The sequence below is a fragment of the Rana temporaria genome, chromosome 3 (genome assembly GCF_905171775.1).
Source record: "Rana temporaria chromosome 3, aRanTem1.1, whole genome shotgun sequence".
NCBI lineage: Eukaryota > Metazoa > Chordata > Amphibia > Anura > Ranidae > Rana > Rana temporaria.
The window spans coordinates 73,653,455-73,797,633 of record NC_053491.1 but is presented as its reverse complement, the minus strand read 5'-3'; the positions used below and the strand labels follow the sequence as shown (position 1 = coordinate 73,797,633).

Here is a 144,179-nt window from a genome sequence, read left to right as displayed (position 1 = left end):
AGACAGGTTAATTTGTTTGTCTGCGAGCTGGTCGGTAAGTAGGCTTGGTTTTTTCCTGGGCATTCCCCAGGCCTTTGTTGATAATCATGATATGAAACTGGTCAGAAACAAAGCGAAGACAGTGTAAATTGTAGTGTTTTCCTACTGTGCTGGTCAGTGGAGAAATGCCTTATTACATTGATGGTCAATGAAGAATTGCCACATTTCATTTCACTTGTGGTCAATGGAAAGAATTCCCTTTACCTTGGAGATCAGTGGGAAGAAGAATGCTCTTTTACGTTAGGTAGCAGTGGAAAGAATACCCCCTCATAGACAGTAGAAAGGATCATTTTTGTCTGTGGTTCCTTACCTTAGATATGATAGGTGAGTCTTCCATGGTCCCATACACTGCGACTATTATGCCGCGTACATGATGGACCGTTTTTCATCAAAAAACAGATCGTGTCAGAACGCGGTGACGTAAAACACACAATGTGCTGAAAAAAACGAAGTTCAATGCTTCCAAGCATGCGTCGACTTGATTCTGAACATGCCTGGATTTTTAACCGATGCTTGTGCCTACTAAGGATCGGTTTTGTTCTATCGGTTAGGAATCCATCGGTTAAATTTAAAACAAGTTGGCTTTTTTTTTAACCGATGGCGCCCACACACGGTCGGTTTTGACCGATCAAAGCGGTCTATCAGACCATTCTCATCGGTTTAACCGATTGTGTGTATGCGGCATTAGAATTATGCACGAATAGGCAGGTGGGAGATGAGTCCACCACTGCTTATCCCCTAACCATCCCTGGAGGAATCTTAGGCCCCGTACTCACGAGAGGATCGATCCGCTGAAATAGATCCGCGGATCGGTTTCAGCGGATAGATCCGCTGGTGTGTACGATCCAGCGGATATTTATCCGCGGATATATTTCAGGCCGACCGATTTCCAGCGGATAAAAATTTCTTAGCATGCTAAGAAATCTATCCGCTGGAATCGGCTCCAGCGGATCGATCCGGTGGTCTGTACAGACTCACTGGATCGATCCGTCCGAACACATCCCTCGCATGCGTCGTAATGATTCGACGCATGCGTGGATATCCTTATATGACAGCGTCGCGCACGTCGCCGCGTCATCATCATGGCGACGGCGCGACACGTCACCGCGGACGGAATTCCACGGGGATTTTGATCTCCTGGTTAGTACAACCAGGAGATCAAAATCCGCCAGAGGATTTATCCGCGGATACGGTCCGGAGGACCGTTTCCACGGATAAATCCTCTCGTGTGTACCCGGCATTAGAGTTCCACGTAATCCTGGCTGAGAGAGGCTGTTTTAAACCAAGTGACAGAGGCTAAGTACACATAAAAAAATATTGGTGGAGCCACGTAGATTAGTCCTTTATACCCCAGTGGCCAACATTGCATCCAAAACTGCTGGCTCATTTCACAAGCACAGCTTTAGTAGTAAACAGAGGAGACACGTCTTATGTTTTATCTATCCTTTTTCCCTTTTTGGGGATTTTCATAAACTTATAATTACTTGTTAAAAATCCAGTCCAAGGATAGATTTCATAATATCTATTTTTCTTATTCCATGTGTCCTCAAACACATCTCTCTATGCGCATTTACAGTTATAAAACAACCCTTGGAGCTCATAGCCATAAATCCCTACTTCCACACTGGCAGATTCAGTATTCTTATAAGGCACAAACATTTTTTGTGTATCTGGACTGTCCATCTCTAGATCTCAAGTAATACTTAAAATGCAGCTTATGGGATAAACAGAGCAGTCTTGGTTATTGAATGAACCATTACTTTATTATTGTCTGTTAAATCTTATAGTGGGAAGGCCATGATCCCTGTAGGCTTAGTTGGATAGCACTGCCCTAATTAGATTATAAGCTCTTGTGAGCAGTTCTTGCTTTCCATGCAGTTCAGATGATTTATTATCGCTAATCATAGATATAGACTGCACAGTTGTTGCCACATTACACTGCAAAATTTTGGGGCACTTTTTAAATAACAGGGTAGCTCCATGTTCATGGAAAAAATATAGCAAGTAAAAAAATAATATGCCATATACAATTGCTACACAAGCCATACTGCATTTTAATGTAATTAAAAATTAAATTTCCATTTTAATCTGCAGTGCTGTAATTCCTGTGAATTTTAATGAATATAACTGGAGGCGCTCTGCAACTGTTGATGTACAAAACACCTCCAAAAATGTAACGTCCTGCTTGTGTGATAGGCTCATTGATTTTAGGCATCTTCTGCAACATATTTTTTTTTTTTTTGGTGAGATTTTCCCCAAGGGTACCGTATTTATCGGCGTATAACGCGCACTTTTTCCCCCTTAAAATCAGGGGGAAATCGTGGGTGCACGTTATACACCGATCCCCGCTGTCTCTGAGCCGACACTGACCGAGCCGAGTGTACTGCGCACTCGGCTAGGCTCGTCCACGCTCTGCTCCGCCCGCAGGACCGCTAGAGAAGCCGACATAGACCGAGCCGAGAGTACTGCGCACTCGGCTAGGCTCGGCCATGCTCGGCTCCGCCCACAGGACCGGGAGAGAAGCCGAGAGGAGCCGAACACACAGGAAATCCGGCAAGACAGCAGATGGACACCTCCAAAGCCGCAGATGGACACCCACAAGGCTGGATGGGCCGCAGACGGACGCCGGACAAGGCCGCCGATGGACGCTGGGCAAGACAGCAGACGGACACTGACAAAATGTACGTTTTTTTTCTCTTAAACTTCCCTTCTAAGCTTGGGGTGCGCGTTATACGCCGGCACGCGGTATACGCAGATAAATATGGTAATTACATCTAAAGGGATGCAGACACTGCAATTTTTCTCATCAGAACACTGAGAGCATACCTCTCAACTTTCTGAGATGTGAAAGAAGAACCATCCCTGCCACATCCCAGTTAAATGAATAATTAATACATAAAAAGTAATTGGTTAACCACTTGACGTCCGGAAGATTTACCCCCTTCATGATTGAGTGGCCATGCAATGCTGTACACAAGCAACCTATATTTAAAAAAATCCCATAAATAGAGCTTTTTTTTTTGGTGGTATTTGATTACCACTAGGTCTTTTATTTTTTGCTTTATAAATGAAAAAATACCACAAATTTTGACAAAAAAAAAATATATTTTTTACTTTCTGCTATAAAACATATCCAATAAAAAATATATATTCTTCTACATATTTTTGGTAAAAAAAAAAATCCAAAAGCCTTTTATTGTTTATTTTACGTGAACATTATAGCATCTACAAACTATGATATACAGTGCATCTGGAAAGTATACACAGCGTTTCATTTTTTCCACATTTTGTTATGTTACAGCATTATTTCAAAATAGATTAAATTCATTATTTTCCTCAAAATTCTACATATAATACTCCATAATGGAAACAAGGAAGAAGTTTGTTTAAAATCTTTGCAAATTTTTGTTAAAAATAAAAAATGAAAAAAATGACATGTACATAAATATTTAAAACTTTTGCCATGACGCTCATCTGCATGCATCCTGTTTCCATTGATAATCCTTGAGATGTTTCTACAACTTGATTGGAGTCCACCTGTGGTAAATTCAGTTGATTGGACATGATTTGGAAAGACACATACCTGTCTATATAAGGTCCCACAGTTAACAGTGCATGTCAAAGCGCAAACCAAGCCATCAAGTCCAAAGAATTGTCTGTAGACCACCAAGACAGGATTATATTGAGGCACAGATGTGGGGTAGGGTACAGATCCTGGATGCTGTCTCTCAGGGGCTTGTTTACCTATTCATCTTGAGATCCATATTACCTCTCTATTGGCGGTGCACGCTAGGTTGGCCATTAAAGTATCCTGCCTGCGTTTAGAAGTTCCATATACTTTCCTCTATTGGACTCTGGATATTTCTTTGCCTGTGATGTGTAAGGCAGAGCTGCCCCTCTTCTAACTTCAGTTTACTTCAATCACGAAATCTGCGTAGCGTTTTGAAGTCAATTGATAGTGTTTCATACTATTTTTGTGGTATTCTGTACACCATTGGATATCATTTTTGGATTTCTGAATAGAACCATCTGTGTGTTGTACACTCTCCCTACAATTCTTTGCAATTTTTCCATACTGTGACAATTTTCAGGTTACCGGATTTTGTACATGATGCTCAGTCCATTCTAAGATAGTGATCCCTTTTGAACGTTGATCGTTGTCCTGAAGAAGCCCAACGGCGAAACGCATAGACACACAAGGGCTCATTGTACGAATTGCAAAATGATTTTTAACTCTTGAATACTGTTTAATTATTATGTACTTTTTCTAATAAATATTTTTTTTATGTATATATTGTTTCCATCACCGACCCCTGTTTACTTTATTAAGTAGCCTTCTATGTTCTTACAGTCTGATCTCATCAGGCATCCAAATCACACCTCACACCCTCCCAGGGAGAAGGTTCTCAGTCTCTTTACTCAATTCTCACCTGATTTTGGTTAGCTATGACCAAGATCTGTTCATCCATCAGCAGCAGTTCAGTCTTTTTCCCACACCTGCTTGCTTCAAGCTCTTTCTCTCTTCACCAGCCTGCAGACACCTTCTCTTGGCTCTGTTGCATCAGTCAATCACCTCCAGTATTGAATCAGACCTAGCAACATGACTTTCCCCAGCACTGGAGACACTTCATAGGCAAGCATTGCAATGTGGTGTTCTTAAAGATGGCTGCTGACCTTCTGAGATTATGAATATTCAGTTTAACCCTGTCCACACTGCAGGAGGATAATACTGCAGTAACAAAGGAAGAAGTTCTGCAGCAGTTCTCAGCCGCAGTCTAGTTTATATTCCAAAAGAGGGAAAGTCCCTCCAAATTAGGAACAGTTGGGAGCAGTGCTGAGAGTGCACCAGGTGATAATACTGAACCAGACCCTCCCATTCAAAACCAGTATGTACAGAACATGGTTAAACAGACCAAATATTTCTTCAGAGCAGAAACAGGTTGGTCTCTGCAAGAGAGTTTGTTAAAAATCCGTGCAGTGTTATTTTTTTTCTCAACAAAAGTAGAGTTACACTTTAAATTGTTTTTTTCCATGAGAAGTCACACTTTTGAACTAAAAGATAATATCTCTGAATTAAAATCCAATATTGCTGTCCAGAAATGGGTTAGTATTTCATCTGGTTCAACAAACGATTTGATGAACTTTCACAATAATATGCAAATGTTATATATAAAAGCAATCAGAAATGACTAATACATTTTTAAATGTTTTTATCATTGGGTAAAAAGCATTCTTGCCAATTAACCATTAATACAAAATAGTTATCCAGACATGTGGTTAGTGGAATCACATTGACACATATACAATCAACTATATACACAACATATTTGAGTATAAGAGATTAAACAAAAAATACTAGATTTTTGGATAATTGTTTGCTTTTTTATGTTATTAAAATGTTATGATTGTTTTTTTTTTTTTTTTTTTTGAAAATGCATGCTAAATACATGTATTTTAAAGTATTTATGACCTCTAACGGCCAGCATTTGCACAGGGCTTTTTTATCTAGAAAGTGGTGGTGTGTAGTTCCAGCACTTAAGGTATGTACTAGCAAGGGGGGTCTGGGGGGTCCTGGATAGTCTATTGATGCTAGTTGCTTGGGGATCAATCGTTGCTGGGGGGTATAGCATTTCTGGGACGTCTATTGATGCTGGGGGATCTACTATTGTGGAGGGTCTGCCGAGAGTCTATTTTTGCTGAGGGGGTCTTTTGTTGCTGTAGGGGATCTATTGTTACTGGGAAGGGATTTTATGTTGCTGGGGGATCTACTATTGAAGGGGTCCATTGTTGCTGGAGGGTCCAATTTTGCTGGCTACAGGTGATCTAATATATTGCCTTTCTTGTTATCATTTCCAAATCCCCAAATTTTACTTGGTCCTGTACTCTCTAAGTTAGCCCAGGTTCACACTGGGCTGTGGGAGTGAAGCCGTGCGAGTTCAGCTGAACTCGCACGATTTCACTCCCGCTAGCAGTCCCGATTTCGGCCGCGATTTAAGAGACATCTGTGCAGGTTTCTGCAGAGATGTCAATGTAAATCGCGGCCCGAAATCGCAAAAAGTAGTACAGGAACTACTTTTTTAAATCAGTGCAGAGCTGCAGATGTGGCGTCGCACCGATTAGGGCGGTGCCATTGCCGACAATTGCCAGCAAATGCCGCCGATTTTAGATGCGATTTGACATGTCAAATCGCAATTTAAATCGTACTAAATCGCACCCAATGTGAACCAGACCTAAGACTACATTCACACCTCCATTTTTACCTGACAGTGTGTAGTTGCAAGAAAATCAGCTGGACTTACAACGATTAGCTGTGGGAGGCAGCCCCATTGAGAGCAATAGGAGGCCTCAAGCTCCTACAGGTAATTGCAGCCACTTGCATGTAATCACTATGTAGTATTTACCTGCAAGTGATCAGCTGTGTCCAGGGCCGATCACTTGTAGGTACCTAATTGCCGTATAGCAATTACATGTGTGTGGCTGCAATTAGCTGCAGCTTCCTATTTCGTTCAATGGGGCTGCCTCCTGAAGCTGTCAGGACACCCTCTGATTTTTTTGCATCTACACGCTGTCAAGCAAAAACACATGTGTGGCTCTGGCCTAAAGTGGCAGAACTGGTAGGTGGGTAGGGGAAAAGACAAGGGGTGACTCAGGGGAGGGGGGAGTACCTGCACTTATTCTCTGAGAAAAAAAGCCCTACGCATTGGACATGAGTATTGTTGCAGTGATTAGTGCACTCTGTGATGTACCAACTGAACCACATGGGTTCAATGACTAGTATGCATCATCATGGTTATTTTTCATATCCATCTCAATAAAACTATAGTTACAGGAAGAATGTGCCTCTTAATAGTGTGTGGGGTACTGTACTCAAACCTTGCAAAGGGAAACAAAAAAATAACTCTGCCCCTATATACAAAGATGCTATCATCCAGGAAAATATGAAAAACATAATCACCAATCTTGTGTGAAAATGTATTTGTTTTACTGGCTACCAGTGTGGAAAAAATAATAACAATTAAATAGTAGAGTGACAAAATTTAAGTTATATTAGATGAAGTGTAGCAAGTTTAGGGAATACATCTAAACTGGACTAGTAGCAGCTCTCCTCCCTCAGCTGAGAAGGTGTTGATAAAAATATGAACTTGAATAGGAAATTGTTAGAACATCCTCCCAACAGAGGCCACACAGAGCACAGAAAAATGTTTCCAAAGTATGCAACCTCCTCAGTTTAAAGCAAAGCTTCACATTCCCAATCAGCATTAACTCTTTTCAATCCTTATGCTGCTAGCCTTTGTAAATAGATAGGAAGGTGTATTATATATACTGTATATACTCGAGTATAAGCCGACCCGAGTATAAGCCGAGGACCTAATTTTACCACACAAAAACTGGAAAAATGTATTGACTCGAGTATAAGCCGAGGGTGAGGATGCAGCAGCTACTGTAAGTGGAAATAAGGGTCAACAATGCTTATCTGCAGCCTGACCTCACTGTGCTATGCATACTAGCTCATTATGCCTTTCTCTTGCAGGATTTTTTTTTTTTTCGGAAAAAAAATCGGGTTTACTTCCTCTTTAAGGCCAATTACCCTGCATCTCCAAAAACATTGAATGCGATATCACTGGGGGGGAGGGGTCCCCCTTTAGATCAATCATCACCACATTTTGCTCACAACAGAGAGGCCTTCCTTAAGGTGTTGGGATTGCCACCTCTACCTGAAGAAGCCTTGTCCCTCCCTCTATCCCTGACCTCATCTGACTGCAACACAAAGGAAGTGTTGGACCCTGGCAAAGCCCAAGGACAGACCACAGTCTCAAGCATTGCAATGCACTACTCCACCTCAGCAACCAACCTGATTTCCTGTGGTGAGAACTGTAAACTATAATTCCATTCTTGTCTAATGGGAATCTCTGCCTATATTTCCTGATCTCCTTGGGTATACCTACCAATACCTTATGAGGATCGTGACTGTTTCATTTATGCAGTACTTTAGTATTAGCTATTACTACAGGAAGTTGATGTTGGCACTAGTCCATTAGTCTCTGTCTCCATGTACCATACAGTTGGCTGGTCCATGGTATCCTGAGATGTTTGATCATCCCAGGCATTCTATGCTTGGTTTGTTCTTACTTCAGGCTTTCAATCACCTCTCATCACTTTTTCAATTGTAAGTTCCTACGTTACTTCACCTTGATTGTTATATGTTGTTTATACTGTATGTATTTTCTTCTTCTACACACCGGATTATCCCATTTGAATTATGTGATTTACAATGACATAGTACCATTTTCGTTATGCAATGTCTTTAAAATTGTTATCTTGCAATGTCGGGGGTTTGAACTCTGTTAGTAAGAAATGGTTGGCTATATTGCTGACATGATATTTATTCAAGAAACTCACACCCGTAAAAAGGGTACCCTTACACTTTTCAAAAAAATTCCCCAACTCTTTCCTTTTATATCCAGCAGGCAAAGTCAGGGCTTCAATCCTAATCAGAAACACACTGAAAGTTACATTCTTCCATTTTAGAACCCCAAGGGGATATATTTTACTTGATTGTTTGGAGTAAATCCCTGGTTCTCATTGGCTTACCTCTACAAAGGCTATGTCCCTTCAATCCATCATGAATGCTGCTGCCAGACTCATCTACCTCACCAATCGCTCTGTGTCTCCTACTCATCTCTTTCAATCCCTCCACTGGCTTCCGCTCACCCAACAAATTCAAAATACTAACAACAACTTACAAAGCCATCCACAATTTAGCCCCCAGCTTAATCACTAGCCTAGTCTCAAAATACCAACCCAACTGTTCTCTCCATTCCTCTCAAGTCCTCCTGCTCTCTAGTTCCCTCATCACTTCCTCCCAGGACTTATCCAGAGCCACTCCAATCCTATGGAACTCCTTACCCCAATCGGTCCGATTATCGTCTACTCTGAAAACACTGAAGACGATCCCTGAAACCCTCCTTTTCAGAGAAGCCTATCCTATCCACACCTCACAACTGTATTTACAGTTTCTTCAGTTCATCCACCACAGTTAATACCTTTTGTTTCACTTGACCATCCCTTCTAGATTGTAAGCTCTAACAAGCAGGGCCCTCTGATTCCTCCTTTATTGAATTGTAGTGTAATTGTACTGTTTTCCCTCATGTTGTAAATTTTCGCACCCACTTACTATTGTTGGAGGGGATTTTAACTCTCTAATGTCTCCTTGCAAAGATAGACAGTCGTTGATTGGGAGTACCTCTTCCAATCGACTTATCAAAACCTCTGCTTATGCTTCACAAACTTAGGGAGCATCATCCTTTTGATATCCGGTGAGTCAAACAACCTATTCATAAGCAATATTCTTTCTACTCTTCAGTACATACAGGCTGCCTTGTGCAAATCCACTGCACAGAGCAGGTACAGTAAGTATAACATGTTTGTTGTTTTAAAGGCCCTATTTATTTAAGGCAATCCAAGCGCTCTACTCATTCCCCCCAGTTCAGGTCGAACTAACTCATGCAATGCCTTCCACATTTACAATGTATAATGGTACAAGGTAAGAATGTCCATTATCTCTATTTTATTATTTATTTTGTGTTTAGAGCTGATGGCCTAAACCATTCATTCCAAAAAGCATATACAAGGCATCCCCATTAGGCACAAGAAATACAAGCTCTCTTTTTTTGCAGATGACATCTTGTATATCCTGTCAGGCTATAAGATTATTTCCTCTAAGACCGAAGCCCTCCTCATCAATTTTCCTCCAGCACAACTCTCTAGTCTGCAATCCCACTACCACTGGTGTCAGCATTCGATTAAATATCTTGGCACTAACACCACATATTCAGCTTTATTTAAGGTGAACTATCCCCCACAATTCCAAGCAATTCAAAAGTTATTTAAACAATGAGACAGTTACAACTTATCCCTACTTGGACGCATTATAATGCTTAAGATGTCTGTTGCTGTATCTTTTTGAGACTATCCCAATCCCAGTCCTGTTATTGCAATTGTGTAATCTCCAAAGAGCTTTTTTCTCATTTTGAATGGAGTTTCAAGGCCCAATAGAATTGGTTGCTCTGTTCTCTATTCCTTTAAAATAAGAGGTGAATTGGAATATTATTAAACAGCACATCTTCATCATATAAATTCCTGGTCATCCCAAATTGCTCCAATCTGCTGGAAGGAGATAGTTCAAGGCCATTTGTTCCCTGTACACCTCAACTCATTACTCTATTAATGAAAGTTTGGTACACTTCTTTATGCCACTGGCTCTTGGCCCTAATAACCTTTACATTACAGATATGAAAAACATGTAGACACACTCACTCTCTTACGTCTCCGGTCTCGTGCATGATTAATGTCCTATACAACCCAGAGATCCCGCATAGTCTGTCTACAGTTCAAATGCTACCTTGGACCCAAGCTAAAATATTTCAACTCTGACATGTGATGTTATTAATCTAACTATTCGGAAATTATACTTCTTTGCCGGCCTCTGGTCCACAAAGAAACTGCCAGCCCACCTTCACTACTCTTATTTACAGCTTAGACACTACTTTTTAATGAAATAATCCTCACTAACATTAGACCGCCTATGAAATTCGAATACATCTGTTCACAAGTACCTTCCCAAACTCAGCTGGTTTCTTCCCTGTACAAACTTCTACATTAGTCTTCTTTGAAACCAATAGAACATCATTAATATATAGTAAAATGGAATAAAATCCCCACATTATACATATATATTTCTCTAGCTTGGTGGACTAAATTTAAAAAAAAAATATATAGGCCAATCATATTCTGGTACCTGACGCCTGAAATCTTACATACCTATGACCCAAAAATACCTAAAGAATTCTGGAGATAGGGTCAGGATACAGGTACATTATCCCACATTTTTTGGAGATGTTCCCTTATCCAACCCTTTTGGGCCCAAGGGGCGCAGACAATAGGACAGGTGTTAGACTTGTTAATATCCCATAACCCTATACACTGCTTTTCCAGATTACCATTTTGAGGAATGTCTAAAAATGCAGAGAGATTGGTAACAAACAACTTGCCTGCAGCAAGATGACGTATACCCCAATACAGGCATACCCCACTTTTAAGTAAACAATGGGACCAGAACGTGTATGTAAAACGAAAATGTATTTAAAGTGAAGCAATACCTTTTTTCACTTCTCAATGCATGTACTGCATTGCATTATTCATTTACAGGCATAACTGATTACCTAGGCAAGCTGGCCGACCCCAAAATCTGATAAACTGGGAGCAGTGCCATGTCAAGCTGACCAAGATTTTCCATAGACGCCAATATGTCCGTACTCGCGAGTGTACATAAAATGAGTGTACGTAAAGCGGGGTATGACTGTACTGGAAATCGTCTATAATTCCAACCTAAACCCAACTTCTACACAACATAGCAGATATTAGATGATTAGAATACCTCACGGCTAAAATGTATTATTTTATTATTTTTACATAATGCAAAGCATTCTGGGGTTGATTTACTAAAGGAAAATAGACTGAGGACTTTGCAAGTGCAGTTGCTCCAGAACTTTGTAAATGAGGCAAAGCTTCACTTTACAAATAATACTCAATCATCTGCAAGGAAAATAAAAAAACACAGCTTTTTTTGCTTGAACATGATTGGATGATAAAATTCAACAACGCTCCCCTTGTTTACTAAGCTCTGGAGCAACTGCACTTGCAAAAGTGCACAGTCTATTTATCTTTAGTAAATTACCCCTCTGCAAAAGGAAGAGGGGCAATGTTGACATGTATCTGTCCTTCCTCCATTCACAGAATGCATTACATTGGTTGCAGATATTTATACTAAGCAAAATTGGAAATAAAAAAGCTAGCAGAAGTCTATTGCAGAACAGGGCATCGGCTACTGAAGAATCATAGGAGCCTATAATGATGTCAGTCACAGCTGATGAAAGGACATGGTCTAGTGTATTGAAGAACCCGGTGCTTGGTCTGGGCACCGCTGGATCTCCCTTAATCAAATGCCGCTTTATGGTCAGTTGTTGGTTACTGGTGAGATAAGATGCTAACACCTTCTAGAGGGGACATTTAGTCACATTTTAAAGTAACAATACATTATTACGCCAGACCAAAGGAAATTTTTATTAGCCAAGTATTGCACATTTTGGAGACATGTCATCCCTAAATTTTCTATGGGTAACCAATGCTCTCTTATCCCTCACAGGCATGGAGGCTAAGCCTAATGGGAACTGTAGTTCCCATTAGGCCGTGATGTAGCAAGAATGAATGCGCACCGCAAACCAGGAAGTCCGTGAGAATAATGATTCAGGAGTGCTGTAGGTGAATAAAAGCTCAATTTCAACAGGTATCAAACTAGTTATAATGCAAAACATTACTTTTTTTCTTTATCAGCTACTGTCAGACTTTAATTTAAGAGGAAAATATTTTTGTCTTTACAACCCCTTTAAGGAAAAATAAATAATCAAATACCTTACCAACCACCCCTTCCGAGTAGATTATGGAAGAAAAAAGCTCTCTGTGGTCAATAGGCATGACTCAACTTTCATGGCCCCTGGTGGACGGGGTCCATGAAAGTGGATCACTAGTGCTGCTGCATGAAGACAATGAAGTTGAGCTGCTGCCATTGATGCCTGGAACAGGTGAATGTGGCTTGTTGGTGCTGGTGGATTGGGCTGGTGATATTGGTCTCTTGGAACTGATTGATGGAGCCAATGGGTTTGGCTTATTGTCACAGGTCAACATACAAAGCAAATACACCAGCAGAAGGATTCTTAAGCCTCGTTCACACGCACGTTTTTTCCGGCAAGAACCAGCAAGAAAACTGCTGGCAGAGCTTTTTGTCGAGAAAACCGTGCGTGTGTATGGTTTTTCGTAGAGAAAACTGCTGGGAATCTAGACGAGAAAAAAGAGAACCTGCTCTCTATTTTCTCGTCGGGATTCTCGGCAGTGTTTTCTTGCCGGGAAACCCGAGCGCGTGTATACTTACCTGCCTCCATGGAAACCCGCGCATGCTCGATGAGACTTTGGCGCATGCGCAGTAGCTTCCAAGGCATAGTGTAGGGTGTAGCAAGATGACGGCGACGGCATCGAATGTGACGAGCGCATTCTTGTCGTAGTCGATGATGTCACCACGTTCTTGCCATTCAATAGAACGGCGGTTCTTTTGAATGACCGTGTGTACACTCGGTGAGAAGGAAAGCTTGCCAGGAATCCCCTCAGGAAAAACAACATTTTTTTCCTGACGAGATTCCCGGCCGTGTGTACAGGGCTTCATTTTCAAAAACTGATGGTTAATTTCAGCCATACCCAAGAAAATGGGAAAATTACTGTCATGTGACTGAAAATAAAGATCCTTGTCCTTGTGTTAAAGATTTGTGAACTGAACTTATTTATGTACAGCAACACTGCCTGCTCTATTCAGACTACTAATACACCAGGGTAAAGATCTTTATTTGAAAAAAAATTGACTTTTGTTTTAGTTGGGTTCAATGACATTTGAAAATTTAAATTACAGTCACATGGCTGAAAATTAACATCCTTATGGTAAAACTGTTTGAATTTGGGTAAAATTTGGCATTATAATTAGCTGCTCCGGATAGCTGCAACTAGTTACGTTAAGTTATCATTAACTCTACAGGCTCTTGCAGCAGTCAGTGCCAGAGCAGATTGTTTTGCTTAGCTGAAAAAAACATTAAAATGAAACAGATATTGTTTATATTCCTAAATAGCAAAAAGGATAATATGTAAATTCTGTAAATGACCCTGAAAAGTTTGGTTTGTGCCCCTCGCTGTCCTTACTACTTTAAAAGCCCTTCACACCATCCACAGTGGAGCAGTGAAGGGTCATTTTGGCATAGCAACACAGTGCATTTAAACTGCATATTACAGATGCATAATCCATTGCTCAGATCTTGGCAGTCGTGTGCCTAGCATTTCACAGTGTATGTCCAACAGCAGCAGGCAGCAATGTTGGCTTACTTTAAATAGGCGTTGGTTTTATCAAAATTGGTTTTCACTGCACAAACCTGAAAAAGGACTAATACTATAATGTCCTAGCAGTATAAAGACCAGAACCCCCTTTTTTCTTTGTTTAATGCCTACTGATAATTTTGGATACCTTTGTTTTTCACCTTTTTGTGAGTGCACACAGTTTTGTAATATATTTATGTGATATAATCTCATCTATTACTTTGTTTTCTTAAAAAAAAAAAAAATCTGTCAAAAATTAAGATTTTAACGTGTGTGAAAAATGAAAAGAGAAAATTGTTCCAGCAGCCAAAAGAGTTAAAATATTTTTGTATTTTCTGTGCTGTTCTAGAACCCACAAGAAAAGGCCTTCTTCCCACTGTAGAGCATTTTTATTTATTTTTTGATATTGGTACATGTGCCCCATGGCAGTGTTTGGCTTCCCACGCCCTTCCTTTGACAATAGTTTGCTTATTAGTCCAAAGGCTCAATGGATGACACTACATGTCCTTTGTATGTTTATTATTGGGAAATTATGGATTTTGTGTTAGGGAATATGTTTTTACATTTTTAATGTGGTTTAGTATTTAGGAGTGCTGTGGTAAATACATTGATAGGAGGGGATTTCAGGTGTGGTAAGAGTTAGCATAGAGTAAAAAGGGAAGAAAAGGGTTGGATGTAATATAGGAAAGAACTGTGTCACTATACCATCTTTAAAGCAAAGAGGAAGCCTGTGAAATGCATTTCTAATTTTTAGGAATTTGTGACATGCTTTTTAAGTTGAAGCATATGTGAGGGATTTTTAATCTGTATTTAATAAATAATATATATAATAAATACATGTAATAGTGCTTTTATGCTATACCAGGAGAGACCATTTTACGCTTTTACACACCTTCCAACCTTAGAACTTGAGAATAAGGCCTTGTACACACGGGCGGACCAAACCGATGAGAATGAACCGAAGTTCAGTTTCATCGGACCACACCGACCGTGTGTATAGGCCATCGGTCTGTTTTCCTTCGGTCCAAAATTTTAAAACATGCTTCAAAACCGAACCGATGGACCGCTGCCCCAACGGACCAAACCGATGGTTAGTACAGAAAAGCATCGGTTCAAAACCCGCGCATGCTCAGAATCAAGTCGACGCATGCTTGGAGGCATTGAACTTCATTTTATTCAGCACGTCGTGTGTTTGACGTCACTGCGTTCTGACCCGATCGGATTTTGGACTGACGGTGTGTACACATATCAGGCCGTACGGCCACTTCAGAGGTGAACCGATGAAAATGGTCCGACGGACCAGTCACATCGGTTTGGTCCGACCGTGTGTACAAGGCCTAAGTGATGCTTCAGGGAAATAGTGATTGCATCCTGCTGCAAAAAGTGTGAGGGGCTTAACAGGCATAGTTAAACAAAATACTGGCTTCTCCTTGTACCTATAAAATATGGTTTGATTGCTGTCCCATAAACAAGAGTCACACAGACATGCATAAACCTCAGCACAATCATAAAAAAGAACAACAACAAAAAAAACCTCTTCTAATACATATGGTTTTGTAACACTGAAAATAGACAGAGAGATAACATTTTGTTGGTGCCTACTTCAAAGAAGAATTTCATGCTTAGCAACCAGCAACTGTTGAAACAATGAACACTTTAGTGAGAAGTATGTAATGTACAATATAGTGTATGTAGTGCAGGAATATGTAATGCAAAGAGTGTTTCAGTCAGTGGCAGCAGTGTTGCCAACCGTCAGTGTTTTTACTGGCAGCCAGTAAAAAATGGTCACTTTTCTTCTGCCAGTAAATGCCAGTGGCAGGAAAAGGTTGGCAGTTAAAAATGTGTCTGTAAACGCTCAGCTTGGGACTGCGCACTTCTGGTCCAGATCCGGCCGGGACCATCCAAGTGCCTGCTACAGTGTGTTCGGGCGCCGGCAGAGGGGGGGCTGGTCTGGCGGGGCTTGAGTGTATCATGTAATGTCATGGTGCAAGGGAACTAAGCAGAGAAACCGGAGCCACGTGTGCGGCTCTGCAGGACAGGAGCAAAGCAAGCCGGGAGCGAGACTATCAGTGCTGTTTGGACTGGAGTGGACTGAAGGGACTATTGGTTGTGAGTGTCACCGGCGCAAAAGAAAATAAATAAATAAATGTGAACTGTGATCTGCTGCAGTACTGTGTGCCCTTAGTGGGGGTCAATAGTGCTCTAAGAAGAAAAATGTTACTGCGCTGATCTAATTATCCAGAGGTATTTAATCTCTGGGAATATGGACATAAGTGAAATATCAGGGCCACAATGTACCCAATCTTAAGTGTGAGTAACCTGAATACAAACAATAAAAAATATAAGAAATATATGAGTCATACAAATGTGACACAGTGATTTCAAACTTAAATCATATATCTAGATCAGTGTGTCAGCATACAATCCATATGCCACAGTGCTTCTATGAGAAAAATGGCTGTTGCTGCTACTGACCAACCAAATCGTGAAAACAATACGAAAGATATTACAAAAAAAAAAATATATTATATATATATATGTGTGTGTAAAAACCCAATATGCAGTATGCCAACTGCACCGTGAGTTGTCCAATAACCGATATTGGAACAAAATAAAATAAATATCAATAAAAGTGAAATAATTATCAAACAACCATACAAATGTGCAATGTGCTGGCTGCACTTAAAAATAGTCCAAATGACAGGCAATCTTGCTCTTATACAATAGGTTCCAGCAAACACAAGGTTCAATGTTGGTAATGCTGTGTACAGGAAAGTGCCGCTATCTCTAAGAGATAGCGGCACTTTCCTGTACACAGCATTACCAACATTGAACCTTGTGTTTGCTGGAACCTATTGTATAAGAGCAAGATTGCCTGTCATTTGGACTATTTTTAAGTGCAGCCAGCACATTGCACATTTGTATGGTTGTTTGATAATTATTTCACTTTTATTGATATTTATTTTATTTTGTTCCAATATCGGTTATTGGACAACTCACGGTGCAGTTGGCATACTGCATATTGGGTTTTTACACACACATATATATATAATATATTTTTTTTTTTTTTTTTTTGTAATATCTTTCGTATTGTTTTCACGATTTGGTTGGTCAGTAGCAGCAACAGCCATTTTTCTCATAGAAGCACTGTGGCATATGGATTGTATGCTGACACACTGATCTAGATATATGATTTAAGTTTGAAATCACTGTGTCACATTTGTATGACTCATATATTTCTTATATTTTTTATTGTTTGTATTCAGGTTACTCACACTTAAGATTGGGTACATTGTGGCCCTGATATTTCACTTATGTCCATATTCCCAGAGATTAAATACCTCTGGATAATTAGATCAGCGCAGTAACATTTTTCTTCTTAGAGGACTGAAGGGACTACCTGGCATGGAGACAGGCTGTCACTGTGACTCAGGAGTGTCATGTCGGTGAGTTTTCATCATCATCTGTGTTGCTGCACACTGCTGTCTGTGTCACTGTGAGAGTCAATTTCTTGTGTGTGTGTTGCCCCGTTCTAATTTCTTGCCCTCCTGAGTCCTGTTCCTGAGCCACTTACTTAGTATATCAAAAATAAAATAAGAAACATGTTTTTTTGCCTTAATATCTACATTAAAGGGGTTGTAAAGGTACAATTTGTTTTCCTAAATAGCTTTCTTTACCTTAGTGTAGTCCTCCTTCACTTACCTCATCCTTCGATTTTGCTTTTAAATGTCCTTATTTCTGCGCATGCACGAGTAACGCTGCGCGTCCTCACTGGTTTCTGCTGTCTTCTAAGACCTGTGTGTTTCCCAGAAGACAGCGGGGGAGGACAGTGTAGGCGCCGGACATGGCGTAGGTCACAGCAATCACCGCAGTGATCTATGCCAGGAAGTGGGAGCAAATACCTGTATTACACAGGTATCTGCTCCCCCGTAAAAGGTGCCAAATGTGACACCGGAGGGGGGGAGAATTCCAAAAAGTGAAAGTTCAATTTTTGGGTGGAACTCCACTTTAAATCACATTGCTAATTGCATAGTAATGTTGTAACTTTTCCAAATGCCAGTAAAAACTTGGCTATACCAGTAAATTTTGGGTGTTGTGTCAGTAAATTTCAATCTGGTAGGTTGGCAACACTGAGTGGCAGGTTTAGGTATACATAACGCCTTAAGTGCAGGGGTCCAGGATGTGTAATGTATAGTGTTCAAGGGTCAGACATATGTAACACACATACTGCTGTAGTGTACTGTAGTCACTGACACTCAGAGAGCAGAGTAAATCAGTAGATAATGCACAGAATGCAGGGGACAGGAGTGTGTAATGTATAGTAGAAATGAGGAGTACTAAACAAAACAAAAAAAATCAGGAGTCAGGGGTGTGTAATGCACAGTGTAGGGGTCAAGAGAGTGCAAAATTCCCCCTACATTCAATGCCCCCCCGCCTCTTTACCCTTTCAGCAAAAAATGAGGTAAGGAGGGGAAAGAAAGACAGGGTGGGGGGATAAAGAGAGGGTGGAGAGAGAGAGAGAGAGAGAGAGAGAGAGAGAGAGAGAGAGAGAGAGATGCAAACCCTAAATAAATGACAACTCATTTGCTAAAGTCCTGTGTATCATAAACGATTTCCATTTTTTTATTTAATAAAATAATTTTGCTGCATTCGGTGCTCCTGATCAGGATGATGACTGTGTAATGTGTGCTTAAAGTGATTGTAAATAATCACCTTGTAATTCAACCCATTCAGTTTAAAATAGAAATGAAAGGCAAAATTTTTCGTATAGATTTAAAAACTTTATAAATACCTTTTTCCCTTTTTAATAAATGATCACATTCCCTCTGTTCTCATCTGCATAAGAGCTGGGGGAGGAGAAGCAGCAGTGCACTAAGCTTGCCAGTGAATGGCTGTGCAGTGAGAGGAGGGGGGGGGGGGTTAAGACAAGTCTAATCATTGAAGGACCGCACACTGAGTTCCTAGCACAGCTAGAGAACTGACCACTTGCTCCAGTGCTTAGTAAATAAAGGGAAGCTCTGCTGACTTTCATCATCCAATCATGAGCAAGTAAAACTGCTGCTTTTTTTATTTTCCTTGCATCTGATTGGGTATTCTTTTTTTACTAAGCTCTGGAGCAAATGCACTTGCAGAGTACAACTGTGTTTTCAAAGTTCACAGTCTATTTGTCTTTGGTAAATCAATAGTGAGTTACACACCACTCTGCAAACAGCTGACACCTTGGATGCCACCCTAAATTGGTATTCAGATAGCGCTTATTTGCACATGCAGCACATTCAGATCGCTCATCAGAGAGCATTTAACAGGTGGTGAGGAGGCATTATATCACCTCCCCACCACCTGTTTTAATGTCTTAAACCAATGCAAATGTATGCATTGCACATGGCTGAGGGGCACCCCCATACATTTGACTAGGTCATGTTTGATAGTCCGTGCTGCCCATCAAATGTGACAATGGGGGTAACTTTTGCTGCTACGATGCCAAGCAACATGGCACTATACACCCAGTAGCTGCATTTGCAGCGGTTAGTAAAAACACAGCCCAACTGCACATTTTTACTGTTCCCCAACTATAAATTCAAATGAGGTCTCAGCTAACAATGATATACAGTGAGTATCTAATTTTGAAGAAGTCCACAGTGCAGCTTTGTTTGAACAAACAATCGTCAGAAGGAAATCTTATCCCAAAGAGCAGAAATACACAATACACCAGTTAGCAACAGCGAGCGATGAACCAGCTAATATCATTTATTTTGTGTTATTGAGGCTATTACTTTCACTAAAGAGTTCTATACCTGATTTAAAAAAAAAAAATGTCAGTGAGCACTATGAGCGGTTTTGTCTTTATATGTACCTTCTGAGTGGATGGGAAACTCTTGAGCTGCTTACCTTTGGGAGATCTGCAGGGGAGACCATTGCCATATTACTAATACAGGAGGGAATACAGGCACTCTATGGTCTCTTTTAAACATTGAGGTCAATACCACAAGGTGAGCAGTTAAGAGTATTGTGGTGGGGGAGGACTGCAATATTTGAGGACTAAATCACCACAAGAGGAGTTTTTGAATTGCAATGTGGACTTTTTTTTAATATATATTTTATTTTCAGCAGAAAGGCAGTTCCATGTCAACAAGACAAAATAAAAAAACATTGGTATACCAGTATACATAACATAAGTACATCCAATCAATATATGAAATCGAGACACCAAAATGGATCACTGAAGTTTTAGATTGTACCGATCAGGTAAAAACTACACCCTATGTCCATATAGGACTTGGAAATATCATAGAACTGGATACCCTGTGATATATTTGCACCTTATTTATATCTACAGATTGGTAGTGCTATACTGTTTTATTAGTTATAGGCTGACACTAGAGGAGGTGATATCACTAACAGTGTTAGCTGTAATTCTTTTTTTATATATATATATTTTGCATACTATATTTATGCACATTTTATTGCATCCCGTAGGGGCCATCATATCTAAAAGGTATATCCACATTGTTTCCTTGCAGAGGAGTTCCACAAAAAAAAACCCTGTCTTGATGAGCAGTAAAGATGTTAAATCCTTTGCACAGATAGTCCATTTTTATTTGAGTTGTACTATTGTGCGAGGTGTTGGGCCAGGGGACTCAAAGCTTTTTTTGGTGACAATGTCACAAATATGAGGGCAACACAGTGGCTAAGTAGTTAGCAATTCCACCTAGCAGCACTAGGGTTGTGGGTTTGAATCCCTACCACAGCACTACCTACTTAAAATGTGCATGTTCCTGCATGGGTTTCCTCCAGGTACTCTGGTTTCCTTCCACACTTCAAGGAGATTTTGATAGGTTAATTGCCTCCTGTCTAAATTGGCCCTAGTATGTGTATGTATCAATGTGAGTTATGCTAGCCATACCCGGATGCAAATTTCTGTTGATGCAGGAATCCCTCCTGCCGGGGGCCATAGTCATCTCACGGCAGGCACAGCTTTAGTGATTTTTTGCTAGCGGCTATAGCAGCCGCTAGTGATAATTGCAAAGATAACCTGGCAGGCTGGTTATACCCAAGTTGATTGGTCGATCAACTTGGTGCATTCAGCCGGTCCATTAATGGTTTAAATCTCAGCCAGTTCCTGCTGAACCGGCCAAGATTTGAACATGTATTGATGGCCTTAGGGAACTTGAACTGTAAGCTCCTTGAGAGCAGGGATCAATTTGAATATACAATATTTATGTAAAGCGTTGCGTAAATTGATGGCACTATATAAGTACCTGAAAAAAAGAATAAATATATATATATATATATATATATATATATATATATATATATATATATATATATATATATATTGTATATATGTTTACCAATTCTTATGTGTAGTTGTCTTTAAGCTTTACCCAGGTATAGTTTCACACACACTATAATGATATGTAGGCCAGTAGGAAGAACCGATGGGCGCTGAGGGGAACATATGAGATCGACACCCCTGGAAGTGCCAGTTTACAAACGGACTTCAGAGGACAATTTTTCAGTAACATAGCAAAATTAATCAGTACGGGTGGTAAGAGAAGTAAGAATTCTGTTTCTTCATTACAGATATTAGATACTACAAGATTTTGCAATTATGTGAAAGAGCGCTTTAGGATTGCCATACATAACAAGAGATTGTTACATGTCACAAAATATTTGTGAAAAAGGATGAGCAGTGCCTGGAGGAAAACAAGCCATTTTCCAACAGGAGACTGCAAGGTTTGGATGTAGGAACTAATTGCTTGTTTCTTACTAAACCAGAAGTGGAAACTTCCCTTCTGTATGACCAGCTTTAGCAACAAAATTAGAGAATATTAATAAGAGAATTAGGGAAATCAGTATGGACACAAGTAGTATATAACAGTTAACTAATTTCAAAACATGAACAAACTTCATTTGCATGTGATCTTTCTAATTATTTGTTAGGAAGCCACGTCACTTTCTAAAGAACAGTCTCCTGCTGTGTATTCAAGCAGCACCAGGTTGTAAACCACATCTGGAAGTCAGTGAGGTGTGGATGCTACATCTAAAAATTATATATATACGGTATATACATACATGGGCTGTACTGAAAGAAATCCAAAGGTAGACATAACTTTTTTATTAACTTATATAGGTTGGTCATATTTCCCATGTTGGTGACTCTTCCTCTATAGTAACTCTTTTTATTGCAGATAAATCATGGATTCTAAGCAGAAGTAACTCGCTGTCATTGAGTTCCACTCGCTAACAATACTTGTCAATGGTTGCAGTTGATGGTCCCTTACTGTGTGATTTGCCTTCAATGTGAGTTTGCCCTTCTTTAACCACTTACAGACCGGAAGATTTTCCCCCTTAATGACCAGGCCATTTTTTGCGATACCGCACTGTGTCAATTTAACTGACAATTGCGCGGTCTTCCAACATTGTACCCAAACGCAATTGATGTGCTTTTTTTCCCTCACAAATAGAGCTTTCTTTTGGTGGTATTTGATCACATCTGTGGTTTTTATTTTTTGCTCTATAAACAAAAAGATAGCGACAATTTTGAAAAAAATATATATTTTACATTTTTTGCTAAAACAAATATCCCCAAAAATAAAAAATAAAATTATTTCTTCATCAGTTTAGGCCTATATGTATTCTTCTACATATTTTTGGTTAATAAATCACAATAAGCACAAAAGTGTCTACAAAGTAGGGAATATATTTATGGCATTTTTATTTAAAAAAATTCTACTACTAATGGTGGTGATCTTCAATTTTTAGCAGGACTGCGGCGGACAGATCGGACACTTTTGACACTTTTTTGGGACTATTGACATTTATACAGTGTTAAGAGCTAAACATAGGCACCCTATACTGTATAAATGTCACTGGCAGGGAAGGGTTTAACGCTAGAGGCGATAAAAGTGTTAAATGTTTTCCCTGGGAGTGTTTCTAACTGTATGGGGGCTGGGCTGGGCTGACTGGAGGAGGAGAAAGATTGCTGTTCCTAATCACTAGGAACAGCAGATCTCTCTCTAACTCCCCTGTCAGAACGGGGATCTGTCTGTTTACATTGACAGATCCCTGTTTTCGATATAGGAGCCAACGTACACCTAACGACGGCAGCTGGTCAGCAAGTCGTTAAACATCTTCATTAATCTGTGCACTTGTCAATGGTGTCACCTCCATAAACATCCTGTAGCCTTCTGTGGATGTCAGACCGCCTGCCCCCTCCTTCGACGAAAACTCAATGACAGCACGTTGCTCCTGCTTGGAATCAGGGAGTCTTTAACGTGTGGGGCAAAAGGGACAGCTGCCCAGGGCCCAGTCATTGTAGCTGCCCCTTGATCCTGCACTGATAAATCAAGTGGATTTGGTTTTCATTACTGTATGAAGATTCTCCTCCTGGTAACTTTGTATCCAGCCCATTCCCGTCACGGCTTAGGTCACATTCCCTCAGTGTCTCCTCAGCTGGGAGTCTATTCCCCAGCAATTTGCTACATTCCTCCCCTCTGTCTTCTGTGGGCAGCTGCTGGCTGACTTTGCTCTGCCAAGTGAGTAGTGTGTTCCCCTCTGTGACATGCCCTGTCCTGATCCAGGCTCCCCCTCCTCCCACTGCTGACAACTTTCCCTGGAAGTCTCAGGTGCTGCAGAACTTCTTGGAGGGGGGAGGATGTGGCTACTGGATGTTGTAGTGTTGGGCAGTGATTGACTGCTGTGGGGTTCCCAATCCCTTATTTTCCCTCCCCCTCCCCCAGAGCAATTGCTCTGTAGCAGAATATGGAAGAAGGGCAGTGCTTGTGAAGTCTCCTGGCAACCAGGATTGACCAACCGCCAGCACAGCCAATCAGAGCAATCCCTGAGTACAGTAGATATGTGTGAGTGCAGCATGTGCCCCTTCTGCCCCCCCCCCAGCAATGACACCTCGCTGCCTCCTATAAACTATCTTCATTGAGTGCTGATCAACTCCGCTGTTCACACAACCCCTTCACCCCTCAATGATAGCCCCCCTACACCCCCAACAATAACCTCTCCACCTCTTTACCCATAAAAAAACCCTCCTCCTTCCGCTCCACCCCCAACAATAACCCTCTTGTTTCCTCTCCATCCACAACAATAACTCCCCCACCTCTCCAACCTCAAAAATACCCCCCCCTGCTGCCTCTCCATCCCCAACAATAATCCTCCTCCTTCCTCTCCACCCCCAGCAGCAATCACCCCCTCACCCTCAACAATAATTTCCTTTCTGCCTCTCCACTCTACAAGGTACAAGCATCTAATAATTACATTTTTATTAATTTAATTGTTTTAAGTGCAACACCCAAGAAAACTAATACAGCCCCTTCTTGGGTTATGCTATCCAAATTTGGCACTAAGTTTCGGTGGGTTTTGTAGAATGATAGCGACATCCAAACACAAGAGTAGGTACTACAATAAGCAGTCCTATAAAATGTTTAAAGCTCTGTTTACTGTCAGTGCTATAATAATAAAGGAAATAATAAATATAAATATAAATTCTTATATGCAAGCCATTTGTAATTAAGAGCAATCAAAGCAAATTATCAGGACCCTTAGCAATTGTATGTCTTCCACCAAGATAGCATCTCAATTCTATATTAAAGTCCAAAGTTAGCAATTGTGGCCTTGAGTTTCCATGCAGATCAAACACCATATAAATTCCATGTAGCCTGATCTCATTATATTATTTTTCTGGTCTATTGGTCAGATGAGTCATTTTCTGTGTCAAAGGAGGCCTATAATAGATGCTTTTAGATTCATACCATCTTTACTGAACACAAATTAAATAGGGACAGTTTACTCCTGGTTAGGTTTACTGGAAATTGACACGGTGGTTAGCCAGTCAGAGTTAGTTAAAAGATATTGGGACTTATTTTGTAACTAACTTATAAAGAAACCCCAAATGCATTCAATATTTAGCAATGCATGCACTTAGATCTATAAAGACTGAAAAAATAGTCTTGTATAGAAATTACTCTTTAAAAACTCAAGTAGGCTTATCTTTCCTACTGGGAGACAGTACAGAACTTAGTCCAAACTTTCTGCTTTGATTCACGGCTAACATTACAACACTCTGCTACCGGGAGACATCACGATTTTAAACTGGAAAATTATGAAAGATATTTGAGACACAGAAAAGGTTGCAAGATGAAATGTTTAGTATAAGCTTATTTAAACCTTTAAATTGTTTTTCATCTTGTCAGGCCATGCAAAATAAGACTAATGGCACGTACACACGAGCGGTTTTCCCGTTGGAAAAAAACCAGATGGTTTTCCATGCGAAATTCCACTCAAGCTTGTCTTGAGTACACACATCACACACAAAAAAAACGTGGTGACGTACAATACTACGACACATTTTTTGAAATTGCATATAGACGAATGTTTTTTTCAGCTAGGATTTTTTCCTGACGGAAAAAAGAGATCCTGCTTTCTTTTTTTTTTCCGGCAGTTTTTCTGTTGGAAAAAGTCAGATGGAGCATACACATGGTCGGGATTCCCGGCCAAAAGCTTTTTATCGGTCTTTTTCCGACGGGAAAATCGGTCGTATGTACGGGGCATAAGAGTTTAAAGTAAACTTTAAAACGTTTTTATTTTAAGAGGAGAAAGATCTGTTGTGAAAGACTAAAGAAAAAAGATTGTGAGATTAAATTTTTTTATCAGACTATAGACAAAAGATTCTTTATTTATTAAATCATTTAAAAGGCCCTTAGACAAAATGGGCAGGGGCTATTTAATTTAAATATTTTTTCTTTTTTTTTTCACCTGTCTCTGTATCCATATATATTTTAACTTTTGGCCAGCTGTGGTTGTTATACTGTTGGACCAATTTATATAGCAGCTTAAAGTTGGTCATACATGCTAGATTGAATATGAGAAACCCATAGACTTCCCAATTCACAATAAACAGTGAATGGATGAATCTTCCACAATTAACTATCGTATTCTGACAGCCAGCACCCGCGGCTGACAGAGCATTCAAACAGTAACTACAGCTGATTGGCTGATGTTACTATATTGTGTTAAAAGTTTGTCAAAACACCATTTAATATTAAAGTTTGTTAAGTGGGGGTGGCATCAGTAAGGCCATCCATGGCTCGAAATTTAGCCAATTTATAGGATTTGCCTTAAATTCAAGCTGTGTATGGCCAGCTTAATTGTTGCTATACCTCTGCTTAACGAGTGTGCATTCTATTTTGCTTGTTTACAGACTCTAAAAGAAGCAAAGACCATTCATTCTGATGGTATATGTGAAAAAAGACAAAAGTAGGAAATGTGTCACATGACTTTGACAGATCTTGTGAAAGGGCTTTCCTCCTAACCCGCAGTGTTTTCTGTAGCATTATGCGTAGAACACTTTGAAAGACACCATAGACCCCACGCCATGCCCTGCATGAAAGCGTAAAGTTGTGTAATGACTGTGATGTCCCATGGAGAGCAGTATCTTTTCTCTGTTATGAATCAGCCCTTCTGTGTTTTAACAATTACTACCATAACTTTTTTTCCCTGTTCCAAATACTCATATTTCTTTAATTCATGCACACAAAATTGATTACAGAAAAACAGAAAGCTAAGTTTTTATATCTATATACATAGTGATTCTATTCTGTGCTCCTCTGAACTAGAGGCACATTAAAACAAACTGGCGCCTGAAAATAAATCCATAAGGACTGTATTATAGGAACAGCCATTGCTTGCTCATTTTTAAAGATGTAGCCTCCATCTTTATTTCTTTCACTACCTGGTGAGTCTTTGATCTCAAATGATCTTGAGCATATCAGGTGCCCAAACACTTGATATCTACGTGCTTCAGCCAAAGAAATGTATTCACTAGGGATGAGCCAACTGGGTTTGGTTAGAGGTGGGTTGTGGAACAAGACTAAACAAATGGCCAGGATTCCCTTTATCCCTTTATCTAGTCCTGACTCTTGTCCAAGATAAGGTTCTGATATAGATGTTAATGGGAGATCTCCAGACAAAGGTGCAGGCAAAAGGCAAGGCCATGGCAAAAATTGTGTGTGTGTTTATTTAAAAAACGGTTTTGGCGCCCACCCCCCCTGAGTTCATGCCAAAATGAAAACCAAAAAAAGGCGTGATTGTGAACAAGATAAAAAAATAAAGTGTAGCGGATGTGCGCTGAAAAAAAAATATTAAAAGCCAGCAGCTACAAATACTGCAGCTGCTGACTTTTAATATTAGGACACTTACCTGTCCTGGAGTCCAGCGCCGTCCGCAGCAGAGGACGAGCGATCGCTCGTCACTCTGCTGCTCCCCCCACCATCCACGGTGAGGGAACCAGGAAGTGAAGCGCTCTGGCTTCACTGCCCGCTTCCCTACGGCGCATGTGCGAGTCACGCTGAACCTGCCGATTGGCTCCCGCTGTGTACTGGGAGCCGAGTATTCCCAGCACACAACGGGGGGGGGGGGGCGGGAGCTGACGTCATGCCCGCAGTCTGCCCGAGACTGTTGTGGTCGGAAGTGGGTGCAAATACCTGTCTTTAGACAGGGTGACATGGGGGGTGGGTGATTTGGGGCATGGGGGGCATGGAGACAAGGGCCTCTTCCCAACAACCCTGGACTGTGGTTGTCAGGGTCTGTGGGCGGGGGGCTTATCGGAATCTGGAATCCCCCTTTAACAAGGGGGCCCCCAGATCCTGCCCCCCTATGCGAATGAGTATCTGGTGACCTTCGCCCCCTTCTGACATCATGTGACGTCACCAGGTGCCCCTTTCCTTGCCTATATAAGAGCTGTCAAAGTGAAGAGAGAGCAGTCAGCGGGAGGCCTCCCATCGAGGCGTAGCATTTTCCATTTTTGCTATTTTTCGGGTCAATTGGGCAGGACACTTTTTGTTCTTTTTTCTTTTTTTAATATAGGATCTGTCAAAAACTGTCTCTTGTGGTTTTAACTTTTTGACACTATTTTGGTCAATGGATAGGGGTACGATGTACCCGATACCCATTCACATGGGGGGGGTCCGGATTTGGGGCCTTTCAGATACCAATAAGCTCTCGCCCACAGACCCACGACAACCACAGCCCGGGGTTGTTGGGAAGAGGCCCATGTCCCCATCAACATGAGGACAAGGTGCTTTGGGGGCACCCTCCCTATGTTGAGGACAAGTAGGATGGTATAGTTCAGAGCCCCCCTTTCCTGGCCTGCCAGGCTACATGCTTGGATAAGGGTCTGGTATGGATTTTGGGGGGGGGGGGGCACCACACCTTTTAAAAAAAATATTAGCGTGGAGTTCCCCTTAAAATCTATACCAGACACAAAGGGCCTAGTATGGATTGTTCAGTACCTTATTTAGTACTCACAGTAATCTTGCCAGCCAGGCCTACAAGCAATTAAATATGTTTCCTGAGTTCAGTGGCATACCTAGCATATCTGGCATCTGAGACTGATTATTTTTCAACACCCCCACACACATACACATAAAGACAAACCTAAACCATAGTATGGACTCCCTCAGTACAAATCAGCCCTACCAGCTTATCCTTTCAGTACAGACCACCCCCACTGCACAGACTCGCCCAATACAAGCCCTCCCCAATCCTGACCCCTCCTTACCCAACCACTCAGTATAAACCCCCCCGGATGCACAACCCCTCAATATAACCCCCCTAGTACAGTACAGACTCGCCTCATCCAGTCTAATACCTTAATACAGACCCCCCTTCTTTCCTAAAACCTCAGAACAGACCCCTCCACCAGTACAGCCCCTCTTTCCAGCCAAATGCCTCAGTACAGAAACCCCCTACCAGCCTAACCCCTTAGTAAAGGCACCCACTGCAGACCCCTCCTTTCCAACCCAAACCCTCAGTAAAGACCCCCTCCCATCCTAACCCTCTCATTACAGACCCCCAGTACAGAATCCCCAAGTATAAACCTCCCTCCCAGTATAGCCCCTCAGTACAGACCCCCCCCCATTACAGACACCCGCCCAGTACAGACCTCCCCAACATCCAGCATAGCCTCTCATTGCAACCTTCCCAGTGTCAACGCTCCCAGTACAGATCCCCCACCCAGCTTAACATCTCAGTACAGACCATCCCCAGTACAGACCTCTCCCTATTACAGACATCTCTCAGTCCCAACTTAGGGCAGATCTCTTTACCCATTAGCAGAAGTTCTGCTGTGTCAAAAGACCAGAGCTGAGGAGGAGCCTTCCCTTGCCGCTGTTAGACAGGCAGAAGTGGTATTGCAATATAGCATCGCTTCTGCCAGTCTGACAGAAGTACAAAACACAAATCTGTCCGAAGGCCAGCCAGCACCCCTAAAGTTCTGGTCTGCGGACCCTAAATATGCTACAGCCTGAGCCATACAGTATCAGTTCAGCAGCAGGAGCTGGGGATAGAGAGGGGACTATTTACTAATTTTCAGGATCAGGCAGAGTAATCTTCCGTTCTGCAGCTCTTGAAATTAAATTAAAATTCTGGCTTGCAACAGCAGATTGATAGAAGAAGCCTGAACATAAAATAATTGTATTGCCTGGAGTCCCAGCATGGAGGATTACTCTGCCTGCTCCTGAAAATTTGTAAATTGTTCTCTCTCTGTCCCCGGCCCCTGCTGCTTAACTGAAGGGGCCGGGGGAACTTTTATTTAATCCCTAATCGGCCCCTGGAATTACTGTGCATGCACCCAAAGATATTTGATGAGTCCCCTCTCTGCTCCCCGCGGTTCATAGGCTGTCTCTACCTCCTATCTAAGGCCCTGCCCAAAAGATAAACCAAAATACTAAATTAGAACTGTTATTTTTTTACAGCAAATATAATGTTTATTCCCCTTTAAAAAGCTAAAGTTACCACCTTCCAGACAGAAGAAAAATACATAAAAACTGGACAGCGGGAATGTTTTATTAGCAAATCCCAAAAATCAGCAACCTTTTTCCCTACTTTGCAGTATTCTTTTTTATCTGTGGAAATAATTTAAAGTTGATCTACATCCAAACACTAACATTTAATTTAAGATTTATTACAATAATCCAATTTCAAAAGTTGTTTTCAAACTTCTAAATATTCAGCTTTTATTAAAATAATCCCTGGTGGTCCTGCCATGAAAATCCTTGTTCTGCTTCTTCCTGTTATGGGAAGACAACTGTCTTCCAATTCTGCTCCTGAATTGTCACCTTGTCACATGCGCCCCTGATAAAGACATTAGGTGTTTCACCTTTGTGAAGGCAACATTTGAGTGAATGCCTATAGACTGAAAGCTGCTGAGAGAGATGGAAGAGATCTGCAGCATGCAGCATTGGGATATAAAAGATATTGCATGAAAAAATGAAAATTGCTTTAAAATGTGCTTTCAGTTATTCAGTAAAAGTTTGAATCTATCAAAGAGAAGAAAAGGTGCCGCCAGGATCTTTGACACCCTAGGCAAAACAGAATTTTGCAGACCCCTTGGCCCCACCCCTGACTTCACCCCTGACTCCACCCCTTTGCCCTGCCTTTAAAACACATGTGACCTACCTGACCATTACACTGACCTACCTGACACATACAGTGACCCACCTACCTGACAACTATGCTGACCTACCTGACACCACCTACCTGACACCTACAGTGACCTACCTGACACATACACTGACCCACCTACCTGACACATACACTGAACCAACTACCTGACACATACACTGACCTACCTGACACATACATTGACCTAACTACCTGACACATACACTGACCTACCTACCTGACACATACACTGACCTACCTGACACATACACTGACCTACCTACCTGAAACATACACTGACCCACCTACCTGACACATGCACTGACCTAACTACCTGACACATACACTGACCTACCTACCTGACACATACACTGACCTACCTGACACATAAACTGACCTACCTACCTGACACATACACTGACCCACCTACCTGACACATGCACTGACCTAACTACCTGACACATACACTGACCTACCTACCTGACACATACACTGACCCACCTACCTGACACATACACTGACCCACCGACCTGACAACTATACTGACCTACCTGACACATACACTGACCCACCTACCTGACAACTACACTGACCTACCTGACACATACAGTGACCCACCTACCTGACACATACACTGACCCACCTACCTGACACATACACTGACCCACCTACCTGACAACTACCCTGACCTACCTGACACATACACTGACCCACCTACCTGACAACTACACTGACCTACCTGACACATACAGTGACCCACCTACCTGACACATACACTGACCCACCTACCTGACACATACACTGACCCACCTACCTGACACATACACTGACCTACCTGACACATACACTGACCCAACTACATGACGCATACACTGAACCACCTACCTAGCCCCGCCCCTCTGCTGCACTCACACAGACACACAGTGACACACCAGAGGCACAGGCTGGAGTCCTGGAGCGGCGCATTGTGTGAGGAGATGTGACAGGGCGCTCAGCGGGACACATCGGAGGATTGTTGATATGCACCAGATGTGTTCCCTGGGACAGTCAGCCCGGCACTGAGCTCACACACGCCTGGAGCTTCACCGGGACAGAGTCAGAGGCCGTGGCGGTGTCCTAGGTGGTAGTTCGCCCTAGGTGGCTGCAATTCTCCGCCTAGTGGTAGCACTGGCCCTGGGTGCTGCTCACCAACCCAGTGCATTAATCTGTAGAAGAATGTGGCCTTGGTCAGCGCAGCTCCAGCCATGCCCCTGACATGTTTCGCCCCACTCACGGGTGTTTGGTCACAGAGGTGGTTGCTACCTCTGTGACCAAGCCCTGGTTAGCAGAGCGAAACATATCAAGGGGCGTGACTGAAGTGGCGCTACCCGAGGCCACATTCTTCTACATACTAATAAATAAATGAAAAACTTATATAGCGCAACACATGCAAACTGAATTGCCTCTAATGCACTGGGTTGGTGAGCAGCATCCTTTCTTGTCTTTGGTAATGCTTTTACACCTCTGAATGATGCAGTGATGCCAGCTCTCTTCACTGCAAGCGACGGGGAGATCTCTGTCTCAGCTTGGAGCATCACTGCAAGTTTCATTTGGATCAAAGTTTGAATCTACTTTAAAACTCCACCTTTCAGAACATATTTCATGCTACACCCATATTTAGGGTTTAACATGAAATATGGTCACAGTGTGTAACACCCTACCCACAAATCTTCCCCCTACCCTCCTCAATAATGGGGTTCTTCTCACTGCCGGCTCCTGTCAAAATTTAAATTCAGCACGGCTGCGCGTGGCTTCACCAGCCTCGTCATTCATTTACAGAGAACTATGAACAAAAAAAATACAAGTCCCATCGGCCATAATGTCAAAGTGACTGCGGTTTTCAATGGATCACAAGTGTGAGGATGTCACTGCATACTTCCTCCAACCTCATCACTAAAGGTCCATACTGCAGGAACATAGTCTGCAGGAGCCAGAGCATTGCACCCACAACTCACAGATTGTGGTTGCAATGTTTGTAGGCTCCAATACAAAAACATAAATGCATTTTTTTTTTTATTAATCAATATTGGTGCATTTATTGTTTTTCTGAAAAGGGTTGATTTAACATTTAAATTTTGGGGAAATAAGTGAAAAACGGGACTGATTCCCACAACAACAAATCAGTATATGTCATGTTTTCTAAATCACACTAAAAAATAATGTAATATAAAAATTTACTGATTACACTGAGAAACACTAGCTCTTTTTTTGCTGCACTATATATATATATATATATATATATATATATATATATATATATATATATATATATATTAACCCAGTAGCAAGCTGTATAGGTTTGCAATTAAAGATTTGCATTATTTCAAAGGAAAGAATGGGTGTTGTTTCAAAATGCTTTGTACCAGAGAGAATCCTTAGCTGGTGCGTCAGTAATTTATTCAAGACTTGGCCTGCATGATAATGTTAATTGACCGGCTATCGCCCATTTGGTCACTCTGTAAACAAGCCATGTGGTAGCAGGGCTGTACAAGAGCTTTATTCTATTGTCTATGAACATATATATATATATATATACATTTAGGACAAAAAATATATAAACACACATAAACCTGGTAGAAAACTTTAATCAAAAAGACGTGATTCTTTCTTGCTCCCTTGCTATAATTTAGACTTGGGATTTATGAAAGCACTGGGATTATGAAGACAATTTCCGTGGATCTCTCAGTCTTTGAAGATTGTTTGTATGTGAATGCTATTTTTATTAGTAATGTGTTATGCCAAAGAAAGGTTATAAAATTGTCTCCATTTTTTTTAGAAACAGTTAAGATAGTATATATTGCTGAGCCAACAAATAATTGCCAATACTTCGGAAATGCTAAGATTATTTGAGCTGGTTTACTAAAGTGTAAGTGAGTGAACCCCCCCTCCCCCCTCCCCCCTCATTGCTGGTCATTGCAGTGCCCCCTTATATTGGTTGTGGGTACAGGAGACCCTGTACATTGGCGGCCAGTGTAAAAGAGATCCTGTACATTGGATGCAAGTGTAAAATTGCCCTCCTAAATTGGTGGTCATTGCAGAATGGAGATGAATCTACCACTACTCAAGGAACTCCAAGCAACCTCTGGAGGAACCTAATACCACGTACACACGATCATTTTTCAGCATGAAAAAAAAACGTTGTTTTTCAGCATGTCCAAAAAACAACGTTTTCCCAACTTCATCATTAAAACGACGTTGCCTACACACCATTGTTTTTAAAAAATTATCTAGCAAAGCGCGGTGACGTACAACACATATGACAGCACTATAAAGGGGAAGTTCCATTCGCCTTTGGGCTGCTTTAGCTGATTCCGTGTTAGTAAAAGACGATTCGCGCTTTTCTGTCTGTTACAGCGTGATGAATGTGCTTACTCCACTATGAACGGTAGTTTTACCAGAATGAGCGCTCCCGTCTTCATAACTTGCCTCTGAGCATGCATGGGTTTTTTACGTCGTTTTAGACCACACACGATATTTTTTTACAACCCGAAAAATGACATTGTTTAAAATGACGTTAAAAAATGAAGCATTGTCGAATTTTTTTTTTGTCGTTTTTCAGAACCTGAAAAATGATGTGTAGCCCACACACGATCATTTTAAATGACGTTTTTGAAAAACTACGTTTTTTTCATGCCGAAAAATGATCATGTGTATGCGGCATTAGGGTTCTTCTGACCCCTGTTGATAAAGCCTGCTTCACACAATAATGCCTCGTACACGCGGCCGGTTTTCCCATTGGGAAAACTGCCATGACAGCTTTTGGCCGGGAAAACCGACCGTGTGTATGCTCCATCGCAGTTTTCCCGTCTGTAAAACCGCCGGAATCCCGGCGGGGAAAAATGAGAACATGTTCTCTTTTTTCCGCCGGGATTCCCGGCGGTTTTTAAGCTGGCAGTTTCCCTATGGGAAACACTGCGGTGGAGCATACACACGGCCGGGTTTCCCGACCAAAGCTCTCATGGCAGCTTTCCTGTCGGGAAACCCGGTCGTGTGTAGGGGGGGGAAAGCTACTGAGCAGGTTCTCAGTTTCCCCCTCGGTTTTCCTGGCAGACTTTTTACCACTGGGAAAATCGGTCGTGTGTAAAAGGCATAAATTCGTGTAAATGACATAAGTAAATAGAAATTTCCTTTTTTACATTATTGGATGTTTGAACTGAATATTTAAACAATGCACCATGTAAAAAAGCTCAACTTCTTTGGTAAATGTAATTATTTATCATTTTTATTTCATATATTATAATGTCAACAATTTATGCAGTGCTTTACATGTCTTGAACATTCATATCAGTAAATAAAGTTCCTACCTCACATACATAGATACACATACTAGGGCCAATAGACTTACCAGCGTTTCTTTGGAGTGTGGGAGGAAACAGGAGTACTGTACCCAGAGGAAAACCTGGCAGGCACAGGGAGAACATGCAAGCTCTATGCCGGTTGTAAATCAGCCTCACTATGTTAGTTCAGCTTGTCTAATAATCTATAAAATGATATATAGAGCCTTGTTTTATAGCGTCATCCCAGTATGTTAGTATATTCCTAAATATATACAGTATAATATATACTTTATACCTTTCATTTTTCTAAAACCAAAAACCGTCCATAAAAATGTGTAAAAGAGAAAGAGAAGATTTCAAAGGGACATCTACATTTACATATTGTCACATATTGTTTACATATTGTGAAAGGGCTCTTGCTGTGTGAAAATTCTCAACTTCTTTAGTAAATTAATAATGGAGCAGATTTCAAAAGGACATTCACATATACAAATGATCAAATGTGTTGCTGTACAGAATTTACTTACCGCACAGCAGACAGCAGACAACCTACAACCTGCAAGTACACACTGGATCTGAATGGAAGCTCAATGTTATGTCAATGTCTATGGGCAGGCAGTTGTAAAATGATGGGTGTCCATTTACATCCGACTATCTCCAAGTCTATCTAGGTCTGACAAAAGAAATTAAAAATTTCTGCCTCCTTTTCTATTTTTTCAAACCTAAACATGACAGGTCTGAGGAAACAGGATGTAGACAGATTAGTTAGTTTACATCTGCCTGCCCACAGAGCTAATGTTTGTCCATTTCAAGATACAGGGGAAAAAAATAATGAATGAATACAGATCCTTTTTCTTCTGCTCCAATTAAGCAGGGGATCACTGAAGGGCTGATGTGAAAGGGCTCTTATTGGGTGAAGATTCCTAAAGCATAAGACACGCCATAGCTGATGCGATTTTCTTTCCTGCAACCCAAAGTAAATAACATGAGTCCTCCATCAACACAGTCAGTGTTGATGGGGGAATCCCTCCTGTGGTTTCTCCCAGCGGGGAGGAAGGGGGGATGTGGGGAGCCGTCCCTGCTGGGAGAACACATGATTATTGCTAGTGGCTATAGCCTCTGGCAATAATCGCATGTAAGAATCAGACATGTTGGTTGTGCCCAAGTTTATTGATGGATCGATTAGGGTACCATCAGCCTGCCCATACATGGTTTAAATCTCGGCCGGTTCAGCAGGAACTGGCCGAGATACAGATCATCTATGGCTGGCTTAAAGGGGTTGTAAACCCTCATGTTTCTTCACCTTAAAACATCTGACTATTACTGCCCCCAGCTCCCCGTTTTACTTACCGGATATTTGCCCGGGGCTCTCGGATCTTCATTGGATAGATTTATAGCAGCGCAGCCATTGGCTCCCGCTGCTGTCAATCAAATCCAATGATGCGGGCGTGGAGTCCAGCTATAGACACCGAATGCAGGACTCGGGAGCATGCCTGCAAGGTAATCCCCTTGGGAGAGCGCTTCCCAGATGGGGTTATCTAATGTGGGGAGGAGCCAAGAGGGACCAGAAAACGTCATTCGGGGCCATACTGTTCAAAATGAGCTGCACAGTGGAGGTAAGTATGACATGTTTGTTATTTAAAAAAAAAAAAAAAGTAAAAAACAAACATATAGTATTACTTTAGCTCCTGGGATTTCTGAAAATACTCCCTTGCAGTGGGACTGCACGCTCACTGCAGGAGCTAACTGGTCATTTATTCTAGGGGAGAGCAAAAGCACTTGTATTTCCCTGATCCTCCATCCCCCCAGCAGACAGTACGTCCCTATGCTTCAACAGTACACTGTCCCCAGCAACACCACTTCCATTGCATGACTATGGAGACTGAATCAGTCTTGATGCCACCTTAGACCACTGGAGCATGGGGGAGAAGATGCTGTGGGCACTGGTCTAGCCATTTGAAGGAGCAGAGGATCAGGTAAGTACATTTTATTTTCTACGCCCCCTGAGATCTAAACTAGCAATTAAAGTGATTGTAAAGGCTGAAGTTTTTTTTACATTTATGCATTCTATGCATGAAGGTAAAAAACCTTCTGTGTGCTGCTCCCCCCTAATACTCACCTAAGCTCCCTCCCGATCCAGCGATGTGCACAAGAGCCTCATTGACTGAGAAAGCAGGGAGTGAGCATGAAGCAGTCCCTGCCCCCCCCCCCATAGCAAGTGGCTTGCTACTGGGGGCTCTGGTTAAGGGGGAGGAGCTGGGAATGCCTGTGGGAAACCCGAGAAGAAGAGGATTGTGGCTGCAAAACCACTGCACAGAGCAGGTAAGTATAACCTGTTTGTTATTTATTTTTTAAAGCTGAATCTTTAATAATACTTTTTACTCTTGCAGTGCAAGTGCAGGGAAAATGTTCACGTTTCCTAGAGTTGGGCTTTAACTCCTATAGTACATCAGCCTCATTATGGTAATGCAGATGGTCTAATAATAATCTAAAGATGATCTATTTAGCATCTGATTTTATAGCGTTATCCAAGCATTAGTATAGCATATTTATATACTCAAATATATATACTGTACCTGTTACAAAACAAAAAACTATCAGAAGAGGAGCAGAAGCACAGTGACACAGTGGTTAGCACTTCTGCATTGCAGCACTAATGTCATTGGTTTGAATCCCAACTGTGACATTACTTGCATGGAGCTTGCATGTTCTCCCAGTTATGGTGTGGGTTTCCTCCAGGTACTCTGGTTTCCTTTTACACTCCAAAGACATTTTGAACAGGAAATTGGTCCTTAAATGTGAGTTAAAGTGGAGGTTCACCCAAAAAGTAAATTTTTAACATTAGATTGATGCTCATTTTGTCTAGGGGAATGGGGTAGTTTTTTTAAAATCGAAGCAGTACTTACCGTTTTAGAGAGCGAACTTCTCCGGCGCTTCCGGGTATGGGCTGCGGGACTGGGCGTTCCTATTTGATTGACAGTCTTCCGACAGGCTTCCGACGGTCGCATACATCGCGTCACGATTTTCCGAAAGTAGCCGAACGTGGGTGCGTAGGCGCCGTATAGAGCCGCACCGACGTTCGGCTTCTTTCGGCTACTCGTGACGCGATGGATGCGACCGTCGGAAGCCTGTCGGAAGACTGTCAATCAAATAGGAACGCCCAGTCCTGAAGACCATACCCGGAAGCGGCGGAGAAGATCGCTCTCTAAAACGGTAAGTACTGCTTAGATTTTAAAAAAACTACCCGATTCCCCATGACAAAATGAGCATCAATCTAAGGTTAACATTTTTTTTGGGGTGAACTCCCGCTTTAAGGACGGGGGTATCTGTCGCGATGCAAACAAGGCAACTGTGCTATAGCCGAATGATGGCTACAGCACAGTCTACCAGTTCTGGGAGGGCATCAATTGATGCCTATTAGTGCTGCCAATCAGTGCCCATCAGTGCTGCTGATCAGTGCTGCCGATCAGTGCCCATCGGTGCTGCTAATCAGTGCCCATCAGTGCTGCCAATCAGTGCTGCCAATTGGTGCCTCCTCATCAGGGTCCATCAGTGCCACCTATAAGTGCCCTTCGGAGCGGTCCATTTGTGCCCATCGGTTCCGTCTATCAGTCCCAATCAGTTTCACCTATCAGTGTAGCTTCATCAGTGCCTCCTGATCAGTGCCCATCAGTGCCATCCTCTGCCCTACAAACCCGTCCTATGTCCTGCTGACCCCATCCTCTGCTCCATTGACCACATATGTGGCACTTGGATGAATCATGTCTCTGGTCTGATGAGGAAGCCACAGCTGTTCACTGTGTACCCGATTTTAGTCTTGCCTAGGGCATCACACAACCAAAACACACCCCTAGGTAGGGAAGGACATTAGATTGTAAGTTTCTTGAGGGCAGGGGCTAATGTTAATGAACAGCAAATGTAAGGCTTTATGTAAATTAACAATGCTGTATAAATAACTATAATAGGAATAAAGCAGATTTGTAAAGGACAATCCACACATACTGTCACACTTCCTACTGTATAGAAGTTACTGACTACCTGCAAATCCATCCCACAAACTGTACAGCTGTAAAAAGCAAGCAAGTCTGGAAAAGTTTCCTACCCAGAGTACAGAGTAATCAGCAAGGATTAGGAACACAAATGGAATCACTTGTTCACAGTCATGCATTGCAGAGCATCCAGAGGTCCTGTTTTACAGATTGTATCTAATTAGGTTGTGAGCTGCTAGTATGTAATGGGCAGTGAGTGTGTGACACTCTCTGATTGTCTAAACCCTTTTGGTTGTTTTCCGATGAGCTGAACACAACACAGAGGTGCTAATTCGTTTTTAATTAGTGCCAAGTAATCCCCTGCCATGTCTCTCCAAACGTGGATGGAGCTGTGTGCAAGCCAAGGAGGGCTCCATGCATCACACTACTGGCTGGAGGTGTTAGGAGAGCCCCAATCACATTCTTCAGCACTCAACGTGTTAAAAGGAAGGGAAGTCCCATTGACTGGCGATGGGACTGAATAGGCTTGTGCTGAGTGGTTTATGTAAATAGACGTTTGTAATTATATCATCATAGGATGAACCAGCCCCCCCTGCTTCTCCCATGATGTCCAATAAGAAGAGACCCAGCTTGACACCTGCCTATATACAGAGGAAGAGAGCTAATATCCAGAACACTCATCTCTTCCCCTACTACAAACAAATATTAGGTCAGCTGAAAAGATCCAGAGAGGGAGAAGGCTTAGTCCATCCTGCATCCCAGCTATGACTTCCAGTAAAATAGAGATGCCTGGAGAAGTGAAGACAGACCCTGCTGCCCTGATGGCCTCTTTGCATCTGCTGCCCTCACCCACCCCAAACCTGGAGGTCAAGCATACTAAGGTAAGAGAGGAGTCACCAGCCTGGATGTGCTCTGCCTGCACACAGCACAGGGTAGATCAGTCCTAATGGAAGTTATCAGGCTGCGCTGGAAGTCTGTAATCTGATCCACATTCCCTAGATCCCAGCGCAGGAATTCACAGATCCCTCCAGCTCTCAAATCCTGCAATTGTCGGACTTTGTGCCCATTCAGGGACCTTGGCAAGGACAGGGAAATCCTACACTGGAGGTAGAACAGATTCTAGGCAGCAAAATAACTTCGTGCAATGTATTGCTAAACACATTATATGTTTGTCGGATGTTTATATATTTATGTTTAACATTAGCTACTTTGTATTGTGCAGGAAAACATTGTATTATATTATGTATCACGTATTATCTCATAGAGGATACAATAGGGAAAACTAAAAATACTTAATATTATTAATTCAGTTATAACTCAATAATAACTCATTACTATCAAATGAAGGGTACAATAGGGGACGCTAAAAAGTCTCACTATTATTAATTAATTTATAACTCAATAATAACTCAATACTATCCAATGAAGGGTACAATAGGGGACGCTAACAAGTCTCACTATTATTAATTAATTCATTTATAACTCAATAATAACTCATTACTATCAAATGAAGGGTACAATAGGGGACGCTAAAAAGTCTCACTATTATTAATTCAGTTATAACTCAATAATAACTCATTACTATCAAATGAAGGGTACACTAGAGAAAACTAAAAAGTCTCAATATTATTAGTTCAGTTATAACTCAATAATAACTCATTACTATCCAATGAATGGTACAATAGGGGACGCTAAAAAGTCTCTCTTTCTTATAAATGAATTCACTAATAACTCGATGATAACTCATTACTATCCAATGAAGGATACAATAGGGGATACTAACAAGGCTCTCATTATTATTAATTCACTCGATTATAACTCAATAATTATTCATTATCTCATAAAAGGGAACAATAGGGGACATTAAACATACTTACACTATTATTATATTATTTATTAACTTGATAATAAAACTAAAAGATAACTTATTATTATCTCATGTGGGATGCAACAGGAACACTAAAACACGTTCACTATTATTAATGAACTCAATTATAACAAATCAAAAATAACTCATTATTAGGATAGGAGTATAACGCGACAATAACTTAATTCATGAAAGGTATACTTAGGGGACACAAGAAACATGTTTACTGTTAAAATAATATATGAACGCATCAATCGATTATTTTCCTTACTAATACTAAGGATCAATAGTTATAGTAAGTGACTGTAACTATTGATCTGACTTATATGTTAATATGTAACAGTCTGCCTTTACATGGACTGATTTACTAAAGATTGTAGCCTTTTCCTCCTTTTTATGGATTGAACTATAGGACTTGTGTCGTTTTTCGACCAGACTAGCTTAGTAACTATGCAACTTTTACTAAGTACATAAGATTGTGTTCACTGTTAACACCCAATCACGTGCAAAAAAAAAGTATTTTTTCTTTCTGTGTTTGAGTGTTAAAAATACTTAAAATGCTTCTGTTGAAATGTAACAGTATGCTTTTTAGGGTTTGATTTATTAAAGAATATAGACTTTTCACTGAGTACATAAGGTGAAGCTGCGTTCACTGTTAACACCAAATCATCTGCAAGATTTTTTTTTTTCTGTGCACATGAATGGATATTTTAAGTGAACAGACTCAATGCTTTTAATAAACCTGCCCAATATCAGCAGATAGACATAGTAGTAGTGAGAGTAGTAGTGATGGTGTTAGTCAACGATTAATGTAGAAAGTGTGGAGTTTAAGGTATACCCTTTATTGGCTAATGTATAAATCCCGACAAAGGGATACCGTAAGCTTGCATCTTTTATAACTCATCTCCAATAGAGAACATCGCTAAACTCCAAACTTTCAGCAGATAGAAATGTATGCAAACTTGAGAGCTGAAGCTATTTAAGTGGTGACACTTCATATTTCCTCCACTGAGAATTGATCCAACCTCTGCCTTCTTTACAATATATTTACAATATATATATATATATCCTATGTTTATTATATATATATATATATATATATATATATATATATATATATATATATATATATATATATATATATATATATATATATATATATATATATATATATATAAAACCTATGATTATTGTATGCTGTAGCAGTACCCAAGTTAAGCTTATACAATAGTGCGATCTATATCTAGTGAGCGATCCTACTATATATTCTGCATGCAATCAACCTTCATTACATCTTCAGACCTGTCAAAAATGTGTGTTTTTTTTTTTAGATGTTTTTTCTATTTTTCATTTACTCATTTCAGGCATGAGTAAATCACAGCCCAGTTCTTTTTTTTTTATATAAATAAAATAATCATCACTTATATAAACGGTGCATGCAATCTTTGCTATGTACTAATACAACATTGCATTTTCCTCTCTACTCTTCAATCCTTCTGTGTTTTTAACCACATATAAGTAAATTAAGGAAGGTCTAACGTCAGCATGTGCTGTTTTGGTACCATATTTGACCTGTGCATCAATAAAAAGGTGGTATCTATTAAAGCTAAAGATTACACATCTAACCTGTTGCCAGATTTTTATTAGGCAGCCTAGAAGGTCCTGAGAATGTGACCTGATTTAATCCATATCTTTATGTGGACAGCAGTGGATGTTTAAACAAAAATACCAGGTTTCAATGACCATGTAACTATAGCTCTGCCAAAGCAGGACAGTTCATTCATTTATTTATTAAAGCTATTGTGGAAAATAGCTTTTAAGATATAATTATACAGCCAAGGCAATACTTGCTATGTCTCTGTTGCAAACGATGTAGTTTATGTTTGTATGGACTGTGTTGCATAATAAGGGAATCCTCCTCATATTATTTCCTGAGAAGTGGTATGTAATTTTTAATGAGTTGCAATGCACAATAATTATGTAATAAATGCAATAAATAGCAGCAGCTAGATGACACATTTTCATCAGTTTAACTATATTAATTCAAATAAGTAAATTTGTTTCGAGGGCTTATTGAAAAGGTTCACAGACTTGCTATAAAAACATATTTTCTAAACCCTTTCTGTTAATAAATTATTCTTCTGTAAAATTAGCTTTCAGTCATTCATTCTAATATTAAAACCAATGGTATTTAGAAATATATCCCCATATAAAAATAAAAAAGGATCTGATTAAAATAAAAATATAAATATATATAAAAAAAAAAAAAAAATATATATATATATATATATATATATATATATATATATATATATATATATATATATATATATATATATATATATATATATATATCCAAAACCTCCAAGAGCATGCAGTTATATTGCAAATGACTGTAGGTAAACCTCTAAAGAGGAAAGAAAGGCTATAATATAATAATGTAATAAAGATATGACAAAGATTGGTCCTGGCATAAAGTTATAGTGCTAAATCTATTGCGTAGGGCCATTCTCTATAACTGATTTTGGAGGTATATTATTTAAAAATAAAAACAAAAGAAAATAGCATAGGGGGTTATTTACGAAAGGCAAATCAACTTTGCACTACAAGTGCACTTGAAAGTGCAGTCACTGTAAATCTGAGGAGTAGATCTGAAATGAGGGGAAGCTCTGCTGATTTTATCATCCAATCCTATGCAAGCTAAAATGTTGTTTTTTATTTCCCTTGCATGTCCCCCTTGGATTTACAATGACTGCACTTCCAAGTGCACTTTCAGTGCACTTGTAGTGCAAAGTGGAGTTGCCATTCGTAAATAACCCCCACAGTGTGAAGTTACTACAAAAATATTTTTTTACAGACCTAAATTATTATTTGTTACTGCATTAGGGAGACTATTTTTTACTTAGTGTAAGTTATATATTACATTAATGATAAAAAATAATAATAATAATAATATTATTATCTGTGTCTACTATTTTGGGTTTGTTATACAGGATTTATATAGTGCAAACAGTTTCCACAGTACTTTAGGGTCTACATATAATTTTACAATTTGTGCAGTAATTTACAATGTAAAGGGAGACAGTAAAATTACAACATAATTAAATACAGGAAGACTCAGAGGGCCTTGCCCATGAGAGCTTAAAGTCTAAAATGTAAAATATTTATTCTCAATTAAAGAGTGTGGCAGTTGATACATAAAAAGGTAACTGCGATAGTGCCATTGTCTATAATGGTGTTGTACAAAGAATTAGGCCCCGTACACACGACCGAGTTTCTCGGCAGAATTCAGCCAGAAACTCGGTTCAGAGCTGAATTCTGCCGAGAAACCCGGCCGTGTGTACACTTTCGGCCGAGGAAGCCGACGAGGACCTCGGCGAGTAAATAGAGAACATGTTCTCTATTTCCTCGTTGTTCAATGGCAAAAGTCGGCCCGCCAAGTTCCTCGGCGGCTTCCACACTGAACTCGACGAGGAACTCGATGTGTTTGGCACGTCGAGTTCCTCGGTCGTGTGTACGGGGCCTTAGGCCTCGTACACACGACCAGTTTCCTCGGCAGAATTCAGCTTCCGACCGAGTTTCTGGCTGAATTCTGCCGAGGAAACTGGTCGTGTGTACACTTTCGGCCGAGGAAGCCGACGAGGAGCTCGACGAGGAAATAGAGAACATGTTCTCTATTTCCTCATTGTTCTATGGGACCTCTCGTCCCGCCGAGCTCCTCGGCGGCTTCAGTGCTGAACTGGCCGAGGAACTCGATGTGTTTGGCACGTCGAGTTCCTCGGCCGTGTGTACGAGGCTTCACACTAAAATAATGTTGTTACATTCTAAGCGCAAAAAAATTGTACAATGGGAATTGATCCCAAAGCTCAACCTACAGAAATAGCGTAATACAAATATGGCATACAATAAGCACTAATCTGTTCCTTGGGTCATCCATACCTGCCGGTTGACGGGCAAAAGCAACAATTTAAATGCCTTTTTTATGGCGTGTGATGTGTGGGTGAGCAGATCACATTTGCTCAAAACCAGGTGGACATTTTCAAATAGTTTTCTATTATCCTCTACTGTGTCTGTAAATATACATTGGTACTGTGACTTGTAACATATAGAAAATGTGTAGCACATATATTGAACAGTGTATATACAGAGGCATGGTTAACATTGTGGCCATGGTCCACCCTCACCAAGACATGGTATTGGTTTACTAAAGGAGTAGAATATAAAACAAAGCTTTGAACTATGAACACCCAATCACGTGGAAGATACTTTAAAAAAATATATATTTCGCCTTGGAAATAATTGAAAAAGCTTACATTGTGAACGGAGCTTACACTTTTTTTCAATAAGCTAAGAGAATGTTCTTTTTGCAACTTCTATGCTACTCTTCTAGCAAATCAACCACACTATCTGCATGGAGTCTGTAGGCTATACATATGTTTTTGATGTTTTTCCTCAAATTCAGTTTTACTAAGGCCCTGCCAAGTTAACTGGCTTCCACCAAAAGCAAAATCATATTTGAATGTGTGCAAGGACTCATATAGAAGCTGCACTTTGATAAGGAAGGGATAATGTCTCTATATATACTGTAGCAAGTAATGATAAATACTACTATCTGATAAAGGAAAAAAAAATGTACATGGCCTGTGAAAACAAGAATAAATTGTGTTCCGCTTCCATGCTTCATACACAGATAAGCAGAGACCTGCATAGCTTTAGGTGCCATTTGTAAATCACACTGTGAAGGTTAAACCCAATATGGGGGATAAAGAATAATAATATTGTTCCCCATTGTGTACAAGACTCAAGAGATGGCACACAGCAAAATTCTAGTTATCCAATCTAAATAACAGGCCATCATAGAATAAATGTTCACATACATGACTGTAGACTAGAACACGAAGAAGAAAATAAAATAGGAATGATTTGTAGATTAGTACACTCCAGTTTACCAGTCTTTAGGGACTGTAAAGGCTGTGAACCTCGAATAGCAGCATGTGACTTTAGCTGGCCCTCTAGAGAATTTACTACTTGATTAATGGATGAAATTGGCGACATATATAGTACAAGATAACTGCATTAAATTAACCTTCACAAATGGATATTTATTGGTGTACTTTTAAAAGAATGTTATGTGGCTGCATGGGGTAGCGTAATTAATACAGCCATTCATGCCTTTACATGCTGATAGCCATTTCTACCATCTGGGTGATTAATGCTACAATGGTGGTTTTACCTCTTCAGTAATTATGTGTCATTGTGTTTGCAACACTGGACATAATTCTGTCACATAAACAGCAGGGAGGCCAGTGTGCATTTAACAAAAGGATTTTTTTTATCTCTTTTTATCTGCACGCTATTCTTGTGCAATGATATTGTATCTAAAGTGGCATACTTTATCTATTAGGTTTAAATGTGTCACCCTCCACCCTCCTTATTGTTTATTGGTTAAAACACACTGTGCAGTCCATGGGGTTTCTCAGAAATTCTTTCGGATACAGTAATGGCTGAGTATGAGCTGAAATATTCATTTAAGTGATTGTAAAGGTTCAGATTTTTGTTTTTAAAAATAACAAACATGTCATACTTACCTCTGCTGTGCAGCTCGTTTTGCACAGAGTGGCTCCGAACCTCATCTTCTGGGGTCCCTCGGGGGCTGTCTCGGCTCCTCCCCGCACCAGATAACCCTCTCTGGGAAGCGCTTTCCCAAGGGGGTTACATTGTGTGCACGCTCCCGAGTCCAGCATTTGCATCCATAGACACGAATGTTAGACTCGGTCCCGCCCCCCGGCGCCTGCGTCCATGGATTTGATTGACAACAGCGGGAGCCAATGGCTGCACTGCTATCAATCTATACGATGAAGAGCCAAGAAGACCGGGCCGAGATCAAGCGTGTTCTCGATGTGGGACTTTCGAGGGCTCAGGTGAGTAAATGGGGGGCTAAGGGGGCCGACAATTATCGGAGGTTTACAACCCCTTTAAGTTTAAAGTGGAAAAAAAAACTAACTATAACTATTCTTAAACATGTTTTCTCTCCCCCTCCCCTCCTCCTACCTATCGTGCCTAACCTGTATAGAAAAGATCTGTGTACTTATTTTCAATCTATTCTGGTCCAGTCATGTGATCCTGCAGTTGTGTAAGAGAGAACTTGGCAATGACTGTGAATTTTGGGAGTGTGACATCACTCATGGGGGAGATTTACTAAAACTGGAGCACATGGGATCTGGTGCATAGTAACCAATCAGCTCTTAGACTTTTTTAGACTAAGGCCTCGTACACACGACCAAGGAACTCGTCGGGTAAAACACATCGTTTTCCTCGTCGAGTTCCTTGTTAGGCTTGTCGAGAAATTCGAAAAGCTTGCTTTGCGTACACACTGTCAAGACAAAATCTCCCTGTTCTCAAACGCGGTGACATACAACACATACAACGGCAGGGGAAGTTCGATTCCACTGGCACAACTCTTGGGGCTGGTTTTGCTAATCTCATGTGTTTGCGTGTTAAGTAAAAGTTTGTTAAGAGACGATTTGCACTTTTCAGTCTGTTACAGCTTGAAAAATGTGTTATCTCAATTACAAATGCTACTTTTTCTCCCGTCTCATACTTTTTTCTGAGCAAGCGTGGGTTTCTTAGTATACACACGCTCAAGTTTCGCGTCGAAAACCAGCCCAACGAGGAACACGACGAGCAAATTCAGACTCCCGTCGAGGAAAAAGAGAACTTGCTCTCTTTTTTGCTAGTCGAGTTCCTCGACAGTTTCCTCGATGAAAAACGTACACACGACCGGTTTCCTCGGCAAAAAAGCTCTCCCGCCAAGTTTCTTGTTGGATTCTGCCGAGGAAACCGGTTGTATGTACGAGGCCTTAGACTTTCAGCTCTTAGCTTAATTGTACAAGCTGAAGTTAGAAACTGATTGGTTACTCTGCACAGTTGCACCAGATGCTGTGTGCTCCAGTTTTGGTAAATCCCCCCTATAAGCTCTCATTACCCAGCCATTGTTGGTGCTTCCTCCTCGCCCCTGCAGAGGCTGCACACTGACACAGGGGAGCTGGAGCTGAGAGATTATGTGACTGAACTGTATACGAAATAGGCAAGTACATCATTTTTTTAAAATACATTTTTAAACATTTTGAGGAATAGTTGTAGTCAGAGCTACTATAAGAAATCATGGGGCCCGTCCAGCCTTTCTGATGGGGCCCACCAACCCAGCCTTCACACCTCCCCTGACATGCAGCAGAACAGCAGCACTGATCCACCCACACCCCATAAATGAAAAAATGATCTACTCCCATCTCATGGGCCCCTCTGTTGACATGATGGGCCCCAGGGAAATGTAATTGAAGCCCTGGTAAGCATGTAGGAGCAGGGGTGTGATCTAGTAAAATCTATTTCTTAATTTAAGCAGAAAGGAACCATAAAGCTGCCCTGGGCCCCCTTGTTTAGCTGATGAAGCCTGGGCCCAGTACAACAGGGCCAGTTGTACTGCCTTCTCAGCTGGCCTGGTTGTTGCTAGGCTTTTTCCACATTGAAATGTAAGGCTGACCTTATGTTATGCAATTTTCTTCCCTTTAATAATCCGATTAAGGGAAAAAAATGCTTGATCCCCCCCATCAACATCGACTGTGTTGATGGAAGAATCCCTGCCGCTGCTATATTGTATTCTGACAGCAGGAGGTTTCCCAGCCAGCAGTGATCGAACAAAAAAAAACGACAGGCTGGTTGTACTGAAGTCAATCGATAGATTGACTTCAGTACAACCACCCTGCCCATAGACGAATCGAAATTCATCCAGTTCCTACTCAACTGGTCGAATTTCGATCCATCGATGGCCAGCTCAAGTAACCTCAAATCGACTTTTCAGTATGTTTAGTATCATGCCTAACTGTACACTGTTTTCTTTAGCTAATTTTTTTGTGAATCTGTTGCAAATTTTCATACCTGAAAATTCTGCCAGTAGCAGCACTTCTTGTTGCATACTGAAAACTCTAAGCCCCTGCCTCACAAATGGTAGAAGCATTGTCAGTCAGCCGTAAGAACTCTATCAGTTGACTTGTTGGGCTGCCCACCAGTTCTATCAAATAAGCAACTCGACAGGCTAACAGACGGAGCTCCCACTGCAAGGTGACAACGCTGCTGCCAGTTGCAAGGCAGTGACTTAGCATTATCAGCCTGCAACAAGTAGTGCTGTTATTGTCAGAGTCTTCAGATAAGAAACTTTGCAGCAAATTCCTAAAAATGATTTGCGTAAGAAAGCTGTATATGGTGAGGCATGGCGCCAAAGATACTACAAAATAGATTTGGGGTTTATTGCATAAATTGTGATTAGGTTTGTCTGTACATAATTTTGCTAATGCATCGCCAAATAACATAAGCATCTTAAAGTCTTAATAAACCCACAACAGTAAAATCAGTCTGTATATGCAGTAAAGCATGCTGGTTATACTCACTGTGGAACATAGGGGCTTAATCCTACACAATGTGTAAAAAGGTTGTTTGATCCTGTCTTCTCTGATCCTCCCCTCTTTCCTGATAACACAGAGTCTATGGAGTCAGGCTGCACATGCTCAGTTTGGTTTTAATTGCTAAAGAGGTTATTTTTCCAAGGAGGATGCATGTGATCAGCACAGGGCCAATCAGCACTGTCCAGGCAGAGAGTCAGGGGGCTTGCAGTCTCATAGGTCAGTCATAAAACTCGTTCTACAAGCTTTAACCAGTGCTTGGCTGGACACTGTTAGAAGTAACAAGACTGCTCTAACTGCTGATGAGAAAAGGTTTTTAGAAGTTTACTGTTACTAAAATAATTGTATTTCAACATTCTGTTAACTGTGGGAGACCAGATATAGTGAATTCAGGGTCCTGAGTTTACCTGATATCATCTCAGGGATTTTGTGGCCGTTTCCATCATAGCTGTGGGCATTATGAAGCCCAGTTCATGTTTCTTCCTGGATTTTCCGAGAGAGGTGCATGCTGTAATTTTTAGGCACAGTAATGCCCAGAGACTCCTGGGAAATGAGTGTCATCATTTCCCAGGAGGCAATGGGGTCTTAGGACAGGAAGTTCTACCACCGCAGACTAGGAACTAGGAACTTTTTTTTTTAAGACTTTTTTTGTTTTACATTAAAGGCAAGCTGTTCATAAAAAGTTTGTTTTTAGGGTGGAACTCCGCTTTAATGACAAACCCAGGATGCAAGTGCAGCAAGGCAAGTGCTAGCCAATTAGCTACCTTGCTACCTATTTTAGAAAGTTCTTAATGAAAAATTATAAAAAAAAATCCATGACACCATAGAATGTGATAGTGCTGTATATTAGCATGGTTCTGTGATAGTAAACATGAAGTTTAAATTGATTATTGTATCTGATGAGAACTGTGATAAAGATAATGTGTGAGTTGTAAAAGCTCTCAATGAAAGTATGTCCACACTAGCAAATAAGCAAAGGCTGCTCTTTTTTGCTCACATAATCCTGGTAGCAAGCCAGAATTTAGGAACGTTTTCAATTAAATTGCTTGTTTTTGCAGCTTAGCCTAATGTAAATTAATCTGTCCTTAATTTAGATACTTTCACCAGAAACAACAAACTTAAAAAACTGTATAGCAAATAAAAAAATGTGCTGATGGTATATTGTACCCTTTGGTCTTTTTGCTATGCGATCTAATGACCTTTAGCAGTGACATCCTGCAAGATGTGTATGTTGCGGAAAGACTTCTAATGATGAGGTTTTCTGCATAATACTACTCTTCTTTTAGATAAAGCATTTTGATATACAAAAATGCAATATGTTACGTTGTATAGCAATGTAGTGCATACAAATAAAAATATAAACATGGAAATACTCTTAAATCAGATATAAACCCAATCATAAACTTCTCATATAGTCTTGTTGCATGTTTATCTAAGTTTTTAATACTCATTAGCAATCTTTTAATGTACAGAGCTCATTAAAATATTTAGTATTCCTGCTTTAAAAGCCGTTATTACACTCTGCCTATTACAGGGTGACAACCTTTTTTCTCTTTCTCCCCTTTATGCTCCTGTGTTGTGATCCTGTCACACTATAGGGAAATTACCAATGAAAACTATGGGCTTGATGCAAGCATTTTTTTTCCTTTTCGTTGTGAAAGAGGTGAAGCTCTGCTGCTTTCCATCTTCCAATCATGTGCAAGCAAAAATACTATTTAAAAAAAAATCTTGCTTGTGATTAAGTATTCTTTTGAATTTCTACCGTAATTACTAATCAATGTGAAAATTCCCTTATAAAGTGAACAGCCTATTTGCATTTAGTAAACCAACCCTTATAAGTCGCTATGCAAATGCTGCTTTCTCTCCCTAACGTGATGCATGTTTATCAACAAATGAATAAAGCCACCCATAGATATGAGATGACAGTTATCTGATCAATTATACACTGGGAGGATTCTAGGAAGATCCACTAGACAGGTTAGAAACCCTTCTCAATTTAAATTGTTGCCACTTTGTCAGTAGCATTGTGTGCAATGTGTGGCCTCAGTCTTCCAGCTCCCCTTCGTAAGATCATTGTGTATGCTTGGCTAAATATTCAGGGCTGCGTAGCACTCTGCAAAGTGTTTGTTTTTTGGAAAGTTGGATTATGACCTTTTCTGGTCTTATTGATTATTATCGGTATTGGTGTCGTTATTTATTGTTATCAGTAACAGAAACTGGTCTGTTTCAGTCTAGGAAACTCTAATGGTCATTCAACCCCTCCTGCTTCATTTTTCACAACAGAAAATAAATCCAAAGGGGGTGGCAGGAATCCCTCGCCCATGGTAGGTCTACATACCTTGGAACTTAATAGCAGGGGCCTCACAAAATTAGTCACTATAAGATATAAAAAATGTCAGGTGTTTACACTTTTCATCATCTACCAAAGCTATCAGTATCAGCTTTGGATCGATCGACCCTGTAAACCCCCTACTGTTTGTAGGGTAAAAAAAATGCACCACTCCAACTTTCCAAGAACTCACCCTTGTATGCTGGAATCCGGTGGTGGTTTGGAGTCCATCACTACTCCACACATAGCTCAGTACAATCTAATGCCTCATTTACGACCATTTTTCCCGTCTGGAAAACTGCCATGAGAGCTTTTAGCCTGGAAAATCGGCCGTGTGTTCCCGGCGGTTTTTAACCCGACAGCCGGGATTCCCGACTAAAACTCTCATGGCAGTTTTCCTGTCAGGAAACCTGGTCGTGTGTAGTGGGAAAAAGTTACCGAGCAGGTTCTCGGTTTTGCCCTCAGGTTTCCTGGCGGACTTTTTACCGCCGGGAAACATGGTCATGTGTACGAGGCATGAGTGTAAAGCAATACACTGAAGAGGTCTTCACAGACATAATTTGTCGAAATCGGCAAACAGGTTTCAGCACATGGTCCCACCTTCAGGTCTACACCTCTGATATTTTCACCCAATGGGCTTCATCATAGAGGATTAAGCTCATTGAGTAAAACTGTTAGAAAATAAGTTTTGGTTGTCAAGATATCATCCCAATCCTTTGGATTATACTGACCGTTAAACCACTGAGTTAAAACAAGTAAGGAATGTGGTCAGCATGGATGATGTCTCTTCTGGGTTTTAGCAGACTGCCTCTGTGCGTAGGCACAGTGTGGCAAAAAAGCTCCTTGGGGGGCATGACCTGTATACCCCAAGGCAATAATTATAGAAGCCCTAGCCAACAATATAAAAAAATAGTTAAAAATAAAAAATAAAACTGTGATTGTGTGAAAGAGGTTCTGGGATGAACAGCAATTTGTAAAGTAGCAAAACTGAGAACTTTAAGCTCCATTATTATTTTTCCTAAAAAAATGCAAATGTCCATCAAGTTTTGGCCACTCCTATGCTCTAGAAGTTTTGGTCCAGAGCAACTCCTGAGCAGTTTGATTAAACAATCTATCTGATTTCAACTTATACTAAAACATTTGTGTACTATGCTGTTTTTCAACGGTTGCCCCCTGCGGCTTGGAAAACAAACAGTACTGACCTCCTGTCTTGTGTAAGGCATGTACAAACGGCACCAAATGTCTTCTCAACGCCACTTGGACAACCAAGTTTGTCCTTTGTTACAATGTTACAATAAGCAGCATTGTATTTTGGTTTTAGGAAGTTTATTTCTTGTAGAAAGTCATCAAAATTTCTGTGTACATTGATCCTTTGTAAAACTTAAAGATAAAGGCAGCCCTTTTTTATCTGTAAAACATCTATAAAGGAACATTTCCTGTTCAGATTTATACACAGGTGCCCATTATCTTAGCTATGGACATACTTTTATATGCCCATTAAGGCTGTTTATAAAACAAAATTGTGCTTAGGGGGGAACAGATGTGATTCTGTATTTGCATAGAACAATGTATAGTTCTATTTGTTTTATTTCAAAATATGAAAAAAAAAGATATTCATCTTGATAGTTGAAGGTCCCTGGTGCCGTTTCTGGTTTGAAATCTTCCCTACTGTAACCATTAGAATGAAGCCAGAGTTTCTGTAATAGAAAATAAATGGAGATTCTATTAAGAAGAGTTTGATATCATTCTAATGGCATTAGTGGTAGGGTCTATAAATTGGGAGATATTCTAGATATATAAAACATGTAGGCGATTTAAAGCGTATCTAAAGCCAAAACATTTTTTTTTTGTTTAGTTCTTTATTTTGAGTGGGGGAGGATTTTATTGCTGTCCATGTCCTTGCTAGGAAATTCTCCTTTTTTTTTCTTGGTGACCATTGGGCCTGATCCACAAAAACCCGGCGTAACTTAATTTTTCCCGTTTAAGTTACACCGCCGCAAAATCTCTACCTAAGTGCCCGATCCACAAAGCACTTACCTAGAAATTTTGAGCGGTGTAACTTAAATCCGTCCGGCGCAAGGCGTTCCTAATCTAATGGGGCGAGTCCCATTTAAATTAGGCGCGCTCCCGTGCCGGACGTACTGCACATGCTCCCAATGCGATTTTCCCAATGTGCTTTGTGCGAAGTTACGTTAAGCCGAGTTTTGTGAATCGCGCCGGGTAAAAAAAGTTGCGTCGGGAAAAAAAATTTAAAAAAAAATTTGACAGCGTCACGAGAAAGAAGGGTCTACTTATACAAGGTGTACTAACTTTACACTTTGTAAAAGCAGCCCTAATTTTGCAAACTAATACTTACGGAGAAAAAACGAAGCGTAAAAGCTTCGTGGATCTCCGTAAGTGCTAATTTGCATACCCGACGCTGGATTTTGACGAGAAATGCCCCCAGTGGTACTGCATCCTAAGATCCGACAGTGTAAGTCCCTTACACATGTCGGATCTTTTGCCTATCTATGAGAAACTGATTCTGTGGATCAGTTCCATAGATAGAAACAGGGATACGACGGCGTATCAGTAGATACGCCGGCGTATCCCTTTTGTGGATCAGGCCCCATTGTCACTGGGACAGAAAATAAGGGAAAATGTGTATGAGGTCTAAAAAATGCTTTGAAGACGCCTTACAGAGCATGTGAATGTGTTTGTGAAGAATGTGAAAAAATCAGTGTGGGTAATCAAAACACATGGTGGTCTTCTTATTTCAAGATGTGACAAAACTCTAGAAAACAAAACAGAAAAACCTTTGAAAATGCTTCTATGTGTAAGTACTTACATACTGTACTCTCTAAAAATGCACAAAAAGTGTACATACCCTTAGAAGAAACCAGTCTTGTTAGAATCATGGAAACCACCATCATTGACTCTTCTTCCTACTCTTCTTCCTACTTGCCTGGTTTTCTTGCTAAACTTCTTCACTTAGTACTTTGAGACAAAGGAACACAAATATTCAGAAAGGGGCTTTTCCTGATTGTAATAAATTTTAATAAATTCAGTAGGAATAGGAAATATCAGAATATATATGTTTAATGTCAGCTTTTAAACCAATATTCAGTAATATAAGGTGCATCCAAATACAATATGTACATGGCTCTCAAATTGTTTACTGACATTTTAAGCATTAAATTAGATACAATTACCATTTTAATTAACAGTACAATGAGTCCATGGGGTCTAAATTTAGAAAAAGGAAGAATGCAGTATCTTGTTCTCCTTGCATAGGTCACTTGATCTTTTTCTACCAGGTTATCCCTCTACACACACATTCTATATGTTGATAATTATTGTACTCACTCTTAATGGCCCAGGCAACAAAAACACTATAATTACATCACATAGCAGCAAGTGACAAGGGTCATTTTGAAATACTGCATTTTAATGCACTTGTTGCAGTATGCTAAAATGTATGTGTCATGGTTCCTCATAGTAAGTCTGATGTCTGTTCTCATCTTAGTGCTGCAGTACAGTGCTTTTTGAAAAGTATGACATGTCTGTTTAATTCTCTGTTTTCAATGCCTTGGGAAGCCCATAGAAGTTGATGGCAATGCATCAAAATGCATATATGCCCTTTTATGTTGTGGAAACGGGTCTATGCAAGCCTTGGTCAATGGTAGTTAACCCTATCCACTCCAAATTCTTACTTTGAAAAATCAAAGCATGTCAAAGCGATTGTCAACGAGCAAAAGAAACACACATTGATGCATGGCAATGCACTTGTCTAACGCTACAAAAAAAAACCCACACATCTGTACACAAACACATAGATTAAATCAGGGGTCTCAAACTGGCAGCCCTTCATCTGTTGCAAAACTACAAGTCCGATCATGACTATGGGAGTCATGCTTGTAACTGTAAGCCTTGCAATGCCTCATAGGACTTGTAGTTTCGCAACAGCTGGAGGGCCACCAGTTTGAGACCCCTGATAATAGACCATAATCACTAAGCTGCTTTTTTCTTTTCTTTTCTTTTTTTTATTTTTTATAAGTGGATCTTACTTTTTCACCACTTGTGGAATAATTCTTCTATGTATTATTTTATGATTTTTTTATGTGACGTTAACACTGAACAAATTAATATTGCCGTCTTAGAGGGCACAGCATGCAAATCTAAGCAAATTGTAGATAGTAAAACATTTTTGTAATTTTTGGAAGACGTGATTCTCTTAGGACCTAGTGTGCACACATTGTAATTGATCTTGGTTAGGCAAGAGTTAAATATTACATAGGTATATAATATTTTCTGTTTATTCCACATTAACACTCAGGATTGCTTTGCTCCTATAATGAAAATATGATACTCCCTTCTTTAAATCAAGGGATCCCAGAATGGGAGAGATGAGGACAATATAAAATCTAATTTACTGACACAATAATTGAACCTCTCTTGACTGGCAAGAACAAATGCCCTTTTTGCCTCTTTATTAAACTGGCCTTGGGATAGTTTTAAGAACGTTAGAATGTTATTTTGTCTGTATTCTCCTTTTCTGTTATGATTCCTTACAGTTGGATAGTCTTTGCCTGCAAGATGATTATATAGAGCTATGATACTAGCAAAAATAACCCCTACACACGCTGTAGTTAATCAATTACTTTTATTTTTCTTTAAATATGTGTACTTAATGCCAAATTAAGCTGTAAAAACACCAGGGCTGATTTATGGTAAAAAGTCAGCCTTAATTAACGCTGAATCCAGGAGAATGACTCTAGTGGATGGCTTTTGCTATTGAGTTTGAACAATGGGCTCTAAGGCTTCTGCGGGGTGATTTACATGGAAACAAGCCCTGCTTCACTGAGGGTTCCCATTTCTTTGTCAAGTAGCCTTCAGCATTGGCTATATATATTCAGTGGATAGGATGATTTCATGTCATAGTTTATCTGATTTACAGACTACCCTTAGCCTGCACTCTATAAATTAGAACGTATGCTGGCGGGGAAACTAATTTAAACTTTGCAGGGATTCCTTGTGTTTTCTTGCCATGTGTCATCACTTGTCCACTACATGGCATTTTTATGAAGTGACCATAATGAAAGTCAGATTAAATGTACTGGCTACATATACATTTAATCGACAACCATCAGAATCTGTATAGTTGGACGAGCTCTGTATATGAATTCTAAAGGCCCCGAGTGAATTTACTTTTATTACAAAAGAATGTGGGCTTGGTGGTATGGATGTCTGCAGGCTGGTACTACCTGACACAGAACACTGAAGACTTTCAAAAGAAAGTTATTTAAGTGTAAGGTGCTTGTAAATCCGACAGCTGTTGCTTTTCAAAACTTGAAACTGTTCCAGGATGCTAGATGAGGTACTTTACACACACTAGAGTAAATGTAGGACTTTTACAGCCAATTTAAATGTGATCAACTTCTGTTAATAAGAAAGTAATGGCAATAATGTGTTTTACTTTAAGTCAAAAAGAAAGCTGAACAGCAGCATCTCCTCTTAAAAGATGGTTTTACCTTTGTAAAGTAGAGCTTAAAGGGGTTGTAAAGGTAAAAAAAAATTCCCTAAATAGCTTCCTTTACCTTAGTACGGTCCTCCTTCACTTACCTCATCCTTTGATTTTGCTTTTAAATGTCCTTATTTCTTCTGAGAAATCCTCACTTCCTGTTCTTCTGTCTGTAACTCCACACAGTAATGAGACACTTTCTCCCTGGTGTGGAGAAAGCCTCTTGAGGGGGGCGAGCAGGAGAGTCAGGATGCTCTCTACTTTGCAGATAAAAAAAGGAGCTGTGTGTTAGTGGGTGTCCTGACACTCCTGCTCGCCCCTTTCCCCCTCAAGAGGCTTTCTCTACACCAGGGAGAAAGCCTCGCATTACTGTGTTTAGTAACAGACAGAAGAACAGGAAGTGAGGATTTCTCAGAAGAAATAAGGACATTTAAAAGCAAAATCGAAGGATGAGGTAAGGTAAAGGAAGCTATTTAGGGAAACATTTTTTTTTACCTTTACAACCCCTTTAACAGAGATTAGTTCATGTAGAGTGTGTATTATTTATACATAATGACAACATTTTTTTTTTAACAGCAATTCACAGAGTAGAAGCTGACCATTCACATGTGTACCTGTCCCAATGGATTTTACAATCCCCTTTCCATAGTATAGACACACAAGCTACTGAACACATTTTAACTTTATCATTAAAGTGACACTATATTCTGGTTTAAAAAAAATCTATTCAAGTGTCTATTCTTAATGGAATAAAGTCCCTTTTATTGCTCATTGTTCCTCCAAATTTCAAAATTCATTTTTTTTGTGCTGCTGTGATCCAACTTCCTATCAGCGGGTGGCTATGTTCATTCTCCACATTCTCATTGTATGTAGGAATGTAGCCATCCTCTCTTGGTCACTCAGTAAACAATTTCATGAAACAAAGATTACAGGGCCAACGAATAGTGGATGTGTATGGATTATTTTTGGAGAATAGGGATATTGTTTAGTATTGTTTTAGGGCTGAACAAAGAACCAGCATAATGTACAAAATGCATAAACCTACAGAAACCAATCAAGTTTACTGTAGTTAGTTAAGAAGTAATTTCTAATGGAATGATATACTTTATGAATTTTTGCACATATCCCGTAGCTCAGGCAGTGTGTGTTCACATTATTATATTTGTATTAATAAAACAGAAGCTTCTGCTTTTAACCTGTATACATTTGTGTGATAGTCATGCCAGTGCACTTCTTTAAATCAGTAGTTAGTAGAAGTGTCTGCTTGATTCCGATGCACCCCAGCATCTATATAGAAGATCAGAAGTCTTTGCAGGAATTTCAGTAAACCAAAAGGACATGATTGGCCTTTGGGCTCCATGCAGATATACTATGTCAAAACCGTCTACTATTTACAACATAGTGAGCATTCTGACTACAATCTATCCATACCTCCCAACTTTCTGAGATGGAAACTAGGGACACATATTAGCAAAAGTATGTAGGCATAGGACACACCCCTTGCCATGCCTCCATTAAAGAATAATTATAATAAAATGTAGGTTTAACCCACAAGTGCTTTTTTTTTACAACTTTCTTCCTTTATATTGACTCTTGCAATTTAAAAATAGCACTGTAAAACACTTTTGGATAGATAAATAATTTTATATACAACTATATAGATCATTCCAAAATAAGGGACAAATGAGGAAGAAGTAGGGACAGGGGGACTTTGTTCCAAATTAGGGACAATCCATCATAATCAGGGACAGTTGAAAGCTTTGTTGTCGTTTTTGCAAGTAAGAAAAAATACCATTTTGTTTAGTTTTAAAATTATGGTTGTTTGCAGACTTCAATAGCATTAAATTACAAAATTGGCTAGCTATCTATTTATTGCAACTCTTTTAAATAAATCTGTGATTCTTCATTTAAATTTATTTGGCAGTAGATTTATAAACTTTCTGCTAAGCTGAAATAAATCTGATGTGTATGTATGGTCAATGGAAACGTGAAGCAAGCCCATACATTTTAGATGTGGTTAAACATGTATGCCTTGACATATGTATGTTGTGTTAACATTTTTTTTATACAGCGCAAAGCAATAGGTTCCCTTACTTCTCCCCAGCCCCCAGCTTTGCATATTTTCATTTTCTTTCATTTCTTCACTGCTCCATTTGGCTGCTAGGAGAGAAAAGAATTGCCTGGTGCTGCCAGGTTTAGGGATGCGTGGGATGGGGGAAAAATCCCCGGGAGCTAAATGCCTAAACTCCAGACAGCTGAACGTAGTGTTAAGCATTAAGAAATCACTCAACTCCCCCATCCCTGATAAATGGTATGGATGGAAAAATCTGTAGTGCAGGCTACAGTATACTGTATACAGTATACACCAGCGGCTGTCAAAATACCTGAACAATACCTGCAACTAATTGGATGCCAACAATGTTCCACTAACAATTTTCTGGTTGGTTTCCTTGACATGGTCAATTAAAAATTGTTTTTTTTTTAGCTGGGTGGTACCAAAAGGTCCACCCATGGAATTAATTCCAAATGATTTAATGAGAATCTGCCAAAATGTAATTTGTATAGGGCAGGGATTACTATTTGGTCAGACCGTGGATTGGCCATGAATTGAGTGACAGTCCTGTACAGACCGTGGCTAACACTTATCAGCTGTGTGAGCTCTCCCGAGTCTCCCACCCAACTACCGATGTCATCCGAACAGCAGGCGAAGGAAGGAGGTGCTGCAGATTGAAATGAAGAGTGGGAGTCTTTTCAAATAAAAGTGTGGAAAACCTGCTTGCTAACATAGTTGGCATAAGTTGGGCAGCTCCCACCCTTCAACCTGATCTGCAGTTCCTTCCGCCCCCGTCTGCTGTGGGGATGAGAGCAGCGGCTGGGAGTAAGACTCTGGAGAGCTCACACAGCTAAGCAAGGGAGGCTAACAAAAAAAGGGGCATTCTGATGTGGAGGGGCAGTGTGGTGTAAGGGGTACAGTGGCAAAAAAAGGCATGTTGACATAAAGGGGCACTGTAATGCAAGGGGCACTGTGGGGTAAGATGCACTGTGATGTAAAGGGCACTGTGATAAAAAGGGGCACTGTGATAAAAAGGCACACTGTGACATAAAGGGGGGATTTTTGTTATGAAGGGACACTACGATGTAAAGGGCACTGCAATTTAAAGGGGCATTGTGATGTGAAGGGGAACTGAGGACACTGTGGCAGGAATGTTTAAAATAGGTCATAACAATGTTATTGTTAATAGTAGAAACTCGAGAAATACAGAGAAATTCATTTTATTCTTACTAAAATTAGGTCTACCCAACAGATCATCTGTATTTTTCTTGCTATAAACATAAATATGGAAAATAAGTGAGGGAACATTTGTGACATGGATATATAATGTAACAGATGTGAATGTATGAACTGATTATTTTTTTCTCCCACTCCCAGATTTTTATAAATAATGAGTGGCAGAGCTCTGAGAGCGGCAAAGTGTTCCCGGTTTATAATCCGTCCACGGGAGAGCAGATCTGTGAGATCCAAGAAGCTGAGAAGGTAACTGCATCAAAAAATACATTCTGTTTGTTCAGTCAGTTAAAAACCACCCCTGTATTTCAGATCATAATTCCCTGTATTGGGGTATGCATGCATTTTAGAATAGTCATAAAGGGGTCCCAACTCTTTAAGGGGAACCTTTCATAATGAGAATATAGGAGCTCCAGTCACTGGCTTGTTTAACCTGGTGTGGACCAAGGACCATCATCCTTGTCTTTATCCTTGCTTCACTGACTTGGAACAAGTATGTAATATGAAAAGTATTAGGAAACCTGACTATCATGCTTGTTCCAGGTCAGTCACTCTCTAAGTAGTAAAACAAAATTCCAAATGTCAGCACTGGAACATGCAAAAAAAATAATAATACAGGAATGGCAGCTACCATATTCTTTCCTGACTTTCTTTAAGGACTAAATTGCAGAGTTTTGTTTTTAGGTCACTGGATAATTGTATTTTATTGGCAATCATCTCATCTGCAACATGCCAAAATAAACATTCTGCACACAAGGATGTAGCAATAAGTTGCTAAATCAGTAAATATCATAGGATTAACTCTACCTTTGTAGTTTCATGGATTTGTATTTATAAATTTTACTTTCATAATGTGCTCCATCTTTGTAAGACAACTATAATTATTTTTCTCATCTTTTAAAAGGCTGATGTGGACAAAGCAGTAAGGGCTGCACGTTTAGCGTTTTCTCTGGGCTCAGTGTGGCGAAGAATGGATGCATCTGAGAGAGGGCGACTTTTGGATAAACTAGCTGATCTGGTAGAAAGAGAGAGAGCAATCCTTGCTGTAAGTAAATAATCAATTCCTATAATCCTATAAAAGGGGTGATAATACTATTATTATTACTGTTATTACTATTATTATTATATAATAACAGTTTACGCAGCGCTTTACAACTTGAGGGTAGACAGTACAAATACAAGACACTTTAATACAGTAGAAATCAGAGGGCCCTGCTCCTTAGAGCTTACAATCTAAGAGGGAAGGTCAAGAGATACAAGAGGTAATAACTGTGGGGGATGTCCTGATGGAGAAAATAAATGTATAGCTGTTAGGTGGGGGCCAGATAGGCTTCTCTGAAGGGATGAGTTTTCAAGAATCATCTAAAAGTGGACAAAGTAGGAGAAAGTCGGACAGATAGGTTTAGAGCATTTCAGAGGATGAGAAAGGCGTCCTCAAGGCAAGCATGGGATGAGGTGACAAGGGAGTTAGAGAGCAGGAGGTCTTGGGAGGAGCGAACAGAATGAACAGGCCGGTATTTTGGAACTAGGTTAGTGATGTAGCTGTGGGTCAGGTTGTGGATGGCTTTGTAAGTTATTGTTAGTATGTTGAATTTAATTTGTTGGTTGAGTGGCAGCCAATGGAGGGATTGGCAGAGGGTTATAGCAGACGCTGAGCGGTTTGTAAGGTGGATGAGCCTGGCAGCAGCATTCATGATGGACGGAAGAGGGAATAGCCAATGAGGAGGGAGTTGCAGTAGTTGATGCAAGAGATAACCAGGGAGTGGATTAGAATCTTTGTGGTGACATTGGTCAGGAAGGGGCATATCTTGGAGATGTTGTGGAGGTTGAGGCGGCAAATTTTGGATATCGATAGGATGTTAGGTCGAAAAGGTTAGTTCGGAGTCCAGGATTACACCTAGGACCTTGGCGAGGGGGGACAAGTTGATAGTTTAGCCATTGATATTGACAGAGAAATCAGGGGAAGTGGCACATGGGGATGGAAATATCATGAACTCAGTTTTGGATAGGTTGAGTTTTAGGAAGTGATGTGACATTCAGGCTGAGATGTCTGTTAGTAAGTTGGTGATGCGTGAGGAGACAGATGAAACAAAATACTATTTTGAGACAATCTTTGTAAAGTGTTTGGAGTTATTGAATGCAGTCATTTGTTGTTCACATGACATTTAGAAGAGGCAGAAATGAGACATAGATTACAAATTGTTGGATGAGGTCTGTTTCATGTTACAGTGGCAAGTAGGATTGTAGTAAATCAGTGCCAGTTTATGAAGCTGTGTAGATCACTTCTCCTTTGGAGGAATAAAGCGATCTACAAATGCTTCAAACAGTGGAGTACGCTCCCTGATACTGGAATCTTGGGAGACATAACAAGATTACAGTGCCAGAAATTCACTGAAACACTCAAGGTGTCCATTTATTTATCAGTGATAAATTGCACTCAGAGTCTCAGGTAATCGTGCTAGGTCTGAGGGGAAAACAGGGAAAGTGACCTGAGGTGTGCCACAGGGTCACGTGGTCAGTATGCCTAAAAGGGGGCATACCCAAGTAGAAGAAAAAGAGAAGAAATAGCAAGAAAAAAGGGGAAGGGTGGGTGGGACACGAGAGAACCATTGCCTAGAAAGAAGGATAAAGGGTGGGTTTAAATACCTCCCGTCTCCTCCTACAAATTCAGTCACTGCTCAATACACGGACATTCTATCCCCCTACACTATATATACTGTATATATGTATATATATATATATATATATATATATATATATACACACACACACATACACACATTATATATACATATATATATATAATGTGAAAAAATACTGTGCTGTCCCTTTAAACAGAAAAACTGCAGCCAGCACAGCAAAAAGACAATTGCAAACAGAAATAACAAATAAAAGTGCAGCGCTAAAAGAACGGTTTCTGGATAAGCCAAGACCATAAAGTGATCATGTAAATCTTAAACATGTGTAAAAAACATGTGAAAAAACATAATTAAATGAGTATTCAGTAAAAATAAAGAATACAATGTGTACATAAGATGAACGTGAAGTCCACAGATAATTCTCCCGAGTATTCGTGTATATGGTTAAGAAGGAAACTATGTTACACTTTGTTCTCCTTCTTAACCATATACACCAATACACAGGAGAATTTAATCCACCCCGCTCCATGATTGTCTACCCTGAGGGTCACTGCTCTTGAGAGCGATCAGAAGGAAACACTTGCAAGCCAGAGGTCGTCTACACGGATGCCCTCAACTTTTGGTGTACTTTTGAGTCTAAGTTTTCCGGTAAGCCTTCATCCAATTGGTGATGGATATTCTACTGGCAACTTTCTTTACATCTGTCTTCATCTTTGATGCCATGAGGATATTATGAGAATTTTGTTTATGTGTCTGGACGTATCACATGTTTGGTTTCCTTATCTGTGGACTTCACGTTCATCTTATGTATACATTTTTTATTTTTATTTAATGGCAGCTTCATAAACTTACAGTCTCTGTGTCAGTCAATAACAGCTTCTCTGTGTGCGGAGATCATCGGCGGACAACATGTTCTCCCCTGATCATCTCTGTTTCATAAACCATTAATGGACTGAGATCAGCGGTGATGTAAACAGTTTCATAAACGAACACCTAAGTCAAGTACTTAACCAATTAATCATGTGACACTTTCGTTTGGAGCATAACTAGGTTTAGGATTGCCTCCCACTTTTGCTTTGCTGTGGTCTGTTGCGATACCATCTGAATGGAAACCCCAAACCTCATTTCTTATGTGGTTGCAGCAAACCCCAATGCACAGGTGGAAGTTGCTTTTTATCCAAAGACTTCCCCAAATCTGATTGACTCCAAACCCAGGAATAGTTGGCTTACAAGTGGCCCTGATTTGCTCAGAAGACCGGCAAATCTGTCTGAAGGCCCAAAGAGAGCACAGAGAGCCCCCTATTCCCCTGTACTGTTCTTCTCAGTAGAACTTTAGAACACTTTTGCCCCTCACTAATATTCAAAGATGGAGCAGATTTTTGATTATGCTGGCCAACTCTACTTGAAGGCAACACAGATACATAGACAAATTCACATTACAAAATAAAGTTACTGATTTATGAAAAGCAAAATTTGCTGAGCTACATAAAAATAATCCTGCCTTATACAAACCAACAGTTGTGTTTCTCATTTGGTTTTCCCTGAAAACAAAAGATTTAACCTAACTGGCTAAAAGGGACAACACCTCCACTAGTGTTACAGGTTTTACTTATGTTTCATAAATCAGCCTCGCCGAGTAGTGTTGACATAAACCATTCTTTTGTATTCATGTTTTATTATATGTGTACTATATCACATAATATATAAGACACTGCTTCAAGGTTTTTAAAATGCCTAATGCCTATTATGCTGTAGGCAACATCAGCTGCAGCATACATGTAACAGTTACTGCTTGCCATTGCCGGATCTTCCTTCACTTTTTAAATCTTTCAAGTTCTACAAAAGTACTTGGTGCCCATAATAACTAGCAGATGTTGCTCTCTGCTGTAAATGTTCACTAAAGCATGTCAAGCATGACTGGCAAAGATACCATGTCTGGATAACTTTTGCTGCACAGAACTTGGTGATATTATTAAACAATAATCTAATAATAATAATGCAATATCACTTTTACAAACTGAACACATGTAGTTCATAGACCTCCAGGAGAAATACACCTTCCATATTTCAGCTTGTACTCTTGCAGCAATGTGTACATTTAATATACAGTAACTGTCAAGTGTAATGCTTCTCATCCCAAAGGCAGCCTTACTATCTAACACAGTGGGGAAAAAATGCAGTAACCAAAGGAAACCAATTTTTATTTTTGTAAGGTCATTTCAGTGAAATTATTTCTAGTAACTATGAGTTATAGCACTTTGCACATTATCATTGCTTTTTGGATTGGCTGAATTAGTAAGCTTGACGGAGTGGGGTTGATTTACAAAAGGTAAATTGTCTTTTCACTCTGCACAGAAACTTACACTTTGCAAGGGCATTTTTCCCAAGCTTAATGAATGAGGTCAAGCTCTATGTAAACTTTCATCATCCAATCATGTGCACACAAAAGGCAGTTTTTTTTCTGTTTTCCTTGGACATGATTGGGTATTCTTTGCAAAGTGAAATTTCACCACATTCACTAAGCTCTGGTGCAAATTCCCTTGTGAAGTGCAACTTCCCTTGCAAATTGAACAGCTTATTTGCTTTTAATAATTCAACCTCATTTCGGTCCAATATTAAGTAGCAATAAACTTCCCTTTATGGCAGCCAATATTTAATCACTAGACTGCTTGCTACTGTTACTTTTTGCGGACCAGTTAAATTTAAAGCGGAAAATATAACTACAGGAGTAAAGTCTCTTGAAACAAGGTGTAAGTTTATACACTTTGATTTAAGCCATTAGTGTAATAATATTTTATGCAATATTCTGCACACATTTCCGGTAACTAGTCTGATTTGTTTCAATTTAATTTTATCAGTTTAAGAAATCCAGACTCCTAAATTTGGCTTTATTTGCACTGATCCGAAGTTTATTATAAACTGACATTTTAATTTACCTTTCAGACACTCGAATCCCTGAATAGCGGCAAGCCTTTTCTACAGTCGTTTTATGTAGATCTACAAGGTGTGATTAAAACTCTCCGCTATTATGCTGGCTGGGCTGACAAGATACATGGCATGACTATCCCAGCAGGTAGGTAACATCATACTGCACCTCTCTACACAAAACTATGTCTACCTTGTTTTATGGAATGCTTGGCTTATGTGAGTGACACACATTTGTCTGCCACTTAGCAGTCATAGCAAAGTACAATTAGAATGACTCAAGACATATGTTCATTAAGTTCCTCCAATAGCACGATACACTAGTTTTTGCCCAGAGAAAGACAAAACAAAATCCTCTGGACATCTGAAGCCAATTTTACCTTTCTAATCAGGCGAACTGTCAAGTTCAAAATGTTACCATACTGTCCTTTTTATAACTGTGTAATGACCCGCAGGGCAAATACAGAGTTGAAATAACTTATTTTGTTCAACTAAACAGGAGTTTCACGTAAAATAATTTCCTATTTTAAACAAAAAAAACATCAGTTTAACTGCAAAAAGGCCAACTAAGCCTCCAGTAACAAATTTAGGGGTTGATTTACTAAAACTGGAGAGTGAAAAAGCTGGTACTGCTTTGCATGGTAGCCAATCAGCTTCTAACTTCAGCTTGTTCAATTAAGCTTTAACAAAAAACCTGGAAGCTGATTGGTTTCGATGCGGAGCTTCATCCGATTTTGCACTCACCAGTTTTAGTAAATTAACCCCTTAGTGTGAGTGTAGCCAAATGATTTAGAGGTATTTTCCTTGTACATTTTTTCATGAATTTCTATGGGCAACATGTAGCACAGGAACAGAATCACATGTTTTTGGTGCCATAGACTTTTTAATGAGAGTGCTCGAAAAAATAATTTTTCAAGTATTTTTCAAGTACTCCCATTAAAGTCAATGGGGCTAAAAATCTGCAAATCTTCCCCAAAGGAGCTCATATACTTTTTCAAGCTCCATGCAACAATTACCAAGTGACACAATGTTCAGGTGCGAATGGGGGCATTGAGAATAATTGAGAATTGTCACACTCCAGGAATTGTGCATCAAAAATTCTCCGGTGTGAATGGGGACAAACGCTTAGGCCTTTGATGGACTGGTGCCACCAGCAACAAAATCACTATAACTCCACTTACGTTCTCTTATGTCTCTACCCCCTAACTGTCCAACCCAGCCCAACCCACATTTTCTTTAACCTGCAGTCTGGTGATTTTGTCTTTGGCAAGGTGTCACTAGCAGCAATATCACTAGTGCAACACAACCCTTATGGAATTGATTTCTCTTGAAATAAGCTCCGTCTTACTCTGTATTACTTAGCAGTTTCAAAACTGATACTTCTTTAAAACACACAAAACATTGTCTCTCAAACTAAATTTGTTTAATATTTAATGTTAAAGAATAAAACAACTCTGGTTCCAATTTCAATGCACAGAGGAAACATTTTAATTTGCTGTAGCCACTGGCGCCACGAAATTAGGATTTGCTGCTAGGACAGTTCACTTATTTAACCACTGTTCTCCATTCTCTTTTGTGCATGACGAAAATAATGTGCTTCAAAGAGTAAAGGAAAACATTCCCTCAAAAGTCACTGAGACAAATAAAGTGATTTAGACAGTTGTTTCGGTGATAAAATCACAATGCATACATACTTAAATTTCAGTTATGGCAAAAACAGGAAAGGAAGATAAAAAAAAGTGAATCTTGAACATGTGAAGTAAGATCAGTGTCGTAGATAAGACAAGAAAAAATACAAAACCCATTTAGTTCTTAAGTTTTTGCTGCCAATCAGCACTGGAAAACAGCAGTTTGTGCACTTTCTATATACATGTCTTCTATATAGAAAAATGTTTCATGGAGGTGGGATTTCTGGACAGTGCTGAACAATGCCCACATGCTGAATACTAAAACAATACAGCAGGCAAAGAACGTGGGACTTTTTAGAATAACACTCAGGGACATAAAACACATTAATATAATCACATCAAACAATAGTTTAAAAAAATCACACGATGCACAACACACTATTTTTTTTTTTTCATGTTACAAAGACCACTTACAGTATATATTTTGCATTAAACTGAGTGTTGCATTTTACAGGTAACAGGTTGCAGTCAATATATTTTGTAGATAAGTTCACTTCATCTATTTCAATTCTGTGGATTGGGAAGGAAGGAGGTCTCCTTCAACACTACCATCTTGTGACAGGACAACATTATGCCCTGGACCTCTCTATCCTTTTGTCCAGTGGTCTCAAAACTGTGGCCCCTGTGCCAGATATGACCCTTTGCTTACTTTTATCTTTGGGACACTGGTCCTACCACTGATATGAGGCACTATTACTCCCATTGATACTGACCTCCAACAGTGAGAAACTATTTCCCCCACTGTCACCAACAATGGGGCATGTTTCCTACCATTGACACCAAAGATAAGGCACTATTCCTCTAACTAATACCAATGATGGGGTGTTATACCTCCTCCTACTGATCACAGGTGCAATGTAATTTTTAAAATCTCGCTGACCACCAAGCCTGACAAATGTTCTACTTCCGCTGTTGCTGTGGCATTTTCTATTCTCACTGGCTACAGTCCTGCCCTACTAAAGTCTGAGGGACAGTAAACTGGACATTTGTTTAGAAAGTTTGGATACTCCTGCTTAAGTCTCACATAGAAGTAGCCCAGTATCCTTTTTTCTGTGGAAGTGTAACCTTAGATTGCCATGACCATATGATTATTATTATTATTAGTATACAGGATTTATATAGCGCCAACAGTTTGTGCAGCACTTTCTATGACATATGATGCCATAGAAGAATTGTGACCACTATACTGAGATCAATGGAGTTGCATGGATGTCTTGTAGCCCTCTCACCTGAGGGTCCTGATGAAGTACGGTTATCTGCAGATTGGTTGATGGCAATCTGTTGCCTTTCCTGTGAAAAAGGACAGTCAGTATAATGCAAATATATAAGTAATCTTTGTAGTGTGTCAAAAAGAATATTGTATTGTGCATCATATTTCATTCTTTAAAAAATGTATATTTCTTAAATTAATCTGGAAATATTTTATATATTTATGTTTTGAATTTATGTCCTTGGGTTCAGTCCTAGAAAAACCCTAGTTCTTTGTCTGCTGTACCAGGAATGAATTTAGTGTCACATAGTGACGTTAATCCAGGCAATGACAGCCTCAATTAAAACAAAAATTGGTGCTACATATCCAAGTGTTCTGCCCTTGGAAACATAGTGTCCTTTAAAATAAACATTCCACAAACCTGGGCTTTTCATAGTGAGCATATGAAGAAACAATGCATAATCAGAGGATCCTGCCAGTTGACACTGATCAGTATATCCATAAATATAGACAGCAATGTTTTTATTCAAATCTTGAAATTTTCTATAAAACATATAAATACTCCCTCCTCCCATGTCCTCCTATTGGTCTGTAAAGCCTCTCAATACATTGAAGGAAGGTTTGGGAGGTAGAGAAGAAGAGCAAGTTTAATTTTTACATGGAAAATTTTAGATTTGCTTGTACATCTGCAACCTGTATCTCTGCATCCACAGGTCATTGTTTAAGAGATTTTTACTGCTCTTTATCATATGCTGTATGAATTGTCCAAGTTTGTTCCAGGGTAAGTTTAAATACAACATACATATCATTTTTTATTCTCGGATATGAAATGTATATATTGATTATACATGAAGAGAAACAGATGCAGAGTTCTGAAAATGTATTCCCAACCTGGAAGTGCTCCAGTGGCATCATCATTCATGATGACCATGATCTGTAAAATGTGGTGCCAAATAATGTCACTATTGAAGAAGAATAGCAGTCATTGCACAGGATAAATATTTTCTCCTCCACCCACCACCTGCTGTTAGTGTTATATAAAATATGTCAAGAACTCGGAGGAAAAATGATATGGGAGGGTGGAGGCACTACTGGCAACAAATATATACGTTTTTAAGTGTGCTCATAACAGAAGATTTTTTTTTAGATATTTTTGTTTATTGTCACTAAAATTAAATTTGAGAACGCTGACTTGCCAGCAGCTTAGGTTGGCAATCTTTATTAGGCTTATCCAAGAATAACTTATAAGACTGTGCAAGGAACCCTGACAATAAGGAATTTATCGTAATGCATAGCAGCCAATCAACATTCATCTTTCATTTGCATGACTTCAGCAATGTGAAATTTGGTTGATATGGACTGAGTGAGTGAGTGAGTGAGTGAGTGAGTGAGTGAGTGAGAAACTTATATAGCGCAACACATGCAAACTGAATCGCCTCTGGGCGCTTAGTATCCGTTCCCTACTGTCCTTTTGCCTTCAGAAAAGATGGGTTTGCAGTTTGTCAATGATCTGTCTGCACTCCTATTAAATAGGCTTGCATTCCTTGGAAGTGCAGACTATTCTGAGTGATCCATTAACATATACTTCAGTTCCAATATATATATATTTAATAATTTGATAACATAAAGAAATCAGGGGGACTTACCAGTAGCATCAATGAATGACATAATTTACTTGCAGTCCCCATTAACTATTATAGATTATTTTGTGGAAAAGCATCAAATGGGCTAATAAGAACAATAGGCTTGTACTGAACACAGAAGCACTATTGCCAATGTGCTTGGTATTATTAGAGTTAGGGGCTTAAGTTGGCTATACACTAGTAGATGTGTGCAAATTTTTATGAAAATTCTCAGTACATTTGTTGACTTTTGAAAGTACTTTGAAATTACATTTGCTTTTAACAATTATTTTTGAAGTGAATAGACTTTCCCAACTAAAAACTTTATACACTGTTAGAAATGTGTTCTCTGACTCCACTAAAGATTAGAAAATAGAATGTTCTTAAAACAAAAAATCCCTATCGGAATTTTGCATATCTTTGGTTAGTTTTAATCTTAACATGAAAAGATGAAGGCCCTGTGTACAGCCTTGAGCTTGGATCCAGTGGCCTCGATAAGCTCAAAGGTCTGATCTTAAGATAAGCACAGGTGCTAATAGGTGTATGCATTTTATTAGGAGTGTGAATGATACAGTTTGATGGTCAAGAAAGGATTACTGGAACCACAATGGCTCTCAGCCTGTTATATGGTAATATGTACCTGTCTGCCTGAATATCTGCTCTATTATAAACCTCTGATGAACAATAAGGGAAACGGATATGTGTATTTATGTAATTGTATATCTGAGTTCTGTAGTTTGACAAGCAGAGTGGCTCAATACCACATGGAACACTGGAATTTTAATTTGTATAATATTATATATTGTAACTATTGATGCTTCTATAAATTAACTTGTGTTTAGGTTTTTGTGGCCTTTTAACTATCTTCTTAATGATAACCCTCATTTGACAGCCCGTGTGCCCACTTGTGGCATTCCTATAATATTGCCTCTCAATTTCCAATGCAGATTTAAATTATCACTGCCCAATTTCATTTTCTCAACACTCTGTATAAAACATAGGCTTTGTTTGTGTTTTCCTATTTCTTATGTTTGGTTAAATTGCCTACTCATTGTTTTCTGATATACATTCCACTAACTGTAACAACATGTTTTTAGATGGAGATTATTTTACATTTACAAGACATGAACCTATCGGAGTATGTGGACAGATCATCCCAGTGAGTATCACAGTGTTTTATTTTCATTGAGTGACTTTCCTTGCAGTTGCACACAACATGGGGCTTTGCAGCTGTGCATTTCTGTTAAGCAAGAGGAGAGAAAAAAAAAATACTCAGCTTCTATTGGCATATTTTTATCATCCTCCCTACAGCTGCTTATTTAAACAGGTTAATGGGGATTTAAATCTGCAACTTGGAGAGCTGTTCCCTAGCATTGGGATTCTTATGGCTCAAGGAATAAAATAAAAATAAATACATAATACATTTACTATATTTGGTGATATAAACAGATCTTAAAACTGTTTGTGCACGTGTGCATGTGTGTGTATGTGAACCTCTGCACCCTTGTATGCAACTTTTTTCCATAGACTTATATTTCATGATTTTAAGGATGAAACTAGAAATACATGGCTTTATAACATCATAGCATACTGCAACATATCCCATAACTTTGCACAGCAATGTCATATTATATTCACTGAATGTACACATGCTGCTCCATTGTTGCTTATTTTATAGAGCCTGTGTAGTTTTCTGCTATGTACAGAGTAGTGTTGGGAAGTGCTCTTAGTTTATTTGTCAGTACCAAAGTGGGGAGACCTCATCATCATTAGCAGTACTGGTACCCAGTTTTTATCCTGGGTAGGGTACTGTCTGCATGGAGTTTTCATGTTATCCCTGTGCTGGTGGGTTGGCAATTCTGTACTCCAAAGACATGCTGGCAGGTTATGTGGCTCCTGTTTAAAATTGGCCCTATGATATGTATGCCTATGAGCTGAGGACTTTAAATTGTAAGCTACATGAAGGCAGGGACTGGTGTAAATCTACAATATGTAAAGCACTACATAAAGTATAGATGTTGTATAAAATACTTATACTTGTAATAATTAAATACACTTCACCATAGTAGCTGTTGAGTAGTGCTACAGCTTGTGGCCATGTTCTAAGAACATAAAAATATATAGCAAAGAAGCAGAGATGTTCCTTTTGTAAAAAGACTGTTTCATTTCGATGGCCTTAACATATATATGATAATTTCCTCCCCTCCCTCTTTATTATAGACATTAGCCTGAGAGATTAGACTGTCCAATTAACTTAAGGTCCATAATCAAAAACAGTCTACATTCTAGTGTATATGAATTACTGTGCCATTGTGCCAGTGGAACATTTAAGATCCAATACAATTTTCCCTTTAACACACCCATGGAAAATTCTTGTGGCAAGCATGCTGTATTGCAATATTAAAGCAAGTCTGAACACTGGCTTTTATGGTAAACATTTTCCTTATCCCGTAGTTTCCTGGGCATATTATCTTTCCTTCATGACATTTGTTATGATACCACAGTAGGTTTTCTAAAGCTCTTACTCGTTTACAAAGGTGGACAGAAATAACATTACCAACTTGCACTCATCAGTAAAGACTCCAAGCCTATAATTTTACTCTTCAGATTTCATCCAGCGATGACTAGTAAAACAATGATGAAGGTCAGCAGTCAAACAAGAGGATGACATAGGCCTCGTACACACGACCAGTTTCCTCGGCAGAATTCAGCTTCCGACCGAGTTTCTGGCTGAATTCTGCCGAGGAAACTGGTCGTGTGTACACTTTCGGCCGAGGAAGCCGACGAGGAGCTCGGCGAGGAAATAGAGAACATGTTCTCTATTTCCTCGTTGTTCTATGGGAGCTCTCGTCCCGCCGAGCTCCTCGGCGGCTTCAGTGCTGAACTGGCCGAGGAACTCGATGTGTTTGGCACGTCGAGTTCCTCGGCCGTGTGTACGAGGCTTTACACAGCCTAAGCACTTATCGTCTTTCATGCTCACCTATATGAGCATTTGAGAGACACTGATTTTGTTAGGAATGATTTCATACATCTATACAACAATTTAAATCTAAAAAGGCAATAATAATAAAAAAAAATTATATACTGTATATATATATATATATATATATATATATATATATATATATATATATATATATATATATATATATATATATATATATATATATATATATATATATATATATATATATATATATATATGTATATGCTTTCATCTCTCACTGCATTCAGGACCTTATATATCAGCATGTTCTAACTAAAATAAGAGTTATTTTAGTGACTACATATAGACTTTCAAGGCAGGTCTGATGTTGATTAGAGATATTAATCTAGTTCAGAACATGCTGATATATAAGACCTTCAAGGTTTTTACCACATAAATAGGTGCCATTAATTAAAAATATTGTTGGATTAGCAGTTTCCTGTGTAAATCTTCACAATTTCTCCTCTGTTCTCTTCTGCTTAATATAGCATTAAAAGATTTTTAATTTTTTTTATATCAGTTTAATACTTGTAAAAAATACCTGTTGGTCCTGTCAAAAATCTAGGCCACATCTCTGTGAACCCCCTCCCTGTTACAGAAAAAAGTAATGAAGCCACCACATCTAAGGAATAGTGAGCTGCAATATATACCGTATATACTCGAGTATAAGCCAAGTTTTTCAGCACATTTTTTGGTGCTGAAAATGCCCCCTCGGCTTATACTCAAGTCACCTTTTTGCGCCTGATCTCCTGGACTTTAGGGACCCAGTACCGACTGGCCGTAGGTCCCCTGGACCTTTTTTGTTGTCCGAGGGGACCTACGGCCAGGGAGCACCGATTTTTCAAATTCGGGCACCACTTCCATAGACTCCCTAGTTAAACGTAATTTCTCTGGTAAATTTGGGGACCCGGTACCAGCCGGTCGTAGGTCCCCTGGACCCTTAACTTGGCACACATGTAGCCGCAGTTCTCCTCTACAAGTGTGCAAAGTTTGCTGTCTGGGGGACCTACGGCCGGGGAGCAACAATTTTTCAAAGCTGAGCACCCCTTCTATATACTCCCATGTTAAATGTAAGTCTAGTCATGGACACAGTGAGGCATTGGCACAGTGAGGCATGGACACAGTGAGGCACAGTGAGGCATGGACACAGTGAGGCATGGGCACAGTGAGGCAAGGACACAGTGAGGCATGCACATGGACACAGAGAGGCATGCAGATGGACACCCTAGGCTTATACTCGAGTCAATACGTTTTCCCATTTTTTTGTGGTAAAATTAGGTGCCTCGGCTTATATTCGGGTCGGCTTATACTCGAGTAGATACTGTAATATTTTTTTTCTTGGGTTTAGAAACAGAAACCACTTCAACATTTGGCCTACCATTGACATACAGTACTGAACTTGATCTTTTATTGCTATTTGTATCCCTATTGCATATTTTCCCTCACTGAGGTTTTATTTATTTAACAAAGCATTGTGATTTAAAGATGTGAAGGGAAACTATACCCTCTAAAGCATCTATAATTATTGGCAGGGCTTGAGTGTTTCTGTATCTGAACTGGTGTTTACAAAGCTTCCATTGTAAGTACAATACTGTAAATTAAAAGCTTCATTTAAGTCGATAAATACAATACAAGTAGTTTAAAATCTTGATGAACGTGTCTTTGAAACAAGGGTGGCATCTCCATCTTTTTCCATTAATGTTAAAAATAGTTATATCAACAACACATTTTCCACATTCTTTAATGTAGTCACACATTTTCCCTAAAGTCAGCAGTAGTATTTGGCAAAGAGCTTGGCCTTTGCCTAATGCTTACTTGGAGATCTGGCATCTAAAGTCTTTTAAATGGAAGCTGCCCGCATCATGACTTTTAGGCAATTTTTTTAATGGATTTTTTTCATACAGAAATTGTTTAATATCTGATTTATAAACATTTGTGTTACAAGTAAATTAGGTGTTTGGTGAAATGAAGCCATTAGTTTGTTTTCTAGTAATTCTTTGAAGAAGCAAACGTTTGCAAAAATCTAGGGGCAGTTAATACCAGTCAGGCAGCGAAGCCTTGTGTTAAGCTTAGCTTATTTTTAGTATTTATGCCACTTTCAATGCTGTAGTCTATTTTGAAGTATTCTGCGGGCCCAGTTCAGTTAAAATGTGTTGTAGTTTTTGACATAGTAGGTCCTTAGTGACTATTGGGAAAAACAACATTTTACTGTTGGCACCCGAACAAGTATAGAGCGGAGATCTTGTAATGCCAGTGATAATTGTCTGAAGCCCCGTACACACGACCGAGTTTCTCAGCAGAATTCAGCCAGAAACTCGATCGGAGCTGAATTCTGCCGAGAAACCCGGCCGTGTGTACACTTTCGGGCGAGGAAGCTGACGAGTTCCTCGTCGAGCCAAATAGAGAACATGTTCTCTATTTCCTCATTGTTCAATGAGGAAAGTTGGCTCGCCGAGATCCTCGGCGGCTTCATACAGAACTCGACGAGCAAAACGATGAGTTTTGACCGTCGAGTTCCTCGGACGTGTGTACGGGGCCTCAGAGGGGTTTCCTTTAACTTTGTATTGATTTCATCTACGTAAAATAAAGTTGGGTAAAGTTGATCAAGGGAATATCCGATTGCCTCTTGGGGGATCAGGAAGGAACTTTTTTCCCCTGCTAGAGCCAATTGGATCATGCTTTGCTGGGGTTGTTTTGCCTTCCTCTGGATTAACTGTGGGTATAGGATTGTGTATATGGGATTGTATGATTTTTGTTTTCCCTTTTATTGGGTGAACTAGATCAGTGTTTTTCAACTCCTGTTCTCAAGACCCACTAACAGGCCAGATTTTAAGTATTACCTTGGGGAGATGCAATCTCTGAGCAGCAAATTATATCACCTGTCATGTATTTCAGTTATCTTGCAAACCTGGTCTGTTAGTGGGTCCTGAGGACAGGAGTTGAGAACCACTGAACTACATATACTTGTGTCTTTTTTCAACCTGACTAACTATGTAACTATGTAACTATCTAATGTCCCATTGTGTCCTGTTGTGTCTGAGAAAACAAGTGAGGGTAAATCACCCCCCCAGAGGGCAACAAAAAAACTGCCATATGTTTTAATTATGCCCTATTCAATACAAATCCCAAGAATTTAATATCGAGACATAAGTTAGAAAAAAAATGTTTACAATTGCACATGATTGGGTATTCATAGTCAACATAATTTCACCTTATTCACTATTCATTTTTTATAGTGAACATTTACTCTGACAGGTTGACAGCCTCTATTCATTTAGCAAATAAAGGACATTGTTTTTAATGTTGTTTTTCAGTGGAACTTTCCTCTACTGATGTTTGCATGGAAGGTGGCACCAGCTCTCTGCTGTGGGAATACTGTTGTGATTAAACCGGCTGAACAAACACCACTCACTGCAATTTACATGGGAGCTCTCATCAAAGAGGTAAAGAAAAAATAAGCAGCAGTTACAATATTATACTTTTGTAAAACTAAGAGCTTCAAATTAAATGTATGAAGATAGTTTTGACACACCATTTTCCCCTTCAATTTTATTTTACTAGGCTGGGTTTCCACCAGGAGTTGTGAATATTTTGCCAGGATATGGGCCAACTGCAGGCGCAGCAATAACTTCTCACCCTGGCATAGATAAAATTGCATTCACTGGCTCTACAGAGGTATGTACATTTTCTGTACATGAAGGGCAATGTTTCTTCATGTCTCAACTATTTTCTAAATAGATGGTCTTCCATCCTACACTGAAGTGTGAACTTAATTTATTTTTTTAGAAACTAGAGTAAATTATCACATATGAGAACTCTTATATGGTTTTACGAGCTTAGACTAAAGCGTTGTAGATTTTGGCTGCATTAGAATTAAATATTTATACTGGTTCATTTTCAGTGCCAATCTTAGACCCCTACTTCCAATCATTCATCCATTAATTTTCCATTTATTCATAGTTATCTGAAAACACCATGGCATTCTACATTAATCTTATGGCTCATTTATAAAGGCATCAGATTCAGATGCACGTCAAATGCATTATGCTTTTAGGAGCCTCTGAACTGCTTTCACTTGGATTTGAGTTCCTTTGATTTGCCTTTTGGTTGGTGAACGATTTACCTGAAGCTACTTCTAAGTTTTACTGTGATGCATAGAGCTGCTTCAAGTTACTTTTTTTATTGACATTTACTTTTATATGGGACAAAAAAGCAATTTAAATGCAAACAAAGACACATGACCCCTTAAAGTGAACTTGAAGTAAAAAACAAAAGATTGCTATGTTGTAGGGAACATCAAGAAATACATTGAAAATGTAACTTAAGTGTGGAATTCCTTCTTAAAAAATAGATGTGCACTTTCTGGCATTTAAAGGCGCACAGGCGCTCCTGTGCCTACAACTGCATAATTTTTTTCTGCAGTGTGAGATCTAAGGAACTGTGCTTAGTCTGATTCTTAGTCTCACAAGATTTGGAGGGATTTATTATGTCATTTGGATGGATTTGATGATGTCACTACTGTGCTGTTTACTCTTTCCCTTGCTGGGAGCTTTCAAATTAGAAGGCAAAGCCTTTCCTCTACCAATATGGCCTCCTCCACACAGAGACATGGGGGATTAATTACTAAAGGCAAATAGGCAAAAAGGGAAGTTGCCGTTTTCAAGGGAATTTTTGTCCAGAGCTTTGTGAATGTGGTAAAATGTCACTTTGCAAAGAATACTCAATTATATGCAGAGGAAAAAAAAAACTAAAAAAATTTTTTGAAAATGATTGGATGATGGAAGTCAGCAGAGCTTTAGCTCATAGCTGATAAATAACCTCAACCATAGCCGATAAATAACTCCATTGATACGTGAGGGCAGATATAGTAAATTTGTTTGCATAATGACCACATCAGCAAAAAAAAACTATTTATATGTGGCTGAATAATAATACTCAGTTCTGTTGGGGAAAAGCTATTGTCATCATTTACTATTGGATGAAAGATTTTGTATGTAAACATAGCAATTAAGCATTTCATGTCTCTATGCCAAGCCAAAATACTTTGTTTTTTTGAAGCCACAAAGTACAATGTTTCCAACATTTCATGATTCTTTCTGACCAGTGTCCAAAAAAGTATTTCGTTTTGGTAAAGTGTTTAATTGTAAGGCAATTATTGGTGTCAAGACTACAGACCACAGTTCTTCCATAACAGAATATTTGGTTTCAGCTGAAACTAGTTAACAGGGTTTAAAGATCAAAAGCTGTCATAGTTTTTAAAGGGAAGCTTCTTAGCTAGTAATACAACAGGCTTTGTAATAGGAAGTGGCAAGCAACACTAATATGAGAGAAGGGGTCTCTTAAGATGCTAATCAAGAACAGATGGAAGTTTTAAATGCAAGGCTAACATAAACTGTTCCATATTTTAGATTTCCTGTGACAGCGGTCAACATTATCACATCTTAAATACACTCACTGTAATAACAATTTGTAAACGCAGGACTTTACTTTCAATTGATGAAAAAAAAAAAAAATTTGAGCAAAACTAAGCTGTCCCCCTTCTGTCTTATGACAGTTTTATTTTCTGCCCGAGTAACTGTCACATTAAAGTAATAACTTGTAAATTCCATAGCTGGCAAGTTCTTCGTGTACCCAGTTTTTAGAGCTGTAATTGCTATAGCTTGGCAAAGTAACAAAAAAAATTATTGAGCAAAAGGCACTTGAATTTAGCTTTAGCTACCTGAAAATAAAGTGCACCTGTGCCCAGACTATGGACATTAATCAGGGATCCTCAAACTATGGCACTCCAGCTGTTGTAGAACTACACATCCCATGAGGCATTGCAACACACTGACATTCACTGACATGACTAGGCATGATGGGAATTGTAGTTCCTGAACAACTGGAGGGCCGTAGTTTGAAGATCCATGATCTACATAATATTAACAAGCGGTAAAAAAAATGCAAAAAAAAAGCTTTACGAGCCACCAATGACTTCTCTAGCTACTTTTAATGTACAGTTGATCTTAACACAACAGAGATTTTAGAATCACGTTTCAGTCAGTTTCTAAGGATCCCCTCACACCAGCCGTGCCAATTCTAATCAGCAGGGAGCTAAATAGTATAGTTGTCACATTCATTTTTTCCTTCCAAGAGTTTGTTGAACCCATATTAGGTCTATGGGCAGGTGGATGTAAATGGACCTGTGTCCATTTACATCAAACTACCTTAGATCCCTCAGCTCCATCATGTTTATATCTGTAAAAAATGGTGTAGCCTTTTTTTTGGGGGGGGTTGGGGTATGAGATGACCCTCCCAAAACAGAATATGGCTCTAAACCTGTAGGTAACTAGGAGAACCAGAACCTTGAGGAGTGGGTTTGATAATAAAGTTGGCAGTGCCTCCATCCAGGACAAGGCCTCTGTGAACAGTGGGGCTTCCCTTCCTGTGAAATTAACAAGTGATCTAATTAAAGTAATTAGAAGCAGAGGAACTACTACAACCAGTATATAACACTATACATAAGCATATAGATGCATACCAGTATGGAAATAATACTAGCTTTATATAAGAAATTAATAATAATAGTACATACATACAAAGTATGTATGTATGTATGTATGTATGTGTGTATATTAGTACATACAAAGCAAATGGGTATTATCAGCAAAGACCCAACTGATGGAATTGTGGACATACACCCAGGTATATATAGCTATTAAAAAAGATACCCCCTAACGAATGTTGCAGCAAAGTTCAGTTGCAGGAGCCCTTGAGGGATGATCACAATGTGTTGTAGGTCTTGGTGTCAGAGACCTGAAGACAAGATCAGCAGTGATGGGGAGATCCTCCAACTACTGTCCAACCCACCTGGAATGCAGCTTCTTACTAGTAGAAACGGTGGTGTGGCACTGAAACTATTAGTCAGGCTATCTACGCTGCTTCTTAGTCCCTGGTAGCTTTTAATCTGCCATGCAAGCTGACCTCTAACTACCAAGTGGCAATCGCATGCCTAATCTGGCTCTAGCACATGCTAGTTATTGAACCCTTAACTAAAACTAACTAAATAATCTCAGAACAGAAATAACAGGGTAAACTAACAGGAGCTGCATATAAACTTTATTGCATCAAACAGGCTCACCTACTAATATACTGCACACATACAGTAGCACAGACCTATCTGTCTGGCACTGTGCATGTGAGATAATAACAATAGGACAGAGATACACCTCTCACAAGAATTAGGCTGCACACTCAAGAAGTTGTGGGCATCTGCAGTTAAACTATTTGAATATAGGAATACTTGCTTAATAGTCTCTGTTTCTGGTCTCAGTGAAATACAGCAGCAGAAGCAGCTCCTGTGTGCAAAAAGTCACGTGGCTATGTTCTGTCTCTACTTCCTGGAAACTTCCCTTTAGAAAAGTACAAGGTAACTTAAGCCTTTAGTAGACCGGTTAAGACTTCTGTGAATATACCTGGGCCACCAAATTGTTAGCAAAACTAGAGAACTGGGGTTGATTTACTAAAACGGGAGAGTGCAAAATCTGGTGCAGCTGTACATGGTAGCTAATCATCTTCTGACTTCAGCTTGTTCAATTAAGCTTTGACAAAAAAAAGAGGTTTCTATGCAGAGCTGCACCAGATTTCACTCTCCAGTTTTAGTAAATCAACACCACTGTCAGTAAGCATAGATACATACAGCTACCCAACAAACAGCTTTAAAAGTAAACTACCCACAAGAAGTATAATGCATGAAATGCTTATATTGAACTTAAACATTTCTATGCATTTCTGTATCAACTCCTTTTATCTTGTTGTAGAAATATTAAAACCATAGATCATAAGTTACTAATCTCTTACAATCCTTTGAAAACAAAGCATGGAGACTTCAAATTATCTTAAAGTATACCTGTGCAAAGAACATGCACATTAATGTATTTTACATATTCTGAACACCCTTACAGTAACAGCCCCAACAAACAAGCTCACATTCATCGCTGTATCTGTAAGCATTGTGAAAGAATTCATTTTTGAAATTCATAACAGAGGCAATATATTTCTCTATAAGAACAGATCTTGGCAGCCTGCAAGCCAGTAGGTGTTTTTAACCTGTTAGGCCCCTTTCACAAGGTGGTTTGATTAGAACTACCTGTCAGTTTTTCAGGCAGATCTGAATGGAAGCTCCATGTTAGTCTATGGGCAGACAAATGTAAAAAGACATGCATCTGTTTACATCTGATGCCTCCAAGTCTGTCCAGGTCTGAAAGAAAAATAGAAAAGGTCTGCATTGCTTTCCATTGTTGGGATCTGCTATCCTCTACTGTATTTGTAAGGGATAGTGCTTGTTAATTACCACAGAGTTAGCTGGTTATAGACAGACACTTCCTGTTCCTGCTAGTAATGTAAGAACTGTAATCATTGTAGGAATAACATGTAGAAAGATTAATGTCTTGCATATAGACTGGTCCTAAGATCCATGCAAATAAAATGATCTGAGAGCAAGTGCTGACCTGTTATGGGTAAGATTTGTTCATAGACTTGGGGGGGGGGGGGTCATTACAGATCAGGGTTCCCTGAGCAAAGAGCTGGTGACTGTCAGTCACTAGCTCTCTGCTCTGCCATCCCCCCACACTCACTGGAACACGGCTCGTTGAGAGGTTGAGTTGGGTGCCGATCGTGGCATGTGGGCTGATCCCAACCATATGGTCATGATCTTGCCTGAGCCTGGACCAGCTCTGTGACATCAGCTGAAAACAGGTCACAGGAGTGCAGAACGAACTGTTCTCCTGTGAACCACAGGAGAAGTACAGCCAAACAAGCTATAGCTGTACTTCTTCTTTAAGTATAGAATAATTAAAGTAGCCTTCGGGCTGGTATCTGTTGGTTCCTGAATATTGCTTCAAGATAGTATGTGCATACCTTTTTTTTTAAGAATTGTTTTTTTTTTTTTCTAGTAGAAGGCTGCATTTTAATCTTATTGTGCAATATGAGGAGGCTGCTCTTTGTATTTGGCAAACATCACAGCTAATGGGTACAAATTCAACTTTCTTCCTAAAATGGCTATATTGACAGGAGCCATTTTCAATAAATAATATTATAATTTGCTTTCGCAGCACAAAACAAAGGGAGTAATTGCTGATTTAGATACAAAAGTTTATGCAGACACTGTTAAACCTATTTTTACGTTCTGTTATGCTTGGCCATGTGTTTTCTTTATACAAACTATGATCTCATCATTACTCAACTAGATACAAGTGAAGCCATCAAAGTGCACTACAGGAGAATTGCAATAGTTTAATGCCAAACAAATGTTTGTAGCAAACAGCTGTATTACCACTGATTCTAATTTACTCAGCAGGATTTCCCTTTCATTTCTTAAGTGAGATTAATGTCATGTATAGTATATACAGAGCTTCTGACCTCTGGCTAAATAATGAGTTCTTAACTCTATTGTGCAATGTTTTGGGTAACTAATGAGCCAGAAGCAGGATACATTAAAAAATAGGCTTAACCTCCAGTAGAAGCATTCGGTGTACTTACTGGCCCTACAGTTGTAGTATTAAAGTAAAGGTGTTGTTATATCATCTGTTACTAAGTGTAGCTCTTGCAAAAATAAAAAATAAATAAAATAAAATTCCCATAGTTGATTAGCACACATGTGTGTCATTGTGGTGAATGCAGTTACTATTCTGCTATCTGATTATTAGTACCTATAAGGCTAACCAAAACCTAAGGAATCTTTTAAATCAGATATTGTTATACTTTGTCTTCTGTTAGTTTATGACATTTAGAAATATTGCTGTATACAAGGTAATTAGCAGCCTACATGCTTGAAACCAATTTTATAATTGCCATAAACCCACAGACCTAACCAACAATCAGGTAGCCAAACCCATCCAGTCCGTGCAAACAGGGTTGGTCATCTAGATTATGAAGGCATTATGGGCATGCTTATGACCACCAGAGCAGACATTGTATGTTAAAAGTATCTTAAGATAGCATTTACCAATCCCTATATCCATTCCATTTGGCATTCATTCCACAATGGAGTTGATTTACCAAAGGCAAATAGACTGTGCACTTTGCAAGTGCAGTTGCCCTCATTTTACCCAGAGCTTAGTGAATGTGGTGAAGTTCTGCTGATTTCCATCATCCAATCACGTGAGAGCAAAAATTCATTTTTTTTTGCTTTCTTTCACCTGTTTGGATATTCTCTACAAAGTGAAGCTTCACCACATTCACTAAGCCCTGGGGGCAAATGAGTGCAACTGCATTAGCAAAGCGCACAGTATATTTGCCTTTAGTAAATTAACCCCATTACGATGTTCATATTAGTATTGCATTTAAAAAAAATCTGTACATAAGTGGGGATATTGGCCTACTATGTTCATTTCTCAGTAATAAACACTTTACTGTCTATTGTGTGGGTGATTTTCCTAAGTTGCACTGAGCTCTGTTTTCTCTAAATGTAATACACTTCCATTAGTTTATTTCATGGTCCTAGAAATGACTTCTGTTATTAAAGTTCATATATTTCTACAAGCAGGGAGTATATGAAATAGATTTATGTGAAAGGAAGAAAATAAAATACACGATAATATAACCCTTTACTAAGTAATTTCATATTACGGTCCTAAAGAAAACCATGGTAAAAGAATCCAATTTCAGGTCAGAAATGAAACCATACCTGGTACAATTATTTACTAATCCTCATAGCTAGGACTGGAAATAAGGCTTTCACGTGTCCTGTTTGATTTCTTTCCTTAGTGTACGTTTACTTTTATAAAATATAGTTAAATGGAAGACATAAACCAGTAACTTGTAAAATCGACCCTACCACCATATACTGCAGACTGAAAACAGAACAATAACATATTTATGGTTAAATAGATAGAGGCTTTTAGGATATATAAAATTAAAGTAGAAAATTAAAAATGATGTTTATAGTGTTGTAAAGAAAATAATCACTGAAATAATGTGCCTTTACTTTGAAAATCTTTCAGCAAACTTTTGTGCCTTTTAATGTTGTTTTAGATCAGCTTTTCTTAACCTTTTACTAATCAGGGCGTCCTTGAAAAGTATTTTGAATCTCGAGGCACCCCAGCCTAAGACTTGGTTCACATGCAGGGGTATCAATAATTCATATTGGTACGGTTGGTACCCCCACGCATTCCCAAAAGTGGTTCGATTTTGGTGTGGTGTGATTGTAAAAAAATGGTCAGAGCATTTCTATGGGTATGACAGCCCATTGAAAGTAATGGTTTTCCTAGCACGTAGCACGCAGCTGCACGGATGTGTACTGAAAGCTCATTCACATGTGAGGTTTGTGGGGGGGGGGGACCACATGTCAGGCACTGCACTGTAGGGGGAGGTGGAGAGCACTCTGGAAGACACCTCCCCTTTGATTGTTTTCACTTTCCTGAATGAAGATATTCCTGCTGTGCCAATGTACAGTTTGGCAGAGGAGTGGGAGCTCTGTAAGATTCACATTCCTTTCTCTACCAGGATGCAGCAGCACCCAATAAAACCTTATAACCTCAGGCAGCGCCCCAAGGTGCTGCGGCACTACAGTTGAGAAAGGTAGTTTTAGATGACAGTTACAGTATAGGGCCCTTAACACAAGAAAGGTCTACAAGCAACATCAAATAGGAGTAAGCCAAAGGTCAAATACTACAATTCTGTCCCCTATTCCACAGTATTAAAATGGGTAATTATGCTAAAAGCCTGTGTTACTTTCCCATCCCCTTTCTCATACACCAGTTTATATATAGTGCTGGTGTAATGACTGCGGCTATGTCCATAAGTCTTTGTAACTTATCTGAATATCCTAGCTTCAAAGCGGTTTAAGTCTTTTATGTATTTACTTGAACGATAATAATGTTACATTCTGCACAATTTACTAGTACTGCTCTATCAGTATTAACCCACTCTTTTCATACTAGGTTGGCAAACAGATCCAAGAGGCAGCAGGAAGAAGCAATCTGAAAAGAGTGACTCTTGAACTAGGAGGAAAAAGTCCTAACATTATTTTTGCAGATGCAGATTGTAAGTATATATTGAAGTCTTTTTGGTTTGGTAGAGACTGGACCAATTTTTCGTGGGTTTAAACATCTGGGATAGAAAACATTTAGTAATATAATTGTATTCCTTTTCTGGAACTGACACAGAGAATACTGTAAGGTATATAACCTTCGTTCCTCCTGCATGCTGATCCTTCCTTAAACATATTTCTAAAGTTATATTGCCTATTTTTTTACTTTATTAATGCACAGGGATCAACATATTTAAAACATGTTTTTTACAGTTAGATAAGACTAATGTAGTATCCAGTCATCTCTGGTACTTATGATCAATGATCAGAGATGCTTAGATCACACATTTTCTCCATTCTTATGTTGGTAGAAGATCAACTTAACCTCTTAAAGCTGAAATCAATGCTTATAGAAAAATAATCACTGAATATGGTTCCATTTTTTTTTCAAAATGTTAAATGTATTTTTTAACTAGTGTAGGGACATGAATTTGTCTTAATATCAGTGACTTGGCATCCTGATGTCTGAGACAGGGATGGCATGCAAAAGAAGCCAATTAGGCTTGGCTGCATTCACTTGTGCTGACCAGAGGGATGATCTCATCACTTTGCTTCTGCTCCTTCATGCCCTGCTTGTGGGCTGGTGGGTCTATTTTTATTTCACAATGCATATCTTAATACATATTTATGATCACTCTGGTATTTATATATCTCTTGCAGTGGACTATGCTGTGGAACAAGCACACCAAGGTGTCTTCTTCAACCAAGGACAGTGTTGTACTGCAGGCTCCAGAACATTTGTTGAGGACTCAATCTATGATGAATTTGTTCGGAAAAGTGTTGAACGTGCAAAGAGGAGAATAGTTGGGAGTCCTTTTGATCCAACTACAGAACAAGGCCCACAGGTATTAGGAAAGGAACAGCACAGCAGTTTACTACATCTGTTAATATAAGACTGATTGTTTCTTCAAATGGAGCGGAACGGTTCAGGTCGGTACAGTTTGGAATGCTTAGAATTGTCCGGTCTATTCTGGTGAGCATTTCCACTGCAAGTTCGACCGTCGGGGGCCATACAGGGTTTAGAAAAATGCTTAGCGTGTTCACCAATCAGTGGAATGTATTGTAGCTCCACCCTAACCGAACCGTTCCATTTTCTATGGCCCCACATCTGAAGCAGGACCCAGTTTTATGGCACACTTTCATAATGGAAACACCCAAAATAGCGTACCGTACCGAACCGTAACAAACCGATCCGCTCAGTGGAAACGAGGCATTAGTGAACCAAAGGATATAATCATGGGGGTTTTCCAAGAAGTGTTCATTGAATATTTACAGTAGAGTGCTGTATACTTTGAAATCAGTCATTAATAAAGATATGGATTTATCAACTATGTGCCATTTAAGATTCAATATAAAATTAGCTGATTCACACAAAGTGGATACTGGTAAATACAACCAGATCCACAAGGCATGCCCACTCTCTAAAGAAACCAACCCGGTAAACCAATTGTTAATTACTCCTTTAGCTTTTTTAATTGTTACAATATTTACCAGTTGGTTTGGATACCAGCCTAGTGTGCACAAGCAGGTCTTCTGCTAAGGTGATACCAGCCTATATGTCCTTCAGCACTGGGTGAGCAAATATGCCTTCTTTCCCCAAAACAATAGTTTTCAGTCCCCTTTGTTAAGGGTCTAGAGAAGATATAAGAATCGGTGCTACTTTTTTCCGTTAGTTCACATGAATTCCAATACCACATCATCAGAACAGGTAAAAGCAGAGTTAGAATAGTTACTGGAAAACACTACCCTTACATTCATACACATTCTTCTGAGGTGCAAATGAGACCTATTCATCTTAAGGCTGGCATTTTTAGAGCTATTATTATTATAGCAGACTGTAGACTCATGGCCCTCTTGTAATGACAAGTCAGGTATACTTGGCTTCTATCTGTCAAGTAAACTTATTTAAAGTGCGTTAGTAAAACCTTATCCAACATTTGTATTTTTTTAATCTCTCCAGCCTTATTCTTATGAATAATTATATTTATTGCTTTTCTTTTTTTCTTTAGACTGATAAGAAGCAGTACAATAAAATTTTGGAACTGATTCAGAGTGGCATTACCGAAGGTGCCAAACTGGAATGTGGTGGCAAACCATTGGGAAGGAAAGGACTCTTCATAGAGCCAACTGTCTTTTCCAATGTGACAGACGACATGAGAGTTGCTAAAGAGGAGGTAAAGTGTGCCACCAGGACAAGTCACAAGAATAAAAATACAAATATCACTTGGTTCCCACCAAAACTAGTACATGTTTGTTTATACATGTTTACCAATCAAAAAATTAGCAAGTTCACCTTTAGAATCCTCGTATGTCCCTCCATACTTTCTGCAGTAGGAACATTAATAGTACATTAAACTACTATAACTATAACCACATACTGAAATGAAATATATAAAAAATACTCTCAAAAAAATGTATATAGAGTACCAAGTCCGCTTCCACCTCCTCTTCCCTCCCCTTCCCAAAGAACCCTACCATCCCACACAAAACGCCAGAGGAATTAAATATTGAAAAACATCACATACCCTACCACCATAAAAAGGAGCAGTGATTCTTTGCCCCCCTTGTTTTTTGTATTGTTTCTCTGGCAGAGAGGCATTGTTTGGTGGTGGGGTACGTGTATTTTTTTTTTAATTTTCATTTTTCTTGGGTTTTGTGTTTTGTATTTTTAATTAGTGTTCTGGATTTTTATGCATCTCTTTGGGCTCTCTTTAACCATATGTTTCCAGAAATGCTAGTTGAGTTAGTAGTTTTGTTCATGTGAAATATACATTGTAAAAGAAAAGACACAGATTTTAAACAAAAACATATTCCTTTTAGATATTTGGGCCTGTCCAACAAATACTGAGGTTTAAAACAATGGAGGAAGCTATTGAAAGAGCCAACAATTCCGACTTTGGGCTAGTTGCAGCTGTATTTACCAATGATATCAACAAGGCCCTTACAGTCTCTTCTGCAATGCAGGCTGGAACAGTGTGGTAAGAAAACCTTCAGATTTTATTTTTCAAAGTTTATAAATTTTTGTTCTTATACTGTTTTGATTTTTTATTGTGCATTATCATACCATTATCATACCAGTTAATTGTTCAAACAATATACAGTATATCTACCGATGTAAAATCTACATATATTTTTAAATTAATGCAAACTCTTAAATTTGAAAAACAAGACCTTTTATTTTATGATCTTAAATTTAAGATCCTGCAATATTGGTCTTTTTCAAAATGCAATAAAGGCTGTTTTGGAATTTTGTGCCTTTGAATTTTTTTATACAGATCAATATGGCCCTTTCTGAGTCCATGAAAACACTTTATTAGCCATGAAGCCTAATTAAATCACATATGACGTCAGGTTTAGGTATTTGCTACAGTGCTATTTATACTGTGTATAGCCCAAGGAACTATTTAAACAACAACTATAATCTGAATTTTATGGTAAAAGTACAAATTAAACTGTTGCAAAGATATTTGAGAAGAACCTCGAACTGAAAATTGGAGCTCCCAGTGTCTTTAAACTGTAAGGAACCCCCCCCCCCCCTATCACTAATAAGTAAAGAGCAAAATTAATCAATTAAAGGGTATTTAAATGCTAACAATTAATTTCTGTTATTTAGTCTATTTTGGTCTGTCAAATATACCATTGAAATCTCTTTGTTACATCTGGTAAAAAAGTACCTGTTAATTTTGCTAGAAATGTTGTAAGATGTATCTTCCTGAGCTCTGTCTGTACTACTTTCCTGTTACATTGTTCATTACAGTTATATTGTTCCCCAGTTATCACTGAGGAATACAACTTTCGTACCGTTTATGTTATGCAGAAAGGGAGATGGGGTGGTTTTTGAGTCCTGCCTTAAAGTGGCAAGATTGCTTCTCCATAGATACAGTTCATTGAATGAATGTTGTCACCCTAGAACAGAATGCGTGTTACTGGCAGGAGCACCAGGTTTAAAAAAAGAAAACAGAAAACCAATGCAGCCACCAATTCTAAAGACTGGTTAGCTGTAATATATCAAATCATTGCCCTTGTGTTTGCTATGCTTTAAATATGCTTCTTTTATGCATATATTTTTAATCTGTTGTCAATTCATGTATACGATGTAGGTGATTGCTTAAATATTTTATTAATATATATATATATATATATATATATATATATATATATATATATATATATATATATATATATATATATATATATAAATATAATTATATATATATATATAAATAATATATATATATATATTATAATTAATAAAATATTTAAGCAAGCACCTACATCCTATATATATATATATATATATATATATATATATATATATATATATATATATATATATATATATATATATAGATATAGATATAGATATATAGATGTCTATCTATATATCTATATATTGGATATAGATATTTATATATTATACAATAATATAGTGGTGTATTATTTGTGCATGTGATGTATAGAAAACAGTAATTTAGTAGCATTCCCACCCTTAAGAATTTATGGATACAACCAGCACAAATAAAAAGGCTGATTCACTAAAGGAAAATAGAATATTGATTCTGAATAATCAATAATGGGCTGAAAAATAAAAAATAAAGGATTTTGCCTTGCTCATGTTTGGATTACGACACATTCAATTTATTCACTAAGCTAACTAAATAAATTGAAGCTAAAGATCCAGTGAGTTGTGAGAAGTAGAAATAATATGAAAAAAAATCACAAAATGAATTTGAAGTTTGATTTAATTAGCTAATAATCATGACCATGTCTTGTGATATTTCTTATAGTTATTTATCCATTGCTATACACATTATGCTCCAACATAGAATCTCTGGGACTCTCTGAGTCTCTGAGTTGGGGTTTCAGTTTGCAAATGTTGTGCACCTAAAAACAATTTTTAACACAAATTGTTAGTGTATTTTTATTTGCTGGCTACAGTAAGTGTACTGGAAAAAAAATGTTTAATCCTATTTGAGTTATCCTCCAGGCATGGCAAGCACGTACAGTCCTGTATCTGTAAAATGTAACACTTTACAAAATTCTTTCAAACATGCTGGCTAAATGTCACCTTAAATTTGGTTGCAATACACAAAGCTTCTCTGATGTTTATAAAAGAATCTCCATGTGTATTATACCACTGGTCCACCGATGTTTATTGTAGTAACTAAATTTCCTGTCCTGCTAATGTGTATTGAGTTAACTAGACATTGTAGCTGTACAAGGATGAATGTTTAGGGATGAGTGCTAAACAACATATCTAGAGTATGCGGATCTGTTAGCCTCTAACAATGTGAACATGTTATCATTTTCATGTGAATTAAATGTGTATATTTTCCTAATGCAGGATAAATTGTTACAATGCTCTAAATGCTCAAAGCCCATTTGGAGGATACAAAATGTCTGGAAATGGAAGAGAAATGTAAGTGCACCTTAAAAAGTTATAACGTTTTATATATGAATAACTGTACTTTGCCATTTTAGCAAGAAATTGTTTTTGCATGTATTCTGGAGCTAATTTCAACCTTTTATATGTCAAGCTTGACATTACCACTGTAACATATGTAAGTTATTTAGAAAAATAAATGTAAAGAGCTTCTCTCGCAAAGGTTGCAGTGAAAGAATTAATTCCCCAAATCATTTGCCACATTTACTCTGGGACAAACAAGCTAGATTTATTTACTGAGTCTATACCCAAGAACTGCAATAATGTAAATGTGTCTGGGAATCAAACCTTCAATCTCAACTTAATCACACAATTTATTCCAGCCTAAACTCAGTCACCTCAAGGCATATGCTTTTAACTTTACTAGCGAGAAAACACGCTTTTGTGTATTTTCTGATTATGTTTTTTTGTTTTATTAGAGACATGTTTTCTCTGACTTCAGGGCTACTCTTCTTTGACCTGTCAGCACCCTGTCTGATAAAAATAGCCATGAAGGCCACTGAGTTGTTCTCACTGGACAGAGGAATGGCAGTTGGGCAGTTGGGCAGTGCTTAGCCCAGGAGTTTGGGAAGTTATGATATGTTTATACCATCTACACCCAAATTTTCAATATAAGGTCTCAATATCACACACTGGGGTTGATTTACTAAAACTGGAACAGCTGTGCATGGTAGCCAATCAGCTTGTTTGGTTAAACTTTAACAAAAAAAAAAAGCTGGAAGCTGATTGGTTTCTATGCAGAGCTGCACCAGATTTTGTACTCTCCAATCAACCTCATTGTATGCCAACTATCCCCTGGTAGTCAATTATTAAATGACTATATTTCTACTATCAACCAAAATATTAAATAAGGTATTCTCTTGTAATTGAAGTCATTTTAGACCAATAATAACAGAAGGGAACCTACTGCCAAAAATTGGGCACAGTAGACCCACAGTAATTTTTTTGCTTTATATTTACATTAAGACATGGTTGAGAAGAAAAGTAACCGCTCAGATGAACCAAGGAACTTTTACTCAATGGATCCAAACCGTGGGTGCCGGAAATGCAATTAATGCAAAATTGAAGAGAAGAAGCTGGGACAGCCGCACTCCAAAAACGTTCCTTTTTATACCAGTTTTAATAAAAGGGAACGTTTTTGGAGTGCGGCTGTCCCAGCTTCTTCTCTTCAATTTTGCATTAAGACATGGTTGTTTGAACTTTTATCAAGCTCCTTACCTGTCTCAATATTAACACAAGCACCTTTTTTAAATGACAGTCGGAAGGAAATCACATTGGTGCTTTTGCATCATGGGATTTCCTGAATCTGGCAATGCTCTGCGCATTCAGATGCGTGGAGTGCTTTTGCACCATGCAATTTCCTGCACCCATACATGCATTGTGCTTTGAGATGTGTGGGGGTGCCATGAGGAATGAATGGCAGTACAGCTCGGTTTGACTGCAGATGGTTGCGGGTGCGGGATCAGGTGCAATTTTCACGCAACCGGCAAGCACACACACAAGTGTGAACCTAGCATTAGTGACGCAGAGAGTTGTGGGTCAGGAGTAAGTAAAGCTAGAAAAAAGTGCATTGCATCTTTACACATTATTAACAATGAATGTCCCCATCATAGCAAAAAAGTTGAGCATACAGTTACTCAGTAACCATTTGCTGGTCTTTACTTTTCTAATGTAAGAAAACAGTAAATCTGTAAATTGACTGGTTGCTACTGACAAATCCAAGATGTTGTCTATGCAGCAAAAATGTTTCCTCTATTTTGGGAGCTGGGTAAATAACCAGATCTGTGCTGTAATAATAATAATATAATCATTTACCAATCACTCAGGATGTGCAGTCTGACCCATAATGAGCAGACCCCATGGCCACTTCATTATGGTACTACTGAACTTTGTAGCCAATTGTGCAAGGAAGACAATACTCAAGAGGCAGGCTGATCCACCAAACTACAATTTCTGTACATGTGCAATTAGGCCTGCAGTTATATATGGGAAAGTCGTGGCATCTGTACAGTACAGGTCAGACTGTTGGATTATACTGCTGGGGATCTTGCCAGGGATTTAAATTTGGAGGACAGACCCCTCAATACAAAGACTGTCCCTGGCAAACAAGGGCAGATGGTAACCATAGGATAGATAAAAATTCACGATGAAAGTTAACATGCTTTAGAAAATCAGGTTCAGTGTGGCCGAATCCTAAATGTAGTATTCCCTCTGGTTTAGTATTATAACTGTTTAATAAGATATATGTTATTTTCAGAGATACTGTGTTTTAGGGTCATTGGGAACCACTTCCTTTAGAGCCATATTGTTTGGCAGGTGTGTTATTGTTTGGATTAACATATTTTGTTATAACTGCACCATCATAGTGGAAACATTCTGGCATGTACTGATTTTAAGCCATTGTAAAGCAATTCAAATGTCTCCGTCTTTAATAAAACAATTTATATTGAGCTATCTTTTTGGATTGTTTTACTTAGACATTTAACTGAATCTTAAATCCATAATTTCTTATTTTGTTTTTCTCTATTTCAGGGGGGAATATGGATTGCGGGAATACACAGAATCAAAGACAGTGACCATAAAGATCCCACAGAAGAATTCCTAAAAAGTTTATGAAAGCCAGCATACTATGATAAAGATGACCATTGCTCGCTAAAATGAACTAAAATTTTGGTATTCTGTAACACTACACTGATGCTAACTGGACTGAAGGTTAAGATGTAGGGACAAGCTATTTTTATAGAATGTCTGACAGCTTCTGTTAAGTTTATTCAGACCACTTCTCAGAAACAGTATGTAATATACAATGACCTCTTTATGCTGTTTCTGTATCTACCAGTTAAAATCTGGACAATATGTATTAGCCAGCCTTAGGTCTTCTATATACTTATTCTAATATATAAGGGAGCCAAATTACTTCCATCTACAATAGATGAACTTTGTACTGAGGTTGTTAGATTGGTAATGCAAAGAAAAAAATAAGTTTTTTTTTTTGTGTGACTGTTTGTAGATAGGTCTTTTAGCTCTTTGACATGTCTAATATGTTTGATATTTTCACTGCTAGCATGTTGATCATTGGTCATTTTGCAGTCTTCCAGATTTTGCCACTTTTGGCCAAGTTTACTCTTATGTGTATACAAATATAATAACGGCGGGATTCAAAGCCAGATAACTTACCCTATTTATAAAATCCCTGAACTTTCCTGTGATCTAGCCAATGTTTTTTAAACTGGATTTTAATTGTAAGATTCTTATTACAAATTATGGTCTTAAAATGAAAGAGGGGGTGGGAGGGCAGGGGTTTTCTCTAGTAGTTCCTGTTCTTGATTACTCTGAAGGCTCTATGTTCAGCCTTAACATTCTAAATGATATATTAAAGCTTCCATTACTGGCTTTATTGCTCAATAAAATGGACACTAGATAAATCAAGCAGATGTTTCATTTTTTGGACATTTTAAATGTTTACTTGAAAAATGGCTAATAAAATCTGGAAGAGTTCTGCTTTTAAGAGGATCCATTATAGAGCACTGTAGGAGACCTTAAAACTAAAAAAAATCATTGAGATTTAAAGTTACTGTACGCCTACACATAAAGGCTTTTTCTTTTGACTTTGTTTTATAAGTTTATATTTTGGGATTTTAGCTTTGTATATATTTTCCTTTTAATTGTAATGAGGGCAGAGTTAAGTGTCTTCCTGTTCCTAATCTCTCTGCTACAACTTTCAATATGTAATGCATGTGTGTGTATATAAATATATATGTATTTTATTCTATGTCTTTGCTTTACATAACTATATATTCAGCCTTCCTCTAATCTTAGATGCATGCAATGTAGGTGCCATGCAACAAAAATGTTATTCTCTCTCTTAAAACAAAATCCAGATATGAGGATTGGTAAAATACAGCCCCATCTTAACCAGTAATACTCATAGTATATTGGATTTGAGTATAAGGTGTTTATGGTGGTCCACAGTTTTTAAATGTACCTGATGTCTACCAAGGTGTGATAGCCATGAAATATGATAAATCAATTGCATGTTTCAAACTCTAAAATGCTCATGGGGATATAGGTCACTTACAATGACATACTCAAAGAATGTCAGCTTAAGCCCTAACAACAAGAAAATATGAATTCACCATGATAGGTTAGTGTAGCTATATGATGGTGATAGTATGATCTAGTCAGGTAGTCTTATGGTACACAAATAATTAATAGTTAGGAATCATAAAAACAATCATATATGGGCTTTACAGATGACAGACAATTGTATTTCTTCATTTTTAACCAAACCTCTTGTTAACTGGAAATTGGTAACTGTTTTATGAATTCACTTGCCTACAATGCCCAGAGATATTGATATTTATAAAGGGTAGTTTTGCAGATGTTTTAATGTATAGGGCTGGGGAAAAACTAACTTATATGCAAGCCACAATGAGACTTTGACCGTTTTATAATAAATAATGAATGCCACAAAATATTGCAAAATCAACCTGCATGTTTTTGCTTGATCATAACTCATGTATGTACAGCTGTTAAAATGTAAAGGATATTAATATTTTCTATTTTTTTTTCATTAAAAGTTCAGTTAACTGATTGGTCTCTGTGTGTGGTTTCTTACAATGCTCACGTATTTACTGAAAGTGTATTCAAGTCCGAAGTCAATGTTACTTCAGAAGGTGCTCCCCCCAGCTTTCCAATGCTCACCATGTGGTGAGAAGACTGCAGGGAGAAGCAATTGAAAGTCAATAGGCTGGCGTAGTCTGCCAAAGCCTAAATATTGCATACATTTGTGTCATCATGAAGCAAAGGTAAACACATACATGTATACTGTACCATTTAGGTCAGTACCCCTTAGATCAAGCAGTGAGGAAATCCCAATAGGAGATGATAATGTGTGAGGAACCCCTTTTAACGAGTAAAAGAGAAAGCCCTAAAGCGGTGTTCTCCATTTCAGTAGGCAGCCATATGTGAATGTCTTCCAGATGGTAATACAGCTTTTTTTATCAGCAACAGTCTAAAAGAATACAAAATTATTATTTCATGTTATAGCATAGATTATTTCAACTGCAAATCTGTTATGAATCCTGGAAAACATGCATTTGACTCCCAATGACTGGAACTGAGAACCACTATTCTAACCATTCCTGAGCCTGGTTACTTAGTGAGAGCCAAGGGTAATACCGACTTGATACTAACTCTGATAGAATGCCTAAAGCCATTGGCATTTAAGAAATAGACTGGTACATTCTGAGAAAAGTTCTTGTGGTTTTTGGGTGTGGTAGAAATAGTCTAGTGACAAGAAATGTTCCATTTGTTAGACTTTCAGAATCTTTGCTAAAAAGTTGAGGAAAATCTCAGTGACCATATTGCAGGAGAACTTAGATACACTGTAAAAAAGATCAATGGAAAAAAAACTTTTTAGTCACCAGGACTATGGTTTGCAGACACTAAATATTTTAGATTGTTGCAAACCCATATTCATTATTCAAGCTAAGTCAAAATTCTAGGTGGATCTTTAATCATAAGTATGTTTCTTTAAACAAGAATTATGGTGGTTTTAAAACTGGGCAGTGGCTTTCCCATCCTGACTGGATGTCATATGATGTCCAGTATGGATGCACCGATCGGGCTGCAGCGTTGTGATCTGTCACTGTCCACAAGACACAGCCGATGACCGATCCGAGTTCCGGAAACGCAGCAGGTCACATGACAGTTGTACATAAGGGATTGCTTCCTTTTCAAGCCATCCAATGTGTACAAATGTGTTGCTAGCTGTGATTGGTCAATTTGATCACATTGCACAGACAGGGACAGTCACAGCCCGTATGTACCATGTGATTAGCATTGACCAATAACAGCTATTTACAACAAAAAAAGACTGAATGAATCAGTTTCATTCAGTAAAATTACAAACATAATGTGCAACAAAAGAGAAAAAAAACCTGATCACTTCCCAAGAGCAGTACAATGTTACTATGGTAACATTATATTGCTCTAGTCACAGTGCTTTAAAAAAAGAAAAAAGAAAAAAAATGTAATAATAATAAAAAAATATATATATTTTCTTTTTTCGTATCTGTCACCAGTCTGTGTCCCTAATAACACACATCAGCCAAATCCGTTATATGATGATGCTGCACTGGTAAGAGTATGTAAAAACTGTATATATACATACATATTGTAAAATTCATTTTTTTTTTCTTAATTTTTCAAAATATTTTGACAAAAAATTACAACTTCAAAAAATCCACCATGCTTTTTACTAAATACTTTGAACTGTCTACTTTCCAAAAAAGGGTCATTCGGGGGGTTTTTCTACTGTCCTGGCATTTTAGGGCCTCAAGAAATGAGATCAGTACATCAGGATTGATTGATTTTCAGATATATGCCATAGTTTGTGGACTCTATAACTTTCCTATATACTAAATAATATACACTGATTTGGGTTATTTACACCAAATAAATGTAGCAGAATACATTTTGGGCTAAATTTATGAAGAAAGACTATTTATTTGGAAAATGTTATAACAGAAACAAAGAAAACACGTTTTTTTCTTCCTAAAAATGCAGTCTTTTTATATTTATTTAGCAAAAAATAAAAAACCCAATGGGGATTAACCCCCCTGGCCGTGTCCCCGAGTCTGACTCGGGGTGAGATTTTTTGGCTACGATCGGTAACCCCGAGTCAGACTCGGGCTCGCCTTGCTGAATCCACAGGCTTGGTTTACTTACCTTGTCCCTGGATCCAGCGATGCCACCGCGCTGTGTGAGCGAGCGGGACCTCGCTCGATTCACACAGTGTCCTCCTGTGCCGCCGATCTCCTGTGACGTTACGACGCACGAGAGCAGAGAACGGCGCCGAATTCAAAAAGGTAAACAAAAACAATACATACAGTATACTGTAATCTTATAGATTACAGTACTGTATGTAAAAAAATACACACCCCCTTGTCTCTAGTGGTCTGCCCAGTGTCCTACATGTACTTTTATATAATAAAAACTGTAGATTGCCTGCAAACTGTAGATTGTCCATAGCAACCAAAAGTGTCCCTTTATGTCAAAAATGGTTTTAGAGCAGCTAGAAAACAGCGTTAATAAATTATAATCACTTGCAGAATTGTGCGATAGCGATTTGTTGGGAAATTCGTCACAAAAAAAAGTAATGACAGCAACAATTCTGCAACTGAGCAAATTTCAGTGATTTTGAGTTGATTACATTATTGAATAATTTTTATTATAATTATATCATTATTTATTATAATTATTTATAATTATTTATTATATTATAATTTATAATTTTGTTTTTAAAAAAATTTCATACCCAGGATGCCTACTAGAGTCTTGTTTGGTCAGATTTAAGTGAGTTATTCCTAAGAATTACAGGCCTACAGTACAAATCACCAAATTTCCTTGCAAATAATAGTACCGCTTTCAGCACCTTTTTTTCTGAAAGAATCATAGCGCCAGGGAGGTTAAATACCACCAAAAGAAAGCTCTATTTGTGTGAACAAAATTACAAAAATGTTGTTTGTGTATAGTGTTGCTGAAAGCTGACAATTGGCCTGGGCGGGGTCGGCCAGTACCCGGTATTAAAGTGGTTAAAGGGTCAGTTTAGGCTTAGATGAAAAGTCCTCAGCCACACTTTTTAACCTACTGTAAGCCGAACCCCTCCACTCAGATGCCTAGTTACCTGTCTCCTACAGCTAAAGCCTTCCATGGTGTTTACTCCCATATTCACAAATCTTCTGGGTGCCACTGATTAACACAATAACCTCCCTTAGATATGAATAGGGGCTTACACCAAAAATGCGGGTACAGCCCATGGTCAATGGGAAGTTTCTGGCAAGAGCTCAGAAAATTTCCAAATGGGGGTTGGGAGGCCACTTTGATTAGAGAAAAGCAAGTAGGCACCAGAGTGGGGGGAGGATTTAGCTTAGGGTAGGTTGGGGGTAGGGAATAGGGTTTGGTGTCTTTTTAATCAAACCTAAACTTGCTGTTTAAGGTGTCCTTAATATACAATGCTATATGCCCACCAGTCTTTGCAGATAGCCTCACAAATAAAACAGTGCAATTGTAGCATACTGTAGCTCTAGCCTTTTTAGTATGAGGTCAGCTTTAAAAATGTAAGCTTATACTGAAAAGAGTTTTTTTCAGCTTAGTGCAGACAGCATTGTGATTATCAGTACTGATTTGCATTTTTTTTTTTTAATATACTTAATTTCAGGTACATGCACATCAGTCCCTACCCTCAAGGAGCTTACAGCCGAAGGTCGCGCTAACACACATATAAGCGGGGCCAATTTAGACAGGATCCGATTAACCTACCAGCATGTCTTTAGAGGGTGGGAGAAAACCAACACAGGCACAGGGAGAACATGCAAACTGAAACAAATGGTGTCAGGATTCGAACCAGTGACCCTTTTTACTGATAGGTGAAAGTGCTAACCAGTAACCACTACATCACTGTGGTGTCCAGCAGTGTTGCCGTTCAGGTTTAGGTTCACTAAGGTTCTAGGTAAATAGAGTCTGCTCTTCCTGCATTTGCATAAAATTCCATAATGTAGAGCAACAATTCTATTTTTCAGATCCTCAGAGAGTTCTCTGCCATGAGGTGTTGAAATTCCAGTGTTAAGTTTGAGAGAGTTAGACCGATAACACCAAATTTACACCAACTTTAACACACCTGCTCCCCATTCACACCTGAGACCTTGTAACATTAACAAATCACATGACACCGGGGAGGGAAAATGGCTACTTGGGCTCATTTTCACCTAGGGGTGTACTCACTTTTGTTGCCAGCGGTTTAGATATTAATGGCTGCATTGAGTTATTTTTAGGGGACAGCAAATTTACATGGTTATACAAGCTGTACACTTACTACTTTACATTGTAGCAAAAACACTTCCGTGTTGTTATAGGAAAAGATTTAATAAAATATTTACAAATATGTGAGGGGTGTACTCACTTTTGTGAGATATATATATATATATATATATATATATATATATATATAGCCGTGGCCCTATGACCGAGACAGATATGGATCACATAAACACGCGACAAGACTTACAACATAAATAGACCTGAAGTGTGCCTTGGTGGTCTGGTCGGTATGCCAATAAAATGGGGCAAAAGACACAGATAGGGGAATAACTCTTTATTAATTATTGTGGTTTATTGAGCTAGCTTGGTAAAGGCCTGTGCCATTTCCAACTCAGGATTTGGGATATATTTGGAAAAGCAAGTGGACTTCCATCTGTCTAATTTCTTGATCATGTGGTCTGGTACTCCATGCTGGGATGCAGCTAAATCTGCTCCAATCAGGAAGGAATGTCCAGAGAACTGACTGGGGTTAAAGTCCAAGTTGCCTAGGAGGCTCTTGTCTAAAAAACTGGCTGCCAATTAGGGGGCTGGTCAGAAAGGGTAGCAACAGACTATCAGCTGATTGGCTGGGTAGATGGGACAGTATCCAGTCGAGCACCGTGACTTGGCACCAAGCGTTGTTAGTCTGAAACAGGTTGATGTCAACTCTGGGGTCGGTTTGTTGGGTTTTAGAGACTGTAAGATGAAGAGTGTAACGAAAGCAAGTCAGTTGGTATCGGAGAAGTGTCTGACTGCCGATGCTATTAATGATAAATTCACTAGGCTGAAAAAAAAACATGAAAGGCCAAGTAGATGGCCACTTGGATGACTAGGCTGGGCAAAGCCCCAAACGGAGAATGAGTAAGGATTTTAGACATATAGGCGTTTGCCACTAGCTACTACGTGAATACTGATGGTTTACTGGGGCCATGTAAGGACAGAAAGTGTGCTGTACGGCGTCTAGGTATAGCCTGATGGTATTGTGAGAAAAGGCCAGCTGCGTGTGGCAATATGATATGAAGGCTAGGACATGTATGATGTCACCTATCGCTGCCCCGGGGCAAGAGGCCAAAGACTTGCGATAAGCCTTCAGTGTGTTGTGTGCCAAGGAGTAGTTGATGAGCTGGGTTGCGTTGGCGAGGTGCGACTTTAGTCCATCATCAGCAACGACCAGGGTGGAACAGGAGTAGTCGTTGGCTCTGCTCCAGGCTCCTCCTCCTCATTGTAAAGTTCAGCAACCCTAGTAAGGATTGCAACTGCCTCCTGGTGCACCCTTGTGAGAGGGTGAAGTTGTGGATAACTGTTCTGATACAGGCTAGTTTTTCAGGAGGCAGGCTAGCTTGCATGTCCAGAGTGACACCTAGAAATGTGATAGAATGCCTTCTACTTTGTGCTCAGTAGGGATGAGCCGAACACCCCCCGGTTCGGTTTGCACCAGAACATGCGAACAGGCAAAAAATTTGTTCGAACATGAGAACACCGTTAAAAGTCTATGGGACACGAACATGAAAAATCAAAAGTGCTAATTTTAAAGGTTAATATGCAAGTTATTGTCATAAAAAGTGTTTGGGGACCCGGGTCCTGCCGCAGGATGCAAAAAAAGTTTTAAAAACTGCTGTTTTTGTTGGGAGCAGTGATTTTAATAATGCGTAAAGTGAAACAATAAAAGTGAAATATTCCTTTAAATTTCGTACCTGGGGTGTGTGTATAGTATACCTGTAAATTAGCGCATGTTCCCGTGTTTAGAACTGTCCCTGCACAAAATGTAATTTCTAAAGGAAAAAAAGTCATTTAAAACTACTCGCGGCTATTTATGAATTGTCGGGTCCCGGCAATAAAGATCAATGTCATTAAAAAGAACGGCAGCGCCCCCCCCCCAGTCCATTGCCAGGCCCTTTGGGTCTGGTATGAATATTAAGGGGAACCCCGAACCAAAAAAAAAGTGTGGGGGTCCCCCCCAAAGTCCATATCAGGCCCTTTAGGTCTGGTATGGTTATTAAGGGGAACCCCACGCCATTTAACCACTTAAGGACCGCTGCACGACGATATACGTCGACAGAATGGCACGGGTGGGCACATGGATGTATATATACGTCCCTGCCTTCCCGCGTGTCGGGGGTCCGGACCCCCTGTTGTCAGCGGCAGTCCGATCAGCTGTGGGAGTGATCCAGGATGAGGGGGCGGCCATTGGTTTCTGGCCACCCCCTCGCGATCGCTCCCAGCGAATCATCTGCTTCCTCTGCCTGTGTAATGTAAACACTGGCAGGAGGAAGTGATGTCACGCTTCATGAGGCGGTCTTTTTGACCGGAGCTCGTGGAGAGAAGACATCCAAGTAAGTGCACCAACACCACACTGACACGTAGGTACACATAGGCACACAGATCACCCCCCAGTCACCCCCAGAGGCGTTTTTTTTTTACTTTTTATGCCGCGTACATATGGTCGAAATTCTGACGGAGGCTTGCCCATGGAAAAGTCCGACCGTGTGTACGCGGCATACCTTTTTTTGCTGGAGGATGCCCCCATGCTTCGGCATATATGTATTTTAGGCAAAGGTTGCTTTAAAAAATGTTTTATTTTTTACTATGTTTTTTTTGGTATTTGCTTTGCAGGTATGGTATGATCTTACTGTTATACTGTAATGTTACTTTGTTTTAATGTTAACCATCATTTTCTTAGCAGGTACGCCATTCCGTTGCAGCGCGGATTTATTTAGCTTGACAGCAACAGCGTTTGCTCCCACGATATAAAGCCGCGACTCCAAAGCTGTAGGAGGTGATTTCACCACCACAGTTAAAAGAAGAGCATATATGCCGAAGCATGGGGGCATTAGGGGCAGAGGAGCGATTTTGCTCCTAATGCAACGTACATACGGTCGACATTCCGATGGAGGCTTGCCCGTGGAAAAGTCTGACCGTGTGTACGCGGCATAACTTTTTATGCCGCGTACATACGGTCAAAATTACAACGGAGGCTTGCCCGTGGAAAAGTCAGACCATGTGTACGCGGCATAACTTTTTTGCGGGAGGATGCCCCCATGCTTCGGCATATATAAATGGTGCATGTATGCCATCATTAGAAGTGGGTGGATGAAGGGAGGTATTCTAATGGTGGGAATACCCACCGATCAATCTCTTTTTTTCTTTCAGCCAACAGGCTGCATGAAAAAAAAGATTACAATACATGTCCAACAAGAACCATCAATGTACTGGTATGTTGCTGGATTATGAATGGTTATACCAGAATGATGCCTGCGGGTTTAGGTATCATCTTGGTATCATTCTTTTCAGCCAGTGGTCGGCTTTCATTTAAAAGCAATCTAAGCTAATTAGCCTCTAGACTGCTTTTACAGCGCCATTGGGAAATTGGGAAAGCATTTTATCACACCGATCTTGGTGTGGTCAGATGCTTTGAGGGCAGAGGAAAGATCTAGGGTCTAATATACCCCAATTCTTTCAAAAAAAGAGTACCTGACACTAACTGTTGCTATCATAGGGGATATTCACATTCCCTGAGATAACAATAAAAATGGTAAAAAAAAAAATGGAAGGAACAGTTTACAATCAAAATAAAAAAAATAAAAATAAAATAAAAAACAAAACAAAAAAAAAACACTTTGTCCCCCCTGAAGCAGTTAATACCGCCACACAGGTGTACTTCAGGTAAATGCAGGATACATTTCAGTAACCCACGGAATTCCGTGAGAAATCAAAATGACACACAAGAAAGCATTTGAGTGTTCATTAGATCTCTAAAGTGTATTCTCTCAGAGGGACTTATATACAGAAGAAAAATAGGATGGGCTGCATATTATTGCATATGTCTGTAGATTTCATACAAACTCAGTATTTTCTTATCAAGATTTAAACCAGCTGAATTTTGTTTTAACAATGGCTAAAAGATGACTTTGCTTATACAATCAGGCTGTCCCATGAATTTAACCACAATGACTTAGCAGAAGCAGGGTGTGACTCTATGAAAACTGTTAGCTAATGTAAGTATGTCAAAACACATATAGAAAAGTTAATTTCTACTTAAAAATAAAGTCAGTTATTTATACATTCTATTACACCCCCCTGCTCTTGCGCAAAGGCGAACGCAAGCGTCGATCTGGCATCATATGTAAACAGCAATTGCACTAGTGATGGACGAACATCTGACGGGGCGGTTCGCGAACGCTAACCACAAACTTTTTTAAATTATCACGAATTGTAAGTTCACGGCGGGGCCCATTGACTTTAATGGCAGGCGAACATTAAAAACCTGCAGGTCATATTTGCAGCCACAAAATACTTACTAGCTGTGCACAAATAGTCCCACAACATGGACACTGACCTACCAGAAGTATTACCAGAAGTATTAAGCGAAAAACCGGATACAGAAGTAAGTGTCGGGCATTACAGGCCCCAAAAATTAGCCGACAGGCATTCACCTGACAGCAAACAACTTTGTATTCTGTGGCTGGAGGTACATTAAGCTATTCACCAGATACAGAAGTAAATGTTGGCCAGTTCAGGCCCCAAAAATTAGCCCACAGGCGTTCACCTGACAGCAAACAACTTTGTATTTTGTGGCTGGTGGTACATTAGGCATTCACCGGATACAAAAGTAAGTGCCGCCCATTACAGGCCCCAAAAACTAGCCCACAGGCGTTCACCTGACAGCAAACAACTTTGTATTCTGTGGCTGGTGGTACATATTTGGCAACGAATCGCTGCACGATCAAGTTCAGGACGTGTGTAATTTTGCCCTGTTCCAGGCACAACAGACGCAGCACAGCATGGCAACGTCTCACCTGCCATGTCGAATAGGTTCTGGGGATCTTGGGCGGCGCAGCGGAAGAGACGATAGCATCGGAAAAGGAGGAGTCAGCTGAGGAGGAGAGGGAGGATGGAGTAGGAGGAGGAGGAGAAGAAGAGGCAGGCATGCATGCAATCCGTGGCGGTAAAACCAAATCTACATGGGTGCCACAGGTTACATGCTTGACGGCCGTCAGAAGGTTCACCCAGTGGGCAGTAAAAGTTATATACCTTGTCTGCCCGTGTTTGCTAGACCATGTGTCTGTGGTCAGATGTATCTTGGCACCGACACTGTGCCAGAGATACATTCACTTGCCGCTGAACATGGCCATATAGCTCTGGAATGCCCTTCTGTGAGAAATATTTCCTTCCTGGGACCTTCCATTGTGGTGTTCCAATGGCCACAAGTTTTCGAAAGGCCTCCGAGTCCACCAGTTTATATGGCAGTAGTTGGCGGGCTATCAGTTCCAACAAGCCAGCGGTCAACCGTTGGGCAAGAGGGTTATCCGACATCATCATTTTTTTTACGATCAAAGATTTGGGCCACGGAAGCCTGCCTTTTTGCAGAAAAACGTGAGGACGGCATGATGGAAGGTGGAGTATAGAGGAGAAGGAGAAGAGGCTGGACGGCGTTGCTCCCACTGGGCTCGGTGATGGGAGGCCAGGTGCCTTCTTAAGGCGGTCGTCCCTAGGTTGTGAGTGTTGGGCTTACCGTGACTTATGCGTTGACTGCAAAGGCTGCAGATGGCAACACTATTGTCAGCAGCGGACACGTTAAAAAAAGCCCACACTGGGAGCGCCAGATGTGACCGTACATGGTTGATGGCTCGCTCAGTCTGGTTTGTCCCTCCTGTGCAATGTACGTTCGGCCTGCTTCTCCTCCCTATCTGCTGGTCCATCTCTCCCTATGAACTCCCCTCCTCTTCCTCTCTTGTGGGCACCCACGTGACGTCTGTAGACACGTCATCATCGACGTCACCTTCCCCACCACTAACATTAGAGATCTTGGAGTAGGCAGCAACAGCGGGAATCAACCTCCTTGGGCTGATCTGGGTACTGTCGTCAGACTGCTGCTACCTCTTCTTCCTGATCCAATGCCAAGAATGGCTGCTTATCGCAAATGCCTTCTGATGGATTGGAAAATAATTCCTGTGACTCAAGCAAAGGATCTGTGGTGGTGGTGGTGGTGGTGAGCCACTCAACCAAGTCTGGTGCGTCCTTTGACATAATTGAACGCACCTTGTGCCATTTCCCACTTTGGCTCCGGCCTGGTGCTCTTGCCCTACCCCTACCACCCCTGCAGAAGGGCCTGCCTCTTCCTCTGCCTGTCATTTTTTAAATGACCCTGTAACAAAAGTCTCTAGAGAAGCGCAGTATATGTGGAAGAAGGTATATCACACCCCGCTTCAATCTGTCGTTTTGGGGGGCCACTGGTTTATCGCACCAGTTATAAAACTTTTTTTTTCAGTAACTTTTGTCTCTGTGTGTAGCAAGAGGTAAAGCAGCAAAACAGAAAAAAAATTCTGCAGTACCCAAATACACTATTATGAAAGTATATTTTTATATAACACCCCACTTCAATCTGTCTTTTTGGGGGGCCACTGGTTTATCGCACCAGTTTTAAAAATAAATTTAAGTAAATGTTGTCACTGTGTGTAGCAGAGTTAACACAGCGAAAGAGGCAAGAATTCTGCAGTACCCAAATACACTATTATGAAAGTATATTTTTATATAACACCCTGCTTCAATCTGTCATTTTGGAGGGCCACTGGTTTATCGTGCCAGTTATAAAAACTTTTTTTTTTCAGTAAATTTTGTCACTGTGTGTAGCAGAGGTAACGCAGCAAAACAGAAAATAAAATTCTGCTGTACCCAAATACACCACCAGTCACAATGCTGAACAATTCAAATCCACTATAATATGCTTTCTATATTAGAAAGTATATTATAAGTGTATTACACCCCTATATACTGCACACCAAACAATTGTACACCTATACCAGTCCTTAAAAGGACTTTTGTGGACCTGTTAGCTAACGATTTGTGTCACTACAGTCTGTCCCTGCTCCACACAGCAACTTCTCCCTACACTGACAAAAAGCAGAATGTATCACACCAGTTATAAAACTTTTTTCCAGTATTGTTTGTCACTGTGTGTAGCAAGAGGTAAAGCAGCAAAACAGAAAAAAAAATTCTGCAGTACCCAAATACACCAGTCACAATGCTGCACAGTGCACAATAAAAATCCACTATAATATGCTTTCTATGTTAGAAAGTATATTATAAGTGTATTACACCCCTATATACTGCACACTAAACAATAGTACACCTATACCAGTCCTTAAAAGGACTTTTGTGGACCTTTTAGCTAGCGATTTGTTTCAATACAGCCTGTCCCTGCTCTCCACTGACAAAAAGCAGAATGTAAAATGGCCACCAGATCAGGTCTATTTATAAGGTATTGGGTATGTCCATGTGCTGAAATGTCTCAATTGGCTGTCCTGTACCACCTGATGGATGTGTCATGAGTCAAAGTTCTTCTCAATGTAAAATTGCGGACGGGCGCGAATATCGCCAGATGTCCGCCTGTTCGGCGAACCGCGAACGAGCAAAGTTCGCCGCAAACCGACCGCCGGGTAAACCGCCAGGCCATCTCTAAATTGCACCATGCATGTGAGGTATCACCGCAAAGGTCAGATCGAGGGCAGTAATTTTAGCAGTAGACCTCCTCTGTAAATCTAATGTGGTAACCGGTAAAGGCTTTTGACGGCTTTTAAAAATGTATGTAGTTTGTCGCCACTGCGTGTTTGTGCGCAATTTTAAAGCATGTCGTGTTTGGTATCCATGTACTCGGTCTAAGATCATCTTTTTTATTTCATCAAAAATGTTGGCATTCAAATTTAAAAAAAAAAGTGTATTTTTTCCCAACAAAATGTGTTTGAAAAATCGCTGCGCAAATACTGTGTGGAAAAAAAATGCAACACCCACCATTTTAATCTGTAGGGCCTTTGCTTAAAAAAATGTATAATGTTTGGGGGTTCAACTTAATGTAAACAAAAAAGTGTCAGATATGGTTTTGTCTTCAAGTGGTTAGAAGAGTGGGTGATGTGTGACATAAAATGCCAGGACAGTTCAAAACCCCCCCAAATGACCCCATTTTGGAAATTAGACACCCCAAGCTATTTGCTGAGAGGCATGTCGAGTCCATGGAATATTTTATATTTTGACACAAGTTGCAGGAAAAATAATATTTTTTTTTTGCGCAAAGTTGTCACTAAATGATTTATTGCTCAAACATGCCATGGGCATATGTGGAATTACTCCTTAAAATACATTCTGTTGCTTCTCTTGAGTACGGGGATACCACATGTGTTAGACTTTTTGAGAACCTAGCCGCGTATGGGACCCCAAAAACCAAGCACCGCCTTCAGGCTTTCTAAGGGTGTAAATCTTTGATTTCACTCCTCACTGCTATCATAGTCATCATAGTTTCGGAGGCCATGGAATTCCCAGATGGCACAAACCCCACCAAATTACCCCATTTTGGAAAGTAGACACCCCAAGCTATTTGCTGAGAGGTATGGTGAGTATTTTGCAGATCTCGCTTTTTGTCACAAAGTTTTGAAAATTGAAAAAAGAAAAAAATATATATTTTTCTTTCTTCATTTTCAAAAACAAACGAGAGCTGTAAAATACTCACCATGCCTCTCAGCAAATAGCTTGGGGTGGCTACTTTCCAAAATGGGGTCATTTGGGGGGGTTTTGTGCTATTTTGGCATTTTATGGCCTTCAATACTATGATGACTATGATAGCAGTGAGGAGTGAAATCAAAAATGTACACTCTTAGAAAGCCTGAAGGCGGTGCTTGGTTTTTGGGGTCCCGTACTCGGCTAGGTTTTCAAAAAGTCCCACACATGTAGTATCCCCGTACTCATGAGAAGCATAAAAATGTATTTTGGGGTTCAATTTTTTTGAAAATAGCTTGGGGTGTCTACTTTCCGAAATGGGGTCATTTGGGGGGGTTGTGTGCCATCTTGGCATTTATGGCCTTCAAAACTGTGATAGGTAGTGATAGGTAGTGAGGAGTGAAATCAAAAATTCATGCCCTTAGAAATCTTGAAGGCAGTGCTTGGTTTCCGGGGTCCCGTACGGGGCTAGGCTTCCAAAAAGTCCCACCCATGTCGTATCCCCATACTCAGGAGAAGCAGCAGAATGTATTTTGGGGTGTAATTCCACATATAACCATGGCATGTGTGAGCAATATATAATTTATTGACAACTTTTTGTAATTTTTTATTTTTTTGGTCATTATTCCATCACTTGGGGGAAAAAAAAAAATATTCAATGGGCTCAACATGCCTCTTAGCAAATATCTTGGGGTGTCTACTTTCCAAAATGGGGTCATTTGGGGAGGGTGTGGCCTTCAAAACTGTGATAGGTAGTGAGGAGTGAAATAAAAAATGTATGCCCTTAGAAATCTTGAAGATGGTGCTTGGTTTTCGGGGTCCCGTACACGGCTAGACTCCCAAAAAGTCCCACCCATGTCGTATCCCCATACTCAGGAGAAGCAGCAGAATGTATTTTGGGGTGTAATTCCACATATAACCATGGCATGTGTGAGCAATATATAATTTATTGACAACTTTTTGTAATTTTTTATTTTTTTGGTCATTATTCCATCACTTGGGGGAAAAAAAAAAATATTCAATGGGCTCAACATGCCTCTTAGCAAATATCTTGGGGTGTCTACTTTCCAAAATGGGGTCATTTGGGGAGGGTGTGGCCTTCAAAACTGTGATAGGTAGTGAGGAGTGAAATAAAAAATGTATGCCCTTAGAAATCTTGAAGATGGTGCTTGGTTTTCGGGGTCCCGTACACGGCTAGACTCCCAAAAAGTCCCACACATGTGGTATCCCCGTACTCAGGAGAAGCAGTAGAATGTATTTCGGGGTGTAATTCCACATATAACCATGGCATGTGTGAGCAATATATCATTTAGTGACAACTTTTTGTATTTTTTTTGGCCATTATTCAGTCACTTGGGGCAAAAAAATGTTCAATGGGCTCAATGGGGGGGTTGTGTGCCATCTTGGCATGTTATGGCCTTCACAACTGTGATAGGTAGTGATAGGTAGTGAGGAGTGAAATCAAAAATGTATGCCCTTAGAAATCTTGAAGGCGGTGCTTGGTTTTCAGGGTCCCGTACGGCTAGACTGCCAAAAAGTCCCACACATGTAGTATCCCCGTACTCAGGAGAAGTAGCAGAATGTATTTTGGGGTGCAATTCCACATATAACTATGGTATGTGTGAGCAATATATCATTTAGTGAGAACTTTTTGTAAAAAAAGTATTTATTTTTTTGTCATTATTCAATCACTTGGGACAAAAAAAAATATTCAATGGGCTCAACATGCCTCTCAGCAATAGGGATGAACTCCACGTTCGATTCGAACGTATGTTCGACTCAAACATCGTCTGTTAGACCGTTCGTCGAAATACGAACAAAACGGGTCGTTCGCGCCAAATTCGAGTGACGCGCCACGGCCCATAATTCACTGCGGCATTGCGCGCTGATGAATGGCCAAGCATGCACTATGACACGCATGCTTGGCCAATCACAGCGCGCAAATAACGGAGAGCCATAATTGGCCAAATTATGGCTCAGGGCTTTAGTACACGCCCACACTATAAAAGGCTGCCTGCAGGGCTGCCTTGTATAGTGTGTTGTGGCGGTGTTAGTGAATAGATCAGTCCTAGAGAGAGAGAGAGACAGTGGCCCAGATTCAGGTAGGAGATACGACGGCGTATCCCCAGATACGCCGTCGTATCTTTGAGTGTGAGGCGTCGTATCTTGGCGCCTGATTCAAAGAACCAGATACGCCAGAATTTGTCTAAGATATGACCAGCGTAAGTCTCCTACGCCCTTGTATCTTAACTGCATATTCACGCTGGCCACTAGGGGGCGTGTACGCTGATTTACGCCTAGAATATGTAAATCAGCTAGATACGCCTATTCACGAACGTATGCCCGGCCATCGCAGTACAGATACGCCGTTTAGGTTAGGCTTTTTCCGGCGTAAAGTTACCCCTGCTATATGAGGCGCAGCCAATGTTAAGCATGGACGTCGGGCCAGCGTCGAATTTTCTGTCGATTACGTTGTTTGCGTAAGCCGTTCGCAAATAGGGCTGTGCGTCATTTACGTGTGCTCTGTAGTTTGCACCTAAAGATACTTTGTGTGTACCAGTACTGCACTTGTGCTCTGTAGTTTGCACCTAAAGTTACGTTGTGTGTACCAGTACTGCACTTGTGCTCTGTAGTTTGCACCTAAAGTTACTTTGTGTGTACCATTACTGCACTTGTGCTCTGTAGTTGAATGAATGAATGAATGAATGAAAAACTTATAAAGCGCGGCACATGCGAACTGAATCGCCTCTGGGCGCTAGTTGTTCGTGTCTCAATGACATCAAAAGAGCAGAGTTTTAATCCGTCTTCTGAAAGTCAGGTGGTTTTCCTCCAACCGAATGTTGGTTGGTAAAGCGTTCCATAGTCTAGGACCTTGAAAAGCAAACCTTCTTTCTCCTTTGGACTTGTATTTGGTTTTTGGTACCTTGACCAGATTTTGGTCGGTGGATCGCAGAACGCGATTGGAATTGTGAGGTTCTATCTTGTCGCAAAGATATTGCGGAGCCTTCCCATGGATGCACTTATGTGTCAGGCAGAGTGCTTTAAATGCAATTCTGTCTTTTACTGGCAACCAGTGAAGGGTTCTCAGCGAAGGTGAGATTGATTCCCATGTTTTTTTCCCAGTCACCAGTCTGGCGGCCGTATTCTGTACGACTTGCAGACGAGAGATTTGGTACTTTGGGAGTCCGAGGTAAAGGGCATTTGCATAGTCCAGTCTGGAATTTACGATTGTTCCCACCACGACTGCTACGTCTTCTTTGGGGATAAATGGAATAAGTCTGCGTAGTAGGCGCAACAGATGGTGCGATCCGCTGACTACTGACCCTATTTGTGCGTCCATTGTCATGAAGGCGTCGAAAATGACTCCTAGACTTTTGACTTTGGAGCTAGGGGTGATGATTTGGCCCAGAATGGGCGGCGGTGTCCAGGTTGTTGCCAGTTGACTCTTTCGACTGGCGTGAAATATAAGAAGTTCTGTTTTGGAACTGTTGAGTTTAAGATAACTCTTAGTCATCCAGTTTTCTATTGAAGAGAGACATTTCTCTAAACTGAGATGATGATCCTTTTTGTTGCAGATGCGAAAATACAGTTGTGTATCGTCTGCATAAGAGTGATAGAGTAGTTCTTGGCTACTGATAATATCAAAGAGAGGGCGAAGATAGATGTTGAACAGCACTGGTGACAGGGGGGGGATCCTTTGGGGACTCCACATGACACCATGCGTTTTTCTGATGTGAAAGATCCCAGTTTCACTGTTTGTGATCGGTTTTCAAGAAAGGAGGAAAACCATGGTAAATCACCTTCTGCGACTCTGGCTACCTCGGCCAGTCGCATCAGTAACATTTTGTGGTCTACTGTGTCAAAGGCTGCGCTTAGGTCCAGCAGAACCAGGAGACAGGATTCTCCTTCGTCTGCGGCCTCGAGGGCATCGTCCCATATTTTGAGTAAGGCCGTTTCTGTCCCGTGTCCGGGGCGGAAACCTGATTGAAATCGATCGAGCAGATTGTGGGTATCTAGATTCTGTTGCAGCTGTTGTACCACTATTTTCTCCATTATCTTGGAGAAAACGTTTAGGCCTGTTATGGGACGGCGATGAGTTGGGTCCTTGGGATCCAGGTTAGGTTTTTTCAAGATGGGCTGGATTGTGCCCTCTTTCAGCAGGGAGGGCACTATGCCTTCCTTAAATGACTGGTTTATAAGCTGTGTGATGGATGGTGCCAGGATGTCGGCACATTCCTTCAGCAGTTTGGTGGGGATGATATCATTGGGTGCTGTGCTGTTCCGTAAAGCACCAATGGTATTTTTTGTGGTATCGATGGAGATCGGATCCAGAGTGAACTTTGGTGATTGTAGAAAGTTTCTGTGGGTGTTTTGTGGTTGCTTGAAGGGGGGGTTGAGGGGGGTATTGTTTTGCAGAATGCTTTCACGGATTCTTTCAACTTTGTTGATGAAGAAATCCGATAGTTCATTACAGAACTCTTGGGTGTCTGAATTGGGGATTTCAAGACATCCTGGATTCATGGTCTGGGTGACCATCTTGAAGAGTTCGCGGGGGCGGTTTAGGGCGCTGCTGATCGCCATAGAAAAATGATGTTTCTTGGCTTTGAAGATTTCTTTATGATATCGTGTTGTTATTGCCTTGTAGATGATGAGGTTATCCTCTGAAGAGCTTCTTTTCCAGGCGGCACCGCCCTTCTGCGCTCTTGCTTCAGTAGCGACAGCTGGTTGTTGAACCAGCCGGACTTTTTTTTCCAAATGCGGGCTTTGCGTTTCGGTGCTACTAAGTCGGCTGACTGTAGTAGGGCTGCATTTATGGCATCCAGTGTATCTGAGGCTGTTTGATGTGGATGGATTGTTCTGACTCTTTTTCCCAAGGTAGATTTGAAGAGTTCCGAATGGAGCTTCTTCTGAGATCTAGCCCAGTGTATTGTCACCAGCTTGGGTGCTTTTATCGATGGTGGAATTTTGGAAATTATGAAATTAATTGCATGGTGGTCTGTCCATGGCAATGGTTCATTTTCCAAAATGCTTATTTTCAGATTTTGTCTGAAAATTAGGTCGAGTGTGTGACCTGAAACATGTGTTGGCCCGCATATAAGTTGCTGTAGCCCTAATCCTTCCAGGTGATCAATACAGGCGTCCGCAATGGGATCCTGTGAGGAGTTGGCCCACAGATTGAAGTCCCCGAGCAGCAAAAGGTGTTTGCTGTTAAGGGTATAAGTGGATATAAACTCCGTTAATGATGGTAGAAGCTGCGATTTATGCCTGGGTGGCCTATAGCAGAGGAGAACGTGAACAGTCTCCTGGGGGTTAGTTTGAAGTTGAAGAGTAAGGGTTTCCATAAATGGAAGGGGATTTTGAAGGGCTGGCTTAGTGATTGCAATATGAATCTTGTGGATCACCGCCAGGCCTCCTCCTCTTTGCCCTATTCTGTTTTGCGTTATAATGCGATCGTTTTCTGGTACCAATTCTTCGAGAATGGTGTTGCAGTCGTCTGAAAGCCAGCTTTCTGTAATAAAGAGGCAGTCTAGATCGTTGTGTAGTAAGAAATCGTGGATTTCTAATCGGTGTTTTACTGCCGATCTTGTGTTAATCAAAGCACATGATATGTGCTTGAGCTGGGTTAAGTGGTTGAAATTTTTGATGGTCGATCGTCGATCAAATCTCAAAAGTTGCTCTATTTTTAAAGCCTTTTTGGTGACGGCTGGTAATACTGTTGCGAATTGTCTCAGACCCCGAATAGTCTCCGCAGAGTATCGCAGATTAGCCATTGTCGCCAGTCACCGGGGGGGGGGGATAGACTTGCGATAGAAGGAAGATTCGCTGAATCCTCTCGCTTGGCCTTGGTCCAGAGGAAGGCAAAAAAACCCTGGCAGCGCTAAGCCAATGTGCTGCCGCAGGGAAAAAATTCCTTCCTGATCCCTGAGCGGCGATCGGACAAAACCCTGGATCAAGTACTGTTGGATAGAAGGAGGAAAGGGGGGATGAGAGGTGTCTCTGCTGCTGGGGAGTACCAAGATGGCCGCCGACCGAAACACAGGCCTCAGGTTTGGGGGCAGTTAGCTTGGTTGGTAAAAGCTAGGGCTGTTAATCCTGAGGAGGAAGAGATCCTCCAGGGATAGGGGGGGATGATTCTAGGCAGTTCCGGAGGTTTCCGGGCCGTTTCTGGGCCTGTATGCGGAGCGCCGCTAGGCCGCGGCGGAAGCCGCGGACTTTCCTGATTGCGGCGGCCGCGAATAAGGCCTAGACTGGCGCGGATGCGGGGAAGAGCCGAAGAATCGCCGGGAAAAACGCTCTTATGAGCGACGAGGGTCCGAGATGGTAGTGAGTGATAGTGTGGGGTGCGATGCGGCTTTGCAGAAGGTAGAGAGCTGCAATTTGGGTCGCTGGACTGGCTGTCCTGAGAAGGACGGTCTTCAGCGAATTCCTGGGGGTGGAAAAGGCCCTGAAAGACAGGGACTTACCTGAGGGGAGGGGGCCCACGAGGGGGCCCAAGAGAAGGAAGGAGCCGGTCCTATGAAGCTGCAGTTGACTCGTGCAGCAAGGATTGTAGGAGCCTGCCTGCCTGTCTGCAGTCTAGCTGACTATCTGTCTAGTCCCTGGTGAGAGCAGACTCGAAGCGGAAGGTCCGGAGCGTCCTACTCCACCACTGGCTGACTGACTGTATGGCAACAAGTTAAAGTTTGCACCTAAAGTTACTTGGTGTGTACCAGTACTGCACTTGTGCTCTGTAGTTTGCACCTAATGTTACTTGGTGTGTACTGCACTTGTGCTCTGAAGTTTGCACCTAAAGAAACCCATGCTATTTTTCTCAGTGATTTTCATCCATATTGCAGGGACCAGACATTACATTAAAGCCGCAAGCCGTCTTAAATTACTTTTTTCTTACAGTAATCTCATTTTGTGCATAGACACCCAGCAGGTACAATATTTAAAGTAATTTTTCATTTTTTTTTCACTTTAAGCATCATTAAAATCGCTGCTCCAGAAAAAATGACCGTTTTTAAAACTTTTTTTTTCCATTGATACATGTTCCCTGGGGCAAGACCCGGGTTCTCAAAGACGTTTTCCAACAATAACTTGCATATTGGGCTTTAAAATTAGCACTTTTGAATTTGAATGTTCGAGTCCCATTGACGTCAATGGGGTTCTAAATGTTCGCGTGAACGTTCGGTCCGTTAGAAGGTTCTGGTGCGAACCGAACGGGGAGGTGTTCGGCTCATCCCTACTCAGCAATTTCCTTGGGGTGTATACTTTCCAAAATGGGGTCATTTGGGGGGGAGGGGTTGTACTGCCCTGACATTTTAGCACCTCAAGAAATGAGATAGGCAGTCATAAATTAAAAGCTGTGTAAAGTCCAGAAAATTTACCCTAGTTTGTAGACGCTATAGCTTTTGCGAAAACCAATAAATATACGCTTATTGACATTTTTTTTACTAAAGACATGTGGCTGAATACATTTTGGCCTAAATGTATGACTACAATTGAGTTTATTATATTTTTCTTATAACAAAAAGGTTTTCCAAATTTTCGTTTTTTTTCGTTTATATCGCCCAAAAAAAATTGCAGAGGCAATCAAATACCATCAAAAGAAAGCTCTATTTGTGGGAAGGAAAGGACGCAAATATCGTTTGGGTACAACATTGCATGACCGCGCAATTACCAGTTAAAGCAGCGCAGTGGCAAATTGTAAAAACACCTCGGGTCCTTAACCTGCATATTGGTCTTGGTCTTAAGTGGTTAAAAAAAGCCGCGAGTAGTTTTAAATTACTTTTTTTCCTATAGAAATTACATTTTGTGTAGGGACAGTTCTAAACACAAGAAACATGCGCTACTTTACAGGCATACTATACACACCCCCAGGTACAAATTTTTCGCCGAACGGGCGAACAGCCAATGTTCGAGTCAAACTCATATAGAGTTTGACTCGAACATTGAGCTCATCCCCAGTGCTCAGCTACTGCAATAACGACCCAGGTAGTGGTCGCTAGGAGTAGGCAAAACATTTTTACCCATGTAGTAGTACTGAAACCAAGTAATACTGAAACTAATACTAATTAGTATGTGGTGGTTGAGGTTCTGACTATAAGAACTAAGTCACGTAAACAAATATAACAGGTCATCAGTTGAACACTATTCTTAACTTATCTAGATCTGCCAGGGGTGTGCCTGGTTGTTTGATGAGCAGGAAGTCATCAAGGTAGTGGATGGCCGTGTGACAGCAGGCCTGGTTAGACAGAATCCATGTGAGGGCCTGAGCAAAGAGGTCGAAGCGCCACAGGCTGTATTTGAACCCGAAGGTCAACTTGGTGGCGAAGTAGTAAGACTCCCTCCACTTGATACCGTGCAACCGCCAGAGGGACGGTTCGATAGGGAGGAGTTTAAATGCATCAGAGATGTCTGCTTTGGATAGCCAGACGCCGGTACCTATCGTAATGATGGCTTGGATGGCTTGGATGGCCAGCTCAACTGAGGCGTACTTGACTAGTAGCTTTGGTTACGGCAAACACCCCCTCATTTGGGGGAGCGTCTTCTCAGAATAGTATATACCTCACATCATCTGGTTGTCATATGGGACACTTCCCCCTTTTCTTGTTTCCTACCAGTTTATTCAGGATTTTCTTATGATCCAATTCCAAGTTTCCCATATCGCATACCACGCGTGGCAGCGCCTCATGTGAATGGTCCTGTTATACGGAAAGTGCTTATCACAGGGTTGTTGTTTCCAGGATACTAGCAATATTTTTAAGCACTGAATGACATCTTGTATTTTGCATTAAAATATCCTTTTCTCCTCATCCTGTTCTGTCTTTTTTTTCTATTCTCTCTCCCCCCCTCCCTTTCCCCCCCCCTTACTTTTACTAGCACTACAAATGATTTTCTAAATTATCATATTATCTCCAAAACCTTGTTTGTTATCAAATTTCAAACTACAGAATTGTTTTCTGTACCCTGCTTCTCCTCTACTCTCTCCATTTATGGCGTTCACCCTTGGAGAGGACATAGATGAAGAAATTAGAGAGGCCTTTGAGAAGGACGCTACCCAACTCCTCGACCAAGAGGAAGAGATAAAAAACGGTTTTAAGAACCATAAAAAATTAATAACAAAACACCTCAGTCGTAAGTGGGATGTGTCCTTCTTGGAGACCTATATTGCACATAGAATAATTCCGAGAGGACTAAGAGATAGAACTGTCCCAGCCGAACACCTACAGAACCCACGCTTCCTCACTAAGTGGAAAGAGCTGTGTATTAATCATGGCATAGCGGTCATGATGCTAATAGTAGAAGAAGAAAAATTGCAGCTAATTGAATTAAATGAGCAGATAACAGAGAGCGCAGCGACACTTAACCTCATGAAAGAAGAAGAAGAGTTTGATAAACAAAACGAACTTCTAAAGAAAGAGATAGATAGAGCACAGAGAGCCCTTAAAATCACAAAGCAGTCCAAATATAGGAGGGACACGTTAGACTTCGAAACAGATCAAATTTTTGATCTTACCATCAGACGAGGAAGGAGCAGGTCGTTTAAGAGGGGTCCCAAATCACATTCTAGGAATAGACGAGACACCTCCCCCAGTAGTCAAGAGGAAGGGGAAATACCTAGGACTGTCACTTTTTTAGAGAAAGGGGGTCCAGGGGGAGCCGTGCACCAGACCTCCTCCCAGGAGACATCCCAGCCCCCTCAAAACTTGCAAAATACAAACTTAAGGGTAAAGGGCCCAAGGGGAGGGAGGGGCGGCTACCGGACACGGAGCCAAAGATAAGGTGTACCAACGCCCTTCCCCTCATTGAGGACAATAAGGTCATTAACTTATCCACATTCACCTTGGAGAAAAGACACGTCTCTTTGCTCCAAAAGGGACTTTCTTTTTCTCCCTTAAATAACATGGAGGAATTCACCGTATATAAGGACATCATATTATTTCTCCGCAAAATTTTCTATAGATCACTGTATGAAAAAGGCGATATAGGAGGACTAACTCCGGATGTAGATGACCAACATGCTCTCGATATCTTGAATTCCCTATTGGAGGAAAATGATACAGCTGCAGTCAATAATCCTACTAGAAGAGAGGCTAAGATGATAATTAAATCTAATAAAATGCCACCTCTTAATAAGAATAAGTGGCTTAGCGTCTTCCTTGAGCTTGTCCAACATGATTTGGAACACCTCAACTGGAAACCCAAAAATGAAGACAACCTCTCACTAGAGGAACGACAGGCACTCAAAGAACTCAGAGAAGCTAAGAATGTAATCATCAAAAAAAGTGACAAAGGGGGGAACGTTGTTCTCATGGAGGACTCAAAGTATGAAGCTGAAGTGAGACGACTATTAGGCGATAGCAATACATACCGCAGACTAGAAAGGAATCCATTCCCCCATATGGTTCAACTCCTTAATGATATACTTGATAACGCAAGAGAGGTAGGGATTATATCAAAACGAGAATATGACCACCTCTTTGTCAAGGAATACAATATCCCAACATTTTATTGTATCCCAAAGATTCACAAATCTGTGGAGAATCCACCGGGCAGACCTATAGTGTCCGCCATAGGTGGACCACTTGACAAAGTAGGGACCTACCTCGATCTCCTACTCAAAGAAGTCGTGTTCCAACTAAAGTCTTTTGTACAGGACACGAGACATGTGCTCTCTAAATTAGAGGCACTTACTGTGGAGGAAGGGGTATGGCTTATTGCCATAGATGTAGAGTCCCTTTATACCTCTATCCCCCACTCTTGCGGCATTAAGGCAATAAGAACTTTCCTTGACTTACATTTCCCTCAGATGGGAACCCAAAATGAGTTCCTCGAGGATCTTTTGGCATTCGCACAGGAAAATAATTTCTTCCAGTTTGCGTCACAATTTTTCCAGCAAGTTAAAGGAACCTCAATGGGGGCAGCATGGGCTCCGGCCTATGCTTGCCTCCATTTGGGTTTATGGGAGGAGGAAGACGTTTACACTCTACCAGAATATCAGGAACATGTACGAACATGGCTAAGATACATAGATGACATTTTTGTCATTTGGGCAGGTGACGTCGACTCCTTCCAGTCCTTTATAGGGAAACTCAACATCAATGAACGTAATATTAATCTCACTTTCTCTTTTGACCAAAAAGAGATTTCTTTCCTAGATCTCAAAATTGGCCTCAGAGAGGGAAAAATTTTCACACACACCTTCCGCAAAGAGACAGCGGCCAATACCCTATTACAGGCCAATAGTCATCATCCGACATGGCAAAAAAACGGAATACCCATTGGGGAATTCATTAGGATAAAACGGAATTGTTCTGACAAGTCAAGTTATGATCAGGAAAGTAGGGAGCTTTACAAGAGATTTAGGGAACGAGGTTACTCCCACAAGCAGATTAGATATGCTAAAAAGAAAGCAGCCGAACGCAGTAGAAGCAGTCTCCTCACCGCGAAACCCAGACCCTCAATATCCTCAAATAAAGACACTAACCCAGTGAGGTTCATTACAACATATGGCCCTCAATGGGAAGACGTCAGACACCTCCTCAAGAAACATTGGGGAACCCTATCCGGCAATAAAACATTGGCTAAAATTGTGGGCTCCGGCCCCCTTATGGTAGCCCGAAGAACCAAAAACTTGGGGGACCTACTGGTCCACTCTGAGTTTACCAAACAGCCGCAGATCTCGTGGCTGTCGGAATATCCCAGGAGTACGGGAATGTTTCCTTGTGGGAGGTGCCAAGTATGTCCATTTGTTGATAGGACGAATACATTCTGTGATGCAAGGGGTGTGAACACCTATACAATTAAGGGGCTCATCAATTGCAACACAGAAAGGGTCATCTATATGCTCACCTGTCCATGCCCAAAAATATATGTGGGCAAGACCAAGCGTCAACTTAAGGTCAGAATCGGTGAGCATATAAGGGACATCAGAAATGAGGAAAAAGAAGAGGAAAAACGAAAAAAACCCGGATACATCGAAAAATTACATGACAGCCCAGTAGCCAGACATTTTTTGCAATTTCATGGCGGCTAATCGGACGGCCTCAAAGTCAAGGGTTTTTACACGTTAAATTTGCCTGCTAGAAGAGGTGATCATGATAAGATATTAAACCAAAAAGAAAAATGGTGGATATACACTTTAAAATCATTGGCGCCTCTTGGAATCAATACAGAGCTAAGCATGCAATCTTTCCTTTAGTCCTCTTTCACCTACTACCTATGTAATGTTTATCTCTAGTTATCTCTCACAATAACAATTTTAGCTTATAGTACACATACTTTTATACCTATATGGCCTAAGGATCTTCCATTTTACCCATACGTCCATTTCTATACATGATCTGTTCATCCCCTTGTTGACACATCTCGGGGTTCCACCTCTATCCCTTAGACCTCGTCACTCTCTGTCCCAGTAGGTGATCATGATATTTTAGTCGCTCTCCGTGGTCAAGGTTCATTATTGACTTTTTAGTGTTATAATACCTTATCCCCTTAGAAGATGCATACTTAATATAAAATAAGCATAACGAGATAGTATAATGTCTCGGTCTTTGTTTGTGGTCCTTGTATTTTTGTCGTCTGGTACATATGTGGGGATTGTGAGTTATTATTTTTATTTCCACTAGTATTTCCCTCAACTAACTATGTATCAGGCTACTTTGTTGAGAATGATGCTGTCAAGCGCAACTGTTACGTACCTGAGTGTGAGCCTGAAGCGTGGAGGAAGACCTCCCGTACAGCCCCGGCTTAGAGACTGCTGGAATGGGGACAGAGGTCTCTGAGCACGGTGAAGTAAGGGTGCCAGATCTGGTGTAGCTGCAGAGGAAGCTGGAACTGCTGGATAGGGAGCAGGTGATGCAGGTCGCAGAGTAGAGGATGCAGACAGCAGGTGCAGGTCAGCAGAGTGGCAGGCGTAGTTAGCAGAGTCAGACAAGCCGGGTCGTACACTTGGAAGGGATCAGCATGAACAGTAGGCAGAAGAATAGTCGGAGTCCAAGCCAGGTTCAGGTAACGGGTAATCAAGCAGGAGACAGGCAGAGTCGGCAAGCCGGGGTCAGGGTTGGAGAAGGTAACGGAGTCAGCAAGCCGGGTCATACACTGGGTCAGGATGCAGAATGCAGGATGCAAAACAAGAACACAGGAACACATGCAGATCAAGCCGCAATATGCCACATTCAGGCAGTGTCTTTTATAGGCAGCAGGACGCTGCGTATGACGTGCGCCAAACGTGTGCCTAACGTGCGCGCATGCGCACAGATGCGCGCAGGCATATGCCCACGGAAGCGAGCAGAACGTTCATGACAGCAACCCACGATTCAAGACTGCATTCTCAAAGGGGGAAAGACATGCTAGTGTGACACTTGCACATTTATAATGACTGCAGCGATAAGAACTCTATGACCAATGAAAGGAAAGAAAAGAAATGGAAAAATGGGGAACAGGAGGAGATGAGGCGAAGAGAAAGAGAGGAAGGGAGAGAGGAGGGTATGAGAGAAAAAAGAAAAATAAAAAGTAAGAAAATAACAAGCGAAAGTAAACAGAGGAATGAACAATGCAATAATAATAATAACAAAATCCCTGTTGAACAGCCCGTAATAACACCAGCTAGACTCAATGGACATTGTATGTCATCACAAACAATCACTCCAAGAATCACTCGAGACCTTTGTGGTTTAGGAGAGTGGGCGTGCATAGCAACAAGTATAAAAAGGAGTGTTGCACGGCCCATCTCCAAGCGTCCAGACGAAGCTACGCAAGTCATCTGCGAAACGCGTTGACGTCATCACGCTCGGGCCCCGGACACTGTGGCACACCCCTCCTTCCACCTGGGGGCGGATGACAGAGGAAGCAGCTGTGACTGGAGGATCCGCTTCGGAGACCAGCTGGCTCCGCGTGCATCGGTACAGATCACTGTATACGATCCGGCATACGGCATCACACGGCGATCCAAAGGCGTCTACTCGACGGGCATATCCCTTAACCCCACAGGATTACCAGAGGACTGAGCTAAAACTCGTGCAAGCAGCCGGGAGGACACCGGTTCAATTCCACCAGCAACCCGCACATCCGGTAAGCCCGTTCCAATTGTATCTTGATACGGTGGTTTGCCTGACATATACAGATTGTCCCATCCAGAAATTCACACACAAGTCTTGTGTGTGCTATTGGGAACTCCCGTGACTACCATGCCTTGCCGTGCCTTCTCTGCAATATACTAATCATGAGAGCAGGATCTCCAATGGATATCACCAGTCTGGTGTAAACACCCCTTAGGAAAAGATAAGCAGAAGTTACTGCCTCTCGTTCCTCGATACCCTGAACTTCTTTTATTGGTGGATGCTGACATTTCCCCACACAGGATAGAATCCACCAGATTGATGGACTTCATTTATGTCGATCACACCAGATAGAAATTCATATACACACACGTTATGAACTCCAGGTTCAGGGCCATTCCAGCACAACCTGCTTCCCCCTCCCCGCAGTGTCACTTCTGTGGTTTGCTCACTAACATCAGGTTCTATTAACTAATATATGTCCATAGATCGCACCGATCGGGGTCCCTGCCCCAGGTGAACTACCACAGAAGTAACACTACAGTATCCGGATTGTCTGGGTTTATGTTACATGTTTGTTAGTTGTCTTTATGTTTGTGAGTCTTGCTAGCTACACCGCTCACGCGATAGCATACCATTCCTAGCATTTGTTCTGCCACGTGGTCTATGTAACATCGCAGACTAATTTTTATTAATGTTTTGTAGATACTAATAAATCATTTATACATTTGTATCAACTGAGTATAGTCCATCACTTGCCAACAGTAACCTCTTTTCTGGGGTAAGCCTATTTTTCTAGGGCTTTCACCCAGGTTCTTTTTGTATTTTGACTACTGCAATAACGACCCAGGTAGTGGTCGCTAGGAGTAGGCAAAACATTTTTACCCATGTAGTAGTACTGAAACCAAGTAATACTGAAACTAATACTAATTAGTATGTGGTGGTTGAGGTTCTGACTATAAGAACTAAGTCACGTAAACAAATATAACAGGTCATCAGTTGAACACTATTCTTAACTTATCTAGATCTGCCAGGGGTGTGCCTGGTTGTTTGATGAGCAGGAAGTCATCAAGGTAGTGGATGGCCGTGTGACAGCAGGCCTGGTTAGACAGAATCCATGTGAGGGCCTGAGCAAAGAGGTCGAAGCGCCACAGGCTGTATTTGGACCCGAAGGTCAACTTGGTGGCGAAGTAGTAAGACTCCCTCCACTTGATACCGTGCAACCGCCAGAGGGACGGTTCGATAGGGAGGAGTTTAAATGCATCAGAGATGTCTGCTTTGGATAGCCAGACGCCGGTACCTATCGTAATGATGGCTTGGATGGCCAGCTCAACTGAGGCGTACTTGAGGGAAAATTCCTCGGAGGGAATCAGGGAGTTCAGGTTCGAGATGTGAGAAGAATGAGGCTCAGACAAGTCGTACACTAAGCGGACTTTATTCGAGAACTTGCCCTTGACAAGCCCAATAGAGCTAACTCTCCAGACTGGAGCGCATTTGTGAGGTCAGGCACTGATGTGGACGAGAATGCCTGGCTCGCAGTCTCCACTCTAATTCATCCCAAAGGTGTTATGTCGGGTTGAGGTCAGGGCTCTCTGCAGACCAGTTAAGTTCCTCCACTCCAAACTCGCTCATCCTTGTTTTTATGGTGCAAATTATTTGTGGAGGGGGGATTATGGTGTGGGGTTGAGATTGGCCCCTAAGTTCCAGTGAAGGGAACTCTTAAGATGGCAGCATACCAAGACATTTTGGACAATTTTATGCTCTAAACTTTGTGGGAACAGTTTGGGGATGGCTCCTTCCTGTTCCAACATAACTACATACCAGTGCACAAAGCAAGGTCTATAAATACAGTACATAGGTGAGCGAGTTTGGGGTGGAGGAATTTGACTGGCCTGCACAGAGACCTGACCTAAACCCAATAGAACACCTTTGGGAGGATTAGAGTGGATACTGAGTTCCAGGCCTTATCGCTCAATATCAGTGCCTGACCTCACAAATGCGCTTCTGGAAGAATGGTCAAACATTCCCATAGACTCACAGAAGCTGTTATAGCTGCAAAGGGTGGGCCAACTCAATATTAAACCCTACGACTTAAGCCTCATACACACGCTCGGTTTTCTGAGCAAGAACCAGCAAGAAAACTGCTGGCAGAGCTTTCTTGCTGAGTAAACTGAGCGTGTGTACGAGGCTTTCAAGTTTCTCGTCTGGAAACCTGCCCGGAATTTTTACGAGAAAAATAGAGATCCTGCTCTCTATTTTCTCGTCGAGATTCTTGTCGGCCTGTTTCCCGACGAGAAACCCGAGCGTCTGTATACTTACCTGTCACCGTGGAAACCTGCGCATGCTCAAAATGACTTTGACGCATGCACGGTAGCTTCCACGGCATAGGTAGGGTGAAGCAAGATGGTGGTGACAGCATTGAATGTGACGAGCGCATGCTTGTCGTACACAATGACGTCATCATGTTTTTGCCTTTCAAAAAAAACGTGGTTCTTTTTAAATATGTGTGTGTACACTCGGGCGGCAAGAGATTCTTGCCAAGAATCTCGTCAGTAAAAACAAAGTTTTTTTCCTGACGAGATTCTTGTCCGTGTGTACGAGGCTTAGGACTGGGATGCCATTAAAGTTTGTGTGTGTAAAGGCAGGCATCCCAATACTTTTGGTAATATAGTGTATGTATGGTATCTATGCTGGGATTGATAATTCCATTCAGTTCTAGTGAAAAGAAAGGTGGAGTTCTGCTTTGAAGGTAAACTTGAACTTAAAATTGTTCTGAAACAGATGTGAAAAATGACCTAATCATTTCATACCCTGCAAATCTTTGACGATAAATCATAATTATTTTGTTTATTTAATCTATCTGAAATGAAGTAAAATAGGGCTTTGTTTCTATATTTGTATTTATTCTGTTTATATAGCAAGCTGCAGGGAGTGGCAAAAGCAACATGCAAGAATGTTAAAAAAGTGAAAAATAAATAGCTGACATTTTGAAAACTTTATTTCTAAATTGTGTGGACAAGGGATGGAAAAGACAAAACAAAAATATGTTCCATTTGGACCAGCTACAGAAGTTGTCATGGCAGTTCGATAAAAATATAAAGGACTGCTTGACTTCAAAATGTAATGTATCAGCTGCTAACAGAACAAGTTTGTGGAAACAAGGGAAAACAGAGGGAGTAACAGGAGAAAGATTAAAGTGATGCAATGTAATACTCTTTGGCATTGACATGGTTATGTGTTGTTTGCTCTACGGGGATAAAACCCATACAATGATTTGCCATCTTTTTAGTTCTTTCTGACTTAACCTCAACAATTCTAGCTGAAATACTGAAACTCCACCAAGAAACACTAAACAACTTGTAAAAAATGATCCAAGTGCTGAAAAGAATATTTGTCCAGAAACAACCCTGCTGGAATTCAATGGCTGTATTTATTAGCTTCAAGTTTCTCAGCTGAGTATTTTAGCAATTGTTGTTGACTGTAATTACTGTTAAGTGATGATTTTCTGTGCAATAATGTTTTAGGCTGGAAGTTACTGTGTTTTGAAGTTGCCTGTAGATCTGGTTCTTTTTATGAAATAATAGACATAAAAATACAACAATAAAAGTCTCCTCAATTGTAGATCGGATTGGGTACTTGTTTTCCATTTCCCAGTGGTCACTTTCCATTTGTATGTTACAATTTTGTTAACTGCTGTGTGTTTTTATGGGTCTTACCAGAGTGCTAAGCACAGCTAGTGGTAAAGATATGGTGGTGGTGGGGAATCTCTATACAGCTGACAACTGAGGTCTATTGCAGACATTTGAGTGATAGAAAGTCTAGACAAAAGTATATGAAAGATAAGATAGTCTTTTTTTTTTTACTTTCTTCTTGTGTTGTCTGATATTTTCTGCTTAGATACATCCGTACAGCTTTAGATAAGTATAGAAGAGAACTAGTGTCATATTACCTGTACAGGCTGAGCTGACATGAGGGCCTCCCTTTCACCTATTGTTCAATGCCACTAGAGTTGGTAACAGAGCTTAGCGGGATGAAGAGCAGCATGAATACTGGGGGTGGGTTCAGATACAGATGATCTGAAGGCAGGCTAGATGCTGCTGGGATGCTGTGGAGGCTCAAACCAAATCTGATGCAGGATGCTGGAACCCACAGATGAAGAACGCAAAGCTGAAGTCAAGACAAGCTGGAGTCGGCAACAGCGGGGTAGAAGAGCTACCAAACTGGAAAGGCAGGAGCATGGTCTAAAGCCAGCCTGAGGGTCAATATCAGATGGAAGGTAGAGGTATTGGATCAGAAGGTAGAAGAAAAAATTAGGACACAAGCCAGAGTCAGGATAAATTAAGCTCTAACGAGCAGGGCCCTCTGATTCCTCCTGTATCGAATCTTATGCCGCGTACAGACGATCGGACTTTCCAAAAACAAAACCGTGGATACATTTCCGGCGGATGTTGGCTCAAACTTGTCTTGCATACACACGGTCACACAAATTTTGTCGGAAATTTCGAACGTCAAGAACGCGGTGACGTACAACACGTATGCAAAGTTGAAGAGAAAAAGCTGGAACAGCCGCACTCCAAAAACGTTCCTTTTAATAAAACTTGGTCACAAAAATTACATGCTAACGCAAAAATTAGATCAAACTGGCGCATTTCGCACTGTACTTCAGTGCTTATTCATAGCTAGTGTGCATAGCAAACAGAAAGAAAATATATACTCTACCAAACAATAAAAAATGGGAGTTCTGGGAACTAATTAGTTGATCAGAATCTCCTGTGAACATGGGTGTGTCCCAACATATGACTGAAAAATGCTTCACACACACACCCACTACAAGCCTACATCCGTCAAATGATGTGATTCTGCATGTGTGTGTTAACCCTAAAAAGTGATGTGAGGAATACAACATGAAATATATGAGTGAAAAAAAGCATGAAATATATGAGTGAAAAAACATAAGAGGAGTATAGATGAAAAAGGATGGAACATAAAAATATAGAAATATGTAAATTTATAAAAAATAAAATAAAAAAATTGATGTGGAATGGGGCTGAAGTGAGAGGATGGGTTAAATGTGTGTGTAGTGGGATAGAACAAATGAGAATGTATGATGAAATGTGAATGAACAATGTGATACTAAATAGTGCATGTGTGTAGCATAAGTGTTGATAAACTGATGCTTGCGTGTGAATGGTGTGTCAATGATTAACGAGGTGAAACCTCTGAGCCTAATCAGTGTGGCGGTATGTAGGGAATGTGAAAGTGTAAAGGAATTTATTTGAATAAAAAAAAAAGGATTGGTATGTGGTAGGTTTTTTCTCACATCACTTTTTAGGGTTAACACACACATGCAGAATCACATCATTTAGCGGATGTAGGCTTGTAGTGGGTGTGTGTGAAGCATTTTTCAGTCATATGTTGGGACACACCCGTGTTCACAGGAGATTCTGATCAACTAATTGTTTCCCAGAACTCCCATTTTTTATTGTTTGGTAGAGTATATATTTTCTTTCTGTTTGCTATGCACACTAGCTATGAATAAGCACTGAAGTACAGTGCGAAACGCGTCAGTTTTGTTCTAATTTTTGCATTAGCATGTCATTTTTGTGACCAAGTTTTATTAAAAGGAACGTTTTTGGAGTGTGGATGTCCCAGCTTTTTCTCTTCAACTTTGCATACCATTGCATTGCCGGCACCCATGGTCTGGATTCAGTGAGACAAGTTCTCTGGTTCATCTGAGCGGTTATCTCTCTTCTCACGTACAACACGTATGGCGGCACTAGAAAAGGGAAGTTCAATACCAGTAGTGTTAGTAGAAGTTTGGTCAGAGATGAATTGCACTTTTCAGACTCATGCTTTCAGTCAGTTACAGCGTGACGAATGTGCTATCTCTATTACGAACGCTAGTTTTACCAGACCGCTTCCGTCTCATACTTGATTCAGAGGAAATTTTGTGTGTCAGAAATTGTCCACACACAATCGGAATTCACGAGAACGGATTTTGTTGTTGGAAAATTTGAGAACCAGCTCTCAATTTTTTGTTGTCGGAAATTCCGACAACAAATGTCCAATGGGGCCTACACACGGTCGGAATTTCCGACCAAAGGCTCCTATTGAACATTTGTTGTTGGAAATTCCGAGCGTGTGTTTGCGACATTATTGTAAACTGCACTGTCTGCCCTCATGTTGTAAAGCGCTGTGCAAACTGTTGGTGCTATATAAATCGTGTATTATAATAATAATAAAGGAAAGTCAAGAGGTAAGCCGGGTTAAAAACACAGAGCAGCAGAATGCAGGTTACGTTATAGGCCACAGACGCTAACAACTTTCACAGTGTGCTGTGCTTTAAATAGAGGGATTGGTGCCAACATCAATGTCAGATGTGCATGCTTATTCACTCTAACATGTATTAGTATGACGCACCATGGACCGTGGTTTTTAACATGTGGCCATACAAATCTTCAGGAATGGCTATACGCTCATTCATCCTGACAACTATATTTGAAATTCTTTTATTTTTTCTAGCAGTAGTGATCATGGAACATGTATTCAATGTAACATAATAACACATATCATATAAAGCAATGCAAGAACCCAAGCTACAGGGGCTGATTTACTAAAACTGGAAAGTGCAAAATTTGGTGCACCTGTGCATTGTAGCCAATTAGCTTCTAACTTCAGCTTGTTCAGTTTTGACAAAAAAAACTGGAAGCTGATTGGTTTCTATGCAGAGCTGTGCCAGATATTGCAATCTCCAGTTAAAGTAAATCAACCCAACTGTCACAGTTTCTGTGGTAGACCACAATGGAAAATACAATGAGAACTACGTTTTTGCTTTAATTAGTTCCTATGCAAATAAAATTGTGCTTCCTCAAATGCTTTATGCTCAAAAAAAAAAAGAGGGCAAGGACAGAACTTCAATTGACTTCAAAATAGGAAAAGATATACTTTATGGACGTAACATGGAAAGAAAATATGCCATTCAAGTGGTTTTCCTTTAAGGTTAAAAAAACAGTTTAACAATGTGCTGAATATACTTTATACCACCACTCATTTCCTGGCAACCGCTCATAACTAAGATATTTATTATGAAATTCTTAATATCTAAAGGTGGAAAAATGCTTTTAGTGGCACAATGAGTCATGCATCATTTGTTTTTATCTTTGAAGTGCAGTTGAACTGTATTCAGCAACAAATTAAATTTAATTAAACTATATATACACAGATTTTATATATATACCATATTTATCGGCGTATAACACGCACAGGCGTATAACACGCACCCTAACTTTAAGAATGAAGTTTCAGGAAAAAATCTTTCCACAGCCCCCTGCGTATAACATGCAGGCACAGTTTACCCTCTATTTTCAGGGTAAAAACGTGAGTGTTACACGCCAATAAATACAGTGTATATATACCGTGTTTCCCCGAAAATAAGCCCCGGGTCTTATATTAATTTTGTCAGCCAAAAACACACTAGGGCTTATTTTCGGGGTGGGTCTTATATGCTGTCTTCTCTCCCCCCTGCCTGTCTGAAATCCCCTGTGGAAATTCCTAAAATTTACAGCACCGCATATTGCATAATGTGTATGTCTGCAATTCAATTGTGCCACATATTTTCTTCTAGTGCTGGGCGCATCTGTAACCCTTTGAAGCTCTCTTCCCTTCTTCAAACACTGCAGAGGGAGGGGGGCCCGAAATCCCTCGCTGACAGCTTGCAGAAGAGCAGAGCAGCCCGACATCAGCTGATCGCTGCTCGGCGATTCTGTTCCCCGCCGGAGCTCTAAGGAATGCAGAGGGAGGGGGGCCCGAGATTCCCCCTGACAGCTTTCAGAAGAGCAGATCAGCATGACATCAGCTGAGCGCTGCTCGGCGATTCCGTTTCCCACCGAAAGCCTCTTTCCAGCTCTAAAGAATGCAGAGGGAGGGGGGCCCGAGATCCCCCGCTGGGAGGAGAGGGGAAGAGGAGAGCAGCACGAGTACAGCTGAGAGCACAGGGAGGTCAGCGCTATATCAAAATGTATTTGGCACAACTACACTATATAATAGTGTAATATAGTGGACCCCAGCACTCTAAACTAGGGCTTATTTTCGGGGTAGGGCTTATATTGCAGCCCTTCCTGAAATCAGGGTAGGTCTTTTTTCAGGGTAGGTCTTATTTTCGGGGAAACACGGTATATATATATATATATATATATATATATATATGTATATGAAGGCCAGTATGGTGGCCTGCATTTATGGGAGGTGCCTGGGGGGTATTTAAGCACCCCACTCACCCATGCGCTTTGTCGGTTCCAGTGCACGAATTGTTACGTCACCAGGCCGACTCTTCAGCTCATTTCGTGTTCGTGAGTCTTCTGTTTCCGAATACAGTGTGTTGCGGTTGCTTATTCATGGTTTTTTGATCAAGTCTCGCTCGCTGACACAGGTAGGAGTCGTTACTTTGCATTTGTATCAATGATCTTAACATTGCTCCCCATTCGTTGTAGCCCCATGCCGTGTGTTTTAGTTCCCACAGCACAACTTACAAATCATTCGTACACAGCTTCTCCCCCGGCTTTACCAAACCAATGTTGTTTGTGGGCATCACGCACCACGCCACACCACACCTTCTACTACCTACACACCCATCACACAAACCAATGAAAATTCAGTCGCACGGCATTCTGTCGCAGGTAGGATTCGTTAACCTTGTTTTGTGGTATCAATCCATAGCCATTTGTTGTGTCCCCAGCGCCATGTGTTTAGTTCCCACAGTTGAACTTACGAATCATTCGTAAATGCTTCTTCTCTCAGCCATTTCACCAAATCAAAATAAAATTTAAATGCCTCATGTACAGCGCCACGCCACACCTTTGATACACTGCGCTCCCTCCACCGTTCATGGTGAACTCTCTCACATGGCTCACTGTCGCAGTTAGGATTTGTTACTATACTTTCTATGTCATGTCGATTTGTTACCATTGATCGTGTCCCCCATGTCATTCGTAAGGTTCCACTGCAGAACCTACGGATGTTGTCCTTATCCCATATGCTTGACCGCTAAAGGTTAAAATTAGCCCCCCACAGGCAATTTTCTCTATCTTTCTGTCCCTGACTGAGACACTTGCAGCCACGCAATATCATCTCAGTAGCCTGACACCCATCGAGACCCTCACAACCATGCAATATCGTCTCAGAAAACCTGACTGAGGCCCTTGCTACCACGCAATATCGTCTCAGCAACCCGACTGAGACAATTGCAACCACGCAATAGCGTCACAGCAGCCCAACACTCACAGAGACCCTTGCAACCACGCAATATTTCTCAGCCAACCCCATACTCATCGAGACCCTTACAATCATACAATATCATGTCCAGTAATCTTAAACATTGGGGCACAAATCAACTTTCAAACACACCTCAGGGGCACACAATCAGCCACGCTTACACGTAGCGGCACCCAGTTCAACATTTTTCTTCAGTGGCATGCCGGCCACTCATCATCTTCTCTGTCTTTCCCTCAGGTCAGTTGAGTTCAGGTTTCCATCCTACACCAGGCTGGTCTTTTTCTCCCAAGGTAAAAAACAAACAAAACAAAAACGTACCGTTTTCATATCACCAGGGCCAGTTGCATGGCAGGGGTGGAGTGGATTACTTCATTTCAGGTAAAGGAATACACATGTTACACTCGTGTCACCCTTACCACAGGTTTCTGGTCGACCCAGTCTCGATCTGTGCCAGGACTTCCCTAACTAGGGCGTCAGCCAGGTGTGTAGTTCACAGATCTTTCTCTCAAAACCGAGTTTCGGTGCTCCACTTCGCTCTCTATCTAATGCTACATCTCTTCGTAACACTTGCATGTCACAGGCCAGCAGTGATGACCTCACACCCGCCCCTCTTTCACCCTCCATGGGTTCAGAAAGTGGAAACATGCAGTCCCTCCAAGCATGCACCAAGCTGATAGCTGAGCTTAGACGCAAGGGCATCTCCTACCCTGCAGGAAGGCATAGCTTTTCAGGCTACTCTTCCTGCCAACAGCCACTGCAGGGCCCAGCACCCATCAGGCATCCCTGCAGTCCATCTCTGGGTACATCTTCCAGCTGCACTCCATGGTCTCCTTTCTGTCTGCAACAGTTACAGCTCTTGAGGCCTGCCCACCCAACACCCTCCCTGACCCAGTCGCGGTCATGGCGCTGGCATCCCCTCCTGCAGGTATGCCAGTGTCCACATCTACCGTCCTGCCTGCTCACCTCGTCCCTGCCAGCCTCAGGAAGGAAATCTTGGAGGGCAAGGACATAAATCTAGCGTCTCTGTTGATTTCAGTGCACGATTTGTCCGATCGACAGAGCATACGCCTGGGGGGATGTCTCAGTGGTCATTAAGTCGAAAAACCTCTGGCTCAGCCGTAAACTAATGAAAAGAGAAACACATATACCGCGCTGTCTTTTTAAAGTGACACAATAGCAGCCAGCACAGCAGAGGATCAATTACAAAATATGACGGAAAAGTGATAAATAAGTGCAGCGCTAAAAATGGATAGTCTCAGAATGAATTAGGACTGAAGTTGTATGTGAATGATGTGTGTACATGAGTGAACTTTACACATATGCACAAAAACATTAAGTCCTAATTTAAACAATCATTAAGAATATTCCAACACATAAACATTACATTTGTGAACATTTTCCAAAAAGTGATAAACTCTGCATTAATGTGAGTAAGAATAAGGCATTGATGTTTTTTTAAATGAAACAAGTGACTCTACCTTCTACAAGACTTTACTTCTGGTTAGTGCCACAATGCTTCTCTTCTAACCATTCTAACCGTTCCTAGGTCACGGTAGTATTGGGGGCCTAACTAGGAGATCTTGCAAAAGGAACGAACACCATCAAGCCCCTAAAGGCTTGTACTGTTCATAGCATAATTTTCCTCCACTTTTTTAAAAAAATAAATTTTTTAAAGTTTTGTAGAAAACATTATAAGCACATAGAAAAAAGTCAGGACTCAAAAGACGTGGCCCATGCAGAGGCCGCTGCCCTAAAACCACACAAAAATACAGAATAAAACAGTAAGATGATATCTAAACCATACTAACAAAACTAAAGATAAAATAAAGGTAAAGGTGCATGGCTCAAGCACAAGTATTGAAAATAGACTAGAGTTATAATACCCATTTAGGAAACCCACGTCACCCAAGACAATGTTTTGAGGACTTTGTGAGCCTAATGGAGTGGCTGTTTAGGGGCTATCTAGCCAACAAGACCAAACTTTATTAAACTTATTAGAGCAGCCTCTGTTAGGGCAAGTACCTGGTTAAAGGGGTAAGTTGGAGTTAACCAACTGCGACCAAAACCGGACGGAGGGAGGGGAGAATTTTTTCCAACATAGCATAATGGCTTTCCAGGAATAAAAGAGCAACAGACTTAGAAGAGTTCTTAGTGTCAGTGCTAGTGTGAGCAAGTTCTTCTAGCAGGATCAGCAGACAATACCTGGGTGTTAAAGCAATGGGGATATGCACCACAGAGCTGATAAAAGCAAGTATACGCTGCCAATGCAAGGCAATTGCAGGACACCAAAATATATGAATGAAATCTCCCCATGAGAGAGTGTACCTCCAGCAAGATGAGGACATACTGGGATCCATCTTATGAAGACTGTACGATGTAAAATAGGCTATGTGAATAATTTTAAATTGGATCAATTTATCCCTGATGGACACCAGAGGAGTGAAGGGGAACTCCCATAACTCAGACCAATCCTCTTCATCCATCTCAGGGACATCCATTCTCCACTTCTGCTTCAGTGAAGACAATTCCGGTAAAGCACTATTAGATAGCGATATAGCTCTAAGCCAGGCTTCTGCATAATAGGTACTCACAGTATGGACCCCAGCTCTGAGTAAGAGAGATCAACCTGATGATCATGAAAAAGAGTATTGAACCATGTGCAACCTGTAGATATCTAAAATGGTAATGGGGAGGGAGGTTAAATTTGGAACGTAAAGTGTGAAAAGATAACAACCTATTATCTATATAACGATATGCTACATTGACTTTGTATTTGGCCCAGAGGGAAGGGTCAGGAAGACTGTAAACATGTGGGGGAGAGGGGTTAAGCCTCAGCAGAGTATGAGGGTATAATGAAGTGGGAGAAAAAGATTCATAATGAAGACTCCCGGCTTTCAAGGTGGTATACATAGAAGGGGTTAAATAGTAAGGGGGTTTGGGCCTCTAAAAAGCAAACATTGGAGAGCTTCTAGAGAATGTAGAAGTGCAGCCTTCAACAACGTGGAGGAATTAGTACAGTCGGGTTGTAACGACCAATGTGATGATTAATCTGTCTTTATGGATGTAATAAGTCAGATATATAGACCCCTAACTGACACCTTGAAGGCACCCCAAGTTATCCCAGGAGAAGCAGACGAAACAACAAGCCGCTAATCCTGTAAGGCGGAAGGTGGGCATTCTTGAAAAGTGGGGTGATAAATCCACTGAGGGTCTAAACACCAAAGAGACTGGTTGTGCACTTTCCGCCACTTTACTTTACTCCAGTTAAGCTGCCTGCAATTTATTATAGCCACATATTGAACTAGAAGCAAGAACACATAGGGGCTTGCCGACAACCCGCCGCAGTTATAAGAGGGGCGACCCGGTTGGAACACCAGAACCTGGGTCCTAGAGGAGGAAAAAGATAGATTCAGAATAAAGTGGGGAAACCCAGACAAAAAGCCTGCATTATCATCTTGAAACTGGGAATCCAGACCAGGGTCTAGAAAGAGAGCTCCTACAGTTCAATATTAAGGTAATAAGCCTATGGTTCCCATACCTTTTTAAACTGTGTTACGGAAGGTATGCCATGATCCAGCAAAGTTTTTCTAATACACCGCAGAGTGTTTTGAACTCTAGCACTCATTGTCATTCTGCATAGTTCTAAAAGATAAAAAAATAATTAGGGATCTTCTTGTGTCTTTAAATCAGAATCTTTTTATTTCAGTTCCAAAGATTGGAAGGTCCAGGGGAAAATTTTATTCAGGTTCTACAAAATATCTTAAGCATAAATGTCACTTTTAAATACAATTTAGTCAATGTTTATTCAAAACCTACTTTTTCTACTAAAAATGCATCTACAAATAGCATCAAGTAGCCATTTACAAAGCATGTGTTTCGTATTTTCTACTGTGCACAAAAGTTAAATAAATAAATAAAAAAAGATTAGAAAAAGTGGATATCTTCCACATATAAACCTTTACAAACAATTATACGTTGAATTATATTTCCGTCAGAGGAAAAACAAGATCTGTAAAAGGAAACATATCGATATTTTAACAGTCAATACAGAAATAAAAATAGGAGTCGTCTTATAGTCTGCTTACACCATTTTTGCCCAATTTCTCCTATGGACAAAATCTACTTACTGTCATTGCCAAGTACCAGAAAACTATGTTTATCCTTGTAAATGCTTGCAGGTGGATACAGGGATTTGAAGCAATATTACAGTTATGTCAGGTCATGGAAAGCAATCTCGTACTCAACATTATTGCCTGTTATACTCTAAATTACAGATAATTCACTAAGTAAAACAATATTAATTTTAGGTTTTGCTTCCAGGACTGAAAGGAAGAAATGATTAATTATGGTATAGAAAGTTACAGGTTTTTTTTTACCGCTAAAAGAGAAAAACACTGACAAAAATAATCTGAGTTTAATTAAAATGGAATAATTCATGGCTATTTTGTGTCTTTATACGCAAAGTTGCAACTTCATAAAAACAAATCACCTTATTGGATTTGAATAGGTCTTTTACCCAAATCAACAGCACTGTCAGAATAAAACTGTGAGCTATGCAGACTGGGTAGGCCATATAAAAACACATGGCCAGGTCATAATTGACATCAGAGGCTTGAATGAGGGAAATGCCATCTGGGCCACCAATGTCATTTTTGAGTTACCCAACAACCCTGGCATGTAAGAATTATCAGTGCACGTTTATGTATGCAGCTAAAGTTGGCTTAGGTCATTGGAGTGTGTAATGCAGTCAGGTATCTTGATACACTAGTTCAAATACACATTTCCAGCATAAGGACATAAGCTCTATGGTGAGTCCACATGAACATCTAATTTTAAATGGAAAGTGTATTTAATGCTAGTGGGGCCCAAAGCCCTCTCTCATAACCTCTGTAAGACATATACTTACCTGTGCCAGCTCCTCTGAGATCTGGTGCCTGCTGTCAGACAGTCTCTTCTCAAAAGTCCTAAGTCAAGGCCTATTTCCCCCCCCTTTATGGGCCTCCAGTACTGGACAAACCAGATCAATCACTTGTCTTTTGGGTTTTTATTACTTTTACCTAGGTGTAGTGAAGTGGCTTCCTGGCTAATCCTTGAAGTGGTATTGAAATCATACAAAAAAAAAAATAACACTGTCAGGGAGGATTTTTTTTATAACAGATTAGCCAGGAAGCCACTTCACTACACCTTTCATAAATTCCCCCCACCTGCTGTGTTCCGTGGATATGTGGCTCCCATGCATAGTTACATAGTTATCAAATACCTGTGTATTGGAGATGGTTGAAATGCCGCGTACACACGATCGGTCAAACCGATGAGAATGGTCTGATGGACCAAACCAATCATGTGTAGGCGCCATCGGTTATTTATCCATCGGTTAAAAAAATTCACATAGTTGAGCATACAGATTTTTCTTAAGAACAGAAACAGTAGCTAATATTAATTTGGAACGACTAATCAATACGAAGATAGGAGTTGACTATCTATCTATAAGTTTTCCAGAACAGTTGGTGAGCCAGCCGAGGAAGGAATTTGCAGGTGACACTGAGGCCCCGTACACACGGTCGGACCGAACCGATGAGAATGAACCGAAGTTCAGTTTCATCGGACCAAACCGACCGTGTGTATAGGCCATCGGTCTGTTTTCCTTCGGTCCAAAATTTTAAAACATGCTTCAAAACCGAACTGATGGACCGCTGCCCCATCGGACCAAACCAATGGTTTGTACAGAAAAGCATCGGTTCAAAACCCGCGCATGCTCAGAATCAAGTCGACGCATGCTTGGAAGCATTGAACTTCGTTTTATTCAGCACGTCGTGTGTTTGACGTCACCGCGTTCTGACCTGATCGGATTTTGGACTGACGGTGTTTACACATATCAGGCCGTACGGCCACTTCAGAGGTGAACCGATGAAAACGGTCCGACGGACCAGTCACATCGGTTTGGTCCGACCGTGTGTACAAGGCCTGAGAATGCAAAATGAGAAGCTTGAGACGATCTGAGAATTTCTGATAATCAGCTGGTTGAGAGCGATCAGAGTAATCAATTGGGAGTGAGTGGAGACACCTGCCTAAGACCGTCTTTCATACATTTACATGCCAGCAGTTTGAAAGCTCTGGGGTACGAGTTTAGACAAGAGGGGGCTTCTATCTGCACAACCCCCTCTTTCTCTTTGAGCACGCGTGTGGAGGTGACATATATGCCCACAGCAAGATTTCTGCTTCTTTTTCTCTCCTGGGATTAAGTGGACCTTTATCTTTCTACATCAATTATACCTCTATAAAAATGGGATCTTACATTATGGACTTTTCTCAATCAGAGTAAGTATATGTTGTTTGATATATACATACTGAAGCGCTACCTGGTTTATATTTATATTCATATATGTGTTTATTTATATTGACCTTTTGATACAATATTATCAAAAGTTTTGGGAAGCCTGCCTTTACACGCACATGAACTTTAATGGCATCCCAGTCTTATGCCCTGTACACACGATCGGTTCATCCGATGAAAACGGACTGATGGATTTTTTCATCAGATATCTGATGAAGCTGACTTTCATCAGTCGTGCTTATACACCATCGGTTAAAAAAACGATCGTGTCAGAACGCGGTGACGTAAAACACGACGACGTGCTGAGAAAAATGAAGTTCAATGCTTCCAAGCATGCGTCGACTTGATTCTAAGCATGCATAGATTTTTAACCGATGGACGTGCCCACAGACGATCGTTTTTTTCTATCGATTTTTTAACCATCAGATAATTTTAAAACAAGTTCCTAGTTTTTTAACCGATGGATAAAAAAATGATAGGGCCCACACACGATCGGTTTGTCTGATGAAAACGGTCCGTTTTCATCAGACAAACCAATCGTGTGTATGTGGCATTAGTCTGCAGATATCAATATTGAGTTGGCCCACCCTTTGCAGCTATAACAGCTTTAACTCTTCTGCAAAGGCTGTCCACAAGGTTTCGGAATGTGTCTATGGGAATGTTTGACAATTCTTCCAGAAGCGCATTTGTGAGGTCAGGCACTGATGTGGAGGAGAAGGCCTCCACACTAATTCATCCCAAAGGTGTTCTATTGGGTTGAGGTCGGGACTTTGTACAGGCCAGTCAAGTTCCTCCATCCCAAACTCGCTCATCTATGTCTTTATGGACCTTGCTTTGTGCACTGGTCCAAATCATTTGGTGGAGGGGGATTGTGGTGTGGGGTTATTTTTCAGGGGTTGGGCCTGGCCCCTTAGTTCCAGTGAAGGGAACTCTTAAGGCGTCAGCATTATAATTATTATTATTATTATAATACAGGATTTATATAGCGCCAACAGTTTACAAAGCACTTTACAATATAAAAGGGAGACAATACAGTTACAATACAATAAAATACAAGAGGATTAAGAGGGCCCTGCTCAAAAGAGCTTACAATCTAATAGGGTGGGACAGGTGGTACAAAAGGTTGTAACTGTGGGGAATGAGCTGATGGAAGTGGTAAAAGATTAGTTGGAGATGTGATAGGCTTCCCTGAAGAGGTGAGTTTTCAGGAATCGCCTGAAGGTAGCAAGAGTAGGGGATAGCCGGACAGGTTGAGGTAGTGAGTTCCAGAGGATGGGAGAGGCTCTGGAGAAATCCTGGAGACGAGCATGGGAGGAGGAGACGAGAGAGCTTGACAGTAGGAGGTCTTGAGAAGAGCGGAGAGGACAGTTTGGGATATGTTTGGAAACAAGATTGGTGATGTAGCTTGGGGCAGAGTTGTGGATGGCTTTGTAGGTTGTGGTTAGTATTTTGAATTTAATTTGCTGGGTAATCGGAAGCCAGTGCAGGGATTGGAGGAGAGGTTTGGCAGATACTGAGTGGTTGGAAAGGTGGATAAGTCTGGCAGCAGCATTCATGATAGACTGAAGAGGGGATAGCCTATAGAGAGGCAGGCCAATAAGAAGGGAGTTGCAATAGTCAAGGAGAGAGATAACAAGGGAGTGAATGAGGAGTTTGGTGGTTTCATTTGTTAAAAAGAGTTACAGAGGTGAATTCTACAAACGTTTGACAACGATTGGACTTGAGGCTGAAATGACAGGTCAGAGTCTAGGATTACACCTAGTACCCTGGTGTGAGGGGAGGGACTGATGGTTGCATTTTTGATTTTGATGGAAAAGTCATGGGTAGAGGGGAATATTAGTAACTCAGTTTTAAAGAAAATTAAGTTTCAGGAAGTGGTGCGATATCCATGCTGAGATGTCAGTTAGTAAGTTAATAACGCGAGAGGAGACTGAAGGAGTGAGGTGAGGAGTAGACAGATAGATTTGGGTGTCATCGGTGTATAAGTGGTATTGAAAGCCATGGGTGGTTATCAATTGACCAAGGGAGGAGGTGTAGATAGAGAAGAGAAGTGGTCCAAGATTAGAGCCTTGGGAGACCCCCACAGAAAGGAGTAATGCATACCAAGACATTTAGATAATTTCATGCTTGGGGATTGTCCCTTCCAGTTCCAACCTGACTGTGCACCAACCGATAGAAAATATTTGGGATAAGTTAGAACGGAGACTGCTAGAAAGGACTTCTCGTCCTACATCAGTGCCTGACCTCACAATTGCGCTTCTAGAAGAATGCGTGAAAAGGCAGGTGTCCCAAAACTTTTGGTAATATAGTGTATATATATCTCTCTTCAACCAATGTGCTCAGCAACTAATCATGGACTGATACACAGCAGTGTGTTTCTACAATGCACTACACAAAAGACTACTGTGGGGGATCTGCCCCTTTGTGATTCAGCTGAGGGAACATTTAGTCCAGTTCTGTATATGTTTTATCTAGTGGGATTGCCCCTTCATACATAATCCTTTATTGAACTGTACTGTTCTATCCAGCTGGGGGTTGCATTTTGTAGCTTAGCTTCCATTTGAGTCTATATGATATTTGGTGCAGGTTCAATTAGCTACTTTTCTACTATGTGGCTCTATACCAGAATACTGTCTGGTTACAGTACGTCTTCCGTGCTGCTGTGCTCTTTGGGCTTTCTCATTGTCTGCTTTTCAATAAAGTATGTGTCTATGCCTGGCACCTATTATGTTACCTTATACACTACTATGGTCAACCTTTATTCTAGTGGTATGTATTTATCTCTGGGACTTACACTTCTTTTTGGTATTTTATATATAACCTTCCTGCACAATCATCACTTCACTGGGTATCATTATTTGGTTATACAGAACATTTGTGGTCACTCTCTTCTACATCTTTTGCGGTGTGTTAATTTTCTACTCCTTTTTTTCTTGCGTTTTATTAATTTTTCATATCATCTCTTCCACAGTTTCACTGTTCAACTAATTTTCTATAGGGGTTCTGCAGTGGGGGTCTCTACCTTTTTACCCCACCTCCTGGTCACCCATCTACCCTCAGCTCCCGGGGGAACCTCTGCTGTGGTTATTCGCATCAATAGAGATCTAAAAGCCCGCCCGCTGTCAAATGACGGCTTTGTGGTGCGGCTCTCATTCTGGGACGACACCAGATCCTGGCCGCAAGTCTTTACCCATGTGATCGGCTGTGTCCAATCACAGCCGATCACATGTAAACAAGGAAGTGCCGTTTATCGGCTTTTCCTCTATCACACTGACTGAGTGTGAGGTGAAGAGAGCTAATAAGCGGCATCTCCTCACAGGAAAAATGTGTAAAGGTAATCAGGGCCCTGATCATCAATGCCCTGATTACAATGCAGCCCCAACAGTGCCCATCAGTGATGCCAGTCTGTGCCCATCAGTGACACCAGTCTGCATCCATCAGTAAGGCCAATCTGTGCCCATCAATTATGCCAATACGTGCTACCTTTCAGTGCCCATCAGTGACTGCCCATTAGTGTCACCTATCAGTGCCGCCTATCAGTGTCACCTATCAGTGGCCATTAGTGCTGCATATTAGTGCTGCGTTATCATTGCCACCCCATCAGTGCCCTTCAGTGCAACCTCATCAGTGCCCATTAGTGCCGCCTCATCAGTGCCTGTGAAGAAAATGATAAAAATGCATTTGGGTACAGTGTTGCATGACCGCGCAATTGTCATTCAAAGTGTGACAGTGCTAGCAGATCGGAAGGAGCGAAGGGAACAGTAAGACAGCACAATCTGCTGCATTTAATCCCTACAAGCTCTTGTTTTTGTATTCTTAAGCGCAAGATCACTATTTACCATTATTTATCCTTGTGTACAGTGAACACTATCAGATCTAGCAGCTTTTTAGCTCCAGCTTCTTCTAATCTCACAAATACTCACCAGTAGCGCGAAAGACATTTACTTTTCAAGGACTGAATGCCACTGCGACACACCTGCATCTAAGATCAATCGATCGCTCAGGGGCGGACCGCTGACTGTTTACAGGATTTGGTGAGGGGGCTTTGCCCAAGAACCTTTAATGCTTTTTATAGAATACCACATCCAAAGATTGTCCACAGAGCTCCTACATTGCCGGTGAAGATAATAAAACGCAAAGCTTTGCCTCCAGGACATTACCGTGGTTGCTCTTAAAGGGGACACACCACGGGTATTGAGATCATTTCACTGGGTGTGTACTAGAAGCATCGTAGGCCGGCCTGGGGTTCCCCTTTAGCCACAGCATCCCACACACACCAAAAGTTATTGCAGAGTCTATTTAATCTGTACATATTGTTACCTATTGCTTTCCTTGTTTGCATAGTGTTCCTGACTGTTTTCTTTCAACTGTTTCAACCAAGTCCTGGGAACTTACACAGGTCCTGGCTGACTAATGTTAACCTGAATTTTACTGTTCTTCAAGTAAACTACAAGAAGAGCTGTGGTGTGTATTACTGTTGAGTTATTCCATTAATCACATTGCTAGGTGTGCCAGAGGGGCTGGGACAGTTCATTGGGGTTGAAATGCAGAGTAAAGGACTGAACAAACAAAAGCAGCTCCCTTGAGGGTTTGCTACATGTACTATCCAGTGCATTCTGTTCACTTCTTCTTCTATGTACTTAGGTGTCCATTTATGAAGCAGTAAATTCTATTCACTGCTTCGTTCTCCGGCTATCACAGTGGAGATCTTTCTCCTCTGTGTCCCGGTTTATCAAGCGGAGAAGATCGCTTCACCCTCGGAGGAGTGAAGTGATCTTCCAACGCTTCTAACACTGGAGAATGGCCCCTGATACTGGAATCTCGTGAGACTCTACGAGATTACAGTACCAGAAATTCACAGAAACACTGAGATGTCAGTTTATTGAGCGGTGATAAATTATCACCGCTCATTAGACTGACAGACCGTGTGGTCAATGTAATTAAAATAACGAGTCCCCCTACATAATATATATATGTATACACACACATACTCTATATATACATGTATATACACACACATTATATATATATATATATATATATATATATATATATATATATATATATATATATACCTGTACACATTATATATATGTATGTATATATATGTATACACATAAATATTACAGGGGGACATGGTTACAGTGTTGGGGGGTCTGAACGAGGTAGAGAGAAGTTAAAAATCTTCCTCCTTCCTCCTCAGAACTCCTGGGATTCCCTCTTCACTCCCCTCTACACCAGCTCTGAGATGGTGAATCGGGGAGTGTGAATTCTAAGGCCCCGTACACATGGCCGAGGAACTCGACGTGCCAAACACATCGAGTTCCTCGGCCAGTTCAGCCCTGAAGCCGCCGAGGAGCTCGGCGGGCCGAGAGCTCCCATAGAACAACGAGGAAATAGAGAACATGTTCTCTATTTCCTCGTCGAGCTCCTCGTCGGCTTCCTCGGCCAAAAGTGTACACACGACCAGTTTCCTCGGCAGAATTCAGCCAGAAACTCGGTCAGAAGCTGAATTCTGCCGAGGAAACTGGTCGTGTGTACGGGGCCTCACTCAGATTACCAGTGAAGAGCTCAGATAACAGCTTCATAAACTGGCCGTTTCTGTGTCAGGCCTCGTACACACGACAGAGTTTCTCGGCAGAATTCACCGAGAAACTCGGTCAAAACCCGGATTCTGCCGAGAAACTCTGTCGTCTGTACAGTTTTGGCTCGATGGAGCCGCCGAGGAACTCGACGAGAAAATAGAGAACATGTTCTCTATTTTCTCGTTGTCCTCGTTCTTCTATGGGAGAAGCCGGCCCGCCGAGCTCCTCGGCGGCTTCATCCCAAAACTCGACGAGGAACTCGACGTGCCAAGCACGTCGAGTTCCTCTGTCGTGTGTACGGGGCCTGAGTCTATGAGACTTCACTGTGTGTAGAGATAATCGGCGGGAGAACAAATTCAAACACTTCTCAACCGATTATCTCTGTTTCATAAACTGTTTATGGGCTGTGATCAGTGGTGATCCTTGGGATCACCGCTCTTCACTGCTTCATAAACGGACACCTTAGTCAGTAAAGAATGCTAGAGGCCAAGCAACGTATGAAAAGTGCAGCAACTTGTAACATCCAATCAGCATTCACTTCACTTAAGTCGCACAGTACAAAATGGACTTGCTCTCGCCCTGATTTATTGAATAGGCCTTACAATGTTATTTTGAGCCGAAGACAAAGACAAATTTGCTTCCATGAAAAAAAAAGTCTTATACTGAAATGCAGCTTATTTATTCTATTCACCGATACATACATTTTCTGGGACAGGAATGTGTCCAGATGTTTTGTGTGGATATGGTGGAATCCTGAATGAATGTTCTCTGCCAGTGGGTTTGAGTGCTGTCCAGTCTAATCTCC

General features: G+C 40.4%; 1 protein-coding gene across 1 annotated transcript; it reads left to right on the top strand.

The window, feature by feature from the left end:
- Positions 1–39,396: 39,396 nt before the first annotated feature.
- On the top strand, positions 39,397–94,871 carry ALDH1A2 (aldehyde dehydrogenase 1 family member A2). The gene is made up of 13 exons (XM_040342757.1): positions 39,397–39,651; positions 60,353–60,457; positions 61,113–61,253; positions 65,791–65,920; positions 71,390–71,451; positions 76,593–76,721; positions 76,840–76,953; positions 85,200–85,302; positions 86,009–86,193; positions 87,358–87,522; positions 88,169–88,326; positions 90,693–90,767; positions 93,324–94,871. Exons 1-13 carry the CDS (start codon positions 39,535–39,537, stop codon positions 93,394–93,396), a joined length of 1,557 nt encoding a protein of 518 aa, XP_040198691.1. The 5' UTR covers positions 39,397–39,534; the 3' UTR covers positions 93,397–94,871.
- The last annotated feature ends 49,308 nt before the right edge of the window (positions 94,872–144,179 follow it).

Bases quoted from the DNA above. Each gene is read 5' to 3' on its own strand.
- ALDH1A2 (XM_040342757.1), top strand. From the start codon at position 39,535: ATGACTTCCAGTAAAATAGAGATGCCTGGAGAAGTGAAGACAGACCCT. The intron at 39,652-60,352 runs GTAAGAGAGGAG...TCCCACTCCCAG, and splicing joins TGGAGGTCAAGCATACTAAG to ATTTTTATAAATAATGAGTG. The intron at 61,254-65,790 runs GTAAGTAAATAA...TTTACCTTTCAG, and splicing joins GAGAGAGAGCAATCCTTGCT to ACACTCGAATCCCTGAATAG.